The sequence below is a fragment of the Staurois parvus genome, unplaced genomic scaffold (assembly GCF_062004578.1).
Source record: "Staurois parvus isolate SC_StPar_1 unplaced genomic scaffold, SC_StPar_1.0 ptg000423l, whole genome shotgun sequence".
Classification (NCBI taxonomy): domain Eukaryota; kingdom Metazoa; phylum Chordata; class Amphibia; order Anura; family Ranidae; genus Staurois; species Staurois parvus.
This window is the reverse complement of record NW_028318219.1, coordinates 3,907,441-4,051,619: the sequence shown is the minus strand read 5'-3', so window position 1 is coordinate 4,051,619 and position 144,179 is coordinate 3,907,441. Positions and strand designations below refer to the sequence as shown.

The following is a 144,179-nucleotide window of genomic DNA, read 5'->3' as shown; positions in this document are numbered from 1 at the left end:
AACGCAAGTGTCCCCATCTTCTGATGGATCCTTCCAGCAGAATAGTGCACCATGACACAAAGTTCAAATCATCTTAAGCTGGCTTCTTGAACATGACAATGAGGTCACTGTACTCCAATGACCTCCACAGTCACCAGATCTCAATCCAATAGAGCACCTTTGGGAGGTGGTGGAATGGGAGATTTGCATCATGGATGTGCAGCTGACAAATGTACAGCGACTTTGTGATACTATCATGTCAGTATGGACCAAAATCTCTGAGGAATTTTTCCAACACCTTGCTGAATCTATGCCACGAAGAATTAAGGCAAAAGGGGGTCCAACCCGATACTAGCAAGGTGGACCTAATAAAGTGGCCGGTGTATACAAGTAACTGTGAGACCGGAGAGGCACCTACCTGGAGTAACACATGCCTTTTTTGACCTTACATGCACTGTAGGTCAATTAATTGAGGTGAGCACGGTGTGAGCCCAGTGGTGGATGGGAGCAGTTGTAAATATTCACATGGATGAAACGTAAGATTGTTTTACATCAGCACAGAATACTTGTGAACAGGGGCGAACTGACAACTCATGGGGCCCCCAGGCAACAGGGGATCATGGGGCCCCTGTGTCCTTGCCCAAACTCAAAAAAACCTATGAAAAAGGTACCAGGGGCATCTCATGGAGCCCCCTACTGACCCCGGGCCCTCGGGCAGTGCCCGAGTTTCCAAATGGTCAGTCCGCCCCTGCTCATGAACTGTTATTGGAATTTCACCACAAACCTTTTCATTGTTAGTTTATTTTAGATGAGCATCAAATATAATCAGTATTATATGCATATAACATTTGATTTTATTATCTGACAGATTGTTTGTTTATTGATTATTTATTTTAGGCAGCTCAGTGTTTATATATATGCACTTTACTTTAAAGTATATTTACACTTTTCCATTAGATTTGAACACTGCCCTAACAAAGGGTTACAAATTTAGAAACTGCCCTCCTGCTTTGTATGTCAATGCGGGATAGCTTAGATGGAGTGGAGTCAAAGACACTGTGAGGCTGTCCAGAAATTCAGACATGACATCTTCTTAGAAACATTTAAAAAGTAAGAAATATGCTTTTGCGAATAGGAACACCAGACACATATAGGGGGGTGGCCAGTTGTGCATGCGGCCCAGCAAGGAAAGCAAAGAAAAGAAATGGTCTATCCAAGTTAGCTACTATCTCAACCATTAGCAGCCAACAGTCAGTCCCAGTGACACAGGCTTCCCCTTCTCTACTACCATGACCCTGTTGCAAACTTTGGTCCGTTTCTATCCTTGGAACCTTTCATATGTGGATTAAGGCTTGGTTCACATATATGCATTGTGCGTTTGATGCTTTCTCCAGTGCTTTTTGCAGTTTCTTTTGCGGGTTTCTACATGCATTTTTACCACGTTTTGTTCAGCTCTTTTTTTTTTGTTAAAGTGGAATCTTTTTTGTTGCTGGGGAGAATAAAAATGCAAAATGTGTAAAAAACGCACTACCGTGCATTTCAGCAGCTTCTCAATTGAACTCTGTTGTAGCGAAAACTCTGCTTTTTGCTTTTAAAAAAAGTCCCTGACCCTTTCCAAAAATGCAGCAGCTCAAAAAAGAATAGATGTGAATATGTTCCATAGGGAACCAAGTTAAATGGACTTTAGTATGTTTCTGCAAAAAAGCATAAAAAATGCTTTGGTGTGAATAAAATCTTAGGGCTCATGTACACTGCAGCTGCTAAACTGACGTTCAGGAGCTTTTATGCGTTTTAGTCAGCAGCCCCTGAACTCTCCCTATTGTTTTCCTATGTGTCCATGTACACTATGTTGATTACAGGCAGTTGAGTTTACAGTCGTTTTTTTTAACGCACCAAACTTGCATTCAGGAATAGATTTTACCGGCATTTCAAACACGTGTAAACGCTTGTAAATGCAGTTAACCGCGTTTATAAGCGTTTGCATTTGGAAGCGTTTTTTAACTTCCCTGGAGGTATTCCTGAGTGTAGCTCAGGGGACTTTCAGTACCAGAAGTGGTAACCCTGAACTACACTCGGGATTACACTGCAGTGTTGCTCTGGGATCCCTTGAGCACTTGCCTTGTCCTGCGATGTCCTCCCTGCAGCGACCTCGGCCATGTCCTCCGGCCGATGCCGGAATCTATCTTCCGGGTTCTGTTCCCTGCGAGCGTCGGGACGTACGAGGAATGGAACCGGCGGGAAATTAAAAAATTTCAAATTTGACATTCACTCAATACACTAAAATCTGATAGTATAACATTCCTGTATCAAACCATTTCACATACATTTTGTCCCGAGTGCTTTGTCCGGCGCCCTGCCTGCATTTTTACTGTTCTTTCTGCCTGGAAACTGAGAAACGTCCATGGCGTCCAAAAATCGTCCCTTTAGGTCAAAAGCAGTTTTAGACCAGCTAGAGAACAGCGATAGTAAATCAGAACCACTTGCAGAATTGAGTGATAATGATTCATGGGGGAAATTCGTCATCAGACACTGAAAACGATTCTGCGACTAAGCTCAGTGATCTGCAAACTTGGCGCTCTATTTCAAATTTCAGTGTTTTTGGTTTGATTATATTAATTAATTCAATTTATTATTATTATATTATTATTTTTTATGATTATTTTTTATATTATAATTTATGATTTCTTGTTTCAAACTTTATGATACCTGGGATGTTTACTAGACTCTTGTTCGGACAGATTTCAGTGAGTTTTTTCTAAAAATTACAGGCCTACAATAAAAAAACAACATATTTCCATTGAAAACAATGTACCGCTTTGAGCACAAAAATACTGACATAATCAGACTGCTAGGGAGGTTAACTGTTCCATGTCCAGATGCTGTCCAGAGCCTTTTTTCATCATCAGAAATGCATGCAAAGCGTTTTCCATGTATTCAAATGGACCCGGTACACCAGCGCAGTCAGTTCCAGGTTTTGCGTGAAGGAAAAAATGGTAGAACGTGCTGCATTATGCTCATGATGGGATCCATAGTGAATACAACCAGAAAAGGCAGGACATCTCAACACATAGTACCCTCTCTGCTTCTGATGTCTCTATTCCTCTCAAAATGTCTGAAATAGTTAATTTTTTACTATTTTTCAGTGCATTCTAGGCATCTGGGAAGGTCTTCTGACATTATCTTTTAACCACTAGCCTACAGGGCACTTACACCCCCTTCCTGCCCAGGCCAATTTCCAGCTTTCAGCGCTGTTGCACTTTGAATGACAATTGCGCGGTCAAACAACACTGTACCCATATGAAATTTTTATCATTTTTTTATGACAGAGCTTTATTTTGGTGGTATTATATCACCTCTGGATGTTTTATTTTTTCTGAAACAAACCTAAAACCACTGAAAATTTTGAAAAAAAATGTTTTTTCTTAGTTTTTGTTATAAAATTTTGTAAATAAGCGATTTTTCTCTTTCACTGATGTGCACTAATGAGACTGCACTGATGGGCACTGATAGGTGGCACTGATGAGGAGGCACTGGTAGGTGGCACTGATGGGCATTGACAGGCATCACTAATGGGCACTGAAAGGCAGCACTGATACATGGCACTGATAGGCAGCACTGTTAGGCGGCACTGATTGGCATTGATGGGTGACACTGAAAAGCAGCTCAGATGGGCACTATGTGACATTGATGTGCACTGGTAGGCACTGATATGTGGCACGGATGTGGCACTGATGGGCACTAGCACGAGGCACTGATGAGCACTGACGTAAGGCACTGATGGACACTGACAGGTGGCACTGCTGGGGCTACACTGATCATCAGGGCACACTGATCATCAGTGCCCTGATGATCAGTGTACATGTCCCCTTCGCGGAAAGCCGATTACCGGCTCTTCTCTCAAGCTGTCAGCGTGACAGCCGATAACCGGCATTTCCCTGTTTACATGTGATCAGTTGTGATTGGACACAGCTGATCACATGACCGAGCCGACATCTTCGGCTCTTTCTGTGGATCGGTGATCCGCTGTGTCCGAGGAACACAGCGCACCGCCAATCGCCGCGCTGCGCGCTCCCTGAGCCGCGCATGCGCAGTGAGAATGAGAGGACGTCATATGACGTCCTCTCAGAATGAGAGAACCACCTTGTGCCTGTCATATTACTATATGGTGGGTGGGAGGTGGTTAAAAATGCTTCTAAACGCAAACGCGCATAAACACGGTATGCAAATGCAGCTAAACTGATGTTTTTTTTTTAACCTACGTTTTCCAGCAGTCAGTTTCCATCGTTCAGAAGAGTTTTCCAAACGCCCCGTGTACATGAGCCCTTAGAGGGGTGAGCCCTGTGGCAGGGATTGGGGGAAGCTGCAAGAGTGACTCTCAGCAAGTCTTTTCCCTAATGGTGCACTTCCTCTGAATATGGCCAGGTGGCAGCCCAACACAAAACTCTGCTACTGCATTTTCAGCAGGAAGCAGAGCCTGCATATATAAACAAATATGGCTGCCCAAAGTACACATATAATTATGAGCTACTCTATAGGCAGCTACAATGTTTTTAAAAACAGTAAAACACATTGATACAATTATTTACAGAAAACTGATCATCGTTCACTTGTATAGTAAAAAAAAAAATGAATTGATGATCATTCCCTTTAAATATCAAACTGAGAGGTGAAATGATGCAGTGACCTCACAAGCGTATTCATTCTGCCAGTCAGGAGCGGAGGCTTCTGCGCCACCTGTGGGAAACATTCTGCAATCCTGCTGTCAGTATGAATTAATAATCTACTTGCTACTGACCTCATTGATCTATCCTTGGAGCGCAGGAAAGGGCAGAGACTAATGCAGAACCCTGTACATTATTACATAACACCATTTACACTGATAAGATACAAAACTTCTGCTTTATGTATATAGGGTCACACACTGACTTATTCAATACCACGGTGCAAAGACCAGTGATCGTGTCCAAAGTGCAGCCATCCATCAGCAGCTAAAAAGATGCAACCTATCATTTGTTTGGAGAAGTCAGAACATCGACAGAGAGGATGGCATATTTCATGCTGTGAGTTTCTGCACTTTGCACGTTGCTTGTTGCCAGGCAATGTAAACATTAATTGAAGGGTAAGCACAGTACATTTTCAGAGAGTTTCTGGTTATTATTGCAGTGTTTCAAGGGCTCCGGATCTTCAGCCAATATGACTGGCGCATGTGCACAGGAATTCAGTCATTCTGGCACAGAGGTATACCTAGAATGTACCCCGGGCTGCGCATGGGCAGGGTGCCTAATAATAATAATAATTTAAAAAATCAATCCATCTATGGCAGGGGTGTCAAACTTCATTTCTTCATGGGCCGTATCAGCATTATGGTTGCCCTCAAAGGGCCGGTTGTATCTCTAAGACTAGATGTCCAGAGCACCCCCCCCCCCATTACATCAGATGTCAAGAATCCCACACCGTCCCTAACATCACCATGCACCCCTTTTGGGGGCAGAGCTGGAAAGCAGACAGTGTAGGGTCTGGAGGAGGACCAGAGGAGGAGTGGAGTCAGTTACCAGAGTCTGCTGAATGCTGAGATCAGGGGAGAGATGAGAGAGTGCTGCAGCTGCACTGAGAGCTGCAGGATTTGGCAGAGGAGTTCTATTCTGCTCTCTGCTGCCGACTGCTGAGACAAGGTGGGGGCGTAGACAAGGGGATACCTGCAGGAGAGGTGCAAGGGCCACATGAAATGGCCTGGAGGGCCGGATTTGGCCCACGAGCCTTGTGTTTGACACCTGTGATCTATGGCCAGCTTGAAAGTGTTACTAAACCCCGGACCATGCACTCACTATATCTGGTCTCCCCGGACCCGGCATTCACTATATCTGGTCTCCCCGGACCCTGCATTCACTATATCTGGTCTCCCCGGACCACGCATTCACTATATCTGTTCTCCCCGGACCCTGCATTCACTATATCTGTTCTCCCCGGACCCTGCATTCATTATATCTGGTCTCCCAGGACCCTGCATCCACTATATATGGTCTCCCAGGACCATGCATTCACTATATCTGCTCTCCCCGGACCCTGCATTCACTATATCTGGTCTCCCCGGACCCTGCATTCACTATATCTGGTCTCCCCGGACCCTGCATTCATTATATCTGGTCTCCCCGGACCCTGCATTCACTATATCTGGTCTTCCACAGTACACACAATATAAAAATACAATTATTTTAGTAAATATAAACTGCTAAATACCTTTTCTCATCAGCAGTTAGAGCAGTCTTGTGACTTCAGCAGAGCACTGGTTAAAGCTTGTAAGAGGAGCTTACATTCTGTTCTAGGAGGATGCAAAACCCCTGACCTTTGTCTGGACAGTGCTGATTGGCCCTGTGCTGATCACATGCCCTCTCCCAAGAACAACAAACTTCTCTAGCAATACACACTAAGGCTGGCCATACATTATACAATTTTCTTGAGATTTTTGGTTTGGATTTACCAAAAACCATATAATAGAAGGTCAAACCTAACAACACTTTCAATTGTATCCAATTAGGCAGGCTCTTGCACTACATAGTTGAAGGTAAATCTAAAGGAAATTGGGCAGAAATTGGACAGAAAATTGTATAGTGTATGGCCAGCCTAAACTGAGTATGTGCAGAATTGCTACAGGTAAAGTCTGTCTTAGCAGGTGGACATTGGAACAAGAGGAGGGGCAGAGAAAACAGGATCAAATGGCTTTTTTTTACACAATGCAGAGAATTAACCCCTTAGGTTCCACAGTGAGTATAACAAGCATGCTTTACTGCATATACAGTGAAGGAAATAAGTATTTGATCCCTTGCTGGTTTTGAATGTTTGCCCACTCACAAAGAAATGATCAGTCTAAAAATCGAATGGTAGGTGTATTGGAACACTGAGAGACAGAATAGCAACAAAAAAATCAAAAGAAATGCATGTCTAACAAATTATGCACCGATTTGCATGTTCATGAGGGAAATATGTATTTGATCCCCCATCATTCAGCAGGATTTCTGGCTACCAGGTGTCTTTCATACAGGTAACAAGCTGAGATTAGAAGCAGTCTCTTAAAGGGAGTGCTGCTAATCTCATTTTTTTTTTTACCTGTATAAAAGACACCTGTCCACAGGAGCAATCAAACAATCATATTCCAAACTCTCCACCATGGCAAAGACCAAAGAGCTGTCCAAGGATGTCAGGGACAAGATTGTAGACATACACAAGGCTGGACTGGGCTACCAAACTATCGCCAAACAGCTTGGTGTGTGAGTGGGCAAACATTCAAAATCAGCAGGGGATCAAATACTTGATACAGACTGATTTTACGGTTGTGAATTTTGTAACACTTTAAGCTTACTGCTACTTATCCTAATCTCGTAAAAGATCCATTTACTTTGAACACAGTTATAACAATTGCTACCTTACCTTTAACACCTAACTCTTAAAGCGGAACTTTACCCATATCAGCTTGATAAAAAAATAATATTCTTTAGCAATAAACATCCATTCCATATTAATAATCATGCTACCAGATAGCTGAGATTAATAAGATTAAGAGGGCTTCTTTCGAATTGAAAGATCAGGTTGAATCCCAGGCAGGGGCGGACTGACCATTCGAGCACTCAGGCACTGCCCGAGGGGCCGGGGTCAGTAGGGGACCCCATGAGATGCCCCTGGTACCTTTCATTGGATTTTTCATAGGCTTTTTTGGGTGTGGGCAAGGACACAGGGGCCCCATGATCCCCTTTTGCCCGGGGGCCCCATGAGTTGTCAGTCCACCTCTGATCCCAGGTACAGCAATTGGAGCAGCAATACATTGCTGACCCAAATAATTCTACTAGGGAAGCCTGGCAGTCTCCACAGTCCGCCTATGAAAATCTGCTTTCCTTCTCAGCAGAGAAGATTTTTCTCCAAACTTTCTTTTTCTGAAAAAGAGAGAAAACTGGCTGCCTGCTGGCTACCATTGCAAAGTCTCACCATTGCTTACTGGCTATCGGAGCTATCAGATCACGGGCAGGTCCATTGGTACATGCCCCTGATCAGGTGCCGCGTAAATTGGCCTTGGTTTATGAACATTTGTACTTCCCTACCATATCCTATGTGCCTCAAGACCTTATTGGGTTTTTAGATCAGCTTCCCTTTCCAAGTCTCTCGGTAACTCAGAGACTGGACAGCCCACTTACTCTTGAATAACTGCAGAAGGTGGTCAGTTCCTTCCCAAATTGTAAGGCTCCTGGGGAGGATGGACTCCCCATGGAGATTTACAAAGGTATGCTGATATCTTATTGCCACAGAAACTAAAGGTGCTGAATGCTTCCTTGGACAGCCAGGCTTTGTCTCCCTCTATGTCTAAAGCAAACATTATTCTCCTGTTGAAATCAAAGAAGCATCCAGTAAACCCGTCATCCTATAGACCAATTTTTCTACTCCAGAGTGATGTTAAGCTCCTAGCCAAAGTTCTGACTCTCCAACTGGATGGGGTTATCTTGTCTATTGTGCATTCTGACCAGACTGGCTTCATGCCAAATAAATCCATAGCCATTATTCTACGCAGGCTATTTCTTAATATGCAGTCCCCATCCAATAATGTGGGCCACAGAGCGCTGCTGTCCTTAGATGCTGCCAAAGCCTTTGACAGCATTGACTGGGTCTATTTATGGGCCATGTTGGAGAAGTTTGGCTTTGGGAGAGTGTTTATTTCTTGGGTGCGCCTGTTGTATAGCCATCCCCAGGCAGCGATTAGGGAATCTGTTAGACTGTTCCATACGTTTGCTCTTGGGAGGGGAACTAGACAGGGATGTCCTTTTCACCTCTTCTATTTGCTCTGGCAATTGAGCCCCTGGCCATTAAAATTAGAACCAACCCCCACATTATTGGCTTTTGCTATGGCAATCGCCAGGAAACAGTAGTGCTTTATGTCAATGATACCCTATTACTGCTGGGTGACACGGATTCTTCCCTAAAAGAAGCCATGACCACTATTACAGAGTTTGGTAAATTCTCAGGAATTACCATAAATTGGTCCAAATCAGCATTAATGCCTATAGGTTGGGATATTTCTCAGCCAGTATCTCTTGCAGCTCCCATTCCCCTCACTACCTCCTTTAAATACCTGGGGGTTCTGATTTCCACTTCTCGGCCTTTTGGCTAAGATCAAGTGTAGTATCTGTTCTTATCAGTGTCCAGTAGGGGTGCTTCACCATCATTCCTGCTTGCGGGGATGTGTGGTTGTATAGTACCCCTGTTGGTAGGATGGGATCCTGATGGTTAATACAGGGTGGAACAGAAACCGAGGTGCCCACAGGCTGTTGGGACCCGGGAGTAATTCCCCCCGGAACGCCAGAGGGGCCCAGTACCTCCTGATTCGAACGGATCTACCTTGTCTGGCCAGGGGCCGGGGAGGCAGAAAGTCCTCGAACCAGTGCCCCCTGAGAATGGTCGCCTCAGGGGTGCTCCTAGTAACACTTAGGTGTGGGACCCCAACGTGTGAAACGTGCACATGGTCACTGTTTCAAACACTTTTTCTGCACTGCGCCTTTTAGGGCTAGGCCTTTTGGGTAAGTCCAGGGCAATTTGTTTGCTACGGGCCTCATGGCCTGGCCAGTGCACAACTGCACGGCCACTTTTTTATTTTTATCTATCTATTTATTTATTTAATTTATTTTTCTTCCCATGTTTGTCACTTTTCACTTATGTGTGTTTTTTTTTCTCACGGATTGTAGGGTGTGGGTCCTCGGACCTACCCTGAAGTCTAGGGGGAGGATGTGTGGCCTTTTGGTTCCTTCCTCCCCTGTCCCTAGGGGGTTTTCTCTTCGGGAGAGCCCCCTTACCAAGTACTTGGTGGCTGGCTTAGGCTAGCCACAAGGAACGGGGTCCGCCACGCCTTTTGACTAGGTGGACCACAAGGGAACCTTGTCCCTGTCAGGAGCTTTGTGCCCCAGGGGATCAGGGTAGAGATCCTACCCCTTCGGGGGTGGACAAAGCACACCCCTAAGTGCACTTTTTTGTGTTGGTTTTGCACTGGCACGTTTTTTGTATACTTACAGGTTTTTCGTTTTTTTGCACGTTCACGGACTTAAAAAGAAAAAAAAGGGGTTCCGATTTCCCCTTGCATTAGGGATTTATGAGCCTCAATCTGTTCCCTCTCTTTCAGCGGGACCACATAAAGGTTTGTAATTCTCTACCCTTATCAGTGGCAGGCAAGGTACAGTAAATTTGATCAAGATGATTCTCATGCCCCAGTACCTTTATTTTTTCCATAATACCCCTGTGGTAATTCCACTTACAATTTTCAGCTTTGTTAATTCCCTTTTTCGAACTCTAATTTAGAGGGACAGGGTTTCCAGAATAAAACTAGGACACTTGCAACACCCCAAAGATGATAGTGGCCTGGCTTTGCCTAACCCCTGACTATATTACCTGGCTGCTCAGCTGCAGCACCTGATCAGTACCATGAGTACAAAGGATAATCAGGATGTCCCTAACTATAACTCATCTTGTGCAGTGTTGACCCACACTGACCTTAGGGACTCTATCCCACAGGCACTCGAAGCACAGGCCTTTGGAAACCGCACATAGCTTTTCTCAAAATTAAATCTACCATCCTCTATGCATCTATACTACATGCTACATGCAATTAAGACATGCCATTAAGGCTCAGAGTACTTCCACCGAATGGATCCTGTCCCCTACCCCCATTTTCAATCCTATTAAAGATGCTGGGAATTCATAAAGGGGTTCATATCAGGTTGCTACACTATGCTCCTAAGGTCCTTCATCCAGTTACACTGGACATTGAAGGTGATAGAGAAATGGGAGGGTGATGTTAGTCCACTTACGGGTGACCATTGGGAAGAGGCCTTCCAATCTGTGGAACTTGCTCTCTAAAAGTAACACAAAGATTAATGCAATGATACATCCTTCAACGGGTATATTACACTCCTTACAGGCTGTACACTATGGGTCTCTTGACTGCCCCTCTATGCACTCGGTGCAAGCAGGACCATGGAGACCTGTTCCATCTCCTGTGGAGATGTCCAAGGTTACATACTTATTGGACAGGGGTGGTTGATACTCTGAATTCATTTTTTCAAATGCAAAATGGATGTATACTTGGATGCAAAATGCTGTATACTTAGTATGCTGGATGATCTAGACAAGTGGTCTCCAAACTGCAGCCCGGGGGCCGAATGCAGCCCTTTGCTTGCTTTTATCTGGCCCTTGGGGCACTATTTAATCCACTGACACCAACTAATTCCTCCCAATGATACCAACAATGGGGCACAATTCCCACTAATAATGGGGCACAGTTCATCACAATAATACCAAGAATGGCGCCCAATGACACCAAAGATGGGGCACAATTTCTTCCAATGACACCATCGATGGGGCACAATTCCTCTCACTAACACCAAAGATGGGACATTGTTTACTCCCACTGATGTCGGGACATTTTCCGGTCCGGCCCCCCTAAAGTCTGTAGGACGGTAAACTGGCCCTTTGCTTAGAAAGTTTGGAGACCCCTGATCTAGACTTAGAAAAATATATAAAGGAGGCATAGTAAGAGCCTTGTTCCAAGCCTTCAAACTTATACTGCCCCATTGGAAATCAGAGGATCTGCCGACTCTGGGGTAAGATTAGAGGAATGTATTTACCAGCATAGAGGTTGTCCAAACAAATCTGAAAAATTATGAGCTCCATGGTTGGAGGTCTGTTACCTACAGATCTAATAATGGATAGGTTTTTAAGTTGTCACTCTGGATAGAGATACATCGTACTCCATGTACCCCGGGTTATTTTTTTCCATTTAACTAACAGGATGAACAAACAAATGATTAAAGTATGGGCTGCTAATCTACAGTTTGGCTATCTATCCTTTTTTTTCTATTATGTATTCTTTTAAGTTGGCTGTACACTAGTAGATTTTAATTCGACATTGTAAGAACGTTGTCATATGAGGAGTTAAATCAACATTCGTTGACCACAGTGACAAGAACATTTAAAGAAGCAGGTTGGAAAATTTTTCTCGACTGTATGAATTTCTAACAGTGTGTGTGTTTTTTGTTTAGTAAAGTCCATTCATTCCAACATCAAATGTTAAAAGCAAATGAAATTTGGAACTACTGTCAAATGACATTTGAATGTACAATACTAAGAGTTTTGGTATGAATTTTAAATTCTACTAGTGTATACCCAGTTTTAATTAAAAAATTTACCCTCTTTGTTTTCAGCTTCCTCCAATTCTCCAAATTCTGTTTCTTGGTTGTTTTTTTATGTGATCCAACTTCCTGTTAGAGGGTGGCTACATTTGTTCTCCTTAGTCCTACTGTATGTAGGACTGTAGCCACCCTTTCTTGCTCCCAAGATGAACTATGGACTATGAGCAGGGCTGCTGTTAGAAACCATGGGGCCCCTTACAGCCAACCTGCCAGAGCCCCCCAGACCACAGGGCCCCATACAGCCAACCTAACAGGCCCCCCCCCATCCCCACCAAAAAAACACAGTTTACTATGCTTTAGTTATGAACGGGACAGCACAGTGGCTTAGTGGTTAGCCTGTCTGCTGTGCAGTAATAGGTCATGGGTTTAATTCCCAACCATGGCACCTCCTGCATGGAGTTTGCATGTTCTCCCTGTGCCTTTGTGGGTTTCCTCCAGGTACTCCAGTTTCCTCCCACACGCCAAAGACATGCTGGTAGGTTAATTGGCTCCTGTCTAAATTGTCCTAGTTTCATCCCTGGCCATGCGGGATCCCCTGCATGGTAGGGGTTGGGGAAAGACCTAGAAAGACCTGGCAACCTACCCTGTAAAATAATTCATGGGGATAATTCATGAGAATTCATGGAAAAAGTCGTTTACGAGTGACGGTCCATGCAATTTCCAAGGGTCAGATACGACTAAATGGATAGATAGAGAGAGTTATGAATGAACACAGTGAGTGATCGGTACCAATCACTCATTGTGTTCAAGGAAGGGGCTATTAAATTACTAAAACAGACCCCCTGTATGTCTCTCTCTGCAGCTGCTGAAAGTCAGCAGGGGGGAGGAGAGTGGATTGCAGCTCTGTGTTCGCTCTGCTGCTGCATATATGTGATTTTGCATTTTCGGGTAGGGGACGCATGTGGGTTCCAGCCAGTAATTACTCGCCAGTGCCCAGTGATTTCGGACGATCACCGACGGGAAGGAGAACTGTTTTGTTTACTAACAGTCCTCCTTGTCAGCTTGGGCACATCTATACTGCCATTTGTAAACGCTATAACTTTCACGTAAACCAATTAATTTATACATCTTGGGATTTTTTTTAGCAAAGACATGGAGCAGAATACATTTTGGCCTAAATTTATGATGAAAGTTTATTTTTTTTATTTTTTTTACTGGACATGTTTAATAGCAAAAAGTCCAAAATATTGTTTTTTTTCTCAAAATTGTTGGTCTTATATATTTTTTTTTATAGCACATAAAATAAAAAATGCAGAGGCAATCAAATACCACCAAAAGAAAGCTCAATTCGTGGGAAAATAAGGACGTAAATTTCATTTGGATACAGCATTGCATGACTGCGCAACTGTCAGTTAAAATTCCGCAGCGCCGTAATGCAAACAATGGCCTGGTCAGGAAGGGGGGTAAATCCTCTGGAGGGCGAGGGGTTAAGTAGCTGATGTGTAAAGATTATTTTTGGAGAATAGGGATATCTTTTAGTGTACCTTTTAAGTAGAATTCCAGTTAAAGCTTATCTAGTCTTAAAAATCCTCCCTCGCCTTCCAAACTAAATACAATAAGGCCTCATGTACACTGCAGCTCCTAAACTGACGTTCAGGAGCTGTTCAGCATTTTTTCCAGCAGCCCCTGAACTCTCCCTAATGTTTTCCTATGTGTCCATGTACACATCGTCGTTTACAATTGTTAACAGGCAGTTGAGTTTACAGTCGTTTTTAGGATCTCCAGGTGAAAATAAAAGAAACAAGCCCTAAAAAAGAAAACAAATGCAGTCATCACATCTAAGAATTGTTAAGCTGCAATATAACAAATGTTTGCTTTTGGGTTTAATACTGCTTAAGGCTAGGCTCACATATGTGCGGGTGGTGCCGCTGCGGATCCGCACAAAAATTCATGCAGCCGCACCACCCACACAGAGGAATGTGGACCCACGGGCGGGTGCCATTAATCCTAATGGCATGCTGCCCGCACTGGAAATCGCAATCGCACTGGGAACCGAGGTTCCCCTGCGGGCTGCGTTTTCAGAAGTGCAGGGACTTCTTCCCTAAGGGGCACGGGAGTCCATTCCAATGAATGGGCTCTTGTGCCCAGGCAAAACGCGGCCTGCAGGAACGCGGATATGTGAACCAGGGTTTAAGGTACAATGACAATTAAATACAGTGTACCCTTCCCTTATTCACAAACTTCCCCAAAACGCATATAAACACTTTAAACCCCAAAAAGTGTACTAATCTTATGAAGTATGCTTAGCATCCAAAATATAAATACAAATAAACCTCTCTAGTGCAAAATAATGACAATTAAATACGGCGTACCCTTCCCTTATTCACAAACTTCCCCAAAAATCATATAAACACTTAAACCCCAAAAAGTGTGATAATCTTATGAAATATTTTTAGTATCCCAAGTATAAATACAAATATAGTAAGTGCTCAAAACAAAAACAAAAAACACACAAGTCCCAAAATAATAAATTAGTCCTTCAAAATATCAAAGTCATTCAAAATCTCCGGATTTCCGGAGGTCTGGCTGGGCTGATTTCTTGTTTGATGGCAATTTTAAAGATGAAGATATATGTAAGCACATAAAGTATATTCTGTTTAAGTTTTTACGGAATTACGCTTTTGTGGTTTAATTTATGGTGGGCATCGTTTGGAGACTGATGTGGAGAGGAGTACAATACTGTGGCTGTGAAGATCCCTCTGGAGGAACTTATTATATATCAGTACCCTGCCTGGAGGATTACTAAGCTTGTGTTTTATATATTTTTTTGGTAAGGGTATCTATTTTGCACACTCTAGAAGTGGACACGTTTTTCACATTTGTTTATCACTAGATTGTTTCACGGGCACGTGTTTACACAGCTATTCACTTTACCATATAGTGTTCACGAGTGTTTTTGTGTGACTCACATGCGTTATGGAATGAATAATTCAAGTTGAGGATAATACACTATGTGCGTTTTCCTTTCTTTTCTTTTTTTTGAGGTTTTTTTGGTTTCAGAAATTACTTCGGAGGCTGTCTTCACCTGGAGGTTGATTTTGAATGACTTTGATATTTTGAAGGACTAATTTATTATTTTGGGACTTGTGTGTTTTTTTTTTTTGTTTTTGTTTTGAGCACTTACTATATTTGTATTTATACTTGGGATACTAAGCATATGTCATAAGGTTACGGTACAATGAGCTATACATTTATTTATTTCAGGTACTTATATAGCGCTCTCAATTTCCGCAGCACTTTACATATATATTGTACATTCACATCAGTCCCTAACCCTCAAGGGGTGTACAATCTAAAGTCCCTAACTCACATTCATACATACACATACTAGGGCCAATTTAGACCAGACCCAAGTAACCTACCAGCATGTCTTTGCAGTGTGAGAGGATACCCGAGTACCCAGAGGAAACCCACGCAGGCACAGGGAGAACATGCAAACTCCAGGCAGGTGGTGCCGTGGTTGGGATTCGAACCAACGACCCTAGTACTGCCAGGCGGAAGTGCTAACCACTTGGCCACTGTGCTGCCCATAACTCTGACAATACTGCAAAAATATAGTTGGTTGAAACAGTAGTACCAGCCTCTCATAAGCTAACACAGAGGACTAAAGTAGACTTGACAAAAGAGGAATATGAGGCTGCCAATGGTGATTTTTTTTTCTGGAAATGCTGACTATTATGCTGATCCTCTGGCTTCAATGCCTTCAGTTACTGATCTGTAGTAACCATACAATATGGTCACGATAACAGCCAGGCTGCTAGCATTTTCAGAAGGACGGTTCAGCTATGGCAGCCTTCACAGTTCTCTTACAGGTTACATTTAATAAAAAAAGATCTATTATGCATTAGTATTTAGAAAGCTTCTACTGAATTGGATATATTCCATTAGCTGGACCGCACACTGTTGCTCAATGAATAGGTGTTTGTGTTTACTGTAGTTAAACTGTAAATTACTATTGCTCCTTGGTATAAATCAATCATTGCTTGTCTGCTGCACGATAAAGCGGCATTTGCCACATTTTTCCTCATTACGTTCCTTCCATTTATTATTGATCAAAAGTTGGGCTTCTGTGCGTACTTCAAGAGCAGTACTTCTTAGGCCCTGTACAGATCTCGTTATTTGAAATCGTAGGCCAGAATCGCCACAATTACAAATTGCGGCAGACCGCGAAACGCATATTTGGGTGCCATTCTTCTTTAATGGCACCCCCAAACACGTTACGAGTCTGCTGCAATTGTCGCGCAACATAATCCCTTGCCAATTGCAGCAAAATGCAAGTTTACAATGGCACTAAGCTTGTCACCCAAAAAGGAGCTTCTTTTGGGTGGTTAACGCGCATAGGGCAGCCCATTGAAGTAAATTGAGTACATTGGGTTTAACCCCTGGTTCACATATCCATGTTCCTGCGGTCCGTGTTTTGCGCGGGCATGAGAGCCCATTAATTTGAATGGACACCCTTGCCCCGGGATACGCAGGGAAGAAGTCCCTGCACTTCTGAAAACGCAGCCCGCACGGTAACTGAGGTTCCCAGTACGGTTGCGATTTCCAGTGAATTAATGGCATCCACCCAAGGGTCCGCATTACTCTGTGCGGGTGGTGCGGCTGCACAGATTTGTGTGCGGATCCACAGCTGCACCACCCGCACAGATGTGAACCTAGCCTAATACTTCCTAATTGTGTCAGCTGCTTTACCTTTGGCAGTCAGCGCGGATATATTCTTGTTTTTATATTATTTGCAGTAAATGGGTTTCCCTATGTGCGATATGCAAAATTGCTCAAAAATCGCAAGCAGGAACGCCCGCTCCTGTTGCATGAGGTCTGAACGGTAGAGCTTTTGGCTCTGAGAACAAGTGAGAATCCTGAAGCTTTTCTAATATTTAAAACGTTCCTAACTCTAGAGCAGACTTAAAGCGGAGCTAAACTCCATGATACTTACCTAACCTTCTACAGTCAACACCGGCATCTTCTAGCCAGCTTCCTCTCGGTGCCCAGTTATGTTCATCTTTATTGGCTGGTGTGGGATGCTGTTACACCTGTGCAGGAGCACAGTCGTCCCAGCACACAGGCACTGTACCGGAATGTACACTGAGCTGCCCTAGTGCAGCTCAGTGTACATTCCAAAGACAATGAGCAGGCAGGTAGGTTTCTTTTATTAAACAAAAGACATTGGATGTCTTTGCTGCCTACCTGCTCACAGTTTTTAAAAGTGAGACTGTAGTTTACAGACTAACTCCAAGAAATTTACAAATTATCCCTTGCATTTGGGCTCTACCCGCGCTACAAGAGTTAATTGCTTGTTTAGGTGACATAGAACAAAAGATCTACTTCCCCGTTCATCTCCTCTTTTCTACACAGCTGCAGCCTCTTCTTATCTGTGCTCCACTGGTCTATGGTTCTGGCATCATCAAGACCAATGCAGGGTCCATAGCCCTGCATTGCACATGATGATGCAAGGGGATGGTCCACTGCCAAAGCAAGGAGAAACACCATTTGTCAGAGGAGCTAAGTGATTTTACTGTCTCCTAGAGAAGTGGTCTCCAAATTGTGGCCTGTGGGCTGAATGCAGCCCTTTGCTTGCTTCTATCCGGCCCTCAGAGTACTATTTCTCTCACTGATACCAACAAGGAGGCACCATTTCTTCCATTGGCCCCAACTATGGGGCATTTTTCCTTCCACTGATGGGGCACAATTCCTCCCACTGATATAAGCAATTAGGTACTATTCCTCCAACTTATACCAACGATGGGGCATTATTCCTTCCTCTGATACCAACGATGGGGCACTATTCCTCCCACTGACACCAATTATGAGGCACTATGCCTCCCACTGATACCAATGATGGAGCACTATGCCTCCCACTGATACCAATGATGGGGCACTATGCCTCCCACTGATACCAATGATGGGGCACTATTCCTCCCACGGATCCAATGATGGGGCACTATTCCTCCCACTGACACCAATGGTGGAGCACTATTCCTCCCCTGACACCAATGATGGGGCACTATTCTTCCTACTGACACCAATGATGGGGCACTATTCCTCCTCTGACACCAATGATGGGGCACGATTCCTCCTACTGACACCAATGATGGGGCACGATTTCTCCTACTGACACCAATGATGGGGCACTATTCTTCCTACTGACACCAATGATATGGCACTGTTCCTCCCACTGACACCAATGATGGGGCACTATTCCTACTACTGACACCAATGATGGGGCACTATTCCTCCTACTGACACCATTGATGGGGCACTATTCCTCCTACTGACACCAATGATAGGGCACTGTTCCTCCCACTGACACCAATGATAGGGCACTATTCCTCCCACTGACACCAATGATTGGGCACTATTCCTTCCACTGACACCAATGATGGGGCACTATTCCTCCCCTGACACCAATGATGGGGTACTATTCCTACTACTGACACCAATGATGGGGCACTATTCCTCCTACTGACACCAATGATAGGGCACTGTTCCTCCCACTGACACCAATGATTGGGCACTATTCCTTCCACTGACACCAATGATGGGGCACTATTCCTCCTTCCACTGACTACAAGCACTATGTCATTTTTTTTTACTCCTACTGACACCGGGACATTTTCTACTCCCACTGGGCACTCTGGCTTTCTTAAAGTCTGAAAGACAGTAAACCTGCCCTTTGTTTAGAAAGTTTGGAGACCTCTGGCCTAGAGTGAGCAAGCACTTAATCCTTGCTGTGCAAGTACAGCACCACTACAAGGAAAGATTTTTAAATATCCCAGAGTTTTTTTTTAACCATCCCCTTACTTTAATGCCTAGCTACTTATCTAAATCTCTTAAGATTCTGTTACTTTGAACCCAACTATAACGAGTGATAACTAACCTTTAACACCTAATTCTTAAGACTGCCATACATGGATCAAAATTCATCCGGTTGAGCAGCGATGGGCAGGGAGGTTTTAGAGAAGTCAATCATTAACCTAACACTCAAAGTAAGCCCTTAAAGTGTTACTAAACCCACAAAAGTAAAATCAGTCTGTATATGCAGTAAAGCATGCTTGTTATACTCACTGTGGAACCTAAGGGGTTAATCCTCCACATTCTGTAAAAAAAAAAGTCTGTTTGATCCTGTCTTCTCTGATCCTCCCCTTCTTCCATTGTCCTCTAAATATCTGCCGATAGAACAGAGCCTTGAGGGAAAGCTGCACAAGCTTAGTTTGTTGTATATTGCTAGAGAGGTTTTTTTTTCTTGGGTGGGTGCATGTGATCAGCACAGGGCCAATCAGCGCTGTCCAGACAGAGGGTCAGGGGTTATACAGCCTTATAGGATAATCAGGGGAGAATGGAAACTCCTCCTACAAGCTTTAACCAGTGCTCTGCTGGACACTGATAGAAGTCACAAGACTAGTTGGGTATTTAGCAGTTTATATTTTCTAAAATAATTGCATTTCCATGTTGTGTATACTGTGGGAGATATAGGGAATGCAGGGTCCTGGGAGACCAGATATAGTGAATGCAGGGTCTGGGGGACACCAGATATAGGGAATACAGGGTCCGGGAGAACAGATATAGTGAATGCAGGGTCCGGGGAGACCAGATATAGTGAATGCAGGGTGCGTGGAGACTGGATATAGTGAATGCAGGGTCTGGGGAGACCGGATATAGTGAATGCAGGATTCGGGGAGACCGGATATAGTGAATGCAGGGTCCAGGGAGACCAGATATAGTGAATGCAGAGTCCGGGGAGAACAGATATAGTGAATGCAGGGTCCGGGGAGAACAGATATAGTGAATGCAGGGTCCGGGGAGACCAGATATAGTGAATGCAGAGTCCGGGGAGAACAGATATAGTGAATGCAGGGTCTGGGGAGCCCGGATATAGTGAATGCAGGGTCCTGGGAGACCGGATATAGTGAATGCAGGGTCCAGGGAGACCAGATATAGTGAATGCAGGGTCCGGGGGACAACAGATATAGTGAATGCAGGGTCCGGGAGAACAGATATAGTGAATGCAGGGTCTGGGAAGACCAGATATGGTGAATGCAGGGTCTGGGGAGACCGGATATGGTGAATGCAGGGTCCGCGGAGAACAGATATAGTGAATGCAGGGTCCAGGGAGACCGGATATAGTGAATGCAGGATCCGGGGAAACCAGATATAGTGAATGCAGGGTCCGGGGAGACCAGATATAGTGAATGCAGAGTCCGGGGAGAACAGATATAGTGAATGCAGGGTCAGGGGAGACCGGATATAGTGAATGCAGGGTCCTGGGAGACCGTATATAGTGAATGCAGGGTGCGGGGAGACTGGATATAGTGAATGCAGGGTCCGTGGAGACTGGATATAGTGAATGCAGGGTCCTGGGTTTAGTAACACTTTAAACATACAATACACATTGCAATCTGACCATACAATCTATGTACAATTAACTTTAGATTTACCAGAGACATGTAATATGAGGAGCTACCTAAATTATTCAGTCAATCTCTATACAATCAGGCAGGTGCTGCATAATTACACACAGTATTTGTAAGTAGATCTAATGTAGATGGCACAGTCAGATTGTAGTGTGTTGTGACCACTTAATCTTAACCTGTAACATTTAAACTAAAATTGAACTCCTGAAATACTAATTTCAATTTATTACACTCGAAGTTGATATTAAACCTTCAAGTTTTAAGCACCTTAAGCCCGGGTTCACACTTCTGCAGTGCGGCACATCGCATGTGATTCGCACAGGAACCGTACCGCATTCCCGTGCAAATCACATGCGAATTCTGTGCAGTGCAATTTGAGCCAAATCGTGCCGCATCTGCACCAAAAAGGTGCAGTACCCTTTTTTGGTCTGCAGTAGAATCGGATCACATGGGTATTTATACCCATGTGATCCGATTCTGCACATCGCACTGCGTTTTGTGAACAGATTTCGGGGTGTTAACCTAATATACACACCCGCATCAGTTCGCATGAACGGGGTGCGATTGAGATGCGGTGCAGAATTCATACAGAAACCGGTGCGAATTACGCACCGCATCATCGTGAACCCAGGCTCAAGCAAATGATCCTTTACTGAGTATGAAGCTTTTTAATAGTTTAACCCTTACCTATGTTCCAGTTTAAGCTGGTGCCATGACCTCTAGCCTAGGTTTCCTGTTTCAGGGTGGCTCCTCCCTCTTTCAGCATTCTATGAAGCACCCATCCCACATGGAAGATAAATATATTTGAAATATATTTTAAAAATATTCTTCCCAAATATATTGCCATATATTTGAAAGGCTACAATTTTGCCCTATTCAATATATTTCAAAAATATATTTCAATAAATATATATATATATTGCATGTTGAAATGCGTTCTTATTACAAAATATATGAAAAATATTTTTAAAAATACATTTCAAATATACTGTATATCTTTAAAAATACAAATCTACATTTTTGGAATGCATTTACAAATATTTGTAAAAATATATGTTAAAATTACTTTTTTACATGTTAAAAAAATCTGAAGAATATATTTAAAAAAAATGCATTATCAACATGCAATATATATATATATATATATATATATATATAATTTTTTTTTTTTTTTAAATATCGCCAACATTGTAGCATTTCAAATATATGGCAATATATATATTTTTAAAATATATTTCAAATATATTTTTCTTCCATATGGGATTGCATGCAGAGATATGCATTTGTCCAATATGTGCAATTTACCCTTGTATTGCAAAATGTGTCTCCCTACACTGTGTGCATCAATGGAAACACACAGCTCCATAGCCTAGGAGGGCACAGAATTTCCTTGCTCCTCCCTTCCCCCCTACTCTCCATGCTAAAATACTGGATGGAGACTGCACTGTCTACTATTAACTCTTTATTGTGGGAGTTTAGGGAAGCAGCACCAAGAGAGCAGGAACCAACAGCACTGAAAATTGTTAACTTCAAATGTTGAAGTAAGAATTTTAACAAATAATTTACTGGGGAATGTTTATTTTATTGCTCTCAATATGTTAAACTAATACAGGCTGAGGGTGTTATTTTAACTAACCGCTCTAGCATTCACCTAACCCCTGAACTAATTCTTAGCATTAAATTCACCAAGAGCTGGCATTAGGCTGTGATGTGTATTATTATATTGTAAAGTGCTGTGCGAACTGTTGGCGCTATATAAATCCTGTATAATAATAATATTGACGTGCCCCTCTACATACCCTTCATATAGATTCATATTTTTCCTTCTATGGTAAAGGTTCCCACCCATTAAAGCTGCATATCTAAATTAGCCCCTGCAGTAGAATACTTACCTTATCCTCAGGGGCGGACTGACCATTTTGGAAACTCGGGCACTGCCTGGGAGCCCAGGGTCAGTAGGGGGCCCCATGAGATGCCCCTGGTACCTTTTTCATAGGCTTTTTTGAGTTTGGGCAAGGACACAGGGGCCCCATGATCCCCTATTGCCTGGGGGCCCCATGAGTTGTCAGTCCGCCCCTGCTTATGCTACATCAAGAGCTCAGATGCTGGAAGTTCACAGCCCTGTGTTGGGATTGGGTTCTGGTTTTTTTTTTTTTTTTTGGGTTACATAAAATTCTGCCTTAATACAGCAGATGGCAGTATTGCAGAGCTTCTGATCATCACTGACCCTAGCAAAGGAATTAATAATGTACATACACTGAGGCAGGTCAGATTTTACTGCATGTGACATGTGCAAATTAACCCTACACAAGGCATATAGGAAGCCAGGCTGATGATACTGGAAACTGTTCGATACATGATCCATTTTACAATTATATTACTATTATTATACAGGATTTATAGTGCCAGCAGTTTGCGCAAAATAAAGGGAGACAGTACACTTACAATACAATATTTATTTTATTAAGGATTTGTATCACACACAAAAGAGAAATAAAAAATAAAAAGGGCAACTTATTAAAACAGAGCAACCCTTTCCATGCGCCATCTCTCTCCTATCCCCAATACCTCTGGCCCTCAGGACCTGATTTATACTTTGGCCTTCCCTCGGTCAATATTCTTGTGTCACCCCACCGTCCTACTACAGTGGACTCGCAAGCCTTAGTATCACACCAATGCTGGCCATACACTGTTAGATTTTAGTTTGAACGTTTGTGATAAAATCAGTCATCAGAACATTCCATTGTGCCCAGGGGCGGACTGACAACTCATGGGGCCCTCGGGCAATTGGGGATCATGGGGCCCCTGTGTCCTTGCCCACACTCAAAACACACCCAAAAAAGCCTATAAAAGGTACCAGGGGCATTTTATGGGGCCCCCTACTGACCCCGGGCCCTCGGGCACGTGCCATCATTGGGGTTGATTTGTTAAAGGAAAATAGGCTGTGCACTTTGCAAAGTGCAGTTGCTCCAGAGCTTAGTAAACGAGGTAGAGCATCACTTTGCAAAGAATACCCAATCAAAGAAAATTAAAAAAAACAGCATTTTTGCTTGCACATGATTGGATGATGGAGGTTAGCACAGCTTCTGCTCATTTACTAAGCTCTGGAGCAACTTCATTTTGCAAAGTGCACAGTCTATTTGCCTTTAGTAAATGAACCCCATTGAGTCAGCTACGTTCATTCAAAAGATCTTCAAATTTAGTCCAGACCTCCTTGAATGGGTATCAGGGGGAATCAATCTTAATTGTGGTGCACACGACTTCCATAGAGTTATATTCATCTGGATGAGAAAGAGGTACTGCAAAGTCCAACCCTGCTGCACACTGGATCCTATGTAGAACTCAAGCACAGCCACTCAGGCAAACCATACCTAAAACTTAGAAAATTAAACAAACATTCGAGAAATGAAATTTATACTGGTGTATGGCCAGCTTTAGACTGCCACTGACCTCGGGCTTCAGTTGGAATCATTTACAGTTGCAGTGCATACACCTTCCATAGAGTTATATTCATCTGGATGGGAAAGAGGTTCTGCAAAGTGCACCTCTGCTGCACACTGGATCCTATGTAGAGCTCAAAACCTTAGCCAAAACTTAGAAAATTGAACAAACGTTCGAGAAACAAAAATTCTACTGATGTATGGCCAACTTTAGACTGCCACAGACACACCTTAGGGCTTCAGAGGGAATCATTTACAGTTGCGGTGTACACAAATTCCATAGAGCCATATTCATCTGGATGAGAAAGAGGCACTGCAAAGTCTGCTCCTGCTGTACACTGTATCCAGTGTGGAATAGAACTCAAGGACAGCCACTTGGCAAGTTATGGCTAAAACCTAGAAAATTGAACGAACGTTCAAGAAATTAAAATTCTACTGGTGTATGGCCAGCTTTAGACTGCCACTGACATGACCTCAGGCTTCAGTGGGAATCATTTACAGTTGCAGTGCATACACCTTCCATAGAAGGATTGGAAAGAAGTTCTGCAAAGTGCACCTCTGCTGTACACTGGATCCTATGTAGAACTCAAAACCATAGCCAAAACTTAGAAAATTGAACAAACGTTCAAGAAACAAAAATTCTACTGGTATATGGCCACCTTTAGACTGCCACAGACACGCCTTAGGGCTTCGGTGGGAATCATTTACAGTTTTGGTGCACACAACTTCCACTCAGCAGACCATAACTAAAACTTAGAAAATTGGATGAGCATTTTGAAAATGAAAATGTTACTGGTGTATGGGCAGCCTAACAAGACCAGACATACGTACCCTGCTCAGTCGCTTATTGTTCTATGCACGAAAGGCACTGATTCTGTACTGGAAAAGGCCAGTGATACCCTCAGCCTATTGGAAAGGGCTGGTGAACAAATTGGTCCGTTTTATCAATCTACCTATAACAGCAGGAGGTGTCCTACAAAATCTGTGAAAATATGGCGGTCCTGGTTGGATAGTCTCTCCTCCACCACCTAGGGGTAGTTACCCATTGTTCTATTTTACTGTTTCCATCCTTGGTTGGCTACTGTGTATGGCCATACACCTGTATATACATGGTGAGAGCTCTCATGGCCTGAACAAGATCCTTGGATTGGCCTTTGAACTAGCCAAGTTCATTTGTGTTTGCATTTTGAGCTTGTTTCAATAGTTTTGTTTTTTGTTTTTTTTTAGAGGGAGAGAATATTATATCACGTTCATGCCCACATACCCCACTGGGGTTGTCAGTATAGTGTTGTCCCTTTAGATGGAGATGCCTGGAATGGGGGGTTGTTGTTAGAGCAATTTTTGACCCTGTGTTCAGTTGTTTTGTACATGCTTTTTATGCAAAATCAATAAATAGAAATTTCCAAAAAAAATAAAAACAAGGCCAGACATTATAGCCACATCGAGGTAAAGGATGGAACATGCATTAGCGCACTTAGAACCTACAACTAGAGGAGTACAGCAACCTGTCAACTTACCCTGCCAGCAGTTTGGTTTTAGCAGTATGGACTTTCAGACCTTGGTGTCCTGGCAGGGGCGTCCCTAGGCAGGTGCGGGGCTGCGCGCCGCATGGGTGACACCTTTTGCACGGGGTGACACCAGACCCGCTCCACGGAAAGGTAAGTTTTAATGCAAGCCGACGATCCCCACAGGATGGATCAGATCAGTGGATTAAGCATAATGGATCGGAGTCCGATCCATTATTCTCCCCAATCCACAGATCCGATCCATGCTGTGGGGATCGTCGGCTTACAACCTATACGGGGTTAACTGATCTCTGCACGAGCTCCACAAAAAGGTAAGTTTTAATGCAAGCCGACGATCCCCGCAGGATGGATCGGATACGTGGATTGAGCATAATGGATTGGACTCCGATCCATTATCCTCCCCAATCCGCAGATCCGATCCATCCTGTGGGGATTGTCGGAGGAGGTGTCACCAAGTGTTCCAGCACCGGGTGACACCAACCCTAGGGAAGCCCCTGTGTCCCGGTGTGCTGGGTTAATACACCACAGTTGAAAATTGTGTTTTGGTTCTTAATGGATGAGCTGCAACGACACAGCACACTATTACGACGGCCATACACACTTCTATAAATGATCAATTTCTTTTCCGATCTCTCCTGCTAGGAATGTCCAATCTATAACTGACAACACAGAAATGAATTTCAACTGATAGTTGAAAGAAGTGGTTGTAAGTTATTGATGGCATCTCCGTTTTAACCGTGCCATCTCATATTCTGATAAAAATGCGATCAAATTCATGAACAAAGCATCGCAGTACTGGTGATCGATGCAACACGATTGATAATTTTTTTGCCCTGGCTCACTGTGATTGAATCCAATCTAAACTGATTTTAAATCGATAGGAAGTTAGGTCTATTTGATTGTTTTGATCAAATTGCACATTAATTGTATAAAAATGAAATGGCCACCCTAAGGCTACGTTCACACTAGCGTTGTGTGCAGGCGGAAGAGAGGCGTTTGGGAAGCGTTTTTACCGCTTCCCAAATGCCTCTGACAATTCTGCACATTGCAGCACATGGTGCTGTTCTAACGGGAGCGTTAGCGTCACGGAAACACGGACGCCTCTGGTCGAGTCCGGAGGCGTTGAAGCCTCCTATTCTAGTCTATGGTGCCGCTCTGCAAACGCCCGGCGTTTGCGATGCGGTTGCGGGGCATTTGCGGAGCGGTAACACCATTTGAACTTCATTATAGGTGTTTGCGGAGCGTTTTTAATGCTCGGCAAACGCCTAGCAAACGCCGCTGAACAGCGTATGTGGCGTTTGCAGAGCGTTTGCCGAGCGTTAAAAAACGCTCCGCAAATGCTGGACCAACGCTTGCCAAACGCTATAGGGGCGTTTGGCAAGCATTGGTAAAACAGTCAAGTGTGAACGAGCCCTTAGAGCTCTTTCACACAGGTGGCCCAAAGGCGGTAAAAATAGGAGATGGATATGAAATTTTACTGCCCCCCCAACCATCCAGCTAAATTCTATTATTGCAGCTGGACAATGCTGCACACACATTGCTGCTGCAATGCTTCACTGCTGCAGCAATTTTAAGTTGGCTTGTAGAGTTTGACATTCCTGGTTTATTTATTTATATCAGGTACTTATATAGCGCCGTCAATTTACGCAGCGCTTTACATATATATTGTACATTTACATCAGTCCCTAACCCTCAAGGGGCGCACAATCTAAAGTCCCTAACTCACATTCATAGATACACATACTAGGGCCAATTTAGACTGAATCCAGTTAACCTACCAGCATGTCTATGGAGTGTGAGAGGAAACCAGAGTACCCGAAGGAAACCCACGCAGGCACAGGGAGAACATGCAAACTCCAGGCAGGTGGTGCCATGGTTGGGATTTGAACCAGCGACTCTAGTACTGCCAGGCGGAAGTGCTAACCATTAAGCCACTGTGCTGCCCTGTTGTCCTGCCACTGATGGTATCAGTGCGATCGAAAAAAAATGTTGGCTGTGCATGCTGGCCCTCAGTGGTGGTGATATGAGATAAAATTATAGTACACTGCATATCACGATTTTGCAATACGATGATCATACATTAGGGGATATATTTGTAAAACATTCATTGCACGAATGTCAGATGTATTAGTGCACGCTGAACGAAATCTCACCGTATTTTTAAAACCGAGTAATTCCTATATCATTGGCTCCAGCTAGTGGCAAAAATGCAGTATAATTTTCTCATTAAAAGTGGTTCTAAAGGCTCAAGGTTTTTTACCTTCATGCATTCTATGCATGAAGGTAAAAAAAACCCCAGCCCTTCCCAATCCTTACCTGAGCCCCCTCCGATCCAGCTATGTTCACAATATCCTCAGCTGTATGGGGACTCTCCCCATACAGCCGACAGCAGCAGCGGGAGCCAATTCACAGCCAGTGAGCCCATAATGAGAAAGTGGAGTGCGGAACCAAGACACGCCTCTATTACAGACGCATAGAACAGCAGCTCAGGAGCGAGCATGCAGTGGTGCCCCCAGAGCTAGCAGTTTTCTCTGGGGGGCACTGCTCAAGTGGGGAGGAACCAGAGCGCCAGCAGGGGACCTAAAAAGAAAAGGATAGGAGCAGCTGTGTGCAAAACTACTACATAAAGCAGGTAAGTATGACATGCTTGTTAATTAAAACAAAACAAAAAAAGAAGCTTTAGTATCACTTTAAGGCGTTTCACAAAACACTGCATGTTAGTCACTAGATGGAGCTGAAGAAACAGGCATTGATCTCTTAGAAAAAAAAAATACAGTGACATTTCGTTCAGCTTGCATGAATGCTTCTGACATTCGTGCAATGAATGTTTTATGAATAGACCCCTTGGTGTAATAATGAATGTCAAATAAGCAACATAACAAGAGCACACTGGATGGTGCCCATCACTATATTTATTAGGATCAAAAAATATATATTTTTATATTTTTTTTAAATTTTTAATAAATGAAGTGAACTACTGAGTCCAGTGCGCTCTTTGTTGCCTATTTTATATATAGTCTTATAGTATTTTTTCCAAGAATTTTCAAGGATCAGCAAGATCACTAGCCTGTTGTTCAGATCTTCTGGTTCACACGAGTGACCCTTGTGAGCACATCCCGGTGTGCATCTGTACTCAATTACAGCATGTCACTTACACATGTAGTAGAGGAGTCAAAACATAGCTAACCCCACTAAACAGACCTTGCTGGGTTCAGTAAAACCTTTCTAGGCAGGTGTCACTCTTAGAATGGGCTGAAATATATCTGAAGGTCTAGGATGAGAGACGTCTATAGCAGAGGGGGGAGGGGTGAATGGAAGATAATATAGCTGTCATGTCCAGATTTTGTAGAAGTACAGTTAAGCTGGACATACATTGTATAATTTTCTTATTCAGTTTTCTTCAGATTTATCTTCAACTATGTAGTGCAAGGGCCTGGCTGATCGCATACAAATTGAAAGTGTTTTAGTCTGACCCCATACTATATGGTTTTGGTAATCATAAAAAAAATTGTAAAAGAAAATTGTATAATGTATGGCCAGCCCTATACATTTTTTTTAACACGTGTTAATAATATTTTAATTTTGAATTAGAAAAACTATTTTAATTTTCTCATTCCTTCACTTCCTATTTTCATTTCTGTTATTCGCAAAGTGAGCCGCAATCAAGCGAATTTGACTTACTGAAAAACAGTTGTAAATGAATTTAATTTGCTAAAGTACTGAATATCCTAAATAGTTGTCATGCTAAAAATATTAAAATACCCATTTTCACCTTTTGCATCCTATGTTGCATCCCAGTACTGCTGATCTCCTGCAACCCCTTTGCAGCTATGCCATGTCCACATGCTCTCCAGAGATGGCTTCCCAGGGCAGGTTTCCTAATGGTGACAATGATGGACCTCAATATCCTAAACAGTTGCCATGTTAAAATAATTAAATACTTACATAGTTACATAGTTAGTCTGGCTGAAAAAAAGACAAGTCCATCTAGTTCAACCATAAAAGGGAAAACATATAAAAAATGTATATCCTATACCCACAGTTGATCCAGAGGAATATAAAAACCTCAGCAAAGCATGATCAAATTTGTTCCTGCAGGGGAATACGTTTCTTTGTGATCCTCCAAGACACAATCGGATATTCCCTTGATCAACCCTACCTATAAATGTTAGTATCCAGTTATATTCTTTGCATTTAAGAAAGAATCCAGGCCTTTCTAAAGCAATCTATTGAGCTGGCCAGAATCAACTCTTGAGGGAGTCTATTGCACATATTTACAACTCTTACTGTGAAGAAGCCTTTCTGTATTTGGAGATTAAATCTCTTTTCCTCCAGATGTGAAGAGTGCCCCCTTGTTCTCTGTGATGACCTTAAGGTGAATAACTCTACACCGAGCTCACTATATGAACCATTGATGTATCTATACATGGAGGTCATATCCCCCCTTATGTATTATACATGGTGATCATATCCCCCCTTATGTATTATACATGGTGATCATATCCCCCCTATGTATTATACATGGAGATCATATCCCCCCTTATGTATTATACATGGAGATCATATCCCCCCTTATGTATTATACATGGAGATCATATCCCCCCTTATGTATTATACATGGAGATCATATCCCCCCTTATGTATTATACATGGAGATCATATCCCCCCTTATGTATTATACATGGAGATCATATCCCCCCCTTATGTATTCTACATGGAGATCATATCCCCCCTTATGTGTTATACATGGAGATCATATCCCCCCTTATGTGTTATACATGGAGATCATATCCCCCCCTTATGTATTATACACGGAGATCATATCCCCCCTTATGTATTATACATGGAGATCATATCCCCCCTTATGTATTATACATGGATATCATATCCCCCCCTTATGTATTATACATGGAGATCATATCCCCCCTTATGTATTATACATGGTGATCATATCCCCCTTATGTATTATACATGGAGATCATATCCCCCCTTATGTATTATACATGGAGATCATATCCCCCCTTATGTATTATACATGGAGATCATATCCCCCCTTATGTATTATACATGGTGATCATATCTCCCTTTAATCTCCTCTTCTCAATAGAGAATAAATTCAGTTCCTCCAATCTGACCTCATAGCTGAGCTCCTCCATGCCTCTTATCAGTTTGGTTACCCTTTTCTGTACTTTCTCCTGTTCTCAGATATCCTTTTTGTATACTGGTGCCCAAAACTGAACTGCATATTCCAGATGAGGTCTTACTAATGATTTGTACCGGGGGAAATGATCTCTCTCTCTCTGGAGTCTATACCTCTTTTAATACAAGAGATGATTTTGCTCGCTTTAGAACTGCACCTTGGCATTGCATGCCATTATTAAGCTTGTGATCTACCAGAACTCCCAGATCCTTCTCCACCATTGATTCCCCCAGTTGTACCCCCCCTAGTATGTATGATGCATGCATATTCTTAGCCCCCAAGTGCAGAACCTTACATTTATCAACATTAAACCTCATTTGCCACATAGTTGCCCAAATAAACAGAGCATTGAGGTTGGCTTGTAAATTGGAGACATCCTGTAAGGAAGTTATTCCACTATCATATATGTGAACAGGGAGGTGCAGCGCTGTATAACCAAACAAATAATAATTACACAATAGTGAACAGTGACTGTAAATTAGTAATGCCACTATATGGTGGCTCCAGGTGAAGAGAGTGAAAAACAGTCCAGTGAAGGAGTGCTCTTAAGATCCAGGGTGATCTTCAGACGTCCAATATACAGGACCATCAGGTGATAAAATATAAAGACTGCGCACTCACCAGATACGCAATCTTTATGCGCATTTGTGTAAAATTATCACTAGGCCTCCTGTATCATCATCCTGGTCTGGTCAGATCTGGTCAGCATATCCCTCATGGCCCGGTAACTGGATGGATGCAGCTGTTCCGTAGACTTGGCCGGTTCTCACCAGAACTCAAATAAATAGAAAGGGCCACATAGTGTAATATCCTCAGGTATCTTTATTGAAGGCACAGGGTAGCAGAAAATCCAACTTACAAAAAATACTGACCCAGGTATAAATCAAAGATGGCCGCCGGGGCCCCTCGTGGCGCCGGCGGTGAAGCGTCCAACCTGCTGTAGCTATCCCTGACGCGTTTCGAGCGAAGGCTCGTAGTCATAGGGGTGCAGCTTACCTAAGGTAAGCTGCACCCCTATGACTACGAGCCTTCGCTCGAAACGCGTCAGGGATAGCTACAGCAGGTTGGACGCTTCACCGCCGGCGCCACGAGGGGCCCCGGCGGCCATCTTTGATTTATACCTGGGTCAGTATTTTTTGTAAGTTGGATTTTCTGCTACCCTGTGCCTTCAATAAAGATACCTGAGGATATTACACTATGTGGCCCTTTCTATTTATTTGAGTTCTGGTGAGAACCGGCCAAGTCTACGGAACAGCTGCATCCATCCAGTTACCGGGCCATGAGGGATATGCTGACCAGATCTGACCAGACCAGGATGATGATACAGGAGGCCTAGTGATAATTTTACACAAATGCGCATAAAGATTGCGTATCTGGTGAGTGCGCAGTCTTTATATTTTATCACCTGATGGTCCTGTATATTGGACGTCTGAAGATCACCCTGGATCTTAAGAGCACTCCTTCACTGGACTGTTTTTCACTCTCTTCACCTGGAGCCACCATATAGTGGCATTACTAATTTACAGTCACTGTTCACTATTGTGTAATTATTATTTGTTTGGTTATACAGCGCTGCACCTCCCTGTTCACATATATGCTATTGAAGGTTTGATACGGTGCCTTTTGGGTGTACAGCTGCTGCTTATTATACATTATATACTATCACATAAGCGCTCACTTATCCTCTGTTTTTCTAAGTTATTCCACTGCACAGCTTGGTGTCATCTGCAAAGACTGAAATTATATTTTTAATCCCAGACCCTATATCGTTTATAAATATATTAAAAAGTAAGGGTCCCAACACTGGACCTTGAGGTACACCACTGACAACCCTAGACCATTCAGAGTATGAATCATAAACCACTACTCTCTGAATACCATTTTTTTTATCCAGTTTTCTATCCATTTACAAAATGATTTTTCCAAGCCTGTAGAGTTTACCTTACACACTAGCCGTGTGGGCGGAACTGTGTCAAATGCTTTTGCAAACTCCAAGTATACCACGTCCACTGCCACCCCTCTGTCCAAGTATACCACGTCCACCGCCACCCCTCTGTCCAAGGTTTTACTCACCTCCTCATAAAAAGAAATCAGATTTGTTTGACAACTTCTGTCTTTCATAAATCCATGCTGTCTGTTGCTTAAAATATTTTTTGCCAGCAAGAACTCATCTCTGTGATCTTTTATTAAACTCTCCAGTATCTTCCCGACTATAGAAGTTAAACTAACAGGTCTATAATTACTTGGTAAAAACTTTTAATCCCTTTTTAAATATTGGCACCACATTGGCCTTACGCCAATCCAGTGGTACTATGCCTGTCATTAAAGAGTCCCTAAATATTCGAAACAATGGCTTTGAAATGACAGAGCTCAATTCTTTTAGGATCTGTGGATGTATGCCATCCGGTCCAGGTACTTTATTCACCTTCATTTTAAATATTTCTGGACCATATCAATTTTAAGCCATTGTGGATCATCTGGAGCTGTGTCAATACCGTACCCATTATGGACAAAAGCTCCCCATGCTTATTTGTATACACAGAGCTGAAGAAGGTATTTAATAAATTTGCCTTCCCTTGTCCCCAGTCATCCACTCTAGATTATTTTGTAAAGGGTCTACATGCTCAGACATGTCCTTCTTACTAGTAATATATTTGAAGAATTTGGGGGGTTTGTCCTGCTATTTTTTGCAATCTATCGTTCATTTTCAATTTTTGCATCCTTGATTTCCTTTTTATATATTCTGTTACATTCTTTGTAATAGTTAAATGATGATAGCGTTCCTTAATTTTTATGGTTTTTAAAAGCTCTTTTCTTTTTGTTTATAGCTTTTTTAACTTTGGCCGTAAGCCACATAGGTTTTATTTTTAGCCTTTTAAACTTGTTGCCCATGGGAATATACACTATATTGCCAAAAGTATTGGGACGCCTGCCTTTACACACACATGAACTTTAATGGCATCCCAGTCTTAGTCCGTAGGGTTCAATATTGGGTTGGCCCCGCCCTTTGCAGCTATAACAGCTTCAACTCTTCTGGGAAGGCCGTCCACAAGGTTTAGGAGTGTATCTACGGGAATGTTTGACCATTCTTCCAGATGCACATTTGTGAGGTCAGGCACTGATGTCGGACGAGAAGGCCTGGCTCGCAGTCTCCGCTCTAATTCATTCCAAAGGTGTTCTATGGGGTTGAGGTCAGGACTGTGCAGGCCAGTCAAGTTCCTCCACTCCAAACTTGCTCATCCTTGAAGTTTTCTTTGTGCACTAGTGTGCAGTCATGTTGGAACAGGAAGGGGTCATCCCAAAACTGTTCCCACAAAGTTGGGAGCATGAAAATGTCCAAAATGTCTTGGTATGCTGACGGCTTAAAAGTTCCCTTCACTGGAACTAGGGGGCCAAGCCCAACCCCACATAATAATCCCCCCTCCACTAAACTTTGGCACAATGCAGTCAGGCAAGTATCATTCTCCTGGCAACCGTCAAACCCAGACACATCCATCGGATTGCCAGACAGAGAAGCGTGATTCGTCACTCCAGAGAACATGTCTCCACTGCTCTAGAGCCCAGTGGCGGCGTGCTTTACACCACTGCACCTGACGCTTTGCATTGCACTTGGTGATGTAAGGCTTGGATGCAGCTGCTCGGCCATGGAAATTCATTCCATGAAGCTCTCTACACACTGTTGTTGTGCTAATCTGAAGGCCACACTAAGTTTGGAGCTCTTTAGCTATTGACTCTGCAGACAGTTGGAGACTGCTGCACACTGATCCCATTCTGTCATTTTGCGTGGTCTACCACTTCATGGCTGAGTTGCTGTTGTTCCCAGTTGTTTCCACTTTGTTATAATCCCACTAACAGTTGATCGTGGAATATTTAGTAGCAAGGAAATGTCACGGATGGACTTATTGCACAGGTGGCAATCTATCACGATATCACGCTTGAATTCACTGAGCTCCTGAGAGCGACCCATTCTTTCACAAATGTTTGTAGAAGCAGTCTGCATGCCTAGTTGCTTGATTTTATACACATGTGGCCATGGAGGTGATTGGAACACCTGAATTCAATGATTTGGAGGGGTTTCCCAATACTTTTGGCAATATACTGTATTTTGCAGTGTGTTCACATACAGTCTTTTTGAATAATTCACATTTCTCTTCAGTGTTCATCAATTTCAATATTACCTCCCAGTCTTGGAGAGCAGCCCTCAGCCTTGGAAAGTTTGCTCTCCTAAAGTTGAGTGTTTTTATCTTTCCCGTATGTGCTTGTTGTTTACAGCTAACATGAAAATTAATCATGATATTATCACTGCAACCAAGATGTTGTTTAATATGAACCATTTTATATACTTGTTTCCACCTTTTACATTCTTTGTTGCACGCTAGTACTGCTGATCTCCTGCAACCCCTTTGCAGCCATGCCATGTCTACATGCACTCCAGAGATGTCTTCATTATATTTCCCAGGGCAGGTTTCCTGATGGTGACAATGATAGACCTCAATATCCAAAACAGTTTCCATGTTAAAATAATAAAATACTTGTTTCTACCATTTGCATTCTTTGTTGCATGCTAGTACTGCTGATCTCCTGCAACCCTTTTGCAGCAATGCCATGTCTATATGCACTCCAGAGATGGCTTCATTGTGTTTCCCAGGGCAGGTTTCCTGGTGACAATGATGGACCATGGCTTTGTAATGGGCGTTGAAATGGCCACTTGTAATCTCCATCAAAAGGCTGTGTGACAAGGTGACAGCACAGCAGAACAGTTGGGAACTGAGTGTTTTCAACCGAAACAGGAAATGCTTGAACTAAGATCTTCATGGCAGATTCACATAGGTATTCTTTCAGCCTATGTTTATATGTGTGGATTTTGGGAATGTGCATGAGATCGCGCATTTTCTTGACACGCAAAGAAACGATCTGCCCTTTAGAAGAATCATGGTCATTAATTGTTATTGGAATGAGGAAGGAGGCGCGTCCGGTGTCCGAAATAATGCGATTCTTGATAGAAGGATACAATCATTTATTGAAAGTCTAAAAATGTACAGATAGAGCCAATGCATTTTTGGGAAATTTTCTCCCCCTTCTTCAGGGCTGTTGGTACATGCTTATGGATGGAGGTGGACTCCAAAGTAGGTCCTAAATTTTGGACTGTGGGTTGGCAGAGTGCTGACTTGTAGTGATGCACAGGTTGGCTCTTTCGTATCAGTAAGGTAGCAGCCTAAACCTCCAAAGGGGTATTAGCACCACCATTCACCAGTGGAACCACCTAATAACTACCAGTCACCATTTCAGATCTGTCCAGTGCAGTATTCTGCCCAAATTAATTGTTATTGACATCCATGCATGCGCCAAAATGCCTGGTGCCACAGCACCACGTGGTTCAGTGTGCCACGATCTTGAAGATAGGATCAGGGACTTTTTTTCTGCATTTCTCCTGTATAGGGGAGCCCACTGAAATGAATAGGTTACCGTACAAGTGATACGTAAGAACATGCACTTGGTGTGAATGGAACCTCAATGAAAGCTGCAGATTAAAAAATTTGATATTTATTTTTGAAATTACATCGCCAAGTTAAAGCCTATATGATCTAAGGACCTTAGACCCGGGAATTCTGTTGCTACCTAACCACTGGAATGCCTGAAATATATTAGAAGACAAGGCAAGACAGAAATATCAGTTTTGGACAGGGATGACCTTTAAACACACATTCTGAAAAATGTTTACTCTAGGACATGAGTCAGACAACTTATTTATAACCTACCTGGTTTCCTTTTGCTTGTTTTTTATCTTATAATTAATAATTTGTGTTGCTTAGCAGAAACTGTGGACACACATAGGACTATGGGATGTGGATGGCTTCTAGGATATTTTCTCTCCAGGTCAGATATACTCTATTTATAAGAATAACAAAAATCAGGAATATACCACATTGTGGCCACTAGATGGATCCGACAATCATAGTAAATACGTTTTTCCTCCATCTAGTGGCCATAATGCTGAATCTCCTGATTCCCACTAATGTGAATGAAGAACATCTGACCTGGAGAGAAAATAGCCTAGTAACATCTGATTTTGACAACATTTGCACAAAATAACTGTACATGAAACTTCACAGGATGAATAGCTCTGAATCTTTTGATAAATGCACCCCTATGTATAAGCGACCATTGTGCAGAATAACTGTAGTATTTTCTAGACATTTGCATACTGTAGATGTAGACAAAAAATAAAAAAAATCAATGTACAACGCTTACCACTCCCTTGCAACCCTGGGCTCAGTTTTTTATTACATTTCTATTTTTTTGCAGCACTTTATTCTGAAATTACCCCAAAAAATTACCCCAAAGCTAATATATATACTGTGTATGTATATGTATGTGTGTGTATATATATTTATATATATATATATATATATATATATATATTTAGTGTTAACTACTGTTGATAAGGGGTACGTACGCACAACTTTTATATATATTAAAAAATAAATTATATATATATATATATATGTGTGTGTGTATGTATGTATGTCTTTTTTTTATTTTGCAGATTAAAGGACAAGTCTTTGATCTGTACGTCAATGCTAAGAGGCCTATTAAAAAAATGAACAAAGCTAACCATATAAATATATAAATGAGGACTAAAGGAGAAAGGAATTAATAAGGGCTAGTTAATCTTAACTATGGCTAATAAAGAGTATGTAGTCACAAGTTTTATATTATATATATATATATATATATATATATATATATATATATATATATATATATATGAAAAGTTCAATACTGTACTAGTGTGCTGGGGTGACATTCAACCATGTGTGTTAGTAACGTGCAGAAACACCAACATTTTACTGCACATAACTGTGACACACCTGTGTGAATAGACTCTAAGTGAAATATAGTGCAGCACTATTGTTACAATGTATTTATGCATGAAGCCTGCAAACACTGTTCTCAGGTTTCATTCACACAGCACAGGACCCAGCTCTGAAAATAATTTGTCTTGTAAATATTCACAAAGTGGACATGTTGGGCAGGGGAAGGTCCATTTGCTATGCAGAGCTCCCAATTCAGACATCACATATAAGGCTCCATGCACACAGGGCGTTTTAATAACGCTGGTAACGTTAGCTGTGTAAAGTCACATTAAAAAGGCAGTTTTTCAGTGTTTTTTTAGCATTTTTGCATTAGCATTTAGCTGCATTTTTATGCGTTAGCGTTTTTTAGCACCAAAAAAAATTTTTTTTTTTTTTGCTCAAAAAACTCTGGTTTGCTGCGATTTACCACATTTTACCATGTTTTGCCACAGTTTTCAGAGTTAAAGTTTTTTTACAGCTAAAAAAACTCTAGAAACCCGCTAGTTCCGGGTTTTTTTCCAGCCAAAAAATGCTGATTACAGTCTATGTGTGTATGGACACATAGGATAACATGCTGGGGAGTTTACTGGCTGTAGGAAAAAACACCAAAAGGCAAAAACAGCCGCTGTAAAAACGTCCAGTGTGTATGAAGACTAACAATAAAAATGTACATCCCACATGAGATTACCCTTCATTTACCGCCATGATGACAACAGTTTCACAAGTAGAAAGGGAAAATCTAGAACAGCAAAGGCAGAAATAAAATGCTGTTTTTAGTAGCGTAGGGGAAGGCTAGAACCCCCATCAGCTTTGTCTGTCTCCCTGTCGCAGATTTTTCCTGACTTCCTGTTTAGTGCAACCACTGAAAGTGATGGGAAATCTCTTTTATGGGCCCCTAGGTAACAGTAAAATTCCAGCAAGGGTTGCAATTCTTCTCCATCTTATCTCAAACTAAAAAATAACATTGGAATTTGACATTTATTTTAAACAAAAAAAGGCAGTAGTTATTAAAACTGAACTCCATGCACAAAAATGTTATTTAAATATATCCCTCCATGGTCACAAAGAATATAAATCCACTTTGTGTTTGCCAAATGGTTTTGCAAATCCAGGTATTACCTTGTGAATGTAGTAGTGAACTCAGCACTGTGCTGTACATAAACATAACAAAATGTACACCGCATAAGCAGGCAAGGAAACCTAGATAATAGCTCTCTGACTCATCAGAAATTTATACTGATTTGGGTATATACCGGAATAAATGTATCAAAAAATAAACAGCTGTAAAGAACAGAGAGCAAAGAAAGGCAGTCGGTAATCAAAAATACCCATGCAGAGTAGCATTATAAAAATTGTTTATACAATTTTTATAATGCTACTTGGATTATTGACCGCCTACAGTTTGTTCTTTACAGCTGTTTATTTATTTATACTGTTCTGTACATACCCTGTGCAGAGAGCAGAGGTGTGGGAGGGGCCCAACAGGCCCCACCCATTACTGGTTGCCTGTAGAAAACTACAGGAGGGGGCAGAGACAAGACCAGTCACCCTGCACATACAGAGAGAGCAGCAGTGACTGGTCTTTATTACAGGAAAGAAAAGTTTCACACTGAATTACTGCACAGATCTAGGAAAAATACACAAAGCGCACCAAGATTCAATTAAGAACACACATGATGAATGTATTTAGATAATATTTGCTTATTCTGCAGTCCAGCTTTTAATCTGGATGTGCGGCACTCCATTTCAGATCACACAATCTGTACTTGCCAGCTTCATCTTGAATATAATCAAAGGCCATTGTGTTGCTAGCAGGCCTTGGAGATCAAAGTAGACAAAAATGGGTCTGAATCTCGAGGTTTGTACTGGCTTTTATGCATTTTCTTGTAGCTTGACAGCAATTCCCAATCACCTAATTGGCTTAGTTCTCATTAACATTCGATCCTGAAAGAAAAAGGCGCCCAGGTCCCATTTAAAAAAAGATTTCCTATAAATGAGACAAGACCATTTTATCTCAAGTATTTTTTATCTCTGTAAATGGCAGGTTATCTTCAAAGATGTTGCAGAAAGTATTGCAGGAAACTAAGATGGCTCCGACGCGGCAGGTAAGAACATATGTTGTACGTGGCAATGACTTTGGCCTTGTGTTCTTTTAAACAAAACCACGTCCGCTGTCATTTTGTCCTATCCAAGGTCACGCCACCTTCTATTATCCCAGACAAAAACCTTTAAATTGCAAGCTGTTTCATTTAGGAGCTCTCAGTCCATGGAAATATATCTATGTATTGCTCTGAATACATTGTCAGGGCTATATATAGCATAAAAGTAATTTCAGCTTCGGAGTCATTCAGCAATATATGACTACCTCAAGGCAAGGGGGGGGGGGGGGGGGGTGAGAAACAACAGCTGTAAAATACAGCAAAGACCCAAAAGTATTGTGACCACATGTAATATACTCTTGTTACCCTTTTAACATACTCATAACAAAATACATGAGCTATTTACATCGCTAGTGCATTCACCAGCCACGCATACAGTAATGGGAAAAATCCTAATGGAGGGACCTTGAAGGAATACTCTAATTTATCAAATAAAATTCTATTTTATTGTAGTTGAAAAATTTTAACCTCTGTTTAGACTTTTTTTTATATATTTAATGGAATAAAAAAAAGTATTAATATTAAAATTATTTAAAAAATATTTTTAATGGAAAAACACATAAAAATGGTAAACCTACAGTAACAGTAAAAAAACTCTCTCCCTCTCCCTCTGTATACAGTATATATACATATATTAAAAAACATTTTAATATACACTTTGTATATTCTGCATCTAAAAATATATATATATGTATATATATATATATATATATATATATATTCCCTTTTTTTTCTTTTTGTAATCTGTAATATTTTCTTTGGAAAAACAACATAAAAATGGTAAACATACGGTAACAGTAAAAAACTTTCTCTCTCTGTATACAGTATATATACATATATTAAAAAACATTTTAATATACACTTTGTATATTCTGCATCTAAAATATATATATATATATATATATATATTTTCCCTTTTTTTTTTTTTTTTAAATCTGTAATATTTTCTTTGGAAAAACAACATAAAAATGGTAAACATACGATAACAGTAAAAAACTTTCTCTCTCTGTATACAGTATATATACATATATTAAAAAACATTTTAATATACACTTTGTATATTCTGCATCTAAAATATATATATATATATATATATATATATATATATATATATATACCTTTTTTTTTTTTTTAAAGCTAATATTTTCTTTGGAAAAACAACATAAAAATGGTAAACATACGGTAACAGTAAAAAACTTTCTCTCTCTGTATACAGTATATATACATATATTAAAAAACATTTTAATATACACTTTGTATATTCTGCATCTAATATACATATATATATATATATATATATATATCTATCCTAGATTGTAAGCTCCAAGGAGCAGGGCCCTCAAATCCCTCTTGTATTGAACTGTATTGTTGCTGTATTGTCTCCCGTTAAAGCGCTGAGCAAACTGTTGGCGCTATATAAATCCTGTATAATAATAATATAGAATTTTTTTCCCTTTTTTTAAAATCTGCAATATTTTCTTTATTAGTGTATGCCACTAAAACCTTGCCGTTAACATGAGTACTTGAATTATATAGAATATTATATTTATTTATATGTTATATATATATATATATATATATATATATATATATATATATTTCTTTTACCCTTTTTTTAACTGCCATCCTTAATATCTACATATATATTCCAAATTTTTTAATTCCCATGTTGTTGTTGATGCTTCGAATATATTCAAATATATATATATATATATATATATATATAAAATGTATCCTGTATATTCCATATATTTAATCCCATCTCCATTCTTTTTTTTGGAACCATAGACCTAGAGACCTAGATCTGTAGCTTAAATTATGGGCCACCACCAACATGGCTGTAGCTCCCACTGAAAACATTGCAGCGCGCAGCATCCTTTAGCAGTGCTGGTCATGTGCATTTCTTCTTCTTGCGTCAGGCAGGTGACACATCCCGCTTTTTTTCCTTTCGTGAAAAAAATGTTCACTTGACCGATGTACAAATGGAATGAAATGAAGTTGTGGTCAAGTCGGGGCTGGACTGTACTGATGCTTAATCTACCAAACCAAAGGAGATTTTATATATATATATAAAATGATTGTATGTATACCAGTTAATGTAAACATACCAAAAATAATGTTGAGATTATTAGGAGATGAAGTTATTAAAAAAACCAAAAAAAGAAAAAGCAAAGCGGTCTCATTTAACAAGAGCATGCTGGATTTATAATTTTGTTAGAACAATGGACCTTTAATCACTTAAAGGACACAGATGATATTAGTGACTATTGAGGGATAGCTATAGGACCGTCTCATTGAAACTGACCCTCCCTCCACCCTTTTTCTCCCTGTTCCTCTCTGCTGATATATGAGTTGAGGTTATGATAGGAACCCTGCAATGTCAGCTCGTAAAGTGTGAAAATTAAATTCACAATATAGCAGTGACCGTGCAGGGACGACCACAGTCTCTGTGCAATCTTGCCATTCTCTTGATGAACCCCCTTTGTCCTCTTAATTCGCTGTGTTCCTGTCACTTAAGGCCCCTGGGCAATTAACCCCTCTTTCCTAGCGGCTCTTTGGATTTTCTGTCAAAGAAGGGAAGGGTTAAACTAAGGCGACTGCGCCGTTTTGCACAGGCGACCGCCAGGAACTCGCGATCGCTCAGCGTTGTTAGCTGGATTTTGATATCAATGGTCTTATCAAAATCCACGATCTGCAGAGCATTCCTGGGCCTGCTAGCAGCCAGTGGGTTAAGGGAGACTATAGCCCCTTTAAGAAGACATTGTGCATGTAGGTCTGTGGCATTTGCTAGCCTTCCCCCCCCCCCCCCAGTGTGCGGGGGTACTTCTGGCTGAGGGAGGTCAGGGGTCAGCCCAGCCAGCGTTGTCACTGGCTGACTGACGGAGCGAGAGAGGTAGAGAGTGCTGTTGTCACGGCAACCGAATACCCAGGACATTTCATTATTACAAAATAATTGTTTTTTTTTTCCCCTTATCGATCGGTTCTGGCAGAGAGCGGAGTCCGGGCGGCCGTAAAGACACCGAGGAAATGGCAGCTAGAGGGAGGGGTGGGGGGAAAGCATCCTGAGTGATCATGCTTAGAGACACACATACACAATATCTCTGAGATTTTATATATATTTTTATATATATATATATATATATATATATATATATATATATATATATATATACACACATGCAAGCACACACACTAACATCTTATATATAATACATTGTATACATGCAGCTTACATGTACATTCTTTGTGTGCTTGTGAACCTTTGTAGGATATTAACACATCTATAGCTATTTAAGGTCTCCGATTTCGGAGACAATCCCCAGTTTTGAAAATTGAGCCTCAGAAATATTTTCCCTGCAATTTTATTCATGTTTTCTCGCTTTTAAAATTGAAGCTGAACTCCAGGCATGCAGATTAAAGCATAACTAAAGACTATTAATAGTCTATTAAATATTATAAAATAGTCTATTAAATATTAAAAAAAATAAATGCAAACAGGCAGGCTTCTTATTACAGACAAGACATGTAATGTCTCTTCTTCAATAAAGTACACATACCTGCCTGTTTGCAATCATGCGCGGAATGCACGCATGCGCAGCTCACTTTGCATTTTGGCACGCTGTCTGCACACGCACGCGCGGGAGCGATATCCTGTGTTGGTCAATCACAACAGCACCTGGAGGAACCTGGGGAGGAGATGTTGACGTCGGTGAGGGACCCCAGGAGCACCACCTTGTTGGAAGTAAGGTAAGTAATTGTGCCCTTAGTTCTGCTTTTACTAAGCATTTCTAAGGCAGGCCGTACAGTGTGTATATATATATATATATATATATATATATATATTATAAAAAAAATTTATTCAACCAGCAAGTTGAACTAAAAAAAAAATGTGCAGAATCCCCCATCCACACACTCAATGTGAATGGGGGAATCACTCCTGCGGCACTATTTTATTTTGCCTGCAGGGAACCTTCCCCGCTGGCAGAATACAATGATTAGTGTTGCCAGCAATAGCCAGCGGCACTATTTGGGTGGAAAAAAAACACGACAGGCTGGTTGTACAGAAGTCGATCGAGGGATCAACTACTATACAACTAGCCTCCCCATAGATGGATTGATATTTGTCCGGTCCCTGCTGGCTTTAAGCACTGCTACCCGACAGGATTTGTATTGATCTTTATCTGCTGCAGTTTCAGCTTTAGTTACTGGTCCGATCCCCAATTTGTGACTGGACAGTGAAAGGAGAAGCAGCAGACCAATGAGCTCATCCCTCTGTCACTCTGCTCTCTCCTTCTGTCTGATTGTTCATTGCACTGTGGAACTCTTGATGGTAACTTGCAGGGCTTTGGATATGGGGCTACCACCAATCATCCTGTACTGGGTTCTGGCCAGCAGGGGGGCCCAGGCAAGTGGGTGAATCGGATGTGGGAAGGGAGGGTAATCGACACAGTTTGGGGGGTGATTATGGAATGGAACTGATCCCTCATATGGCTCTCTGCAGCAGCTCAAAGCTGGCTTCTTCTGCTCTCCCTCCCCCTAGCTTTCAGCTGCTGCAGAGAGAGCCATACAGGGGATCGGTTTCAGTAATTGCACCCCCACAGTGCTGCTGGGTTCCCTCCTCTCCTACCCACCAGCAGCTGCAAGCGCACAATAAGATCCTTCAGGATGGAAAATGAGAGAAGGGTCCAGTAAATATATTTACCAGCCCCTTCCTTTCCTGAATGAACACAATGAGTGTTCGGTACCAATCGCACACTGTGTTCATTCATAACTGCAGCATAGTACATTGTGATTTTTTTTGGAGGGGCTCTGTCAGGTTGGCTGTGTGGGGCCCAGGGGCGGACTGACAACTCATGGGGCCCCCGGGCAATAGAGGATCATGGGGCCCCTGTGTCCTTGCCCAAACTCAAAAAAGCCTATGAAAAAGGTACCAGGGGCATCTCACGGGGCCCCCTACTGACCCCGGGCCCTCGGGCAGTGCCCGAGTTTCCAAATGGTCAGTCCGCCCCTGGTGGGGCCCCGTGGTTTCTAACAGCAACCCTGGTAACTTGTGCTCCTTCTCTCCTGGTTTCAGCTCTGCTGTACAGGGTCTGTAAGAGGCAGATATCAAGGCATTTAGGTACTTATATCGCTTGCATTTAAAAAAATACATTTAAATGTCTTGTTACTGTCATTGTAAAACTTTGTAATTTTGAAATAAACTTTTGAACGAAAAAAAAAAAAAAAATCATGATCGGTATAATGATTACTCTACTCTTCCTCTTGAAGCAGCAGACTGATTAGCCCATCCCTCTGTCACTCCGCTCTCTCCTCCTATCTGAATGCTCATTGCAATGCAGGACTTCTGACTGGATCCTTATGCTGCTTTTCTCCTAGTTTGAGCTCTGCTTTAAGCTGTTTTCAGATGTGGTGTGGTTTGACCACACTGCGGGAGCAGCGCAGTATACCTGCGGGTAGCTGCTATTTCCCATAGAGTCCTGCTAGGTCTTGCAGTTTTGGTACGCTTTCTGAAAGTTCACTAAAACTGCAGGATCTAAGGCTAGGTTCACACCTATGCAGGTTGGTTTTAACCCATTTCTACATTGCGTTTCATTTTTAAAATTTTTTATTGTTGCTAGGCAGATTTAAAATGCAAAACGCATCAAAAATGCGGCAAAAAAGCACTACATGCTTTTCTGCAGCATTTCCATTGAAGTCTACAGAACCAAAAATGCAAATTTTTGCATTCAAAAAAGTCCCTGACCCTTTCCAAAAAACACACCAGGTGAAAACGCGGAGATGTGAACATGTCCCATAGGAAATCATGTTAAATGGACTGTACTGCGTTTCAGCAAAACACAAAACGCTGCGTAAAACGCTTAGGTGGGAACCTAGGGTTATAGAACTCAGCTAACCCGCACTAAATCAACGGGTACACTGCGCTGCTCCAGTGGTGTGGTCAAACCGCACCCCATCAGCCTGAAAGCAGTATTACAATGACTGCAAGAGGCTGATATTAAGGCATATTTAGGTAAAAAAAATACATTTTATGACCGTTATCATGATTACTCTCCACTTTCTATCCACCACCACACCCCCATCCCTATCTTCACTTCCTTCTTTGATTTTTTTCTTTCCCCCCTTTCCTTCTATATCTTGTTACCATTTAATGCATATCAGTACGTTTAATATTTCACTTGTAAAACTGAATAAAGACATACTTGAACTAAAAATACATTTTGTAATCTATTAATGATTGCAGAGCTCCATCAATGATTACAGATTATCAATCTTTTTGAAGAACAGTAGATTACATTTTTTTGCATAACCATTTAAAGTGGTTCTCAATCCTTACATATACCCAGTGAGGTAACTGGCCTCAGGTGATACATGGAGATTAAACAAATCCTCCTACATAAGTTGTACCTGTTTATCTGTAGTATTCTCTCCTCTACATCCATGCAAAGTACATAATTTATAATGTTTTTCAGAGCTCAGGAAAAAAAAGTGGGTGGAGAGCTGAAGTTGAATTCTGCAGAGCTCAGTGAGGAGAGTTCTGAGAGCTGACTGGAGTAAAGAGACACACACCCCTTTACACAGCTCATAGGAACAGAGCTAAGGCTGTGAATCTGCTGGAGGTCCCTCCCCTGTCACCATTTTCCTCTTGGTGTCAGGAAAACTTGTCAGAAGTGACGCATGATGGTAGCAGATAGAAATAACAGCGTTCTGGATTGAAACAAGTACAAACTATAGAGGGACAAGCTTTGTTCATATTTCATGTCTTAGGTTTACAAACACTTTAATACAGGGGCGGACTGACCATTTGGAAACTCGGGCACTGCCCGAGGGCCCGGGGTCAGTAGGGGGCCCCATGAGATGCCCCTGGTACCTTTTTTCATAGGCTTTTTTGAGTTTGGGCAAGGACACAGGGGCCCTATTACCCGGGGGGCCCCATGAGTTGTCAGTCCACCCCTGCTTTAATAAATGTATGTTGCTGAAGTATAAAGTGATTGTTGGTCTTCCAAGGCAGCGTCTGGAGGAAGAGAGATTTAACCACCACATAAGGAAAGGATTCTTCACAGTAAGAGCTCGGAAAATGTGGAATAGACTCCCTCAAGAACTGGTTCTGGCTAATTCACTATATCATTTTAATAAAGAGCTGGATGCATTCCTAAATGCAGAAAATATAGCTGGATATTAATATTTATAGGTAATAACACCAGGGATTGTTGATCCAGGGAATATTTGATTGCCTCCTGGGGGAATCAGGAAGGAATTTGTTCTCCTGCAGGAGCAAATTGTACCATGCTTCACGGGGTTTATTTTGCTTCCTCTGCATCAACTGTGGGTATAGGATTATGATTATTGAGGTTTATTTTTTTCTATTGATTGAACAAGATGGATTGCTGCTTTTTTTCAACCTATGTAGCTATAAAAAGAACATCTTCCCTGTACTCCCCAGCACATCTCAGAACAACCCTTTTTCACAAAAACACCAAAATTTCACTTCTGCAATCAACCACCTCATCCCCATAATTACCACCCATATTTCCCACACTTATTCCCATCACATCTCTGCATCCAACGTCACCCTATTACCTCACTTCAGCATGGCCTTGAGCATCCCTTATAGCCGCATTTGTGCATGTGCAATGACAATGGATTTTAGATTAAATACATAAACGAGAGATATTTCACCTGCCAAAAAGATCTATTTTTCTCTGTCCATCCAGTATTACTATTTACACCACTCTGCCAAACAACAAGAATAGTGACTCTGATCTTTCTCTGCTGGAGTTTCACTTTCACTTACAAGTCTCCTCTCTACCCTGTGACCACACTGGAAAACAAAGCATCAAACTGATGAGATCAACACATTGTCACTCTGCTCTTTCCCCCTATCAGCGTGCTACTTGACCTGATTGGCTCCATGTGCAAATTTTCCCACCTTCCTCTCTGAGCTGTGCTACACAGGTACTGAAAGAGGCTGACACCAAGAAAGACATTTATACTGTTTTGTATTTTAAAAAAAATACATTTAATGATCAATTAATGCCCAAGTCCAGGCACAAAAATGTTATGTTTTTTTTTTTCATGTTTAATCAACACATTAAACAATTATTATTTTTCTGAACTCCGCTGAGAGCTGCTGACATGCACAGCAGGGACCTGCACTACCAGCTCCCTGCTACATTAGAATGGTGACTATGATCAACCTGTACTGTACTTCTCCCCTCCCCAACAGCTGCATCATCACTGTGCTGTGCTTGGTAAATGACGCAACAGAGTAAGGGGGGATGGAGGCCCAACACCAGAATTGGCATCGATCATAGGCACCATTCTGACGCAACAGGGAGTAGGTAGAGATGTCAGTAATGGCAATCTACATACATAACACTGGAGCCACAACTGGAGCAATTGTAAACCTCCAGTTGGCTGTACAGAGAGGGCAGAAAAGAGGAGCCCACCTACAGTTGTAGCCTCTGAGACTTCTCTTTATATGGCAGTTGCCTGCTCGTTCAGCAGTATTCTATCACAAAAAAAAAAAATTGTACAATGAACGTAACTACAAGGCCTCATTTATATGTGCGTTTGGGGGTGGGGAAAATGCATTGTTAAGCCCTAACTGCCCCCCTAAGTGCAGATTGTGCTTCAAAGGAAAGGTAGATTTAGACTCACGTCTAAAAGCGTATGGGGCTGGTGGAGATCAATTTACTACCTAAAGTAGGGTTTTTGAATATATTTCCTTTCTTTACCATGGTTTAAAATACTATTTGTAAAACTATTTCCTGTTTTCATTTAGATAAGAAATTGTGTATGTATATATGTGTGTGTGTATGTATGTGTATGTATATATATATATATATATATATATATACACACAAATAATATATATATAAATAGTGTTTTCATATCAAGCCAACAGATGGAGATCTTGTCTCCTTTTTATGTTTTTTTCAGGCTATCCTTAAAATGTTACTAAACCCAGGACCCTGCATTCCCTATATCTGGTCTCCCCAGACCCTGAATTCCCTATATCTGGTCTCCCCAGACCCTGCATTCACTATATCTGGTCTCCCACAGAACACAGAACATGGAAATGCAATTATTTTAGTAAATATAAATGGATAAATAACTTTTCTCATCAGCAGTTAGAGCAGTCTTGTGACTTCTGTCAGTGTGCAGCAGAGCACTGGTTAAAGCTTGTAGGAGGAGTTTTCTTTAGGAGGATGCATAATCTTTGACCTCTGGGCAGTGTTGATTGGCCCTGTGCTGATCACATGCACTCTCCCAAGAAAAAAAACAACTCGCTAGCAATACACACCAAATTGAGCATGTGCAGTGTGCCCACACCATATGTCTTATCAGGAGATAAGAGGGAGACACTGGAAGAAGGGGAGGATCAGAGAAGTCAGCATCAAACAGCATTTTTGCACAATATAGAGGATTAACCCCTTAGGTTCCACAGTGAGTATGACAAGCATGCTTTACTGCATATACAGGCTGATTTTATTGTTATGGGTTTAATAACACTTTAAACTCTGGTATACTTGAAAATCCTTCTCTGCATTGGGTCTGTGCCAACCCTGCTAAGTTTAACTGCTTGTTTAGGTCTAGGGGCATAGAAAAGAAGATTTACTAACCCAATCCTCCACGCTGTTAGACCACTCCTCCCAGCGTCTTCTCCCTCTTCTCCAGCGGTCTAAGGTCCTGATGTCATCAAGACCAAGGCAGGGTCCATAGCCTTCCATGAGACATGATAATGCGGAGGGACAGTCCACCACTGTAACAAGGGGGAGTGCAGTGAAGCAGGTAAGTAAAAGTGATTTTACTGTCCCGTGGAATAAATGAGCAGTTAACACTTGCAACGCAGGTGCAGCCACACTGCCAAAGAGAATTTTCAAATTTCCCAGAGTTGGCCTTTAATTGCTACTGTTTATAGGGTTCATTAGCTCAAGTTGAATTTACACACATATGGTATAGATCAGAGTCAGAGGCCATGATTCCTCCCAATCCTCCATTGTATATCTTTATTAGAGAGAGTGAGTCTTGAAGAAGACAACTACTGCTGTGTCCTGTCTTTAGTGCTCTGGGAAACCTTTGTATTGCATTAAATTCTACATTCAAAATTTTCTATGGGACACTATACTACAAAATACTCCCACAAATGCGGGCCATTGATTGCAAACAAGATGTGTTAATTTGCACACACAAAAAAGTATTTTTCCTAACAAATTAATTCAAGACCATGTTGCAAAAATGAATACACCCCACTGAAAGCATTGAAGCAAAGCTAAATTTTAGACAACAAACAAGAATTCAATTACAGGTGATTCTAATTATTCATTAAACAGGTGTCCAGCAGACAGTTGATTATAAAATGGGCGTTACTTAACAAAGAAAACCCCTTCCCATTTCATGCTGTCAGCAATGGCACCACATGGAAGAGAAATGTCACAAGGCCTGAGAAAGAAAATAATTTTATTACACAAGAAAGGTGAAGGCTACAAGAAGATCAGGAAAGCTTCACTTATCAGTCAGAATACTGTAGCAAAAGTGATACAAAATTTTAACAAATATGGAACTGCAACCATCTCACAGAGACATTCAGGCTGTCCATGGAAGCTAACACCTTGACAGGAGTGTCTTCTAATGAGAAGGGTTGAAGAAAATCACTATGCAAGTTCACTGTAGTTAGCTAAAAAAGTAAACAGTCAAACAATATGGCGTACACTGCAGAAGAATGGCATGCAAGGAAGTTTCTCTTAAAGCCCATGCACAAAAAATCCTGTCTAAAATTTGCCAAGGTCCATGCCCAAAAAGAAGACTACTGGGACTCTGTATTCTGGAGTGATGAGACCAAGATAAATGTTTTTGGAACTGATGGCTCCAAAACTGTATGGCATCCTAAAGGTGAGGAGTACAAAGAAAAATGCATGGTGACACTCACAGGTTAAAATGCCAATTAGAGGTTAAAGTTCCACATCTGTGGCTTTTTAAATTGCAATTAGTATCAGTGTATAAATAGTCAAAGAGTTTGTTAGCTCTTACGTGGAAGCACTGACTAGGCTAGATACTGAGCCATGGGGATCAGAAAAGAACTGTCAAAAGTCCTGCGTAACAAGGTAATGGAACTTTATAAAGATGGAAAAAAACATATAAAGATGTCCAAAGCCTTGAATATGCCAATCAGTACTGTTAAATCACCTAAGAAGTGGAAAGTTCTGGGATCTCTTGATACCAAGTCAAGGTCAGGTAGACCAAGAAAGATTGCAACATAACTGACAGAAGAATTGTCTGGCATTCAAAGAAAAACCCACAGGCAACCTCAAAAGAAAAACAGGCTGCTCTGGAAAAAGATGCTGTGGTTGTTTTTAAGGAGTACAATACGGTGATACTGAACAAAAGTGAGCTGTTTGGTCGAAGTGCCAGAAAGAAGCTTTTACTGCACCAATGCCACAAAAAAGCCCGGTTACAATATGCCTGACAACACCTTGACATACCTAACCGGGCCTTCTTGTGTCATTGATGCAGTAAAGGCTTCTTTCTGGCACCTCGACCATGCAGCTCATTTTTGTTCAAGTGTCATCATATTGTGCTCCTTCAAAACAACCACACTGTCTTTTTCCAGAGCAGCCTGTATTTTACTTGAGGTTACCTATGGGTTTCCCTTTGTATCCCGAACAATTCTTCTGGCAGTTATGGCTGCAATCTTTCTTGGTCTACCAGACCTTGGCTTGCTATCAAGAGATCCCCAAACTTTCCACTTCTTAATAGGTGATTTAACAGTACTGATTGGCATAGTCAAGGCTTTGGACATCTTATGTCCTTTTCCATCTTTATAACATTCCATTACCTTGTTACGCAGGACTTTTCTGATCCCCATGGCTCAGTATCTAGCCTAGTCAGTGCTTCCACATAAGAGCTAACAAACTTATTGACTATTTATACATTGACACTAATTGCAATTTAAAAAGCCACAGATGTGGGACATTAACCTCTAATTGGCATTTTAATCCGTGTGTGTCACCTTGTGTGTCTGTACCAAAATATAAAATCAAGCACCTAGGCATGTAGACTGCTTCTACAAACATTTGTGAAAGAATGGGTCGCTCAGTGGTACCATGATAGGTTGCCACCTGTGCAATAAGTCCATCTGTTAAATTTTCTTGCTACTAAATATTCCACGGTCAACTGATAGTGGTATTATAACAAAGTAGAAGCAACTGGGAACAACAGCAACTCAGCCACAAAGTGATAGGCCACGTAAAATGACAGAGCGGGGACAGTGCATGCTGACGCGCACAGTGCACAGAAGTCGCCAACTGTCTGCAGATTCAATAGCTAAAGACCTCCAAACTTTGTGTGGCCTTCAGATTAGCACAACAACAGTGCGTAGAAAGCTTCATGGAATGGGTTTCCATGGCTGAGCAGCTGCATCCACGCCTTACATCACCAAGTGCAATGCAAAGCGTAGGATGCAGTGGTGGAAAGAATGCCGCCACTGGACTCTAGAGCAGTGGAGACATGTTCTCTGTGACTGAAGTTGCCAATTAACTTTCCATGTTGTGAGGTACAGTATCAAAAGTTGTGACGACATATACAGTTTCCGGGAAAACATTGTCTGATAAGCATAAGCGTGGTCAACATGGCCGACCGACCAAAAGAGACAAAAGGACATTGCGCAGGATTGTGACCCAGAATAAGAAAAATGACTGCAGAGCTCAGTCTTCCAAAGCCTGTGTCTGCAAAAACTGTGTGGAAGGAACCCTATAAGCAAAACATTCACAGGTGAGCTGCAACTGCCAAAGCACTAGTGACCGATATTAATGCTCAGAAGAGGAGAGAGTGGTGCAACACCCATAAGTCCTGGACTATCAGTCAATGGAAATTTGTAATATGGCCCAATGAATCAAACTTCACAATGTTCCCAACCACTGGATGCGTTTACGTGTGTTGAACCCAAGCTTATGACCAGGACTGTCTTGTGCCAACGGTAAAGCATAGTGGCGGTGCAATCATGGTCTGGGCAGCCATACTGTATCTTGGTATTCTGCAGGCCCCATTGTCACCTTGAAAGGTAAAGTCACTGCCAGTGACTATGTACAAGTTTTGGCTGACTGTGTGCACTCCATGGTGCAGACATTGTTTCCTGAAGACAGTGCCATTTACCAAGATGATAATGCTGCAATTCACGTAGCTGGTGTAAAAGCGTGGTTTGACGAGAATGCAGACAAAGTCTCACACCTGGGCCTCAATATCACACAGCCACTATGGTCAATTTTGGAGAACAAGGTTCGGGCTCGTTTTTCATCTCCGGCATCTCTGGGAGAACTGGAGCAATTTTTGCATGAAGTGTGGTATCACTTTCCATTATCCACTATCCAAAAGGCAAAGGCAGTTCAACACCATAATAGGATTCATTCTTTCTTATATACTGTATATATAAATTTCTTTCTTATATTTATACAGTGCCTTGGTAAAGTGTTCATACCCCTTGAAATTTCCACATTTCATGTCATGTCATAACCAAAAACGTATGTATTTTATTGGGATTTTATGTGATAGACCAACACAATTGTGAAGTGGAAAGAAAATAATAAATGATTTTCACAATTTTTTACAAATAAATATATGAAAAGTGTGGTGTGCATTTGCATTCAGCCCCCCTGAGTCAATACTTTGTAGAACTACTTTTCAATGCAATTACAGCTGCATGTCCTTTTGGTGATGTCTCTACTAGCTTTGCACATCTAGAGATTTAATTTGTTGCCCATTTTTCTTTGCAAAATAGCTCAAGCTCTGTCTGGGAACAGCAATTTTCAAGTTTTGCCACAGATTCTCAATTGGATCTTTGACTGGGCCATTCAAACACATGAATATGCTTTGATCTAAACCATTCCATTGCCATCCTGGCTGTATGTTTAGGGTCATTGTCCTGCTGGAAGGTGAACCTCCGCCCCAGTCTCAAGTCTTTTGCAGACTCAAATAGGTTTTCTTCTAAGATTGCCCTGTATTTGGCTCCATCCATCTTCCCATCAACTCTGACCAGCTTCCCTGTCCCTACTGAAGAAAAGCATCCCCACAACATGAAGCTGCCAGCACCATGTTTTACAGTGGTGATGTTGTGTTCAGGGTGGAGTGCACTGTTAGTTTTCCACCACACACTACAGTTTGCTTTGAGGCCAAAAAGTTAAATTTTGGTCGGACTAGACTAGAGCACCGTCTTCCACATGTTTGCTGTGTCCTCCACCCCCCATGGCTTCTTGCAAACTGCAAACGAGACTTCTTATGTCTTTCTTTCAACAATGGCTTTCTTCTTGCCACTCTTCCTTAAAGTCCAGATTTGTGGCGTGCACGACCAATAGGTGTCCTGTGGACAGATTCTCCCACCTGAGCTGTGGATTTCTGCAGCTCCTCCAGAGTTACCATGGGCCTCTTGGCTGCTTCTCTGATTAATGCTCTCCTTTCTAAGCCTGTCAGCTTAGGTTGATGGCAATGTCTTGGTAGGTTTGCAGTTGTGCCATACTCTTTCCATTTTTGGATGATGGATTGAACAGTGCTCTGTGAGATGTTCAAAGCTTGGGATATTTTTTTATAACATAACCCTGCTTTAAACTTCTCCACAACTTTATCCCTGACCTGTTTGGTGTGTTCCTTGGCCTTCATGATGCTGTTTGTTCACTAATGTTCTCTAACAAACCTCTGAGGGCTTGACAAAACAGCTGTATTTATACTGAGATTAAATTACACACAGGTGGACTGTATTTACTATTTAGGTGACTTCTGAAGGCAATTGGTTACACTAGATTTTATTTAGGGGTATCAAAGTAAAGGGGGATGAATACAAATGCATACCACAATTTTCAGATATTGATTTGTAAACAATTGTGAAAAAAATCTATAATTTTCCTTACATTTCACAATTATGTGCCACTTTGTGTTGCTCTATCACATAAAATCCCAATAAAAATGGAAAATTTCCTATCAAATACTTACTATAATTTTCCTTTCCTAATGGACTCCATGGCAGCATATGTATGGGTTAGTCCTGCCCTCTCCTCTCCTATAGGACCCCACTCCCATAAATCTTTGCTCCTCGCCAGAGGCTGTGTTCCATGACTAGCCTACTCATGGAATTGGGAGGATACTCCTTCTGCCATGGAGTCCATCAGGAAAGGAAAATTATGGTAAATGTTTGATAGTTACTTAGTTAGTCCGGCTGAAAAAAGACAAAAGTCCATCCAGTTTAACTAAAAAAAAAAAAAAAAAGGAAAAGTTATAATCCTATACCCACAGTTGATCCAGAGGAAGGCAAAAAATCCAGCAAAGCATGATTCAATTTGCTCCTGCAGGGGAAAAAAATCCTTCCTGATCCCCCGAGAGGCAACTTTAGCTATAAATGTTAGTATCCAGTTATATTCTGTGTATCCAAGGAAGAATCCAGGCCTTTTTTAAAGCAATCCACTGAGCTGGCCAGATCAACTCTTGAGGGAGTCTATTCCACATTTTCACAGCTGTTACTTTGAAGAAACCTTTCCGTATTTGGAGATTAAATTTCTTTTCCTCCAGACGTAAAGAGTGCTCCCTTGTCCTCTTTGATGACCTCAAGGAAATTTTCAGTTTTCCTGACAGACTCCATGGCAGCATACATATGGTAAATAACTAGCCATACACGCACAGGGGTGGGCAGTTACTCAAACAAAGACTTTAATTTGCCCTATCAAAAGACAGGACTTTCAAACAAAAATTAACAGAGGATAAGGAAGCTGGCTCTACACAGTAATGAGCCATAAAAGTGTTGATCGAAGACCATGAGGCCGCTCTGTAGATCATCTCAGGGGTGACATGCCGGGAAACTGCCCAGGACGTAAACACACTTCTGGTTGAGTGGGTGGTCATTGCCTCTGGAGGCGCCAAGCCCTTAGCTCTGTAGGCCATTTGGATGGCCTGGACAATCCAGGCTGCAATTGAGCTTGAAGAAGCCTGGTCCCCTTTACTCTTCCCATGGAATGGGATGAATAGACGGTCTGACCTACGGAACGATTCTGTGACCTGCAAGTACAGGTCTCACCTACGTCTAGAGGGTGAATGTCATTGTCTCCAGAGGCTCTAAACGTATGCAGGACAATCTCCTGGTTTTCGTGGAAGACCGAGGTCACTTTAGGATTACAACCTAGCATAGGGATGAGGACCACTTGATCCGGGAAGAATGTCAAAAACGGTCCCGTGCAGCCAAGGTTCCAGATTTCAGAGACTCTTTTTGCCAATGTAACCACCACCAGAAAGGCCGCCTTGATGGAGAGCTCCCTAACTATGGGTGAACCAGCCAACTCTGGGATGATTTCAGAGAAGAAGCTGAGGACAAGTGGGAGGTCCCATTTAGGTTTTCTCTGGGAACTAAACCTTACCGTCCCCTTGAAGAGAGTGGTCGGCTCATGATACTGCAGTGAAGGCCGGGATGGCTGACACTTGAACTCTGAGAGTGCAGATCCAGCCTGACTGTAGGAATCCCAGGACATCCTGAACCCCTGGATTACTATAGGATCCAACCATGGCCTAGATATAGTCCACAAACTTAGACCAGACTTTTCCATGGGCCCTGTTGGTACTTGGTCTCCTGGCATTCATCAGGATAGTGATGACTTCAACCGGACAGCCTAAGGCCTTCAGACTCCCCTCTCAAAAACCAGAGCATTAGATGAAGCCGGCCTGGGCAAGGGTGAAGAATGGCCCCCTGTGGCAGCAGGTCTGGCTTGAGAGGGACAGGAACTGGATCCCGAAAGCTGAGCTGCGCCAGTAAGGGAACCCATGGTCTGTTTGGTCAGTAGGGAATTATGGCTGCTACCTCCACTGCTTCTGCTTTGAGCCTCCGGAGAAACCAGATAATGACAGGGACTGGGGGAAACGCATAGGCTGTGCGTAACCCCCACTGATTCATCAGAGCATCCACCCCAAAGGCCTAGGGACAGCGATTCCTGGTATAATACATCTCCAGTTTTTTGTTGTATGGGGAAGCAAACAGGTCGACTTCTAGACTGATCCTGGGGTCAGTATCCACTTGAAAACTTCCGTGTTGAGAGACCACTCATTGATGTCTAATTAAACCCTGGATAGGAAGGCTGCTTGTGAGTTCTGGACTCCGGGAACATATACTGCCAATATATTGGACAGGTTTCTCTGAGCCCAGGTTATGATTGGCTCTACCTCCCGCAAGAGGGACAGACTGTGGGTCCCGCCCTGTCTCCTTACACAGGACACTGCCATCATATTGTTGGACCTCAGGAGGACTGATATCCCCTTTGTAAGGTGCTGGAAAGCCCATAGAGCACAGAATGCCGCTCACAATTTCAGGACATTCGACCCCAACCTGTGGGAGGGAAAACTCCATCTGCCCTGAGCCATCTCTGACTGAGCACCCCATCTGGAGTTGCTGGCATCCGTTGTGATTGTGACCCAGGAGATGGGGCAATTGAGTGGCAATTGAACAGATTATTCAGTTGTAGCCACCAAGGAAGGCTCTCCTTCATAGATGGAGTTATGTAAATAATCTGGCCCATGTTGCCTTGGTTCCACTGTTGAAGTAAGCCTGTCAGAGCCTGGAATCGAACCTGGGCCTTCTGCGGTGAGAGACAGTGTTTCTTCTCGCTGAGCCACCTGGAATGCTGGACAGCTTCCTTGACAATTCTTTGGATGATCCTGCCTTTGCCCTGTTTTGTCTTGAACCTTGAACTCCTTGCTCCTCCCATGAACTTCCTATAAAAGCCATGTCTCTGCACTTCCTGGTTGCCAGATTATTGTGCCTTACCAGCCAATATCCCGCTTACTGTTCCTGCTGCCGTCTTCCTCTACGTTACCGACCTTTGGCTTGCTACTGACTACGATTCTGCCTCATCCTATCTACTACCATTGGTGACCAACCCTTGGCTTGTGACTGACTCCGCTTCTGTTTGATCCCTGAACTGTTTGATCCGCTTTTGGTTTCCAGCCTACTCATTCCCTGGTGGGGTGAGATCTGCGACCTGGCATGCACACGCAGCCAAATCCATCTCCACCATTAGGAGCTCTGGGGAAGACCGGTGGATGCTTAGACCCCACACCTCAGGTGAGCCTGCGTCATTCCCAGGGTGGGCCGTTGGTGTACCAATCCTGCTGGTTTCAGGTAAGCCTTACAACTGCTGTAGCAACTGGTCTCTGAACCTGACCCAGATCCTGACAAAGCCCTTCTAGAAGGGTCACATTCTCCGCTGTGTCCACTTCACCATCAGCACTGCGGCCACCATAGTGCCAATGATTTTCAGGCATTGGAGGGCTCAAACAGGTCAGGTAATATTCAGCTCCAGATCACCGGAATCTTCTCCAAGGGCAGGGAGATGGTGGCGCTGGCTTGTTGAAATGAGCCCCAAGGAATATTAGAGACTGTGTGGGCTCCAACTGGCTCTCCACCATGTTCAGCAACCATCCGAACTTGGGAAGGGTTGAGATAACATGGGCCCTGTGCTGTAGCAGCTGTTCTCTGTCATGGGATAGTAGGAGCAGGTCGTCTAGGTCATGGTGCAGGTGAATTCCTCTGTTTCTTATTAGGGCCACGACCACCAAGACTTTTGAAAACACATGAGGCGACGTCAAAAGCCCAAAGGGAAGACATACAAGCTGGAGATGCCGTTGGTCCACAGCAAACCAAGGGAACCTCTGAAAATCTTTTGCTATAGGCACATGAAAATAAGCGTCCTTCAGATCTATAGACAGGAGCCCGTCACCTGGTTGAATTGCTTGTTGAATTGTGAACAGTGTCTCCATTTTATGTTTGACTTCCTAATGAAGGAGTTTAGATGGGTAAGATAAATGACAGGCCTGTTTCTCTTTTGGACAAAAAGAGGGGTGAATACATGCCCTGAAATTATTTGCCCTGCGGAACCGGCAAAACAGCACCCTGTTCCATAAGAGAGTCCACTTAGGAAAGCAGGATTTGCCTAATTTCTCCAGAATGTGGAAGGGTCATAGGGATTACCTTGAGATAAGAAGGGCTCTTGAACGCCCAAGCATGCCCTGAAGATACCATGCTGATGGCCCAGACGTCCTGGATTGAAGCCGCCCAGACATGTTGAAAATGGTGAAGGCTTGCCCCCACCTGGCCCGTCTGAGCGGGCCAAAGCTCAGAAGGACTTTGTGGCCTCACGACCTCCAGAGGTTGAGACCTTGGATGGCTTCTGAAAAGTTGACGGCTTCTCTTTAATTTGCAGCCTGGCTTGTAGAGGTGCGCGTCCCTTAATTGTTTCGAGCCTTGACTTCTGGGCTGAATCCTCTTCTAGCCTCGCAGATGCTGATCCTGGGGCAGGCATACCGTAGTGTAGATTCGTTTGAGATAAGAATTGATCGCAACCTGGAAAGGACAACCTCGGGAGGGAGGGTAACATGCTTAGCTAGCCTCATCAAGGCTGCATTCACCAGAGGGGCTGATTCTAAATATTTGACGTGAACGTATAGAGCTTGGCTGACTTGTTCAGTAAGGAAGTCCTCTTATTGATATTACTCCACTCCTCAGTGAAAATCTTCCCAAGTTTCTCCAGGAACGGAAAGTTTGGATAGTCTTTTTTTTTTTAGAGACTCCACAGCTTCTTTCCACTTCAGGGCCTCTTTAACTGCCTTGACTAAGGGCGAGACCAAAGCAAAGTCGAAGCTCACACACAGATCCTCACCTTCCGCCTCACTGTCAAAGCTCTGACTGACAGGTGACTAAGCTGAGAAGGTTCCAGTCCCTCTAGGGGGTCTTTGGGAGGGGAGAACACCTGGAAGCACTTCCGTCATCGTGTGCTGTATAATGATACCTAGAAGGTCAGAAAAACACAGAACAGGAAATAGTTAAAAGCCACAGAGATGCCCACCAGTGGGGGATTGAGGGGGATAAATCCGCCTGTCCATACCTACTGCGCAAGAGCTGGCCACAAGGAGGCAGTGACACATCCATGCCGGGTCGGCTGTGAAGGCAACCAAGCTATAGAAAATAAGACATGCCAAAAAGCAGGATTTCAACAGACCACCGGGTGGGAGGACAGAAGGGAGCGGGTACTGAACTTCCACAGTGGACCACAGAACTTAGGGAAGCTGCCACATCAGCCTGCAGGGATTCCTACTGAAAACAGCTCTGACAGCTGTTTAAATCTGCAGCCAGTGATGACGTCAACTCCGCCGTACCGTGCATGCGCCAGGGCCCTGGCGTCTTCCCGTGACGTCTGCGTGCGAGTGCCATCATCTTGCAGTACTGCGAACGTGCAAAACCAAGCCTCATTCTGGGGTCTGCTCTTGCATGCGCCACACACCGGGGGGACTGCGAACCAGGAAATGGGGTCCTGGAGTACAGCACTGCGCTCCAGCCAACTTGAGAGGCCGGGAACTAGAGCCAGGGACAGGAAAGAAGAAGAAAAAAGGAAAACACAAATGACAGACCACTGCCACAAGGGAGCCCACAGCTTACCAACCACGGCACTCCCTTGACCGCCTGCATTGGAGACTGCCTCGCCCGTTCAGGGTGCTACAAGGCCACCTGCTTTTAGCAGGCTATCCGACCCAAGTTACCGCTCATCCGCCATTGGCAGACCCCAGCTCTTCAAGGCACCATCTCTGCTTGCCCTTTTCAACCCCTCCATTAGCTGGGGAACATATATACACTATATTTCCAAAAGAATTGGGACATCTGCCTTTACACACACATGAACTTTAATGGCATCCCAGTTTGTAGGGTTCAATATTGAGTTGGCCCACCTTTTGCAGCTATAACAGCTTCAGCTTTTCTGGTAAGGCTGTCCACAAGGTTTAGGAGTGTGTCTATGGGAATATTTGCCCATTCTTCCAGAAGCACATTTGTGAGGTCAGGTACTGATGTCGGATGAGAAGGCCTGGCTCGCAGTCTCCGCTCTAATTCATCCCAAAGGTGTTCCTAGGGTTGAGGTCAGGACTCTGTGCAGGCCAATCAAGTTCCTCTACCTCAAACTCACTCATCCATGTCTTTATGGACCTTGCTTTGTGCACTGGTGCTCAGTCATGTTGGAACAGAAAGGGGCCATCCCCAAACTCTTCCCACAAAATTGGGAGCATGAAAATGTCCAAAATGTCTTGGTATGCTGATGCCTTAAGAGTTCCCTTCACTGGAACTCTTAAGGCATGAACAGCTGAACAATCACTGTTCAGCTGTCACCATCAGGCGCAATATAACCATTTTCTGCCTTTCTCTGGGACCCCACATAGGCCACAAATACGGTTTTACATACAGATGTAGCATGCAGAGTGTCCAATCAGAAGGAAGTATTTTCATCTCTCTGCAACTAATATTTTAGCTTTTATGAGAGATGAAACATATTCCTTTGATCTACTGATATAGTTTGTAGCTCCCAGACAGATCGGAGCCCTCTTGGTCTGCCGCAGCCGAAATACCTGGCGTCCCTCTTTCAAACTTCAAGAAGGTGGCAAAGTCTGATTATATGTAGGTGACAAATCTTATTGGCACCCAGGTGTCACTTCTAGCCTGAGAAAGCTCTGTCTCTTTCAGATGCTAATTGGTGACCATATGTCTCTGAATACCTATGACTGAATATATGACTGAATATATCTTTAATAAAAAGGAATGAAACTAAATTTATGATTACATATTGCTACTGATCACATCTCAGCTACTCAAATCTGTACATTTGTCACAATATGTAGTAAAGCATGCTTGTTATATTCACTGTGGAACTTAAGGGGCTAATCATCTGCATTGTGTAAAAAGGCAGTTTGATCCTGTCTTCTCTGATCCTCCCCTTCTTCCACGTTCCCATTTCATCTCTTGATAGAACAGAGCCTCGGGAACACTCTGCACATGCTCAGTTTGGTGTATACTGCTAGAGAGTTTTTTTCTTTTTCTTGGGAGAGTGCATGTGATCAGCACAGGGACAATCAGCACTGTTCAGACAGAGGGTCAGGGGTTCTGCAATATCATGGGGCAGTGAGAGGAGAATGAAAACTCCTCCTACAAGCTTTAAACAGTGCTCTGCTGGACACTGATGATAGAAGTCACAAGACTGCTATATATTGCTTATGAGAAAAGGTATTTAGCAGTTTATATTTTCTAAAATATTTGCATTTCTGTGTACTGTGGGAGACTAGATATAGTGAATGCAGGGTCCTGAGTTTAGTAACACTTTAAGTTAAGGTATATTTTATGGTTAGATTTTACATTGTGGGAGGAAGTACCAGGTGACTTACTGTATTTTACTCTGACAGACAAACAGGGCATGAATAAGTAAAGGGAAGGTGAGTAAAAGGTTAGGACAAGTAAGGTATATTTTAGGTTTTGGGGGGGGTTAAAGCCAAACTGATCCCGGTCACAGTATGCACCAGAAAGGAACAGATTCTGCCATGGTCAACAGATATTTATTTTCATTTATAAGCAAGAAGAAGAAGAAATATATTTAAAACAAAGGGTTTATTTAGTAGATGATAAGCACCAAACAAGAGTAGTACCTGGTTAGAGTTTACATACAATTTAATCAATTTCTTTTTTTCTCATCACACATTTTATGGCTTTTCTTCTCCAATTATATTAGAATAAGGAAAACCATAGTATAAGCACATTCTCCCTGTAGGATGCAATGAATTTTTATGACATGCATATCGACCAGAAAACAAAGACATATTGCTTGAATCAAATGAGAAATTACAGTTTAAATCCACTTGTCGGATGTAGGTCATTCAGCAGGGACAAAAAGAGATTCAACAGGGAGACAATTAGGAACAAGTTGGTCAGGTAAAGCTCTGCATGGAGCAATAAAGTAGGTTTTTAGTTTGAAGGATGTTCTAGCAAATACCTTTGTGGGGTAAAAACATTAACTGTTCTATAAAAGTCGCACCTTTTATGTGTAACAAGAAAAAATTACATTGTAAGGTTTCAGGGCTTATTTTGAACCTCATACATTCAGATCAATCTGGGGAAAAGTATTCATGATAACATCAGAAGGTTACAGTATATACAAATATCCACACTGCCTGGCAAATGCAATGTCCTGATTTAATAGTGTCTATGAATAGAATTAAAGATTTTTGACACTATGCAATGGAAATATTGTGATGCAGCATATGGGCATTGGCCTATCATTTCTATGGTGTTCAAACCTTTTATATGCAAACCCAGGTACATGAGTACGCTTTAACTTAGATGTGTTGGGATTGTCACCCACCTGTGGAAGGAATCAGGGTTTCCATTTATCACCACTTCTATTCACTATTGTAACTGAATCCTTAGCATGCCTCCAACAGCAGTAGAATCATGTGGCACTCTGGTGTACAGAATCTCTTTGTATGCAGATAATACGCAAGCATATCTAGATGGCTTGGAGGGTTCCTTCTAAGTAATGATGGAAATTGTTGACTGATATGGGCAAGCCTTAGGGTTGAAGGTCAGCTGGGACAAATCAGTAGCTTTCCCAACTGACCTTCCCAAAACCTACCTATTCCCTAAATTATCTAGACTAAGAGTGGTTGAAGAATTTACATACCTGGGGATTATCATCTACAATCAAAGCAGTTCCAGTTCTCAATATTATCCCAGTGATCTTTTATATGTGGCCAAAATTACAACAATGGAACTCGCTCACACCTAATTTAATTGGTATAATTAATGTAATAAAAATTATCTTGCTGCCTACATTTCTCAATGTCTATCTCCCTAAAGATATGTTTAAGAAAATTAATTCTTCCATTATGTTATTTAGCTGACAAACTCCTTGTCCGAAAAATTGCACAAACAGCTTTGCAGGTCTCCAACTCGAAGGGTGGACTCGTGTTCCCTAGATTTTATAACTATTTGTGGCCTCCCAGCTAATGTTTATCCATGAGTGGTTAAAGATGAAGGAGTCTAATGCTGCCACGATTGTGGAGGAGGCAGTTGTGGGGTCCTCTGAGCAATTGTGGATCCTTCCATACAGACTGTCACCATGCTTGCAGAAGTTTATCGCTAATGGCAACCTCAGTCCTTTCATGGCACAATGCTCACACTTTGATGAGCTTCGACCACAGGGTATTGTCCCCCAAAACTCCTTTAGGATTAGCCCATGCCTGAAGGAATTTTATGATCATCCAGACACTGTATGGTAGATATCCAGAGAGGTTACATTTCAAGATCATTTGTTCTCCATTCATATCTTGGACATCATCATCATTGGCTCTCAAACTTTGAATGAGGACAAGCCTAATTCTAAACTGTTGGATACCTTTAACTTATGTGAGTGTTCACAGCTGTTTTGGGCTTATTTTTTTAATAATAAACCTATTACACTATAAGAAGCCTAGTTTCTCTTTTCTGAGCATTACACAGTAAGGTCCCATTTACATAAAGGGTCTGATCATGTCTGTCAGTTTTTCATTCTGGCCTGATTGGATGGTCTACTCACCCCTATGGACCAGAGGGTGTAAATAGATTTGTGTCATCCTCTCGCTCTTCTTTCAACAGTGGACAGATCCCCTGCTGATCACAGTGAAAGGGGCCTTATATGCTAGGACAAGAACATACTGATTTGCCAGAATACTATCTACATAGAGTTCAATATCATGGAGGTAAACAAGTTTGATTTTTTGGAAAGGAGCTTATGAAGTGCTTTTTAACTTACCTTTAAACAGGTCCCCCTTTTGATGTGGTAATCTCCAGTCCATTAGATTGTGGCATTGTACCTGGAGTACTGACTGACACACATCAGTGGATTGGTGGATTTTTCTCAAAATTACACCTAGAGATACAGACTATTGTTTAGTTTGATTTGCACATTTTATTTTCTTACACATCGTTACTATGTGTGCTGCCTATTATTATTATTTTTTTGGCATGTAATATGTTTTGTTAATACACGCAGCACATATTTAAGGTATTACCTCAACCTTTTCAACACAGAGGAACACTTGAATAAACTTTCCAGTCTTATGAAACTCTTGCTAAAAATGTCTATATCTAAAAGTCATGATGCTTTAGTGTGATGGTCAGTGGGAAGAATGCTCCTTACATTTGTGGTCATTGGGTAGAATTATCTCCCTACAGATATTTAAAAGATCAATGAAGTCCATGGGAGCTTATTTGAGAGGGATAAATTGCTCATTACTCAAGGAACCCCTAGCAACCTCTGGAGGAACCCCAAGATTCCACTGAACCCTAGTTGAGGAACTGTGGCATTATACTCTATATTAGTATCTTGAAACTACTGCTCTCTTGTTAACAGTTTAAAAAGTGCTTGTTTGTCTTTATTTGTGAAGACAACACGACCAAAAAACTTGTTAGTCAATACATGAAATATGTGATTACTTATATGTGACAATAATTTTTTTATATAAATTGTTTATATGAAGTTTATACATGCATAGTGCAGCAGACGTTGTGTAGCACAGGAAACTATCTTCCAATAGTAATATAATCAAGTATATGGGAGAAAAGAAAAGCACATAGTAGACCACAAGCAAATCAACTCCTGTGTAAGATGTGTTAATGGACAACTGGAAATTGTGGTAGAATAACAGAATTGTATGAGAAGGTGTGATTCGAGTTTCCATAGAGAGATAAATATATGACTTGTTTAAGATGATAGTTTTAGTGCAACTAAAGTAAAGTAAGTAGAAAGAGCCATGGCAATCGCCAATATGTTGTAGCATGTGACAGTAGTTGTACAAATAGTTGTTAAAGATATATGTCTATGTCACACCAGGTGTGCATGATTATTGGACAGGAACATTTAAAGGAAAAGAATAAAACCAATTAAAAGATAAGGATGTTATGGTGTGGAGGAGCAGTGAATGGAAGAGTGGGGTAAGATGAGGGAAAAGGAAGGTTTGAAGTGGAATGGAGAAGAGTTGACTCTTCTCAACTGCAAAGTGATAATTTTGTTTACTGTAATGTAAGGAATAGTGAGTCCTAATGTTTCCAGACCTTGTCGATCTAATCAAGAGTATTGTGTAGTCTTGCCGTGAGTTCCTGCATGAGACATATGACCCTTACACCTCCTATCTGGTCATTGAGTGATGGGGGATGTCTCTGTTTCCTCTATAAGCTGTTGTCAGAATATGAAATGTTAATTTCTTAAACATCAAGTACTGTAGATACCATTATATTGTCAACCCAGGAAATGGGCATGCAGGTCTAGAGAAAGGTACTTTTAATTTAGGCTTGTTAGCAATTTGTTGATCTTGTGCCTGAAGGGGACTAGGTTGGGACAGAACCATAATCTAAGGTATACTATATTGCCAAACGTATTTGGACACCCCTCCAAAATCATTGGATTCAGATGTTCCAATCACCTCCATGGCCACAGATGTATAAAATCAAGCATCTAGGCGTGCCGACTGCGTCTACAAACAGCTCAGTGAATTCAAGCATGGTACCATGATAGGTTGCCACCTGTGCAATAAATCCATCCATAAAATTTCCTTGCTACTAACTATTTCACGGTCACTTGTTAATGGTATTATAACAAAGTGGAAGCAACTGGGAACAACAGCAACTCAGCCACCAAGCGGTGGCTACGTAAAAAGACAGAGCAGGGTCAGCGCATGCTGAAAAGCACAGCGCACAGAAGTCGCCAAATATCTACAGAGCCAATAGTTAAAGACCTCCAAATTTCGTGTGGCCTTCAGATTAGGACAACAGTGCATAGAGAGCTTCATGGAATGGGTTTCCATGGCCGAGCAGCTGCATCCAAGCCCTACATCACCAATTGCAATGCAAAGAGTCAGATGCAGTGGTGTAATGCACACCGCCACTGGACTCTAGAGCAGTGGAGACGTTTTCTCTGGAGTGACGATTCAAGCTTCTCTGTCTGGCAATCCGATGGACATTGCCAGGACAATGATACTTGCCTGACTGCATTGTGCCAAGTGTAAAGTTTAGTGAAAGGGGAATTATGGTGTGTGGTTGTCTTTCAGGGGGTGGGCTTGGCCCCTTAGTTCCACTGAAGGGAACTCTTAAGGCGTCAGTATAGCAAGACATTTTGGACAATTTCATGCTCCCAACTTTGTGGGAGCAGTTTGGGGATGGCCCCTTCCTGTTCCAACATGATTGCGCACCAGTGCACAAAGCAAGGTCCATAAAGACATCGATGAGCGAGTCCTGACCTTAACCCGATAGAACACCTTTGGGATGAATTAGAGCGGAGACTGTGAGCCAAGCCTTCTTGTCTGACATTAGTTCCTGACCTCACAAATGTGCTCCTGGAAGAATGGTCAAACATTCCCATAGACACGTTCCTAATCCTTGTGGACAGCCTTCCCAGAAGAGTTAGAGCTGTTATAGCTACAAAGGGTGGGCCAACTCAATATTGAACCCTACGGACTAAGACTGGGATGCCATTAAAGTTCATGTGCGTGAAAAGGCAGGCGTCCCAATACTTTTGACAATATAGTTTAGCTTTGTGTATCCCATTCCACATCTTTAACACCTGAGACATCTGGGGAGATAAGAAAATTTATTGGAAGTACAATACCAATAGAAGAGGTGTTTTCCTTGTATATGGTACTGTGAGATATCTTGTTGGCCCTCTCTCAAAATATTCTCCAGGTTTTCCATGGTATCTCTCTCTCCAAGGTAACTTCCCACTTCTTCATTTACTGGTGTTTAGAAGAGTTTGTAAAGTCAGTATCATTATAGATTCTAGAAACCAGTCCCTTTGCCAAGGTACCCACCCTACAGATTTTTTCAAAGGACGTTAATGCTGGGAAGGTCAATGTATTGGCAAGCATTTGAGCCTAGTGTCTAATCTGTAAGTAGCTAAAAATTATTTTTTTTAAATATTGTATCTGTGCTGAACCTTAGGTAATGTAAGTCATGGAGGAAGGTGGGGGGAGGGGTAGTTGGATTGGGCTTTCCTTCCAGGGATTCATCAAACAATTTAAGAAGATATATAACCACAATGTGGGAAAATGAGGAAATCCCTTGAAATTGAGGGAATCTAGGGGTGTCACTAGGGTCACCAGAACTAGTGTACCCATTGGAAGATTTCCTCTCCATTACTGTTTTGATGTAACCCAAAATTTGGGATTTTCTTATGCTTTCACTTTCAATGATAACTGTAAAAATGACAAAAAGAGAGGGTGAAACAGGGATACAGACATCAATAAAAACTGACAGGGGTTTTAACACCTCTCCACTCTATCCAAAACTAAAACTAAAAATGCCTTTGCCTTTTAGGGCCATCTGGGCCAGGGCCTTGTTGTTAGGTCTTTGATGACAACAGGGCGCAGGAACTAGTAGGATCAAAGAAGCAACTTTTTATTAAACAGTATAAAATCTATAAATCCAACATGGAGTGGTAGCAAGAGCTGGAACATCAGGAAAATATACTGTACATCCAACAAACAGTAGCATACAAAAAGCACCAGAGCTGGCGAGAGGGAAACAAGCTGGCGGCGTCTACATCCTCAAGCAGAGCAGCACATAGACAGGGGTGATGTAAGGTGGTGGGCAGGCCACAACGTGTTTCAGGGTAACATATTCAAAATGTGCTTTGGAAGAGTCATGTCTGATGCCATCAACTGTGTTCCAAGAACATCTCCAGTCTAAAAAGGCATGATCTAACCATGACCAAAGCCAGCCATAGCCATTCATACGAGGTTCGAATCTCGGCCGGTTCAGCAAGAACTGGCCAATATTCGAATCAAGTATGGGCAGGCTGAATATACCCGAATATACCCAAGAGATCAATTGATCGACTTAGGTACAACCAGTCAGTCCGATTTTTACATGCGATTATTGCTAGTGGCTGTTATAGCTGCTAGCAATAATCACTGTCTACTCCCAGGGTAAGGCTTCCCCCGCCCCACCCTGCTGGGAGAACACAATGGCTTGGCGGGAGGGATTCCCATGTCAACTCTGACAACACTATTTTTGTTACCTGTGGTTTCAGGAAAGAAATCTGCAGTGTCTATGGCCTGCCCAAGGGTGGGATGTATGATTGCATTGTTGATAAAGTATATCTAAAGCCAAAACTTTTTTTTTCTTTTTGGATAGTTTTGGGGGGGGGGGGGGGAGGGGTTAAAACTGCTGTCAGTTCTTGTGTTACCTGTCAGTACCTGTCAGTACTTGTGTTGTCTGTTTCTAGAGCGGGAGATTGCCCTTCACTTCTTGTCCTGTTTTCCTGTTTACTCCACAGGAACTGATTAGCTATCTATCCACTATAAGATAGATCCTCTCTAAAGCTGGCCATAGATAGAGCGATTTTCTTTCCTGCAATGTTGCAGGAAAGAAAATCACTCAATTCCCCCATCAACACTGGCTGACTGTGTTGATGGGGGAATTGAGTGATTTTCTTTGAAACCCTGCCATGGAGCCATAGTGTTCTCCCAGTGGGGGCAGGAAGAGTTGTTCCCACCAGGAGAATGCAGTGATTTCTGCTAGGAGCTACAGTATACTAGCTGCTAGCAATAAATGTTTGTAAAATCCGAAAGGCTGGTTGTACTCAAGTTGACCGATTGATCAACTTGGGTACATTCAGCTTGCCCATACATGGTTTGAATTTCGGTCAGTCCTTGCTGAACCAGCTAAGATTTGAACCATCTATGGCCAGCTTTCTAGACAGTTTCATGGGAAGTAGTGTCACATTTGGAAGATTTCTTCTTTATTCCTTTTCTGATGGCAATTCGACATTTTGTTTTATTCCAAGTGACACCAGTGATCAGGACAAATAGAAAGAATGAATCTATTAGGGATACAGACATCAACAGAAATATAAAACGGAGTTTTACCCCTTATCACTCTATACAAAAAAAAAAAGTTTTGCCTTTAGTTAAATTTTAACAAAGAAGTTATCTATGTGGGTGTGTATCTGTGTTTGGTGAGGAATCAAGTAGGTAGCATTGTTTGTTGTTGGGGTGGTTTAGTCTCCTGATACCATATAGGTTGTGTTGTGGTATAGTTACACATATAGTCAGGTTGAACAAAGACACACGTCCAACTCAGAGAAGAAAAAATTTAATAAACTGAAAACCTCCATATACTAAATCCTATAACCACAGTTGATCCACAGGAAATCTCAGGATTGTGTTAGAGTAGTTAAAGGGGGGTCTGATGGAGAGTTTGCCCATCTATCCATCTTTAGGGAAAATCATAAAATCTCCACCTTGGACAAGGTGAGTGTGGTCTAAGGTTGTACGTTGAGAGGAAACCATGTTAAGAAATGTGGTTTCTTTAAAATCAGGGGAGTATATTATAGACTATGACTATAGTGGTGCAATGAAGCCACAGAATTTCAAAATACAATTTTTCTCATTCTATATCTGTTCTGGGAATTTGGAAATTGAATTTAAAATTAGGATTTAGAAAAGAATGGCCACACCTGCCTTTTTCTTCATTTCAGAAGATGCTAGGTATGCGGTGGAGAAATGTCTGGAGGCAAAGTTAAATGAGCTAGAGTTTTTAAAGCGTGTCTCTTGAAAAAACAAAGTATCTGCTTTTTGCCAACAGAATTTTTTTAGCATTGGAATTTGTTCTCTTAACACTGAGTGACAACAGTGTGTATGCAATTACTACATATACGTATGTGGTAGAAGGGGGGACTGGGGGAATTTTTGCTGGAAGAAGGGTAGGGGGAGACATTTGTACTAGAATAGGGGGATTGGTGAAGAAGATTTATGCAGGGAGGAGGAATTTGAGAGGAGGGGTAAGATTTGCTCTATAAGGACATTTTTTTGGGGGTATTTGTGCTGTGGGGAGATTGGAGGGGGGGCAGAGCTAGGTGGGGGATTTGTGGGAGAGAGGATTTGTGCTGGGGTGATTTGGGGGGTATGCTAGGAAGGGTAATTTAGGGGGATTTTTGCCAGAAGGGGGACATGGGAGGGGGGATTTGTGTTAGGAAGGGGTATGGGGGGGGGGGGGATTATGCTAGTAGGGATGATTGAAGGGGATTTGTGCTCAGAGGGGAAATTTGAGGAGTAGAGGATTTGTGCTAGGAGGAGGGAATTTTGGGAAGGAGAGGATTTGAGCTGGGAAGGGCGATGGGGGGCAGGGTTGGGGTCTGCAATGAGTGGGTGGAATTTGTACTGGAAAGATCGGGAATTTTTTTGTTGGGAGAATTTGGCTTTCAAATTTATGCTTAGGGGTAAATGTGCAGATTAGTGCTCAAATTTTTATTGTATTTTTTTTGGGGGGGGGGGCAATTTTTCCTGACACACAATGCTCATATACCTTGCTGTTGTCGAGCAAGAGAGATAAAGAAAATAAAGGGAAAGGAAGGGTAGAAGGTGTTGGGAAACAAAAGGGGTTACAAAAGCATTAATCTGAGATAGTACATTCCAAATCAATATTGTTCATCCCAAGGCCAATGGGTCACTAACTGATCCATGGAAGCATGTGATACGGGCTACACAAGACAACCAGAAATCATTTGACAACTAGAATTCCCAACACAGATCAGTCCCTGTTGCAGTCTCTCATCTACTTGCTACAATATTTCATCTTGATTCCTGGGGGAGAGGAGACTGAGGAAATACTTCCTCCTGCCTGCACCAGCCAATAGATTGGCACTTAAGTACAGCTTTTTAAAGCAGTATTAAAGCATATGTGACCCCTCACCTTGTAAAACAACCCATTCAGTTTAAAGAAGTGAAAGGCAAAACATTTGTGTATACATATAAAAAAAATTATAAATCCTTTTGTTTTCCTTTTTAGAAGCGAACCCATACACTCTGTTCTTAGGTGCATAAGGAGCTCAGAGAGCTGGGGGAGAAGAAACAGCAGGACACTGAGCTTTCTAGTGAATGGCTGTGCATGGGGGGGGGGGGGCATGTCAGCACAAGTCTAATCATTGGAAGAGAGCATTTTGATTCCCCAGCACAGCCAGAAAACTGACCACGCTGTGCTCTCATGGCTAGTGTGATCAGTTTTTAATAGGAAAGTAGAAGGACTGGCAGGAACACCAGGGATTTCACACAAAGGAAGCAAAACAAAGAAAACAGGATACTTTTTCATACAAGTACATAGTACAGCCGGCACATATCAAGAATATGAAATGTTGGGGTAAGATATTCTTTAAAACCCCAAACCAAAAATTTTATATATTGCAGCTTACCAATCATGAGATGTGGTGGCTGCATCAGTTTTCTTTCTTTGGCTTTTTCCCCTCTGTTTTCATCTTTTTGATCTGGCCAGTAACACACCCCTGCATTAGAGTGCCCCCACTCTGGATGAAGGAGCCCAGGGGGCACCTTTAAACAGCAGCATTGTCAGTCTGGGGGAGAGGGAAGTAGATGTACTAGTAGAATTAAAGGATAAGTTCACCTTCGGGAACATGTTACATTTTCCACCTGTTTTTAGGGTGGAACATGTAACATGTTCCTGCAGCGGCTTGGTCATCCGAGCCCTCTGTGTGACAGCAGAAGTAGGAAAAGTTCCCTGTACCAGCTGTCACTTTTTGAAAAGAGCACGGCTGTGTGGGGCTTCACCCACGTGGCCACATCATTCATTGTGCGAATTCTGCAAATGAGTCAACTACAAGTAGTGACATCCTTTGCAGATGACAGCTTGTAGTTCTAAATGAACCACCACGGCACTGTTGAGTGGGGGGGGGGGGGGGGGGGAGCAGACAGCGGTGAGTGATTGGCAGGAAAAACTGAGTGATCAGTGGTATCTGATCAAGACTTAATAGTGCACAGGAAAATGCAGGTGTTTTGCAGATACATGGGGGTACCATTAAAGCGGAGTTCCAGTCACAGTGTAAAAAAAATAAAAGTCAGCAGCTACAAAAACTGTAGCTACTGACTTTTAAAAAAACAGCCACTTGATCCCGCGGTGTCCTCCCCACAGCCCATTTCACTGGCCATCAGGAGTTGCCTGCGCTAGCATCTTCAGTGTGGGCACCGGCTGTGACAGCTTGCGGCTTCACAGCTGGATGTCTACTGTGCATGAGTAGCACTGTGCTTTCTGAATGGTCCCATAGTCTTCTGGGACCTGTCGTGTGTCCCAGAAGACTACGGAGAGGGAGGGCGGACAACTTCCGTTTCTGATTGCCTATGCGATCATAATGGCCAAGGGAGCGGGTACCTGCCAATTTCGGGTACAAGCTGCCCCCCCCCCCCCCCGCTCCCCAAAGGTCTCAATCCTTAATGGGGAGCAGGGGACCAGTCTTTAAAGCGGAACTTCCCCTTTTGGGTGGAGCTCCATTTTAAGAATTAATGGCATCCCTCTCATCTGCAGTGCATTTTCCCTGCGGGTTGGAAATGTCTGTGATTTTGCAAGGGTTCCCAACCTGCAGAAGTTTGAACCTAGGCTTAAGGATTCTTCTTCTCAGTTTAAAAAAAATGAAAAATTTTATTAGAACGTTTGTTCCATTTTCTAATGGTTAATGGGGTCAAATCGCTGTTCCTTTTCGACTACAGAGATGAGGAAGTTCAATGGGGCAGGATGGAAAATGTCTTGAACACACGAATTTCTAGGAAAGATAGTTGGGTGTTTTTTTACCTTAACGCACAGAATGCTTTTAGACTTTAGGAGCACTTTAAAGTGGTTCTAAAGGTAAATATGTTTTTGATACCTTAATGCACTCTATGCATCAAGATAAAAAAACTTTCTATACAAAGCTCCCCCCTCCCCAGCTCTGCCAAATACAAACCTGAGCCCAATCTTGATCCAGCAATGTGCTCAAGAGCAGTGGCTCTCTCCCTTCTCATTGGCTTAGAGTCAGCAGTGGGATCCATTGGCTCCTGCTGTTGTCAATTACAGCCAATGAGGAGGGGGGGGGTATCGAGGCCATGCTTTGTGTGTCTATGGTCACATATAGCAGGGCTTGGGAGTGAGCATGAACAAGTGCTCCCATGGCAAGCAACTTGCTAAGGGGGAACTCAGTGGGAGGGAGAAGCTAGGAACGCTGGCAGGAGACCTGAGAAGATGAGGATCAGGGCTGCTCTGTGCAAAACCACTGCACAGAGCAGATAAGTATAACATGTTTGTTATTTTTAAATAATAAAACGTTAGCCATTACAATCACTTTAAGATTCACCTTTGAAGATAATCTGTACGCTTTATACACTTCTTGGATTTGACACTAAAGGGTGTAGTAGGTGACAAGAGAGCAGAAGTGGAAGTGTAAAGAGAAACTTTTTCTCTGAATTCTCTCCTTCACGCCGACAGTTGCCATCCTAGACGTGTCATTAGAGCAATTCTGAAAGAACAATTTATTAGAATGAGAAGAAATTGTACTAACATAGAGGTGTTAGAGAAGAAATCAGCGGCTTTGAGGGACAGATTCCTGGAAGGAAGATACTGTAAGGTATGCTAAAGTGGTATTAAACCCAAAAGCAAACATTTATTATATTGCAGATTACCATTTTTTAGATGTGATGGCTGCATTAATTTTTTTTTTATATGCATTCTTTATTTTCATCTGGTGATCCAGCCACTGAGTCTGAGAACAAGCTGTCTTGCAAATGAAGCGGTTAGAGGGTTGAGCCAATCCATGTAGCACTGCCAGGGGTGCTTACAATGGTCTGCTTTTATTTATTCATGTAAATCCTTTATTCCAAAAGGAAAAAAAACTGTTGTGTAACTACAGTGTGAGCTGGAGTTTGGCCTCAGTCTGTTAGTATAAATAAATGTTCTAGTACATTTAACACTGTGCTCACCACAGACTGACAATACTGCTGTCCACAGGTGCCCCCTGTGCTCCTTCATCCAGAGTGGGGATGCGCTAATACAGGAGGTATGTTACTGGCCAGGTCAACAGGTGAAAACAGAGAGGGAAAAGCCTAAAAAAGAAAAAATGCAGCCATCACACCTAATGATTGGTAAGCAGCAATATATCACATTTTTGATTTTGGGTTTAATACTGCTTTAAGAATAATCAGAGAGACAATGTATTATAGGAAATGAATACAGAACAGACATAGTCAATTAAACCAAATAGAGCAATGTAATAATAAAAAAGCAATTTTGCAGGGATGCCCCATTCTCTTCCTGTCTCAGAACCTGCAGTGCTGCAATGGTTAACAGCTGTGAGTCTGAAGGCAGAACAGCAGTACAGATGGTCTGACAGGGACCCACCCCCCTCTTCCTCCAATGAGAAAAGGTCTTTTGTTGATTACACTCCTTGTAACATGGTCTGTAAATAGGGGAGAGTCTGATCAGTCTCATGATTCTCTTCCCTTCACAGATCATTTGACAAGCAGTGTAATCAATGAAAGAACTTTTCTCATTGGAGGAAGAGGGAAGGAGAGTGTGTCCCCATCAGACCATCTGTACTGCTGTTCTGGATGAAGACCCAAAGCTGTTAACCATAGCAGCGCCACAAGTGCAGAGCCAGGAAGAAGACGAGGAATCACTGTAGTGAAGATTTCTCCAGACTCCAGCTGCCTGCACAACATAGGACTAACTTCATACAGGTAAGTATTGCAACTGAAGACCTAAAGCTATTAAACGTTGCAGCACCGTGAGTTCAGAGACAGGGAGAGGATGCAATGCACTAACATGCAGTGAGCTTACAAAAAACAGTGTATACACCTTTATTTTTTTTTGCGGTGAACTGATACATGTTAAGCAAGCCATAAACGATGCAATTTTCTTTCCTGCAACCACGGGAAAAGTAATAGAGGGGAAATGTTCCAAATAGTTCTGGTGATCCAGGGAAGGGTGGGCTCCAAGAGATTCCTTTAACTTATTACCCTCCAGAGGATTTACCCCCCTTCCTGACCAGGCTATTTTTTGCATTACAGCACTGCGTTACTTTGACGGACAATTACGCGGTCATGCAACACTGCACCCAAATGAAATTTACGTCCTTTTTTTCAACGAATTGAGCTTTCTTTTGGTGGTATTTTATCGCCTGTGTGTTTTTTATTTTTTGTGCTACAAAAAAAAAAACAATATTTTTTACTTTTTGCTATTAAACATGTCCAGTAAAAAAAATGTAAAAATCTAATTTCATCATAAATTTAGGCTAAAATGTATTCTGCTCCATGTCTTTGCTAAAAAAAAATCCCAACACGTGTAAATTAATTTAAGTGAAAGTTATAGCGTTTACAAATGGCGGAATATATACTGGGATTTTCAATTTTTTTTTAATTTTTACTAATAATGGTGGCGATCAGCAACTTATGTGTGCCGTACATTCTGACACTGGGGGTAACTGACTTGGTGTCACTGCCATCCGCAGTGACACCAATACAGTAATCAGTCCTAAAAAAAAGCACTGACACTGTACTAATAGCACTGGGCAGGAAGGGGTTAACATGAGGGGCGATCAAAGGGTTAACTGTATGCTAGGTGTGTTTTACTAGGGGGCGCTTTCTGTGTGTTTCACTGTAATCACACTACTCTGGATGGCTGTGCTGTGCACAGCCATCCAGAGCAGTGTGCCTAAGCTGACAGGGAGGAGAACTGTTAGTAAACAAAACAGTTCTCCTCCCCGTCGGTGATCGTTGGAAATCACCAGGTGCCGATGAGTAATTACCGGCCGGGAACGCAGTGATTGACAGGTGCGGCCACGATTGGCAGCACGGGAAGGGCACACACACGGCTCACGCACGCCCCCTGCTCAGAAATGCAAAATCACGTATATATACATGATTTTGCGCACCCCTGCGGCCCTGTAGCAGTGTTTCTGCTATAGGGCAGTGGGAATGCAGCTTAAAGGCAAAACTTTGTTTTTATTTTGGATAGAGTGAGGGAGGGTTATGACCCCTGTCAGGTTTGTATCTGTGTCCCATTGAAGAGAGTTCCCTGCACTTCCTGTCCCAAAACAGGCCAAAACAGGAAGTGAAAAGAAATCTCTCTAAAATGAAGGAATCCGGTGTTGTCACCATAACTGGAAGATTTCCTCTCTACTCCTGTTCAGGGCACAACCCAACATTTGGGATTTAGGTCCCTTCCACATGGACGTTCTAATCGGGTCCACCTGCCCATTTTTCAGGCAGACCCGATCGGACCCTTTATGGAGAGGCGGGTGTAAACGGAAATGTGTTTGTTTACACGTGCTGATTTCCAATCTGATCAGATTTGCCAAAAGGAGACGGATGGGGATTGGTTAGGATTGGCTAGCAGTTGGATAGAAATGGACCACCCATAAAGGAGAGCAGTCTATGTCTGCTTATGCAGAGCGGACACGGACCTGTCATCTGCTTGCTCAGCGGGGATCAGCAGACAGAACTGATGAGTCCACCATGTATGAAAGGGGCCTTTCACTCTCAGTGATTATGGTAAACAGACATACAGTGAAGGAAATAAGTATTTGATCCCCTGCTGATTCTGAATGTTTGCCCACTCACAAAGAAATGATCAGTCAGTGGGATGATTCCTCACTGTTCTCATGATCATTGACACTCCACGAGGTGAGATCTTGCATGGTGCACCAGACCTAGGGAGCCTGACAGTTGTTTTGCGGTTCTTCCATTTGCAAATGATTGCACCAACTGTTGTCACCTTCTCACCAAGCTGCTGGGCAATAGTTTGGTAGCCCTGTCCAGCCTTGTGTAGGTCTACAATCTTGTCCCTGACATCCTTGGACAACTCTTTGGTCTTTGCCATGGTGGAGAGTTTGGAATCTGTTTTCTCCTGTGGACAGGTGTCTTTTATACAGGTATCAAAATGAGATTAGCAGCACTCCCTTTAAGAGACTGCTTCTAATCTCAGCTTGTTACCTGTATGAAAGACACCTGGTAGCCAGAAATCCTGCTGAATGATAAGGGATCAAATACTTATTTCCCTCATGAACATGAAAATCAGTGCATCATTTTGAATTTTGTGTTGCTATTCTCTCAGTGTTACGAGTGGGCAAACATTCAAAATCAGCAGGGGGTCAAATTCTTATTTCCTTCACTTTAGAGGGGGAATCTCCCTAATAGGGGGGCACAGACAGCAATAAAAACTGACAGGGGTTCTAATCCCTCTGCACTCCAAAACTATAAAAAAAAAAAAAAAAAAAGTTTTGCCTTTATTTATACTTGGAGTACACCTGATAGGGACTGTAGTGTTTATACTCTATTCTCAGTCTGTAGAACAGCTCTATGTGTCCGGCCTCTACTTTACGGCATTGACCAACCTTGCAGAACAGGCCGACGTCTCCATAGCAACAGAACTCCTGAGTCAGCCACAGCTCAAAGTCCGCAGTGACTCCCATCCCCTACTCTACGTATCTCGCTTCCGTGAATAGCCCTTCTGTAAACAGCTCGCGAGCTCCCTAGCCATTGGCCGCGACGTCCCCTTTGTCACGTGGGCTGGCTGCGTGACAGGACTCAAGCCCACCGCGGATGGGGCTGTGCGCCTGCGCGGGTCGCGAGATGGCGGACGGAGGCGTGCTTTGAGGTCTGCGGGTGACGTCAATCAAGCTGGGCGCCTGCGCGGACGGTAGTGGAAAACACCAGAAGCCGTTTAACGCTGCGGAAGCTCGGATTGCGCTGTCCTTTGGTGACGTGTCCGGTCGGTGGTCGCCTCTGGTAAGGCCGGGGTGTCGGGGGAGCTCGGTGTGTGGTGGAGGAATGTGCCAGGCTTAGTGAGGAAATGGCTGCCTGTGTGGGGAGAGGGAGCTGTGAGGGACTGTGGTAATGGCGGCCGGCTGGCTGTGCCTTCTGACTGAGCTGTGTACCCCATTGGCTGAGTGGACACCCCAGGCAGGTCATTGTGTCTCTAATTGCTCCTCATAGGTAGAAGAGTTTAGACCGGACCTGTCACCACAGAGCAGATTCCACCTTCTTGTTGTCCATTTTACGTCCCCAAATTTTATGTTGTCATGTAAGGCCGAAATCTGGGATAAAAATGACCCTTCACTCTCAGATTTCTGGGCTGGGGGCAACCCCCACCCCCCAAGTTTTCACTTCCTTGAAGCTGTGGTCACATGATCATCCAGAATCATGTCTTTGTTTACTTCCTGGAGAAGTCCTCTTTTTAGCTGTCCACATCTCTGCCTGAATGATGTGAAATGTTCCCATTAGCTGGCCAGCCGACAGGTGCCCTCAGGATCCAGAAGACTGTTGACGTTGGGCTGAAGGGGACTAAATGACGAGTGTTAAGTGATAGTAAACTGCTAGCAAAAAAAAATCAAACACCTCTGCAGGTTTAACCACTTGCCTACCGGGCACTTATACCCCCTTCCTGCCCAGGCCAATTTCCAGCTTTCAGCGCTGTCACACTTTGAATGACAATTGCGTGGTCATGCAACACTGTACCCATATGAAATGTTTATCATTTTTTTGTGACAGAGCTTTCTTTTGGTGGTATTTAATCACCTCTTGTTTTTTATTTTTTTCTTAAACAAACCAAAAACCACTGAAAATTAAAAAAAAAAAAAAAGTTTTTTCTTACTTTTTGTTAAAATTTTGTAAATACGTGATTTTTCTCCTTCACTGATGTGCGTTAATGAGGCTGCACTGATGGGCATTGATAGGCTGCACTGATGAGGCACTGGTAGGTGGCACTAATGGGCATTGACAGGCATCACTGATGGGCACTGAAAGGCAGCACTCTTATATGGTACTGATAGGTGGCACTGATGGATGACACTGAAAGGCAGCATAGATGGGCACAGATATGTGCCATGGATGAGCACTGACAGGTGGCACTACTGGGGCTACACTGATCATCAGGGCACACTGATCATCAGTGCTATGATGATCTGTGTACATGTCCCCTCTGAGGAATGCAGATTACCTCCTCTCCTCTGTCAGCGTGACAGCTCGTGAGGAGAGAAATGCCGATAACTGGCATTTCCCTGTTTACTTGTGATCAGCTGTGATTGGACACATCTGATCACATGACCGAGCCGACATCTTCGGATTTTTCCGTTGATCGGTGATCTGCTGTGTCTGAGGGACACAGCGCACCGCTGATCGTCGCGCATGCACGGTTAGAATGAGAGGACATCATAAGACCTCCTCCCAGAATGAGAGAACCGCCTTGCTTCCGTCATTTTACTAAATGGCGGGCGGGAGGCGGTTAAATTGGTAGTAACGGTACCCGAAAAACCCTGCAAGTTAAAGGCATAATTTTCTTAGTATGCAGTGCATACAGCACATTATTTATTTTTGTTTAATTTCAGGTACTTGTATAGCACCGTCAGTTTACGCAGCGCTTTACATATATATTGTACATTCACATCAGTCCCTAACCCTCAAGGGATGTACAATCTAAGGTCCCTAACTCACATTCATACATACACATACTAGGGACAATTTATACAGGATCCAATTAACCTACCAGCATGACTTTGGAGTGTGGGAGGAAATCGGAGTACCCGAAGGAAACCCACGCAGGCACAGGGAGAACATGCAAACTCCAGGCAGGTGGTGGTTGGAATTCAAACCAACAGCCCTAGTACTGCCAGGCGGAAGTGCTAACCATTTAGCCACTGTGCTGCCCATTATGACATATTTACCTGAGAAAGAAGCCCTCTGGTGATGTGCTGACCCTGTTGCAGAGGGCTTCATCTTCACCTGCTCTTCCTCCCGGGTTTGTGGGCTGCAGCCGCTTGAATGACCGAGCCTCGATGATGTCACTTCCGCAGCACAGACCTCCAAAGTGACTGGTATGTTTTCCCTTCAGAGCGCATACGCCAGTGACGTCACCAGTTGCTGCTTCCTAGAATGCCTCCTAAACGGTGCACATTTAGCAGATATTCATTTCACCTACAGGGAAGATTTATTATAAGCTCACCTGTAGTTAAAGTTTTACTAAACCCAGGACCATGCATTCACGATATCTGGTCTCCCACAATCTTGTGACTTCTATCAGTGTCCAGCCGAGCACTAGCTAAAGCTTGTAGGAGGAGTTTTCTTTCTGCCCTAATAGGAATCAAAACCCCTGACCTCTGTCTGGACAGTGCTAATTGGCCCTGCGCTGATCACACGCACTCTCCCAAGAAAAAAAAAACCTCTAGCAATACACACCAAACTGAGCATGTACAAAATGCCTACGGGTCAGTCTGTCTTATCGGGAGATTGGAGGTGGTCGCTGTGGAATCCCTTAGGTTCCACAGTGTGTATAACAAGCATGCTTTACTGCATATACAGACTGATTTTACTGTTGTGGGTTTAGTAACACTTTAAAAATCTAAATTGAGAGTTTACTACCACTTTAAGTCATAATGTACTAGTATGCACTGCATACTAGCACATTATGACACGTACCTGCACCTGGAGCCCCCCAGCGAAGTGCTGTCATGGCTCCCTGGCACTTCCTTTTTCACCTGGTCTTCCTTCCGGTTTGTATGAATGGCCAGGGTTGCGATGATGTCACTTCCGCGAACGGGAGCCCCGGCATGGAGCTCTGGAGGTAAGGCGCGGGTATGCTGTCACTTCAGAGTGCGTGTGCTGGTGATGTCACCGACTGCATCCCTTGTGAATATAATACGCCTTATTATAGGCTTCCCTGTAGGTACAAGTTAAAAAGTGGACTTTACTTTCACTTTAAAGGCATAGTTCACCTATACTAAAAAGTGCAGATAAGGGGCATCTGTAGATAAAAACAAACAGTGCAGCTTTGATCAAAGTTGAATAATGACCTTGCTAAAGGTATAGGTTGTTTTTATACTTCCTGATGCCTAACCTAACAGCTTCCCATCCACCCTATAGCAGAAATAGTGCTACAGGGCGGCACGGGTATGAAAAATCACGTATATACACGTGATTTTGCATTTCTGGGTAGGGGACGCTTGTGCCATTTGCAGCTGTCAATCATCGGGTCGCGGCCGGTGATTACTCGCCGGCACCCGGTGATTGCTGAGAATCTCCTAAGGGGGGTGGGGAATGAACTGTAAACAAAACAGTTCTCCTCTCTGTCAGCTCGTGCACACTGCTTTGGACGGCTGTGCATAGCACAGCCATGCAAAGTAGTGTGCTTACAGTGATGCATAAACACACCGCACACAGTTAACCCTTTGATCGCCCCTCATGTTAACCCCTTCCTGCCCAGTGCCATTAGTACAGTGTCAGTGTTTTGTTTTTTGTGTGTGTTTTTTTAGCACTGATCACTGTATTGGTGTCACTGGGGATGTCAGTGACACCCAGTCAGTTCCCCCTCCAGTGTCAATGCCCGCCGCAGTCCCGCTATAAGTCGCTGATCGCCGCCATTACTAGATAAAAGAAATCCCAGTGTATATATACCGCCATTTGTAAACGCTATAACTATCACGTAAACTAATTAATTTACACGTATTGCTGTTTTTTTTTAGCAAAGACATGGAGCAGAATACATTTTGGCCTAAATTTATGACGAAATTTGATTTTTTTAAATTTATTTTTACTGGACATGTTTAATAGCAAAAAGTCAAAAATATTGTTTATTCTTTCTCAAAATTGTCGGACTTTTTTTTTTTTTAGAGCGCAAAAAAATAAAAAATGCACAGGTGATCAAATACTACTGAGAGAAAACTAATTTCGTGGGGGAAAAAAAGACATACATTTCATTTGGGTGCAGCGTTGCATGACCACGCAATTGTCAGTTAAAGTAATGCAGCGCCGCAACACAAAAAATGGCCTGGTCAGGAAGGGGGTAAATTCTTTGGAGGGCAAGTGGTTAAAAACTCCCAGTGATGGCATCATCTTTTCCTGCCGTGTTGCTAGGATGTTGCTAAGACCCTCCCAGCTATAACTGCCCACCTCCACCATAACAGGAGTGAGTTCTTAAATGCCTAGTTCAGAGCTACTGCCTCAGGGGAAGAGAGAACTTCTGAGTGGTTTTGAATCAAAGAACAAACTTGCTCCTGTGATGATGGAGGTGAACAATAACAGCTATGAATAGCCTTTAGCAATTTCCCATCAACAAGACCGGATGGGATGATAAAAATTCTAGGAGTTTTTTAGTCAGACTGCAAGAGGTGCTTAAAGGATAAGTTCACCTTTCAAATAAATAAATGCACATTTTTTTTGTAGGTAAAAAAAAAAAGTGTATTTATTTTTTTTTAGATGCCTGTAAAGCATTGCACCCACGATCAACAGATTGCGGGTGCAATGCAGGGCTCCTGCAGACTGTAAGTGTAGCTGTCTGCTCATACCTCGTATAGGCAGGCAGCTACACCATGACTTCAAGACTCAGCGAACTACCTAGAGTGCTAACTAGCGCCATGGCAATTCATTGAGAACTACAAGCTGTCAGCTGCAAAAGTTCTTGGTAATTGTAGTTCATTCATTCACACATCTCTGTGAAGGAATTATATGACTGGGTGGGCGGAGCCGCGTTCTTTTCAAAATGTGACAGCGGGTGTGGGGATAAGATCTCCAGCCTGCTATCACAATTAGCAGGGGGATCGGGGGAGGCTGCAGGAGCAGGAACATGTTCCACCCTAAAAACAAGTGGAACATATAACATGTTCCCCAAGGTGAACTTGTCCTTTAAATGGTCTACACCTATATCAAGGGTAATATTCAACTTTGGTCAGCTGCACAGTTTTTTTTATCTACAGGTTCCCCCTACCTGCATAGACAGTTTTGTGGTATTAGTGAGCTGTAGTTGTGTGTTTTTTGTTTTTTTGTATAAAATAAAAAGTTAGTTACAAATAATGCAGCTGATGACTTTTAGGAAACAGACACTCAAGCCCAGGAGTCCAGCGCTGGTTCTTCACTGGTCTTCGGATCCCTGGAACCACCATGTTAGGTGTGGGGAGCTGGCTGTGAGTTCCTGCTGTTTCATAGCCGGCTCCCCACTGCACATGCGTGAGATCACTGCACTGTCAGATTGGTCTAGCACAGTGGTGGGCAACCTTTTTTTTTCAACTGAGCCAAATATCGCCAAAACCACGATTGAAATTTATTTTGAGAGCCACATTTTTAAAACTGAAAATACATCCCCCATATAGTAATTCATCCCCCCCATAGTAATTCATCCCCCCTATAGTAATTCATCCCCCCTATAGTAATTCATCCCCCCTATTGTGTCAATTCACTTACCTTTGCTCCGCGCGTTCTTCTCGCCGTGTTCCCGCGCCGTTCTGGTCTTCAGGGCGGACTGTGAGAGGAGAGGAGTTCGTCACGCTGCCCCGCCTACATCCTGACAGCTGCAGAGTCCTGACTTTTGGGGCAGCCGCCGGAGAGGAGGGAGGGGAGCGGGCGCCCGGCACACAGAAGAGCCGCATTTAAGTTTGTAAAGAGCCGCATGTGGCTCGCGAGCCGCGGCTTTCCGACCACTGGTCTAGCAGATACCTGGGATGTGTGATGTGCCCTAGAAGGTTGTGGTGGGCAGGGCAAGCCTACAGAATTCTTGAGGAAGTGGAAGTAAATACCTATTACCAGAAAAAATAAAGTTCAGGTCCGCTTTAAGGTGCACTGCTAGACAGGTGGTCCCCGCAGACTGACTTCACCAGGTAAGGTAAATTGAACAGCTTGCAGGATGGGGGAGAAGTGTAGAAGGAAGGCATGAAGAAGTTGGGCTTTAACCGTTACGTCTGCCCCTGTCAATCAAAGCACTTCAAAGTAGAAATTATTTCCAGTCAGGAAAGCTGCCATCTTATCCCCTGTTTGATCTGCAGGTGCGATGCTGCTGCATAGGTGATCAGTTATGACACCAGCACACCTATATTTGGCAGCATGGCGATGGGCTTTAACACTGTGCTGCCATCTGCATGACTGCAGTTTGAACCGCTGTTTTGTGTTGGGATTGTCCTCACTCCGCACCGCTAGCACTGTCGCCAACATTCCCAGTTTATGATCAGGAGCTAGTAGGATGGGACTCCGGATCACGTGACCACCGATCAGAGCAAGCAGTGACCAACAGTTTTATTTATTTCAGGTACTTGTATAGTGCCGTCAATGTACACAGCGCTTTACACATATATATTGAACATTCACACCCGTCCCTAACCCTCAAGGGGTGTACAATCTAAGGTCCCTAACTCACATTCATACATACACATATTGGGGCCAATTTACACAGGATCCAATTAACCTACCAGCATGTTTTTGGAGTGTGGGAGGAAACACACGCAAGCACTGGGAGAACATGCAAACTCCATGCAGGAGGCGCCATTGGTCGGGAATCAAACCCATGACCCATTTACTGCAAGGCAGACGTGCTAACCACTAAGCCAATAAGTTTTGATCATTCCTTTGATTAATTTGCTGAATAGTAGATGACTACATAATTACTGTACTAGCTGAATACAGGACATATTTATGCAGCTGACATTAGTAACTGCTAAATCTGTCAGGGCCTGTAGAACAAGAACTGAGTGGTTAAAGACCGCTGAGCACTCAGTTCTGTGGTCTGATGTGAGCACAGAGCAGTGACTGTCAGTCACCGGCTCTCTGCTCTGCCCCGCCAGAGCTCACTGGAGTGCTGGGCTATGGAGGGGTTGGGAGCCCCTGGCTCAGGCTCTCAGCAGTGCACTGAGAGGCTGAGCCAGCTGCCAGTCTAAGCATCTGGTTGGATCCTGACATTCAAGTTGGGATCTCATCCGAGCCTAGACTGGCTGGGTGATGTCAACTGACTTTAGCTCTCTTGTCGGCTGAGTATGGGTCACAGGAGTTCAGAAGTAAGTGCACTGCTGTGACCCACAGGAGAAGTAGGCTCTACTTCTCCTTTTAGTGCTCAAGCACACTGGACGTTTTTACAGCGGCTGTTTTTGGCTTTTGATGTGTTTTCCTACAGCCAGTAAACTCCCCAGTATGTTATTCTATGTGTCCATGCACACATAGAATGTAATCAATGTTTTTTGGCTGGTTTTGGCTGGGTTTCTAGAGGAGTTTTTTTTAGCTGTAAAAATGCTGTAACGCAGCAAACCGGCATTTTTGGCCGTTTTTTTTTACCGGAAAAATGCAGCTAAACGCTAATGCAAAATGCTGAAAAACTCACGTTTTTAACATGTCTTTACACAGCTAATGTTACCAGCGTTATAAAAAATGCCCCGTGTGCATGGAGCCGTAATTTCAAGAAGTTCAAAATTTTATAGCCGCAAAAAAAAAAAAAACTTTGAACAAGCTACAGAAGTGCTGGTTTGACTTGGATGTTAATGTTTTTTTTTTTTAAGTGTTTGGAGCCGGAATTCCCAAGGTAGAAATCATGCCTTTAAATAAACCCTTAAAGCTTAACTACACTGCATCTGATAACAACAAACCAAAAATGCTATTTAATTCATTTTTAATATTGAAAACAAATCCTGCCCCATCCATCCATGTGCCCATGCTTTATTTTGCTGAGAAATCACTTTGAAAAACACCCCCCTATCATTTCTGGCTGTGGCCATCTTGAGTAAGGGCAGATGATTCATGTAGCATTTACTTCCTGGAATCCATCTGCCCTTCGCACAGGCAAGTAGGAGGGTGTGCATAGATGAGAAAGCCCCTCCGAAAGGCTCCTGGCACTTATGACATAATTTGCCTAGGCATGGAAACGGGAAGTAACTGAAAAAATGTTAAAAAAAAAAAAAAAAGTCTACAACAAGAAAATATGATATACTTTCCTATCTATTTACTAATGTTGGCAGCATAAGGATTAAAAATAGTCAATGTTTTAAGTAAGGCACAGTTAGAAGATAGTATGGATACCACCAAAGTTTCGCACATTGGATATTAACAGTTCACTGACCAGGAAAGTTTTGAGTATATGGGATAGAATGTACAGTGGGGATCGAAAGTTTGGGCACCCCAGCTAAAAATTTGTATTAATGTGCATATAGAAGCTTTGCTATCTTCTTATAGCTTTCTCCAGCTTTGTGAGCGTCAACTATTTTCAGTTTCAGTTTTCTAGACAACTGCTTAGAAGAACCCATGGTGCTGATTTGGGGCAAGGTCAGATGAGTCTGGGCATTTAAAACCTTTGAGATTGACATCACCTGGTCTTCCCAGACGATGATTGAGAACAATCCATGACACTGGCAGGTCTCAGGTTTGCAAAGGGGGCTGTGCATGCTATAAATTCTGCAGGGTGCCCAAACTTTTGCAGACGCCATTTTTTTGTTTTCTGTTATTTTGAAAGTGTAAATGATGGAAATAAAATCTAACTTTTGTTGACATATTATAAGAATGTCTAATCTGTAATTTGATGCCTTTTGGAGATTTTTCCATCTTTCCTTGGCTTCTTTATGCACATTAATACAAATGTTTAGCTGGGGTGCCCAAACTTTCGATCCCCACTGTATAGTCAAAAAGGATGGAAATATAATTCAATATTGACTCCCTTGGCAGGAACGGAAGGATAATATTTTTGGGAAATGGATAAAGGATAAGAATGCACGTTTGAGGATATATTAAACGAAGGGAAATCACCCACTTTTCAAAATTTAAAAAAAGATTTATTTATCACATTTTGGTGAGTGGCGGTACTATCAACGAAACCATTTTGTTTCACGTCTCCTACAACCACTGAGGACGTCGGAGGACATGTATCCATTTGAAAAATTGTTAAATGAAAAAATAACCCCAAATCGAGTCACTTCTAGGATTTATAAGATCCTTATGGCTATGGAAGGAACTGATTCTCCGGGGTTCTTGGAAAAATGGGAAAAGGAGCTTGGAACAGAATTGAATGCACAGCATTGGAATAAAGTTTTTTTCAAATTAACACGAGGTGACAAATATGAGCAGTGGAGATGAACTATAAATGTTTAACTAGATGGTATATTTCACCAAACGTAGCTCACAGGCAACAAGCTATGGGCTACAGTGGATCATGTAGAAACTATCTCTGTAATCATGTGTATGGATGGTGATGTTACAACATTTTTAATGGCTAGTCATAGCGGGTATCCTTATTATGCAATGAATACTTTGATTGTGATGCTGTACTATGACTTTGGATGATGTATTGTATGGTATGTCTACATGTTAAAATACTTTTTTGACAATAAAAAGCTTGTACTTTTTATAAAACTTTTTCCGGTATATATTTATGCCTTCAAAGTCCCAAGCCCTATAGGGGGTATTTTCCCTTTATTTAACAGGCAACTTGTCGATACTTCACCTCTGTTCCTGGAGAAGATGTGGAGAAAGGGGTACAATGGCACACATTTGGTAGGGTTGCCTGAAAATACAGGTTTACTGGAGGGAAATAATCCAATACATTCAGGAAATATGTGGGGTAACTACAGAGAGATCCGTGGAGGTGTTTATTTTTTTAACTTTGAGCCCTCAGCGAAATTATATAAAAATAGGGTACTTTGTCACCAGGGTGGATTTGATTTAAATCAAACTGATTTAATTCACTAGTCAGTAAGGCTTGATTTAAATCCTAGTTTTCTACATAAAGACTAATTCTTGCTGGTATAACTTTAATAGGAAAGTAGATGAAGATTTTTAGAATAACAACTTTTCATATTAGTTTTTTTATCCCCAGTTTAATAGGTTAATCATTCATATTTGGACAACTTTTCTGTTGTACTTAGGAAGGAGAAAAATAATCATTACCTTAATAATAACAATTTAAATAGATTTATTCAACTGAAACAATAACATTCCAGCATATGTGATTTGCTTAAACATCCATGTTTGTTAACTAATTTGGCTAAACAAAATATATATATTTTAAGAAACTTAGACTGTCAGCCCCTTCCCCCTCACACTTAGTTTCACTTTCTTCTTGTGCAGATCTATTCCACTCCAAAGAATCAGAAAAATATTGTTTCTATTCTATTCACTGAACTTCTTGAAACTTAGCAGTGAAGGGGTTGATTCTGTATTCATAGGTTTGTAGAAGTTAGGATGAAGGTCTTTTTCTTAACTCTGTTCATGTTATAACATTTTTGCTGTGAAGAAGAGGCATGTGATCTCCGCTGAGTCAAATTCAGTTTTGAGAACTGCAAAAGTAAACCAACATCTGTGATAATATCTTGTAGGCAGAGAAACTGCCCAATAATCTTACAAAAACCTCTGGAAGAGCCTGACATTGTGAATGGATTCATGGAATTTATTTACCAAAAAAATTAAACATATACAGCCTTATTCTACATAATTAAAAAACTAATCTTTATTTCATGATGGAATAACCTTTGGATGGTAATATATTTTCCTCAAAAAGCATTTTATTTAAAAAAATCCGATTTAAATCAAAAAATCCGATTTAAATCAAAAAATCCGATTTTTTTATTTTTTATTTTATTAAAAAAATCATTGATTTTTATCCACCCTGTTTGTCACTTAATTAGTGCTGCTAAGGGTTTGATTCCTAAGTTCTGGTAGGTTCCTAAAGCACCAAGAATTAACAAATGGACAAATAGAGTTGAAAATAACTCTAGGATGGAGGAGCTATGTCACATGGAGGAGGATAAAATGGGAAAATTCTGGAAAATGTGGTGTAGATGGTTGACATTTTAAACCTCTGAAAGATATATGGAACTTAGAAGTCAGGAGAGAGCCTTAACTGAGAATCCGAGAGGCGCAGCATCAGAGATGGGTAGACCAATATGAGAGAAGATATAGTTTAGGAAAGAGGTGGATGGGGAAAATGGGCTGGGGGGAGGGTAATATTGGAGTAAATGGAAATATGTATATGTGAAATATTTTTGCAAATGTTTTTTTTTTTTTGTACTGGAAAATCAAATAAAAGTTTAAATTAAAAAAAAAAAAAAAAAGTAGAAAGGGGGGAAAAAAAAAAATTGTAAATGTTGAATGAGAGTGAAGTTCAGCTTTAAACTGTGCCACTCTTGAAGGTATGAGGAACGGGTATGTAGAGATACCTGCAGTGCCCTAGACACAGATCATCTTGAAACTTGCTGCAAAGCCCCACTCCTATTGCCAGGTTATGATAGTAGTGTGTTACTAGCTGGAGAACCAGGTGACAAAGGGGGAACACTTAAAAAAACAAAAACTAAGGCAGTCACAATATCTAAAGATTGTTAAACTGATCATTTTGTTTTGGGAGTTTATACCACTTTATGACTTGGCTGTGGTAAGAGGGTTTTGGAGACCGCCATAAGTATTTTTAGGTATCTCTAGGTGCCAGCATTTTATGCCAGCCATCTCCCCTCTTTTCCATTGACTGTCTCAATAAAGGCCACCTCCAGCCAAAGTTTTTTTTTTTTTTTTAATATATATATATATGATGATTGACACTAACTTTTACTTTGTTCAGACAGCATCTGCATCGAAGGTTCTTTTTCTTTACGTTCCAGTTATTAGCATTTACATTTTGATATATTTAAGACTGGTTTATATTAAAACTAAGTGTTTTTGTGAGTTTCTTAGTAAATGTAATGAGCCAGCATGCTATATTCAGTCGCTGTAATGTTTAGTAAAAGAATGACATGAAGGAGATGGGCTTGTCATTTACCACTGTGCATACACCCACATGTGACTCTGTAGTCATGTGGGCTTCACAGATAAGAAACAGGAGAAAATGAAGGGCTTTGAAGGGAACTGAAATATAAGCATGCTCTGTACTGGGCATCAGCTGGTCTACACAATCTCAGCCTGCAGTGGGGACACAGAGAAGATGGGAGGAACAGCTGAAGGCAGGATAAACCAGGTATATTTCACTATACCCCAGATAATGCTTTAGTGGCTTTGTGAATATGAACACTGTTATATACCATGTAATTTCATAGTCATGGGTACCGCAGCACCTTAACTGCATTAGAAGCTCTGGTCTTTTTGAAAGCAGTGCATTTCCTTGTGTTCTTGCATATTGTCTTCAATTGAATATGGACCGGAATGCACAACAATGTGTCCAAGAGAATTAACTAAAAAACTGACTGTACAGTTAAATATTTTTAAGGGTTCATGTACTCGGGGCGTTTGGAAAACTCTTCTGAAGGATGGAAACTGACTGCTGGAAAACGTAGCTTAAAAAATCTGTCAGTTTGCGTTTTAGAAGCGTTTTTAAAAGATAACCTCAGGAGACCTTCCCAAATGCCCAGAATGCACTGAAAAATAGTAAATAGTTAACTATTTCAGATATTTTGAGAGAAATAGAGAGAGAAGAAGCAGAGAGAGCAGTATGTGTTGAGATGACCTGTCTTTTCTGGTTATATTCACTATGGCAGTGTTTCTCAACCTTTTTTCAGTCAAGGCACCCTTTAAAATTATGGACAGTCCCGAGGCACCCTTTAAAATTATGGACAGTTTTGAGGCACCCCATTCTAAAATGGGGTGCCTCAAGACTGTCCATTTTAAAAGGGCACCCCATTCTAAAAAACTGTTCTAATAGTTTTATACAACGCAGCAACATCCACACATGTAGGACACCCAACACTAGAGGTGATTTATTCTTCCAAAGCAAATACGCTTTTGCACACTGGTACTCACTAGTATTCCAGTGTTTCTCCTCTCCCTCAGTCTTTCTCCATCACTGAGCTAATGTGACCCCAACACTGATGAAGAGGGGCAGGGGAGGGTGAAACTAGGATGCTGTGCTGGCAGCTGACATCCTCCTTATTAACTAATGATGTCATTGGTTGTCAGAAAGCCGGCGGTTAGAAGGTCGTAATGGTGCACAATAAAAACCTGTGACTTTGTGTAACTAAAAGGCAGGCTTATTCCACCCGCTGGCTTGTATACAAGTATTGGGCAATTTGTAGATGTTTTGCCAAGGCGCACCTGAAGAAACCTTAAGGCACCCAGGGTGCATGGGCAGCCTGGTTGAGAAAGGCTGCACTATGGATCCCATCATGAGCATAATGCGGCACGTTCTACCATTTGTTTTCCTTCATTCGAAACCTGGAACTGACTGCGTTGGTGTACCGGGCCCATTAGAATACATGGAAAATGCTTTGCATGCATTTCAAATGATGAAAAAAGGCTCTGGACAGCATCTGGATAAAAAACGCTTCTAAACGCGGTTAACCACATTTACAAGTGTTTGGTGTTTGAAACATCGGTAAAATCTACTCCTGAACGCAAGTAAACTCAACTGCCTGTAAACAATTGTAAACGACGATGTGTACATGGACACAGAGGAAAACATTAGGGAGAGTTCAGGGGCTGCTGAAAAAAAACGCTGAACAGTTCCTAAACGTCAGTTTATCAGCTGCAGTGTACATGAGCTCTAACTCCCAAGTTAACAATCTTTCATAAACAAGTCTGGAGAGGTATACTCTTTTAGGGTGGAGTAATCAAATTCTTTCATTATTTCAGTCATGTCTAATCATCTAGCTGGGTGAGTTGGCAAGTCTGACGGTGCACCTAAGATATGCGTGGTATCTTAAAAACACGTGAACATTTGCTGGGTGTAACGGTAAGAAAATTATGTAATTACATGTCTTGGGCCACACGTGTGTGTGTGTGTGTATACACAGTCAGCCTGTAGAACTCTTAAGAGGCTGAAAGCTGCTGTCGCTGAAGGTAAGCGAACATCCAGATCTTAACCTGTTTCTGACCGTGCCATAGCCGAAAGATGGCTACAGTGCAGTCGGCTAGTTCTAGGAGGGTGTCCATGGATGTCCTTTTTAGGAACCGCGCTCCCTGGGGTGCGCACTGCATGTGACCTGTTATCGCTGTGTCCTTCAAACACAGCTGATCACATGGCTATTGAAAGGGCCATTCCAGATCTTAACCTGTTTCTGACCGCCCTATAGCCGAAAGATGGCTACAGTGCAGTCGGCTAGTTCTAGGAGGGTGTCCATAGATGTCCTTTTAGGAACTGCACTCCCTGGGTTGCGCACTGCATGTGATCTGTTATCGCTGTGTCCTTCTAACACAGCTGATCACATGGCTATTGAAAGGGCCATTCCAGATCTTAACCTGTTTCTGACCGCCCTATAGCCGAAAGATGGCTACAGTGCAGTCGGCTAGTTCTAGGAGGGTGTCCATAGATGTCCTTTTTAGGAACCGCGCTCCCTGGGTTGCGCACTGCATGTGATCTGTTATTGCTGTGTCCTTCGAACACAGCTGATCACATGGCTATTGAAAGGGCCATTCACAGCCGCTTTTATCATGTGACCAGCTGTGTTCAATCACAGCTGATCACCAGGTAAACAGTAACTATGTGATCATTCATTAAAGCTTTTTGGACCCATATTGGTGATCCTCGATGTGCTGGTGACATTCTCCCTTGCTGGACTAGGATGCAAACATACCTGAGCTCATCCCTATTATCAGATTTGAGTGTTTGCTGTTGTAATTGAGACATTATGAGCATTTGGAATTGTCTAAAATGTTTATACTATGTAGTTGTTTATTAAACGGAATACTGTATGTTCAACAAATTCAGATGCAGAACGGAGAATTCGTGAAGTTGTAACGTCAGGTTGTAGGTTGTGTTTGAAAAAGTAGCACTGCCCAGGCACAACTCCTCACCAGCCATGGTAATCACAGCTGCTGCCAGTTTCCATTGACTGTAGAGTAAGAATTACAGTGAGTTGGGGTAATAATCAGTGTTGAGTCTCTCAGTATGAGTCAGAAGGGTTAATGATGATTGTTTCACCTAGAAATAAGAGCCCAAAAGGTGACAGCTGAGTGTGTGCTCTCCTCTCCACACTCCTCTGGAATAATACGTATTATTATCCTTTATTTCTAGCTTGTGGTGGTTAATGATGGTTGTTGGTTCTTTCAGTTTGTGCTCTACAAGTTAAAAATAGACTGATATTCTGTTGCACATTTGAGATATGAGAAGGTGCTACCAGTTCTGCCAACGTTACTTTACCTCCTGTGGGGAAATGATTGAGGTGAACTCCGTTTTCTGTAAAGAGCTATGGAATATGGTAGCACTTTATGAATTCAAATAAATGTGTTTAGGACATATGGCACCTGTAGGCTTGGCATTATTGCAGTCTGCGCTCTGGGAAAGGAAAGAACTTCTACAAAAGCCCCAAATAGATGTAAGCCCCTGTTAGGGTTTCTCACTCCCCCCCTCTATTCAAAAGGTTTGGCTGGTCATACATTGTAATTCTCTTATGCATTCAACGTTTAGCTGTGAAGGTCCTGTTTTTATGATTTCATGTGTAGCTATGGACATGGTTTTTTTTGAGTGACTAATTTTGACGTCTGGCTAACGACATGTCTTGGCTTAGCCTAGGACCTTGCTTGGGTATAGTGCAGCCAGATGGGTGCTGATTTTGCTGTACTATAATAAATGCAAATTCTGATACCTGACCAGACTAACATCAGGAACAATGCTGTGGGAAGCCTGTAGCAGCAATTTAAGTAGAAAAGGTATTGCAGGCCTTCTGTTAGGCTAGGTTCACATCTGTGTGGGTGCTGCGGATCCACACGAAAATCCGCACCACCCGCACAGAGAAATGCGGACCCGTGGGCGGGTGCCTTTACTTCTAATGGCACGCCGCCCGCACTGGGTACCTCGGTTCCCAGTGTGGGCTGCGCTTTCAGAAGTGCAGGGACTTCTTCTCTGCATGTCAAGGGGCACGGGAGTCTATTCAAATGATGGGGCTCTCGCAAAACGCGGCCTGCACGCCGCATATATGTGAACCGGGGCTTAGCATTTGATTGTGAGAAAGTGGGTTTAGCAGAGGAGGTGAGCATCATAATTTCAAGCTGAAGTTTAATCTGCACATATTTTTACTTCCCTGGTTCCTCCTTCCCACCTCATTGACACACCAATGAAATTTTTAAATAGACCCTTACCATTTTCCTTACACAAACTTTTATTTTAGTCCTAGTAACATCATCACTGGTTTTCCATGCTCTCTATGCAATGCAGGCAGATTGTGGGTGGTGGGAGGGGCCAGGGTGCTTTACATGGCTTCTTGAAAACCTCATCCCATCACGCCTTATGCAAGCAGTGGGCGGGCTCTTGTGAATAGTTATGCAAACATTAAAATTTCTTAGTGGGTTTCAATCTGGAGAAGTGGGCGTTCCTATGCCGGCTGGCTGTATTTGCATGCTGACCACCCTAAGTCTAAACCACTTGTGACGCTGACCCTCCATGGTTGAAAGAATTGAAATCCAGTGAATACAAGGGGTGGGCCAGGAACATTAAGACTGAAAACAGAAGGGCTAGATGATCCTGGATGGCTTTCTGCTAGGAAATGAGACAGGCGCTGTCTGACATGTAATTCGCATTGTGGCAGGCTCACAATGTGCAGTGAGGTTAGAGTAAGCAGTTTCAATACAGAAGAGGGGCCTGTACAACTGTGCGATACTTAAAGGAGAAGTACGGACCTACTAAAAAGAAAACGCACACATGCACCTCCATGCTGCAGCTGTCTCTGAATAATAAACACAAGAACTCCTGCGCTTGGGGGTGAACTGCATGTACCTGTGGATCTATTATGGAGATCCTGGATGTTGCAAGCCTTGCTGCCCTCAAAGGACTGGGGGAGTCCAAAACACTAAATGCAAAGAAAACAAACCGAGGGCGCACCGGCCTAGTGCATTACCTAAATGACGTTTATTGATAAAAATAGCAGATAGTGATATACTCACAAGAGACATAAAGAATAGCAATGTCCGGTCCGACGGATGCGGTAATCCCCACAGGGCCACTGGACCTCCAATAACGAGTTTCGGGGACTTGCCCCTTGAGGCTCTAAGGAAGGGGCAAAACGCTGATAAACTCATGTTTTTAACATGACTTTACACATCTAATGTTACCAGCGTTATTAAACACGAAACGGCGCCCGCATTTGTGCACGCTCCCTGGGAGCATCGATCGCTGTACGGAACCTATGTGTGAGGTCCGATCATGTGATCACTGATTGACCAATCAGTGATCATATGAATAGTAAGCAAGATGTCCGTTCCTGACATTGTGATCATTCACAGATTTCACTAACAGTAAGCAGAGGTCACATGGTACAAATCTATTCACAACAGCCTTGTACCATGTGACTAGCTGTGACCAATCACAGCTCTCGCAGTATTTCTCAATGGCTGCAAGAATGCAGTCAGAAGGAGAAATGATTGCTTTTACAGCCTTTATGAGTGTCAAAGCAATCAGCGTAAAAAAAAAAAAAATCTTCATCACCCCCCACAAGTAGTATAGTGTCACTATGGTGCGAGGGTGACGGTATGTTTAAAAAAAACAAACATAAATAATATTAAAAAAAAATAAAAATTAAAAACATTTTTTGAAAAATTATAATTTTTGGTTATAAACTAATTTGGGTTATTTTGCTTTACTAAAAAGATAGATGAATACATTTTGGCCAAGAATTATAAAGAGATTATTTATTTGCAACATTTTAGAAGAAAAACACTTTTTTTTTTTTTTCAAAATTTTGGGAAATTTTCATTTATATAGCAAAAAAAATAAAAATTCCAGTGGTGAATAAATACCACCAAAATAAAGTTTTATCTGTCTCAAAAAACTGCAAAAAAATTCATATGGGTACAGTGTTGCATGAGTGCGCAATTGTCATTCAAGGTGTGATAGCACTGAAAGCTGAAAATTGGCCTGGACAGGAAGAGGGTGAAAGTGTCCGAACTTGAAGTGGTTAAAATGCCCCGTGTGCATGGAGCCTCAAGTTATTAGTAAAACCCTTAGAATGCAGAGGCAATCGGTTTATATGACTCCGGGTAGATTTGTATGGTATAAAAGATACAACCGGCCCTTGGAGGGCAACCATAATGCTGATGTGGCCCCACGATGAAATTGAGTTTGACATCCCTGCCTTACAGGGTAAATTTTTTTAAAAAATTGCAAATCATTTTATACATAATCACTTACAATACAATAACTTGCACAACCTATTCTAAAGACGAACATTACTTTATTCCTCGTCTTCTGGAAAAGTCCTATTTCCATACAGCAGGATTCATAGTGTTGAGCAAATTCTATGACAGCATGTAGGTATGGCATCTCTTACTATTGGACCTGTGGGTGAAACACTCTGCGTTTTATCTGAACGTGGAAGACACACCAGGGTATTGGATTGATATTAACAGTTGTATAAACATCATTGATCAGAGCTGGGTTGAATTAACACTTGTTGTATATTTATAGATTGATGGAAATGAGCCATATATCCCATGTCCTTATTAAAGCACTTTTGTCAGGATGGGGAATATATATGATTCGCCTGTGGGGTAATGAAGTCAGAAGTGATTAATGAGTGGCTTATGGAGGGGATTACTCCTGGTTTATTGATCATTAGACATTCCATTCACAGCATTGTGCTAGTAAATCTCTACAGGTTTCTGGTGCTTCAGAAAAAGGGCCCCATGCAGCAGTTGACAAGAAAGCTATCTTATTAAATCTCAGTGTATTTTCCAAAGGTACATCAGAGGAGTGCTAATACTTTTTTTTTTTTTTCTTCTTTTTTTGTGGTTGTTTTGGTTTTTTTTTTTTCAAGCAGGCTTGAAATAAACACAATTATATTTATTATTGTAGAACAAAAGCATTTTAATGTTCTCAAAAAAAAAAATAAAAAAAAATTGTATTGCCAAGTATAATATTTTGTATTGGCTACAAATATTTTATTTATTTTTGACGTTATGGTGATCATGTAGTTTATATAGCCTTGCTGGCTATGTATACGCACTTTTTCTGGGTTTATTTAGTTTCCGCTAATTGCTTGATGGTTTACATAAAATTGATTTGTTTGTTACCAGCTTGTTCAACTACTGAGACCTTTATGTGTTGGCGCATTGACTATCAACTTACAAAGTATTGGGGAGCCTAATCTGCAGCCCCTGACTTCATCAGAGGGCCACAAATAATTCTTAGAGTATTACTGCTAGAGAGCAGGTAAGAGATTGCAGATTTTGCCCAAGGAAATGATGGTCAGAGACTGGACATACTAAAAGATTTAATGGAGTCTAGAGACTTTCTTTAGAACATAGTGAGATATTGGGGATAGTAAGTAGCAGGGTGGATAAAAATCAATGATTTTTTTTAAACAAATCAAAAAAATCTGATTTTTTTTTTATTTAAATCGGATTTTTTAAATTGAAATTTACATCAAATTTACATCAAACTGTACTCCTGTGCTTCGGGATGGACTCGGCTAGGGTTATGGTGACATCACAGATATCCTGGAAAATCCACTCCTTGCTGCCCTCAACGGACCGGGGTAGTCCAATGTCACTGGATACCAGGGTGGATAAAAATCAATGATTTGTTTAAAAAAAAAAAATCAGATTTTTTTGATTTTTTTAAATTTAAATTGGATTTTTTTTAATAAAATGCTTTTTGAGGAAAATATATTACCATCCAAAGGTTATTCCATCATGAAATAAAGATTTGTTTTTTAATTATGTAGAATAAGGCTGTAAATGTTTAATTTTTTTGGTAAATAAATTCCATGAATCCATTCACAATGTCATGCTCTTCCAGAGGTTTTTGTAAGATTATTGGGCAGTTTCTCTGCCTACAAGATATCACAGATGTTCGGTTTACTTTTGCAGTTCTCAAAACTGAATTTGACTCAGCGGAGATCACATGCCTCTTCTTCACAGCAAAAATGTTATAACATGAACAGAGTTAAGAAAAAGACCTTCATCCTAACTTCTACAAACCTATGAATACAGAATCAACCCCTTCAGTGCTAAGTTTCAAGAAGTTCAGTGAATAGAATAGAAACAATATTTTTCTGATTGTTTGGAGTGGAATAGATCTGCACAAGAAGAAAGTGAAACTAAGTGTGAGGAGGAAGGGGCTGACAGTCTACGTTTCCTAAAATATATATATTTTGTTTAGCCAAATTAGTTAACAAACATGGATGTTTAAGCAAATCACATATGCTGGAATGTTATTGTTTCAGTTGAATAAATCTATTTAAATTGTTATTATTAAGGTAATGATTATTTTTCTCCTTCCTAAGTACAACAGAAAAGTTGTCCAAATATGAATGATTAACCTATTAAACTGGGGATAAAAAAACTAATATGAAAAGTTATTCTAAAAATCTTCATCTACTTGCATATTAAAGTTATACCAGCAAGAATTAGTCTTTATGTAGAAAACTAGGATTTAAATCAAGCCTTACTGACTAGTGATTTAAATCGTGATTTAAATCAAATCCACCCTGGTAAGTAGACTAGTAGATATCACTGTTCTAGCACCTTTTTTACAAATCAATACTCCCACACAGACAGAGTGGTCAAACAGGACATCCCATGTCCATCCAACCATCAGCTAGCAAGGAGATGGCTGCTTTGATACACAGTGATTGTCTTGGGCTCCAAGGGCTTGCCTGATACAAGGGGAAAGGATGTGTCACTTAGGTGTGTTTGCCCCAGTGCGGAGCAGAATCCAGCACAGCTGACAATCTTTTCTCCTCTCTCGTGCACCTTTCATAGCCTGGGAAGAGAGGCGTGCTCCCTGTACAAGGAGGTGGAGGCAGCTGTACCCATCACCACCCATCAGCAACACTAACACCCGCAGTTAAAATGTTACTAAACCTACAACAGTAAAATTAGTCTGTATATGCAATAAATCATGCTTGTTATACTCACTGTGGAACCTAAGGGGTTAATCCTCTGCATTGTGTAAAGAGGCTGTTTGATCTTATCTTCTCTGATCCTCCCCTTCTTCCAGTGCCCCTGATAAGACATATTGTGTGGAGTCACTGCACATGCTCAGTTTGGTGTGTATTGCTAGAGAGTTGTTGTTTTGTTTTTTTTGGGGAGAGTGCATGTGATTAGCACAGGGCCAATCAGCACTGTCCAGACAGAAGTCAGGGGTTCTGCATTCTATTGGAGCAGAAAGAAAACTTCTCCTAGCTTTAACCAGTGCTCTGCTGAACACTGATAGAAGTCACAAGACTGCTCTAACTGCTGATGGGGAAAAAAGGTTTTTAGCAGTTTATATTTACTAAAACCATTGCATTTCCATGTTCTGTGTACTGTGGGAGACCAGATTTAGTAAATGCAGGGTCCTGGGTTTAGTAACACTTTAACCTCTTCAAGTCCGGACACTTTCACCCCCTTCCTGTCCAGGCCAGCTTTCAGCGCTATCACACTTTGAATGACAATTGCACGGTCATGCAACACTGTACCCATATGAATTTTTTAGCATTTTTTTTGAGACAGATAAAACTTTATTTTGGTGGTATTTATTCACCACTGGGATTTTTATTTTTTTGCTCTGTGATCATTCACAGATTTCACAAGTAGTAAGCAATGATATTCGGAAGTGATCACATGATTGGGACCTCACACAGAGGTCCCGTACAGCGATCGGTGTTCCCAGGGAGGCGCTCCCAGTGAGCGCGCACAGGCAGAGAATGTGGGAGGACAGCCACCCGTTCCTGCACTGTTCCCGTCCAGCCGTTTATGTACATGGGCCGGATGGAAAGTGATTAAACTGTGTTTTTTTTGGGGAGGGCCAATTCTGCAAACAGAATGGAACTGGGGCAAGATGAGAATAAAAAAAAAAAAGAGGCAAAACGGACAGGTTAACAAGGTGTTTATACATTCTATCATAGAAAACCCAATTAATAATGCTCATCAAACTCCTTTAACCATTAGCCGCCCGGCCAATGGCCGTTTGGCGGCTTGAAATGTGCTCCTGTATTCCGGGTGCACGCCATTTGGCGTGTTCCCGCACATGCGCGGTTGCAGAGCGACGCAGCAGTGCGTTCTGTCACCGCCCGTGCACCTCGGACACGGCCGATGACAGATCCGAGTACCGACTCCCGTTGCCAGTACCATGTGACCTGCTGTGACCAATCACAGCAGGTCACATGACAGTTGTATACAATGGATGGCTTCATTCATGATGCCATCCATTGTATACTAGTGCCTAGCTGTGAATGGCTAGGCACTGTGAATGCACATGTCATGTGATTAGCTGTGACCAAATCACAGCTAAGCACAAAAAAAAAAAAAAAAAAAAAAAAAAGCTGAATGAATCGATTTCATTCAGCTAAATGCTTGCTTATAGCAAAGTAATTCTTTGCTATAAGCAAATTGTGTAAAAAAAAAAAAAAAAAAAAAAAAAAATTCTGATCACTTCCCCAAAGTAGTACAGTGTTACTATGGTAACATTGTACTATTTTGGTCATAGTAAAATATGAAAAAAAAAGTTAATAAAAAAAAAAAAAAATATGTAATAAAAAATTAAATATAATAAAAAAATTAAAAAAAATTAAAAAAAAAAAATATATATTTTTTTCATACTGTCACCAGTCAGTGTCGCTGTTCACCGCCATGCCAGTTATATGATGACGCTGTACTGCACTGGTGACAGTATGTAAAAAAAAAAATAGTGAAAATAATTTTTTTTCAAATTATGACAAAAAAATTATGACAAAAAAATTATGACAAAAAAATACAACTTCAAAAAACTCGCCATGCCTTTTATGAAGTACGTCGGACTGTCTACTCTGCAAAAAGTGGTCATTTGGGGATATCTGTACTGTTCTGACATTCTTGGACCTCAAGATATTAGATTGGCTGTCAGTACTTCAGGATTGATCAATATTCAGATCTATCCCATAGTTTGTGAACTCTATAACTTTCCTACAAACTAAAAAATACATCCTAATTTGGGTTATTTTCACCAAAGACATGTAGCAGAATACATCTCGGCCTAAATTTATGAAGAACAATTATTTATTTGTAAACTTTTATAACAGAAACAAAGAAAAATGTGGGGTTTTTTTTCAAAATTTTTGGTCTTTTTTTGTTAATTTAGCAAAAAATAAAAACCCCAGCGGTGATTAAATACCACCAGAAGAAAGCTCTAGTTGTGTGAAGAAAATGATAAAATTTTAGTTTGGGTACAGTGTTGTATGACCGCGCAATTGTCATTCAAAGTGTGAGAGCGCTGAAACCTGAAAAATGGCCTGGGCAGGAAGGTGTAAAATTGCACGGTATTGAAACGGTTAAACTGCTACTCTGGCAGCTAGAGTCCACATATGTTGTGTTTGTGGTTTTTTTTTGTTTTTTTTTTTATAGTATAGGAACTCCGTTTGGAGTGTTTGATAGCATTGTTTGGCTTTGTGATCTTGCATTCATAATAATAACTTTTATATCTTTTTTTTCAGAGACTGTATTGGGCAAGACTTTCCGACATTTGAATTGTTCTTTCTAGTACCCTGACCTGCTGAACAAATAGAGTTTAAATTCACATCACGATGGCTGATGTTGCAACTTCAGTACTTGCTTTACCGTGGGAGGAAGATGAGTGCCTGGAATATTACGGCATGTTCTCCTTACGTCAGTTGTTTGATGTAATTGGTTCTCAATTGACCGAGAGTGATGTCCATGCCCTTTCTTTCCTGTTGAATGAATCCTACTCTTCCACCACTCACCCCCTGGACCCTAGCATCTGGACAGTGGAAGAAGCCGGTGAGATGCCCAGCATTGCCTTACTGTCTGCCTGGAACAAATGGAACCGGTGCTCTAAGCCTGGCAATGATTTGGAATTTGCTGAGATTCAAAGACCTAAAAATGGCATTCAGCTTCTTTATGAATTGGAGAAGAGGGGGTATTGTGCTGAGGATAACTTCAGGCATCTGCTCCAGCTTCTAAGGGTGTTGACACGACATGATCTCCTTCCATATGTCTCCTTAAGAAGACGTCGCCCTGGTAAGACCTCAGGGCCATCACTGTCTTCTTTTCATTTAAATTTGAATCAGTTTCTGACATTTTAAACATGTCCACCTCTATAAATTAAAACTATTTTTATTCAAAGACAAAATCTCACCTTTTTGCACCTAACCCATTTTACTATTATTAATAATAATTTTTTAATAAATAATCAGTTAAGCTTTTAGCTGTTGGACCTACTTGCAGCCTCTAAACCCTTGTTCTCCCTCCAAATCCAACCCGACACATGCGCTGACGTTCAGCAGCCTTCACGTGCATGAACTGTGGTGCATACTGTCTTAGAGCAGAAATAAACCTCCCGATAAAAAAAATAAAATGGGCTAAAGAAGCTGCTAGCTATAATGTGCTAGTATGTACTGTATACTGGCACAGCAAAATGCTGAAACTGCTCTTCAGGCTGTACAGGTCAATGTCCAAAACCAATGTGAACAGACAATTCACAGGAAAAAAGCGGTTACATAAAGGACAATGCGATACTGTACAGCATTGATATTGCATTTTTCTTATGATACATGTATCCCCACCACGGTTGTGCACCCCGATGTGTTTTGCTGTATGAGCAAAAGACCCTTGAGTCGTCTCTACAGCATATTACATTATATGGCCTAGCCAAGATGTCTTTTTTTTTTTTTATTATTTGGTTTTAGGTTGTTTTTTTGTACTGTCTTATATTGAGGTGATGGCTACCAGCAGTCTTTACTCAATTGTCCCACATTGCAATTTTGCTAATTTACATACTGTAAATTTGGAGGGTTATGGACTGAAAAAAAAAATATATCTAAATATATAAATTTGGAGGGTTATGGACTGAAAAAAAAAATACATCTAAATATATATATATATATATATATATATATATATATATATATATATATATATATATATATATATATATATATATATATATAGCCTATAAACTCCCTTTTATGTTAATTTGTGTCTATGCGCACATAGGCGTTCAGAAGCAGGGAAAAGCACTTGTTTGTTCAAGAGAGTAGCGTTTTAGCAGGAAAAAAAGCCTGACTTGTCATTTCATTTCTACAGCCAGAGTAAATTTAATATTCTGGCCAGTGAAATGAACAAATATCCAAGCGCTTGGCGCTCATAAACACGTGTCAAAAACTGTAGCTGAGGAGCGGTTTTGCAACTGCTTTTTCCCTGCCTGCAGAAAAGCGTTTTAAGGTTTCATGCACACTGGGGCTCTTCAAAAGTGCATAAGCTCTGGCCATGGCTCCCAGCACAAATGGAAAACTGACCACGCTGAGATAGAAGTGCTCTCTTGCCTAGTGTGGTCAGTTTCAAATAGGAAATTAGGGGGGTTGGAATTTGCCTGGAATGCCTAGAATTTCAAACAAAGGATGCAATGCAGAAAGAACAGGATACGCTTTAATGGTCATGGCACAGCAGGCACAAATCATGAATATGAAATGTTGAGGTAACGTTCTTTAAAGTGTTACTAAACCCACAACAGTAAAATCAGTCTGTATATGCAGTAAAGAATGCTTGTTATACTCACTGTTGAACCTAAGGGGTTAATCCTCCGCATTGTGTTTGATCCCGTCTTCTCTAATCCTCCCTTTTTTTCTACTGTGCCCAATCCAGCTGCTGATAGAACAGAGCACTGGGAGTTATTCTGCACATACTCAGTTTAGTGTGTATTGCTAGAGAGTTTGTGTCTTTGGGAGGGTGCATGTGATCAGCACAGGGCCAATCAGCACTGTCCAGACAGGGTCTGGGGTAATGCAGCCTCATAGGACAGTCAGGAGAATGAAAACTCCTACAAGATTAACCAGTGTTAGTAGTGTGTGTATATATATATATGTGTGTGTGTGTGTGTGTGTATGTATGTGTGTGTATATGTATATGTATATGTATGTGTATATATATATATATATATATATATATATATATATATATATATATATATATACACTAAAATAATTGCATTTCTATGTTTGTACTGTGGGAGACCAGATACAGTGAATGCAGGGTCCGGGGAGACCGGATAGAGAGAATGCAGGTTCTGGGGAGAGCGGATAGAGTGAATGCAGGGTCCTGGGAGACCGGATAGAGTGAATGCAGGTTCTGGGGAGACCGGATATAGTGAATGCAGGTTCTGGGGAGACCGGATATAGTGAATGCAGGGTCCGGGGAGACCGGATAGAGTGAATGCAGGTTCTGGGGAGACCGGATATAGTGAATGCAGAATCCGGGGAGACCGGATATAGTGAATGCAGGGTCCGGGGAGACCGGATATAGTGAATGCAGGGTCCGGGGAGACCGGCTATAGTGAATGCAGGGTCCGGGGAGACCGGCTATAGTGAATGCAGGGTCCGGGGAGACCGGCTATAGTGAATGCAGGGTCCGGGGAGACCGGCTATAGTGAATGCAGGGTCCGGGGAGACCGGCTATAGTGAATGCAGGGTCCGGGGAGACCGGCTATAGTGAATGCAGGGTCCGGGGAGACCGGCTATAGTGAATGCAGGGTCCGGGGAGACCGGCTATAGTGAATGCAGGGTCCGGGGAGACCGGATATAGTGAATGCAGGGTCCGGGGAGACCGGATATAGTGAATGCAGGGTCCGGGGAGACCGGATATAGTGAATGCAGGGTCCGGGGAGACCGGATATAGTGAATGCAGGGTCCGGGGAGACCGGATATAGTGAATGCAGGGTCCGGGGAGACCGGATATAGTGAATGCAGGGTCCGGGGAGACCGGATATAGTGAATGCAGGGTCCGGGGAGACCGGATACAGTGAATGCAGGGTCCGGGGAGACCGGATACAGTGAATGCAGGGTCCGGGGAGAGCGGATACAGTGAATGCAGGGTCCGGGGAGAGCGGATACAGTGAATGCAGGGTCCGGGGAGACCGGATACAGTGAATGCAAGGTCCGGGGTGATCGGATACAGTGAATGCAAGGTCCGGGGTGATCGGATAGTGAATGCAGGGTCCGGGGAGACCGGATATAGTGAATGCAGGGTCCGGGGTTCAGTAACACTTTAAAGGTTTCAGTAAAACTTACTGGAAATTGGAACATATCAAATTGTTAATCATTTTGGCTTTGCAGTTTGAGCTATGAGTTTCAAATTCTTGTCCTTAAATTTAGTTTTTATCATTTCAGCCTTTATTTGCAAGCACAGAATAATTTTTGCTGATTTTAGTAGTCCATAAGTCCTGGCTAATTATCATATTAAGTTTTCCATGTTTATTTTTAATCTGCAGTATCCCCTGAGCGGTATACCTATGGGCCTTCCATTATGGACCAAAGAAAACAGGTGAATGGATGTCTTAATCCAACAACATCACAATCCAGTGAAGAGAACTGGGAAACAGGTAGGCTGTACGAGTGTAATACAAATTGGGTATGGTTAATTTCATTATATAAGGAGAAAGGCATACAGCATGTTGTATTTCCTAAATTGTGGTTTGTTTTTTTTTGGGGGCTTTTTTGCGTACATTTACCCGTGTGTAGATTATGTTGCTAGGGGAGTGAGAGGTGAGCACAAACTTTATGCACAACCTGTCCATCTTATATTTACCCTAAATGAATATGTTGTCTCCTTATAGGCTCTACTGCTAAAAAGAGAAAACGATCAGGAAATGTGAGACGGGGTCGCTGCCAAAAACCAAAAAAGAGCAAAGTGAGCAGTACTCCCGAACAGGCCGAACCCACCCAGAACAAAGTCACCTGTGGTGAGTACACCCATGAATTGCTTTGTGTGTTCATCGGCTTGCTGAACTCTCCCTGTGAGAGGTTAACATCACTCATAGTTTGCTGTAATTCATGACCCCAATGGGAAGAGTTTACATGTGTAGTCCTGCAGGATGCCACATCCAAGCCACATTGGCAGTGCTCTTTTAGTCCTGGGCTGTGGTTTAGGTGCTTTTCAGTCGTTCAGGTTCATTTTGTGAAGTGAAATGCCCTGGTGTCTTCCTGCTAACCTCTCGTCCCCTGCTGCGAACGATTTCTAGCTTCTCTGACCGTAAATTAATCTCTGCACTTCCAAAATGAACATTTTGGTTAGCTGACACTGCATGGATTAGTGTCTTAAAACTATTTTGGTGCTGCCTAATGGATATAGAGAGCAACACTGCGTTGTTTACTTAAAGTCGCTAATCCACAATCACCACTAACTGGATAGCGTGTCTGCACTTCAGTGTGTTTCCAGGGAAAGTTTTCATGCTCCTTCTGTGCTCTGCCCCTTACACATTCCTCTAAAGCTGTGTGCATTCAGTCTACAACAATGCTCTGCTTTCCTCTTTGTATGGGTCCAAAATGGGGAAAAAAACACAGCATCAAGTCTGACCATGCAACTTATGTTTTATGAGTTGCTGAGGACTTTGGCATTAAGATGGTGAAATGATAATGCAGATATTAGGTAGTTCGCTGCATTTTGAGCTAGATAATCTTTTATTTATTTATTTTTAACTACAGATGTGGATTACCACGTTTTGAAACATGCAATATTTAGTCTAAACGCCTAACTTTTCTCAGATCTTAAACTGATATGTACCTGCTCTCCCGAGCAAGCTGGACCATCTTGCACTTTCTATGTTGGCCAAACTTGGATAAACATGACTGGGAACTGAAGCTCTATATTACTAATAGCAATGAATATGAACAGAGCAATGCACCCTATTGACCCCAGACCCAGCTTCTAGGGCATTTCAGACATATAAACATTGTTCCCAGGATCTTGCTGCTGTGTTGTTTTTAACCTGAAAAAAAAAACCTTCTCTGAAAACTACTAATCTTTTGTCTCAGTCATTAATTCAGCCTTACGGTTTTTTTCATTACCCCATGAAAGTCTGTTAGCTATCCATTCCACATATTTCCCTAGAAGAAGGTGCCTGAAATGTCTTGTCTAATCTGTCTCTGCTCCAACGTTTTCTCACATTTTGACACTTGCAGGAAATGAGTGCATAAGAAGAAATTTACTAAATAAAATAGTAAATACATAATTCAAATCTTCACACCTGTGCTACCTGGATGAAACAGTAAGACCTTTCAACTCTTCAGTGTTGTGCTTTTCCTTTTCTTTAACCCTCTGTCACTGGCATGTGGGCATCCCTGTGCAGAATTCTGCAAACCTGTCTGTCAGTGACGGAAGCAAGTATTATGTAAAGATCTACAGAGCTGGAGACTTCCATTGCATGTTTCATGGCCTGACCTCTTTGGGGAAAAAAAAATCATTGTTACTAGGTCATTTGAACATCTGTTTGGTTATTCCAGCACTTTCAAAGAGAGTGATCTTTAAATATCACAATAGAAGTGTTTTTGGTCCATAAAGTTAGCACCTTAACATTCTTTGGCAAATAAACGATAAAGATATCCTACCAGAGATGTAACTGTAAATTGAGTTTAAAGACACATTTGAAGGATTTCCTACAGTTTTAGTTCTAACAAAACATCTTGATTTATAATGTTCAAGTCCTTAGAGGTCCTCTTTGCCCACAACTGATTGTTTGTTTTTTGCATCACCAGCTTCGTATTTGCCTTGGAGATTCAAGTGGTGAGGCTTATCAGTGTCCTTTTCTCCCAAGGTCATAACAAAGTCATCACTCTCATAGCCAATTTCTCAAATAGTTTATTCCCCACCAATGTCAGCCATTTTTTTTCAATGGCTGTATTGGTTGTGTAATACTTGAGTTCATATGGAGGTATCTTCCCACTTCAGTGCTCAAGTGGCATAACTAGCCTGTCAGTGGATCACGCTAACAACAGTACAAAAGTTTAAATGCCCAGTTTGGGTTGAGTCAGCTATTAAAACTGTAAACACTGCTAAAGTTTTCAAATGAACAGTCTTGCCTTCTATCAATGCCTGCTATAATAGATTTGTTATCAAACATTCTAGCTTGTTCTTCCCAGTGGTACTGGTTTCAGTTTTTAATAAGGTCTGACACAGGAACTAATCCTTGCTCACCCTCCATTTCCCTGCCTAGTGAGAGGGCGCTGGTATTAAGTAAGAACATTTTCATGGGACTGGGGGAAAAAGTGAGTGTGGATTACCTTTCGAGTCAGTAATGTTTTTGTTGACAAATGGAAACTAGGACCAGAGGGATGCTGACTTGAGGCACAGATAAGGGCAGCCTATTCCTGCTTTTTTAGACAGAACTATTACTTTTCAAAAGTTTTTAAAGTGAGGTGTTCTCTTTATATCATGAGCTTAACCTCTTTGCTCTCATCATGCTGACCTAGTGGCTTCAATACATTCTGAGTTTCTGATCTGGACTTTCTAGTTCTTTTTTTATTTTCAGATTTGTATAATTATTGTTCCAGGTCAGTGAAGCAGAAGGTTTTAAAGCCAGAGATTGTTGAGCAAACTAGTAAGAGGTCAGTAGCGGCAGCCCCCATAATCTCCTCAGCATAGCTTTCCATCCAGTTCTTTTAAATGGACAGTAAAAAAATGTCTGCAGTAGGTCCACAGTCTGAGATTTTGATTCTGGCATGTTTTTTTTTTTTATAGGGGTTAAAAAAATAAATTTTGTTTTAGTTTGTGATATTTATGCTGTGCAATGGAACATTTTACAATCCCCCCCACAAGAAACTGTGGCTCAGCATACCAACAGTCTTGAAAAGGATTTTATATATCATCTCTGTTTTTTTCATATAATGGCATGCTGTGAACCTCTTGTAAAACACTCTTAAAATGTATATAAACCCAAAATGTTTGTTTTTCAGTATGTTTGGTATCATGCCTCATTGCATATGGTCTTCTTAAGTAAATTTTGTTTTATTATGTTGCAAAGTTTCTTACCTGAAGATCCTGCATTAATGACACTTCAGCTGTCCATACATGGGTCATATTTTGGCCGGTTCAGAGGGACTGGATAAATTTAGATCCATGTATGGGCACCTTGGTTGTACACAAGTCAGTCAATTGACTTGTGTACAACCAGCTTGTTGAGTCTTTCCCAGACGATTAGTGACGCTGGCTAGATTACCGGCAACACTAATTGTGGTCTGCCAGCCAGTAAGGCACCCAGTGCTTCCCGCCAGCAAAACACAATAGCGCTGCTGGAGGAATTCCCCCATCAACACTGACTGACTGTGGTGAAAGGGGAATCAAGCCATTTTCTTTCCTTCCATCCATGTAGAAAGGAAAGAAATTTGCATGTTCTATGGCCTTCCTTACTGTTACAGGCTGACAATACGAAGTCACTGCTTTATAGTTAGTAGCAATGTTGTCAGCCTGCCTTGCAAGCTTCTTCAGTGGGCCATTGCCTATCTTAGGCCTCATGCACACTGCAGCTCAAAGAAGCTGCTCTTACAGGAGTTTGTGCTGCTTTGAGCTTTTTTTTTTTTTTTTTCTTCCCTCTGCCGGTTAACTCCCCCATTTTAGCCTATATGCTCATTCACACTATAGACGGTTTCAGGGGTTTGGTGGTAGGGGAGTTTACAAGCAAAAAACCCATAACTTGTGGTGCGTTTAGGAGAGGAGCATTTGACAATACAAAAACACTCAAAAGTGAAAAAATGTGCATTACCATACATTTGCATGTGTTAGTGGCCAAAACTCTAGCCATTAAAATGCATTAACGCTAGATGTGTTAACGCACATGCCAAAACACTGCTTTGTACCGCGTTTTTGATTCTGAAAACTCCTGTAGATTGAAACATGTTTTTGAGTCTCAGTGTGCATGAGGCCTTATAAACAGCCCCACAACCAACTGAAAGAGCTTGCCTTGCAGGCTGACAGTGCTGCTGCCAATTGCTTCACATTGTCGGCCTACTGTACATCAGGAAGTACTATCACTAGCAGGTAATCTAGGTAAGGATCCTTGCTGCAAACACTTGAAATAAAAAGTGCTTAAGAAAAGGCAAGATAACGAGACCATGCCAGGTATAATAAAAAAAAAAAAAAAACATTTTGCGTTTACATACACTTTAAATATGCTTCAGAAACAAATGTGCCTATCTTGAGCAGTGTTTCATCAGCCATAAACTGTTAATAGAATAGTTTTTCTTTCCCTTTATTCAACATTAAGCCTTAGTGATTTTTTTTATTTTTTTTTTTCCCCAGACAAATTAATTTGTTCATGGTTTGTGCCTAAAGTTAATGTGTGCTTATTAGAAGTGCACCAAGTTTAAATGTATGTGACCATGTAAGGTGTTCGTGTCCCTTTTTTTCTTTTTTTCGTTGAAGCACTCCTCTTAGACGTATCCTCTGAAATGTCATGGTGTTATGTTGCTGTTCTGTTCAGTCGACTTTTTCTGAAATTTAAATTCCAGGTTTACTGAGCAAAGGTTGATGCTTGAGAGAGCAAATCTCTCTGTTAAGGAAATGATCATGCACTCTACCCTTCAAAAATACAAGCGTACCATAATAAAAGGTAAATGTGGAAAATGTATGCCTTCTGCAAGTGAGAGACAATTCAGACAGATAGCATTTTGTAGACTCCAGTACAGCATGGCCATCGCAATTTGATTTTTTTTCTCTCTCTCTGCATGCAGATACTGGAACTAGTTAGATAATGGTTGAGCCTGTGTAGATTTTTTTTTTAATACTATATAGCAGCAGCTGATAAACCTATCCAGGGTTCAGCTTATCTAGCTTATCTTTATTTAAAGAGATATTTGCATAATTTTCACTACAGATATACAGTGAAGGAAATAAGTATTTGATTTCCTGCTGATTTTGAATGTTTGCCCACTCACAAAGAAATGATCAGTCTAAAAATTGAATGGTAGGTATATTGTAACACTGAGAGACAGAATAGCAACAAAAAATTCAAATTAAATACATGTCTAACAAATGATGCATTGATTTGCATGTTCAGGAGGGAAATAAGTATTTGATCCCCTATCATTCAGCAGAATTTCTGGCTACCAGGTGTCTTTCATACAGATAACAAGCTGAGATTAGAAGCAGTCTCTTAAAGGGAGTGCTGCTAATCTCATTTTGTTACCTGTATAAAAGACACTTGTGCACTCGAGCAATCAAACAACCAGATTCTAAACTCTCCACCATGGCAAAGACCAAACAGCTGTCCAAGGATGTCGGGGACAAGATTGTAGACCTACACAAGACTGGACTGGGCTACCAAACTATCATCAAGCAGCTTGGTGAGAAGGTGACAACAGCTGGTGCAATCATTCGCAAATGGAAGAAACACAAAACAACTGTCAGGCTCTCTGGGTCTGGTGCACCATGCAAGATCTCACCTTGTGGAGTGTCCATGTTCATGAGAACAGTGAGGAATCATCCCAAAACTGCACGTGAGGATCTTGTCAATGATCTCCAGGCAGCTGGGACCACAGTCACCAAGAAAACAATTGGTAACACACTACGCCGACAAGGATTGAAATCCTGCAGTGCTCGCAAGGTCCCTCTGCTCAAGAAAGAGCATGTCCAGGCCCGTCTGAAGTTTGCCACTGAATATCTGAATGATGCAGAGGAGGACTGGTTGAAAGTGTTGTAGTCAGATGACACCAAAAGTGAGGTCTTTGGCATCAGCTCAACTCGCTGTGTTTGGAGGAGGAGGAATGCTGCCTATGACCCCAAGAACACCATCCCAGCTGTCAAACATGGTGGTGGAAACATTCTGCTTTGGGGGTGTTTTTCTGCTAAGGGGACAGGACAACTGCACCGCATCAAAGGGACGATGGACGGGGCAATGTACCATCAAATCTTGGGTGAGAACCTTCTTCCCTCAGCCAGGGCATTGTGGATGGGTGTTCCAGCATGACAATGACCCAAAACACTCGGCCAAGGCAACAAAGGAGTGGCTCAAGAAGAAGCACATTAAGGTTCTGGAGTGGCCTAGCCAGTCTCCAGACCTTAATCCATTTGAAAATCTGTGGAGGGAGCCAAAATCCCTCCTGAGATGTGTGCAAACCTGGTGGATAACTATAGGAAACGTCTGACCTCTGTGATTGCCAACAAGGGATTTGCCACCAAGTACGAAGTCATGTTTTGTGAAGGGGATCAAATACTTATTTCCTTCATGAACATGTAAATCGGTCATCATTTGTTAGACATGCATTTCTTTTGAATTTTTTGTTGCTATTCTGTCTCTGTGTTACAATACACCTACCATTCGATTTTTAGACTAATCATTTCTTTGTGAGTGGGCAAACATTAAAAATCAGCAGGGGATCAAATACTTATTTCCTTCACTGTAACTGAGATGTTAATATAAAGTGGGGCAAAAAAGGTTTTTAGTCAGCCACCAATTGTGCAAGTTGTCCTACTTAAAAAAGATGAGAGAGGCCTGTAATTGGCATCATAGGTAGACCTCAACTATGAGAGACAAAATGAGAAAAAAAATCCAGACAATCACATTGGCTGATTTGGAAAGAATTTATTTGCAAATTATGGTGGAAAATAAGTATTTGGTCACCTACAAACCAGCAAGATTTCTGGCTCTCACAGACCTGTATATTCTTCTTTAAGAGGCTCCTCTGTCCTGCACTCATTACCTGTATCAATGGCACCTGTTTGAGGTTGTGGACAGGTGTCTTTTATACTGATAACAAGTTCAAACAGTCACACTCCAAACTCCACTATGGTGAAGACCAAAGAGCTGTCGAAGGACGCCAGAAACAAAATTGTGGACCTGCACCAGGCTGGGAAGACTGAATCTGCAATAGGCAAGCAGCTTGGTGTGAACAAATCAACTGTGGGAGCAATAATTAGAAAATGGAAGACATACAAGACCACTGATAATCTCCCTCGATCTGGGGCTCCACGCAAGATCTCACCCCGTGGGGTCAAAATGATCACAAGTACGGTGAGCAAAAATCCCAGGACCACACGGGGGGGACCTAGTGAATGACCTGCAGAGAGCTGGGACCAACGTAACAAAGGCTACAATCAGTAACACACTACGCCGCCAGGGACTCAGATCCTGCAGTGCAAGACGCGTCCCCTGCTTAAGCCAGTACATGTCCGGGCCTGTCTGAAGTTTGCTAGAGAGCATTTGGATGATCCTGAAGAGGATTGGAAGAATGTCATATGGTCAGATGAAACCAAAAAACCAAAATAGAACTGTTTGGTAGAAACACAACTCGTCGTGTTTGGAGGAGAGAGAATGCTGAGTTGCATCCAAAGAACACCATACCTACTGTGAAGCAGGGGGGTGGCAACATCATGCTTTGGGGCTGTTTCTCCGCAAAGGGACCAGGATGACTGATTCATGTACAGGACAGAATGAATGGGGCCATGTATCGTGAGATTTTTAGTGCAAACCTCCTTCCATCAGCAAGGGCATTGAAGATGAAACGTGGCTGGGTCTTCCAACATGACAATGATCCCAAACATACCGCCCGGGCAACGAAGGAGTGGCTTCGTAAGAAGCATTTCAAGGTCCTGGAGTGGCCTAGCCAGTCCCCAGATCTCAACCCCATAGAAAACCTTTGGAGGGAGATGAAAGTCCATGTTGCCCAGCGACAGCCCCAAAACATCACTGCTCTAGAGGAGATCTGCATGGAGGAATGGGCCAACATACCAGCAACAGTGTGTGCCAACCTTGTGAAGACTTACAGGAAACGTTTGACCTCTGTCATTGCCAACAAAGGATATATAACAAAGTATTGAGATGAACTTTTGATATTGACCAAATACTTATTTTCCACCATAATTTGCAAATAAATTCTTTCCAAATCAGCCAATGTGATTGTCTGGATTTGTTTTCTCATTTTGTCTCTCATAGTTGAGGTCTACCTATGATGCCAATTACAGGCCTCTCTCATCTTTTTAAGTGGGAGAACTTGTACAATTGGTGGCTGACTAAATACTTTTTTGCCCCACTGTATCTGCCTGCTGATAGTCCTTGCTGCACTATTTTCTGTGTCCTGCAGATACCAGAAATAAGAGGTCCTCTTGTATCTGCTTAAAGGACAACCATATTTTTCATGTATAGGCTCAAGACTGGAGTTTCACCGACAGCAAGTTTTTATTTTTGTCTATATAAACTTTAATGGAAAAAATTTTACGAATTTCTTAAATCTATTCACTTTTTTTAAGAATGCCTTTTTTTTAATTGTAAAAAAAAAAGGGAAGAAACGGCTGTGAAACACCACTATCGTGCTGTGCTGTTGGTGAAGCCTTTAAGTACTGTTATGGATTCTCATATGTTAAAAAAATGCCTTGTTAATGACAAGACCCCCATTCTGTTTGATGGCAGACCTCTTTTATCTTCTGATATCTGTGGCAGGGTTTTTTTTTTTGTTTTTTTTAAATTAGCCAGATTTTTTGCCTTTTTTAAGAAGAATATTTTATATAAATAGAATTGAAAAAGCCCTTTGTTGTGAACGTGAATACTTGCTACTTTAGAAAAGAAATGTTCTGTGTTTTTGTCAAAAGCTCAACCTGTCTCTCTCGGTTCACAGTTAAGACCGCCAATGGAAAAAACCCTTAAAAAGCTGCTCTTACAGCCTGGCACTGCAACTCAATGGTAAACATGGGAGCAAAAAATACAAGCTTGTTCCTGCTTCAGCCTGCACTGTACTATACAAGTTGCTCCATCCATCAAATATGTTACCTACCTTTTTCATGGACACTCATTTTGTTAAGAAGTTCTAAAGTACAATATCTCGGCCTTTATTTGTGTTTAATGTGATTTAATAAAAAACAACCTTTCTGCAAAACTGCTGAGAAGTACAAGATAAAGTTCACAAACATTTCACAAAACTTGGCTTTTACTGCATTGGTACAAGTGCTTTGACAGTCTATAGGCTGGTGACTTGGTGCCAACAAGCCAGTCATTGAAGGTAATCACTCACCATGGGGAGTATTTGTGAATCTGAATATTCAATCCTAAATTATAATTGTTCATACCAACTTACGAAAGATGGATATTTGCTTCCTTGGTTATATTTACTTGGCCTGTGTCTGACTCTTTAGGTTGAGTCACTAAAAGTCAGACAGCTGCTCCCCTGTCAACTGCTTGACCCAACACTGTCTCCCAGCCTCTGATTGTGAGGTGTGGCTGTTGACAGACAAGTAGGTTTAGGATGGCTTATACTGTGACTCAAGCTGAAAGGGTAATTTTTGTTTTTAAATTTTTTTTTTATCAGAAAAAGTACGGTTGTCCTTCCCTGCCTGTCTGTTTATTTACCTGAATTGGAGGCAACGTTCCAAGAATCTTTAGAGCCTCTGGAAAAGATCTTCTTTCTACTGACTGCACTTGTACAGTCAATCTTCATAGACTACTATAGGGTTGGTGGAAAGAGGATTAGTGCGGAGGCTCTTGAAGGTTCCTGTTGGCTGTAGTAGTCTCATTCAGGCAAGTAGACATCTAGGCTGAACAAGTGGGCCAAAAGGATAACTAGCACATGTATCCTGGAAGAGCCGGACACGAAGGGGTTTATTTACTAAAGCTGGAGAGTCCAAAATCAGACTCCCTTCTGCATAGAAACCAATCAGCTTCTAACCTCAGCTTGTTCAAAGAAGCTTTGGCAATGAAACCTGGAAGCTGATTGGTTTCTATGCAGAAGTGAGTCTGATTTTGGACCCTCCAGCTTTAGTAAATAAACCCCTAAGGGTCGATTCACACTATTGAAACGCAATCCGGATGCGTTTCTGCATGCGCATTTTTGGCGCATTCCGGTGCGTTTTTGATGCGTTCCAGTACTTTTTTTCCCTCTCTCCTTTTTTCTTTAAATTTCTTTCAATTTAAATAGGGACATGTTCGATTTTTGATGTGTTTTACCACATTCCAATAAGTTCTGTGCAGGAAAAATGCAGCCTGTTCTACTTTTTTTTTTTCTTTCTTCTTCCTGCATCCAGAACGCACTGGAACTGCAAGCACTGATGTGAACTATGACATTGACATCCATATAGCCTACTTTCTGTGCATTTTGGATGCAGGAAAAAAAAAAAGCAACTGAAATGCATGTAGTGTGAACTGGCCCTTAATTAGGCTGAATCGAGGGACAAATGTAGGTCTTTCAGAAGTTATAAAGCAACACTTGAATGTTAAAGTGCTTGCATAAGCTCTGTTGTGCTTTGTTCTCTTTCAGTAGTACAAAATTTTTATCTTCTCGGGTTAGACGTTTTAAAGTGCACCTCATGTTATGTTTTTTATTTATATATATATATATTTTTTTTTTTCTGGCTGAAAGATATGCCATCTGTTGTTGATTTTCAGCAGCCACCATTCAGCCTGCATTGTAGCTCATACAGCAATGAGAGAAACACCAGAAGAGATGAGCAGATGATTCTGTAAATCAGATGAATTTGATACTTTCTGGCCAGATTTAATTTCCATATTCTTCTGAATGTGTGTACAGATTTCTGCGTTGACAGTTCATGCTTCCTTGGTTATTTCTGGATATACATATTCAGGAGAATTGCGATTGTTTGTTTTGGATAGATTACACTCGCCCTATTTGGCCTCATCTCTTTCTTGTCCTGATCCCTCCTTCTTATTTCGGTATTCATGCCAAAAGGAGACATCTGGGATCGGAGTTTTCTCGTGTCTATATGCACGATGTATGGCAGCTGTTAAAAGGATGCAATGCTACCAGCTTTGAAGCCATTCTCTTACCCGATAACTTTTGCATTTAAAAACAATGTATTTGACAGCTGAACACACAGCATCTCACTTAAAGTGTTACTAAACCCACAACAGTAAAATCAGTCTGTATATGCAGTAAAGCATGCTTGTTATACTCACTGTGGAACCTAAGGGGTTAATCTTCCGCATTGTGTAAAAAGGCCATTTGATCCTGTCTTCTCTGCTCCTTCACTTGTTCAGATATCCACGTCTTATCCCCTGATAAGACAGACTGAACTCATAGCCATTCTGCACATGCTCAGTTTAGTGTGTATTGCTAGAGAGGTTTTTTTTCTTGGGAGAGTGCATGTGATCAGCACAGGGCCAATCAGCACTGCCCATACAGAGGTCAGGGGTTCTGCATCCTGCTAGAGCAGAAAGAAAACTCCTCTTACAAGCTTTAACCAGTGCTCTGCTGGACACTGATAGAAGTCACAAGACTGCTCTAACTGCTGAGAAGAGAAGGTATTTAGCAGTTTCTATTTACTAAAATAATTGCTCTTCCATGTTTTGTGTACTGTGGGAGAGCGGATATAGTGAATGCAGGGTCCAGGGAGAGCGGATATAGTGAATGCAGGGCCCGGGGAGAGCGGAAATAGTGAAGGCAGGGCCCGGGGAGAGCGGATATAGTGAAGGCAGGGCCCGGGGAGAGCGGAGATAGTGAATGCAGGGTCCGGGGAGAGCGGATATAGTGAATGCAGGGTCCGGGGAGAGCGGATATAGTGAATGCAGGGTCCGGGGAGAGTGGATATAGTGAATGCAGGGCCCGGGGAGAGCGGATATAGTGAATGCAGGGCCCGGGGAGAGCGGATTTAGTGAATGCAGGGTCCGGGGAGAGCGGAGATAGTGAATGCAGGGCCCGGGGAGAGCGGAGATAGTGAATGCAGGGTCCTGGGGAGAGCGGAGATAGTGAATGCAGGGTCCGGGGAGAGCGGAGATAGTGAATGCAGGGTCTGGGGTTTAGTAACACTTTAATGCTAATTTTAAGTAAAATGAAAGATTTCATATTGGTTGGCGTTGCTTCTTAAGCAGCATTGCAGTCAGAACTTTGTGTACATCTTAACTGGGGAAAGGTTTGCATCTGTCAGGTTATTCACTGCAGTCTGTGTCTTTTTGGAAATAATTCCCCCAGCCTCTTGTCCCATGGACACAACAGGAAGTGAGAATTTTCCAGATTGGACAGAGCAATAAAAACCTGAAAGGGTTAATAATTTTTCATGCTCTTGTGTGCATTTCCACTATAAGTGTCTCTACAGATAAAAAAAAAATGTAATGTCCGTATACTATTCCCCAATACCCTTCTTTTAAATGCAATTTTCTGTTTGGGGAAGAGTATGCATGTTAAGGAACTGTAGAGAGGAATTTAAAGAGTTCCTGTTACACAGTGAATGTGACTAGAAACAGTGCCTCTGTCAGTCTGTTGATCATCTCTTATTTCTGTTACAAAAAACAAAAACCTTTGTATTCTGCCTGCAGCTCTGCTGCTATGGGGTCATCTGATTTGAAATACTTACCCAGAAGCAGTCAATGAATATTTAAGCCTTTTTTATGTTAAGATCTTTCAGTCTACTGCTGGTTTTCCTTGATTTGTAAGACTTGATATGTACTTATGTTTATATTTCTGTTTATGGGACATTTAATAAAAAGAACCAAAAAACTGGTTTATGTGAAAGCAGCGCTGAAAGGGTTGCATTGCTGGAAAAGGCTAAAGTTTTCAGTGCTACATCTGCAAGGTAGCTCTTCAGCAAATGTATTCATCATCCATTCCATTGCAGTTGTTGTGTACAGACCAAGCCGTTGATTACTGTACTTACAGTAATATCACAACCACTTAGACCACTCTGTGTTTGGTGTGTTCTTCTGATAAACAGGGCCCATAGTTGTAGTTCAGTAAAAGATTCTGAAATGTAATTTCATCCATAAACAAAAAGTGTTTTGAGTAAGTGGGCCTAAAAACAGTCTGTAGTTAAATGCCCTGAAAAGGCTTGTCTGCCTGTTGAAATGCACATCAGCTGATAAAAATAAAACCCTAGTACAGTTATTATGTATTTTATATGTAGGGGATGAAAGCTAGTCATAGTGGAAAATGTAACTATATTGTTTCACAGACGATACATCCGCATTACAAGATATCTGATGTGCTGAAAAGACACATTAAGTGCTCCCTGTACGCAACATTGACTGCTAATGCACAACAACCACGTTACAATTCCTGCTTTCTGTAGAAGCAAACCGATCGTATATTCTCTTAAATACTACGTGTACAATGTCTTCATCTATGATGAAATGTCTCCTGATATAACAAATAAACTTGACGTTACCTTGCAAATGGTCATTCCAAGCCGTAAAGGCCCTTTAACTACAGTAAGGTTGAATAGAAGATAGAGTAAAAGAACAATTAAAAAAAAAAGTTGAATGCTATAAATGAATAAAATACATCAAACCTCTGTATTGGTTAACATTTGTACTTTTGTAGATGGTTCAATGGATGATTCACCTAAAATCATTAAAGGTGTTAGGTCTCATGTCATTTTTTGAGTGTACTCTAATGGAATGAAGGAATTATTTTGTTTTCATAACTATAATGTAAAAGACCAGTGATCTTGACGGAATGCCCTCTGTAATTTAAAATTCTGCTTCTGCATTTTAGTAAAGGTGCAAAGGTTTAGAAATCTGCCTCCAGTATCCATCCAGTCCAGTGTAACATCTCCTGGAGCAGTGCACCTATAAAGTTGCTTTATATAACTCCGTACTGCTTTATTAATTGCAGTGTTAGTGACTTTGACCGTAATTGCCAGTATTGAACATCTGTAACTTCATATCAATTGACATTTCTTTCTGTTTCCCATTGTCCCTTTTGAGACATTGGAATAAGTTCTTAAATTGAATTGTTACACAATCTTGTACCGTTTCATTAGCGACAAGGTCAATATCTGACAAAATTCCTGGTCTGTCACTTAAACGAGGCAGGGTTGACACCGTATTCTTCTGAGTTTCTGGCTCTCCTCTGCAGTGGTCCTGCATTTTGGGGAGATGTTTTATGTAAACAAAACCAAAATGTTCTGTTTTGCACTCTCGGTTAAATACATCTACAGGTTGACCTTCAGCAAGAAAAGAGAAAAATTAAGAGGAAAATAATCACTTATAAGCGTATGTAACCAGCCACAAGTACATTCTTCTACAATGTATTCGTTCTCCTGAACCCTTCTGGTTTTTGTCCAGGCTTTCCCCCACAATGTTCACAGATTAAAATTAGAGTAAAATCCAGCGATTTCATAATTCTCTTTAAGCCAATTCCTACAAACATATTTGCTGAATTCCACAGACTTCTAGCAAAATCTAGTAATGGGATATAATATGGGTTGTATTAATCTTTTTAATAAATTGTTGAAATAAAAGTCTGTTAATATAGGATTCCCTTAATGCAAATATGATATTGGCTACATTCTGCTAATTAAACAAGTTGTTCAGTGCTCTAGAGCCTCATAACTTTGCTGGTCCTTCATATCTTGAAGGTTATGTTGGAACAACTTATAGGTGTTTTATAGTTGCATGCGTCTGATTTAGAAATGGCCTGTTGCTTCTAGTTTGATTAATTTTTGTTTTTCTTTCTCTTCCCTCTTTCCCTCCTTTTTTTCCTTTCCAGGAATCAGGCTGCGTGTTCGAGCAGAGTATTGTCAGCATGATTCAATCTTGAGCCAGAATGTTTTGTCTGTGAAGCAGGATCCACTGGAGAGGCAGTTTGATCTCTTCAGCCAATCCAACACAGTTCTGAAATCTAGAGACCTTGGCTCAATCATCTGCGATATAAAATTTTCAGAACTCTCCTACTTGGATGCCTTCTGGACCGATTACATGAACGGATCCCTACTTGAAGCTCTGAAAGGGGTTTTCATTACAGACTCTCTAAAGGAAGCTGTCGGACAGGAGACCATACAGCTTCTTGTCAACGTAGACGAGGATGATTATGAAGAAGGCCGCAGGTTACTGCTAGAAAATCTTCCTCAGCATTCTGGCTGAGGGCCTTTCAATAAAGACTGTTCCTGTGCTCTTCGGAGTGCAAACATAGAGAACTGTGCCTGCTAGTCACCAGGAGTTTGAAGTATTTGACTCATTATCAGATGGGTTTCAACGATTGTTTTTTTTTTTTCTTCCTTACAAAAAGCCCCTATATGCTGCTCTTTTTTCAAAGAGTAGAAAGCTACTTGAATTTCTTAGTTAGGCAGAGCCTTATGAATGGGTAAAAACTCTTCAGCAGTTTGGCAATGAAAAGCCATTGTGTTGCCAGACAAATTTTGCATACCTGAAACAAACATTCCTTTCCTTAGACTTGCAGTATGAAGGGTAACTTCAGTAGTTCCTTATTTCATAGAAAAAGTTAATGACCTTATCACATAATCTGGCCTTGACTGACTTGACATGAATTTTTTTTTTTTTTTTTTTTGTCAGGCAGATCTAAATGGGTTTAGGTAAGAGTTTGAGACGTTTGAATACATTTTTTCTTTTTATATTTACTCTCCTTGGAAAGTGTATTTTGGAAACAAGATTATAATTTCAGAATTGACAAATGTTAAAAAAAAAATGTATAAATACAATACAGGGGAGGACAGGCCATATATTCAAAAGTATAGATTTATTGTCCTCTATGACATCTTGGTACACTTGGAAGCCACAGTAAGTGGAATGGGCAGGTGCTAATTTGTGGCCTCACCTTTCGTGATTAGGTTGGGGGGGTTCACTCTTTATCATACTTGGTATGGTGGCAGTTTTATCACTGGGAAGTAGCAGGTGAGCTCAAGTTCAGGTCAAACTGTCACGTGTCCTCGCAGCCATTTTTGGGGTTTAAAATAGTTTTGTGCCCTGAGTCTCCTTAGGAACCTCATAAATATTCATAGGGCATGAGAGCACTTTTTCATTTGAAATATGCATAGTGAGCCAAAGAAATGGCTTCTGCTTTGTGACAGGAACACTCAGGGCTTGTGTACATAGATATTTGCATCAGAACTGCTTTGTGTCTTCCTATAAGTCAAAGTGAAGGCAAAAGCAAGGCAGTTTGATGCATGTCAAAGCAACTAAAGCAAGCATTTTCTTGGGCATTTCACTTGCTTTTCATTATGCTGCTGTGTACATAAGCCCTAAAACCAATTTTGGAACAAAGTTCACTCAGTCTTCTGCCTTTTTGGTAGGTGTTGTGACCTGTCAAATGCAGTTCGATTTAAGAAATGACATTGTCATGCAAGGATGTAGACTGTCTCCTGAATTTCTTAATGTCGTCATCCAGGACAAAGATGAATATTGCCACATTTTGTAGGTGTTTTGTTCCCAAACTACCTGCCATTCTATGAACAATTTAATAAACTCATGCTCTTTGTACTGGATCCCAAGCAAAAGGGATTTTTACTATGTAAATGAGCTTTCAGGGAAAGCTTTGTAAATGTTTTTGTAAGACAAATATTTCTCATTGTGTCTTGTTTGAAAAAAAAAAAAATATAAGTATATATATAAATAAAGATAAATAAAATATACTCGTCTGTCTGTCTGTTTTGCAGCACACATAAGTTTGAGTACATATTAATGCATACATCTTGCCTATGGCTGGGTTGCACAACACAAAATCGTGTTAGGACAGCTGGCGTGCACGAAACACACCTGACCCCCCTCCCCCCCCCCCAGCCTGCAGATATTACACGTGTGCGTTTGTGTCCTGAAACACGCTGCACTACCGATCATTTGTTACAGCAATGTCAGTTTTACTGTATGGTTTTATCAGAGTGAATGGGTCCTGAAGCAAACTTCTCATCCGTTGTAAAGAACCTAAAGCTGGCCATAGATGGTTCGAATCTCACAAAACAGAATTCATTACGTTTATGAAACCCCTTACTCTAAGAAAACAGCATTGCCTGTGAACTTCATGTCATTAACACAGGAGCTTTTCCGGCTAATGGTGATAATTGATACATTGTGACATCTGCTCTTTTGCAGGCCATAGACGATGAGATTTTTTTTCCTGCAACTATGGGTTACTGGAAAGAAATTCAATTCAGCAGGAACTGGCTGAGATTTAAACCATCTATGGGCAGGCTGATTATACCCAATCCAATTGTTGTACGACTTGGGTACAACCAGCATGGCGGATCTTTAAATATGATTAATGCCAGTGGGCTATAGCTGCTAGCCATAATCACTGTGTTCTCCTAGCATTGCTGTAACACATGATCGGTAGTGCGGCGTGTTTCAGGACAGCACAACGTACATGTTTTCTCCCCCATTGGGAGGACACAATAACTCCACGTGAGGGATTCCCCCATCAACGCTAACTTTGTTGGTGGGGAAATCGAGTGATATTTCTTTCCAGTAACCCATAGTTGCAGGAAAAAAAATCTCATCGTCTATGGCCTGCAAAAGAGCAGATGTTACAATGTATCAATTATCACCATTAGCCGGAAAAGCTCCTGTGTTAATGACATGAAGTTCACAGGCAATGCTGTTTTCTTAGAGTAAGGGGTTTCATAAACGTAATGAATTCTGTTTTGTTTTTAACTGGTCTATGCAGATGCAGCCATCCAGAGCAGCCTTTGTTTAGTGTACTTTTGGAGTGCTGTACCTGGACCCTGGTGGACTGGCCGTTATGAAGCTACCCTGGAAAATGACCTTTGGGAATGGATTTCCATGTTGTTCCCTTTCCAGACCTCGTTCTGTTAATGAGTTGACCTCATAGTACTTCGTAGGTTCAGAGCTGCTGGCACTGCTTCAGCACTTGCCCTGTCCTTTGAAGGATCACTCTGTGTAAGTAGGCTGAATGGGCTGAACACTGGGCACTAACTCATTGGAGCACTGAGTACTTTTTACATTTTACACTTTGCACCCGCAGTACTATGGAAGGGGTTAGAGCTGATGGACTGAGTGTTTTCAAGTAATCTGCTGCGTGGTTGTCGCATGTCTGTTCTTTTCTACCACTCAGCATAGAGGAAACTTCTCCCGTCTGCTAACCTGCTTTTCAAGAAGCCAAATGATGCTCACATCGTCAGTCCATTATCTGCAGCAAGGTTGGTCACCTACCATCTGACCTTTACTGGCTACCAGTTTTCTAGTTTTTTTTACGGAGTACCTGAGGCCTTGCCTTGTACCATAACATGGACTTTTAATCCTTGCTGGCTGTTTGTTCTATTTCACCAGAGAAGTCCTGTGTCTCATTTGGGATATGGAACACCCTTAGTTGTGCTTGGTATCCATATCTACTGTCCCTTCCTAGAAGAACCCTCTGAACTGTGTGTTCAGCCTGGACAGGTACTTGCTGAGCTCTGTCCCCCTCTCTGAGGCACCCTCTTTTCTCCAAGCTCCCTTCAGACTACCTCTGCTTTTCCCTTTGTTGTTATGTATAAAGTTTCTGAACAGACTAAATTGCCTGTCTCTGAGGATCAGACAGTTCCTGACCTGATTAATCAGTCCTCCAGTTCTGGGATTGGCGAGGACTTTTCTCCTCACCTTTGGGAAGATCCTGTTATTGGAGAGCAGTTATATCCTTGGATGTGATCCGGAGTTCCAGAATTTGGTGATTCATCCTACATCACATGATCATTCCATGGTCAAGAAGTATGTTGGACTTCTCCACAGCCTTCATGTTCTAGGCCTGTCCGCTCTGCTCACTTAACGTGAAAGCTTCTGGAGGCTAGTTTTCCTAAGTGTTTTTTTCTGGAAAAGGGGTGTCTACCCACTCAGATGTGTTTTTCCTGTCCTGTGCTGCAGGTGGAGGACTCCATGAAAGCTGGGCCATCTGCATGTTAAAATGTTGGCTATTTTTTTCTGATGCAGGAATCCTCCAAGAGTAGTAGAGAATACCTGAACAATTCATTCTGGGATGGCTCTGGCCTTTCCTTACCAAAACATAATTTTCAGTTCCTCTGTCCAGTCCCAGTTCTTTTAGAGGAGTTTCTTCTCCTTGTTGACCATGCTTCAGGCTGTGCGAACTTCCTTGTTGGGGAAATTGCTTTCTGTTCCACCATTCTGAATTAATCAGATAAATTAGTTCCTGGTTATGGTATATTATTCAGGGTTCTCTCCTGTGATATGTCTTTCCTTGCTAGTTGTGAGTATTCTCCTTGGTCTTTTGGCATCATGCTTTGTTTCCCATGTTAACTTGCATTTCTGTTTTCACTTTTTCCTAATAAAGTGGGGGTTCAGCTTCGTGCATTGCCAGTTTTGGGTGTTGGTCCTTTGGGTTTGTTTATGCTTGCTTTGATTTTAACACATTAAAGCGCCTACCAATTCAACATGCATTTTTGACACTTCTGTGATTCTCTCTCTCTCTTCTCTTCGCCCCCCCCCCCCCCCTCCTCTCTCTTCATGTATGACATTGCTCTGCTTATCCTCCACCTATCAGTCCTCTCTCTGGTCCCCACTCACGGTCTGTTATATTTCTCCCACATGTGTGTTGTCTGCTTGTTGCTCTGGTCCGGATCCAGCTCACCTTCCTGCTACTCCACCTTCCACACCAGATGTGACGTCTGCACCAGACACTTCCACATGCAGCTGATGTCTTTCCTGTTTGTTGGTTTTCCAGTGCATCCTGGAATATCTCATACTTCCAAAATAAAGCAAGACTAACTAAATATCCCTCAAATGCTGCAGGTGCCATTATCGAACGTTTATTCCATAGTCTATATTATTTATTTACTTCAGGTACTTACAGGTGAAACTCGAAAAATTAGAATATTGTACAAAAGTTCATTTATTTCAGTAATGCAACTTAAAAGGTGAAACTAATATATGAGATAGACTCATTACATGCAAAGCAAGATAGTTCAATCCGTGATTTGTCATAATTGTGATGATTATGGCTTACAGCTCATGAAAACCCCAAATCCACAATCTCAAAAAATGAGAATATTGTGAAAAGGTGCAATATTCTAGGCTCAAAGTGTCCCACTCTAATCAGCTAATTAAGCCATAACACCTGCAAAGGGTTCCTGAGCCTTTAAATGGTCTCTCAGTCTGGTTCAGTAGGAATCACAATCGTGGGAAAGACTGCTGACCTGACAGTTGTGCAGAAAACCATCAATGACACCCTCCATAAGGAGGGAAAGCCTCAAAAGGTAATTGCAAAAGAAGTTGGATGTTCCCAAAGTGCTGTATCAAAGCACATTAATAGAAAGTTATGTGGAAGGGAAAAGTGTGGAAGAAAAAGGTGCACAAGCAGCAGGGATGACAGCAGCCTGGAGAGGACTGTCAGGAAAAGGCCATTCAAAAGTGTTGGGGACTTTCACAAGGAGTGGACTGAGGCTGGAGTCAGTGCTTCAAGAGCCACCACACACAGACTGATCCTGGACATGGGCTTCAAATGTCATATTCCTCTTGTCAAGCCGCTCCTGAACAACAAACAACGTCAGAAGCGTCTTACCTGGGCTAAAGAAAAACAGACCTGGTCTGTTGCTCAGTGGTCCAAAGTCCTCTTTTCTGATGAGAGCAACTTTTGCATCTCATTTGGAAACCAAGGACCCAGAGTATGGAGGAAGAATGGAGAGGCACACACTGCAAGATGCTTGAAGTCCAGTGTGAAGTTTCCACAGTCTGTGTTGATTTGGGGAGCCATGTCATCTGCTGGTGTTGGTCCACTGTGCTTCATTAAGTCCAGGGCCAACGCAGCCGTCTACCAGGAGATTTTGGAGCACTTCATGCTTCTTTCCACAGACGAGCTTTATGGGGATGCTGACTTCATTTTCCAGCAGGACTTGGCACCTGCCCACACTGCCAAAACCACCAAAACCTCGTTCAATGACCGTGGGATTACTGTGCTTGATTGGCCAGCAAACTTGCCTGACCTGAACCCTGACCAGAATCTATGGGGCATTGCCAAGAGAAAGATGAGAGACATGAGACCGAACAATGCAGAAGAGCTGAAGGCCGCTATTGAAGCATCCTGGTCTTCCATAACACCTCAGCAGTGCCACAGGCTGATAGCTTCCATGCCACGCTGCATTGAGGCAGTAATTGCTGCAAAAGGGGCCCAAACCAAGTACTGAGTACATATGCATGCTTCTACTTTTCAGAGGTCCGATATTGTTCTATGTACAATCCTTATTTTATTGATTGCATGTAATATTCTCATTTTCTGAGATTGTGGATTTGGGGTTTTCATGAGCTGTAAGCCATAATCATCACAATTATGACAAATCACGGCTTGAACTAACTCGCTTTGCATGTAATGAGTCTATCTCATATATTATTTTCACCTTTTAAGTTGCATTACTGAAATAAATGAACTTTTGCACGATATTCAAATTTTTCGAGTTTCACCTGTATATAGCGCTGTCAATTTACACACACATTATATATATATATATATATATATATATATATATATACACAGTTGTGCTCAAAAGTTTGCATACCCTGGCAGAAATTGTGACATTTTGACATTGATATTGAAAATATGACTGATCATGCCAAAAAAATGCTCTTTTATTGAAGGATAATGATCATATGAAGCCATTTCTTATCAAATAGTTGTTTGGCGCCTTTTTAAATCATAATAACAGAAATCACCCAAATGGCCCGGATCAAAAGTTTCCATCCCCTGGAATGTTTGGCCTTGGTACAGACACACAAGTTGACACACACGGGCTAAAATTCCAATTAGAGGTTAATATTCCACATCTGTGGCTTTTTAAATTGCAATTAATGTCAGTGTATAAATAGTCAATGAGTTTGTTAGCTCTTACATGGAAGCACTGACTAGGCTAGATACTGAGCCATGGGGATCAGAAAAGAACTGTCAAAAGTCCTGTGTAAAAAGGTAATGGAACTTTATAAAGATGGAAAAGGACATAAAAAGATGTTCAAAGCCTTGAATATGCCAATCAGTACTGTTAAATCACCTATTAAGAAGTGGAAAGTTCGAGGATCTCTTGATACCAAGCTAAGGGCAGGTAGACCAAGAAAGATTGCAGCCACAACTGCCAGAAGAATTGTCTGGGATTCAAAGAAAAACCCACAGGCAACCTCAAAAGAAAAACAGGCTGCTCTGGAAAAAGATGCTGTGGTTGTTTTTAAGGAGTACAATACGGAGATACTTGAACAAAAATTAGCTGTTTGGTCGAAGTGCCAGAAAAGATTTTACTGCACCAATGCCACAAAAAAGCCCGGTTACAATATGCCTGACAACACCTTGACATACCTAACCGGGCCTTTTTGTGTCATTGATGCAGTAAAGGCTTCTTAATGGCACCTCGACCATGCAGCTCATTTTTGTTCAAGTGTCATCATATTGTGCTCCTTCAAAACAACCACAGCAGAGGTTTTTCCAGAGCAGCCTGTATTTTTCTTGTGGTTACCTATGGGTTTCCTTTTGTATCCTGAACAATTCTTCTGGCAGTTGTGGCTGCAATCTTTCTTGGTCTACCTGACCTTGGCTTGGTATCAAGAGATCCCCGAACTGTCCACTTCTTAGTAGATGATTTAACAGTACTGATTGGCATATTCAAGGCTTTGCACATCTTTTTATGTCCTTTTCCATCTTTATAAAGCTCCATTTCCTTGTTACGCAGGACTTTTGACAGTTTTTTTTCTGATCCCCATGGCTCAGTATTCTCATGGCCATCGTTTCATCTTCATCATCCTGGTAGATGGCAACAGATTTTTATCAAGAATGTCTTGGTACATTTTTCCATTCGTCTTTTCTTCAAGGAAATAAAGTTTGCCAGTACCGTATGCTGAAAACCAGCCCCACACCATGATGTTCCCACCTCTTTGCTTTACTGTTGGGATGGTGTTTTTGGGTTTTGTGATGTGCAGTGCCATTTGTCCTCCAAACATGGTGTGTATTATGGCATCCAAAGAGTTCAATCTTGGTCTCATCTGACCAGACTATATTCTCCTAGTATTGCCCAGGCTTGTCTAAATGTTGTGCAGCAAACCTTAACCGCTTTACAACTGGGCTATAGCCGAATGACGGCTACAGCACAGTTGTCCAGTTGTGGGAGGACGTCATATGAAGACCTCCCAGAACGTGCCCCCCGGCGCTATCAGTGATCCTACGGACACAGCTGATTGCAAGACTAGGTAAAAGGCCAATCACAGCAGCCTTTTATCACATGATCAGCTGTGTCCAATGACGCAGCTGATCACAAAGTAAATACAGTTGCTGGTTATCGGCAACACTTTCACAGCGTGAGGAAAGTACTGCTGATAACTGGCAAATGTCGCAGAGCAGATCTGCACTGATGATCAGTGACCAGCTGTGCTGCCAGTCAGTGCTGTCAGTCAGTGACCATCATTGCTGCATATCAGTGCAGCATAAACAGTGCCTCCTCTTCAGTGCCCACCAGTGCCCCCTCATCAAAACCAAACAGAGGGCGCATCGGCCTAGTGTATTACCTTAAAAATGTATTTAATAAAAGATAAAGGTATTATTATTATTATACAGGATTTATATAGCGCCGGCAGTTTGCACAGCACTTTACATTATGGGGGGAGACCGTACACAAGACAGTACAGTAACAATACGATTCAATACACAAGGGGTTCGAAGGCCCTGCTCCTTGGAGCTTACAATCTAGGAGGGAGGGGATAATGGTGCAGGAGGAAATAGCTGTGGGGGATGGAGTGGTAGGAAGAGTGGAGGAGTTCAGTAATTAGCTGAGGGCGGGGTAGGCTTCCCTGAAGAGAGAGGTTTTCAGAGTGCGCCTAAAGGTGAGCAGAGTAGGTGATAGTCTGATGGATTGGGGTAGGGAGTTCCAGAGGATGGGGGAAGCCCTGGAGACAAGCATGGGAGGAGGAAACCAGTGAGCTAGAGAGTAGGAGGTCTTGTGAGTAGCGGAGAGTGCGTTTTGGGTGGTATTTGGAGACAAGATCGGTGATGTAGTTTGGGGCAGTATTATGAACAGCTTTATATGTCAGTGTTAACGTTTTGAATTTTATCTGTTGGGCAATGGGAAGCCAGTGGAGCGATTGGCAGAGAGGGGTGGCGGATACAGAGCGGTTAGTAAGGTGGATGAATCTGGCTGCAGCATTCAAGATAGACTGAAGTGGGGATAGCCTGCGGTGAGGTAAAACTAGGTATTGTACTCAAAAAATGGCGCAATGGGAACTGTGGACTTCCAACTGGCTAAGGCGTTTCGAGGACTTTCAAGTGGCTCTGAGGAATTGGGAAGTCCTTGAAACGCGTTAGCCAGTTGGAAGTCCACAGTTCCCATTGCGCACAGACATGCAGTGCAGATCGGACAAAGCTGTTCCTGTATGATGTGCCTTTGACTATATTGCCATTTTTGAGTACAATACCTACTTTTATCTTTTATTAAATACATTTTTTATGGTAATGCACTAGGCCGGTGCGCCCTTTGTTTGTTTTTTTCTTTATTCATATACACCTGCCTTTGCAGCCAAGTGTAGACTAGGATCAGCTCTTTGCGCGTCAGAAACGCGTGCAAAATTGCAGAAAAACATGCTGCCCTTTAGCAGACATGCGGCGGCACCATTAACTGTCCGTGACTCCCCCACATTACGGCAAATGTGGTATGGAGCCAGAGACTTTTTCCCGTTTCTTTCACACCTGGCAGCTCATTGAAACAAATGGCTACCCTACACACAACGCGCGGAAACGCGTCCGCGCTTAGACCAAGTCTTATGGTTTCGGCTTCAGATTGCACATTACCTGCTCTCTCTGTGCAAGGAAAAAAAAAAGGAAAGGAAAAAGTCAATATCTTGCTTTTCCGTAACTCCAACTCAATGTTATTACTTTTTGTCAGTATCCGTGGTGCTGTTAATCAGCAGATACAGGCAAGCATTCCCTTTTTGCGCTGTCTGTCAGCAGAGGGGTTAATATGTGCGTGTCACACATGTAGTGAGCTTGCAGGCAATCTCCCAGGGTTTAATAAGGCCGTTCTTCATTTGAGCAAAGCGTAGATGTGTTCCCTGCGGGAGGCGCCCCTTCCTCCAGCTAGGCCCGGATAACCAGGTGGTCATTTATTGAAGGGAGTGAGGACATTTTCTCTGCGTTATTAATGCTTTTTTAATTAATGCTTTTTGCTGAGAGTGGTCAGAGCTTTCCTCTTAGCAAAGTGCAGCGGAACAGTGCACTGCAGTACAGATAGGGAGCAGACGCAGCAGGAGGGATTCTCTCTTAAAGGGTAGCTACAGTCAGGTCCATAAATATTGGGACATCGACACAATTCTAACATTTTTGGCTTTATACACCACCACAATGGATTTGAAATGAAACAAACAAGATGTGCTTTAACTGCAGACTGTCAGCTTTAATTTGAGGGTATTTACATCCAAATCAGGTGAACGGTGTAGGAATTACAACAGTTTGCATATGTGCCTCCCACTTGTTAAGGGACCAAAAGTAATGGGACAGAATCATAAATCAAACTTTCACTTTTTAATACTTGGTTGCAAATCCTTTGCAGTCAATGACAGCCTGAAGTGTGGAACGCATAGACATCACCAGACGCTGGGTTTCATCCCTGGTGATGCTCTGCCAGGCCTCTACTGCAACTGTCTTCAGTTCCTGCTTGTTCTTGGGGCATTTTCCCTTCAGTTTTGTCTTCAGCAAGTGAAATGCATGCTCAATCGGATTCAGGTCAGGTGATTGACTTGGCCATTGCATAACATTCCACTTCTTTCCCTTAAAAAACTCTTTGGTTGCTTTTGCAGTATGCTTTGGGTCATTGTCCATCTGCACTGTGAAGCGTCCAATGAGTTCTGAAGCATTTGGCTGAATATGAGCAGATAATATTCCCGAAACACTTCAGAATTCATCCTGCTGCTTTTGTCAGCAGTCACATCATCAATAAATACAAGAGAAGCAGTTCCATTGGCAGCCATACATGCCCACGCCATGACACTACCACCACCATGCTTCACTGATGAGGTGGTATGCTTAGGATCATTTCCAATGAGCAGTTCCTTTCCTTCTCCATACTCTTCTCTTCCCATCACTCTGGTACAAGTTGATCTTGGTCTCATCTGTCCATAGGATGTTGTTCCAGAACTGTGAAGGCTTTTTTAGATGTCGTTTGGCAAACTCTAATCTGTTCTTCCTGTTTTTGAGGCTCACCAATGGTTTACATCTTGTGGTGAACCCTCTGTATTCACTCTGGTGAAGTCTTCTCTTGATTGGTGACTTTGACACACATACACCTACCTCCTGGAGAGTGTTAGTGATCTGGCCAACTGTTGTGAAGGGTGTTTTCTTCACCAGGGAAAGAATTCTTCAGTCATCCACCACAGTTGTTTTCCGTGGTCTTCCGGGTCTTTTGGTGTTGCTGAGCTCACCGGTGCGTTCCTTCTTTTTAAGAATGTTCCAAACAGTTGTTTTGGCCACGCCTAATGTTTTTGCTATCTCTCTGATGGGTTTGTTTTGTTTTTTGAGCCTAATGATGGCTTGCTTCACTGATAGTGACAGCTCTTTGGATCTCATCTTGAGAGTTGACAGCAACAGATTCCAAATGCAAATCGCACACTTGAAATGAACTCTGGACCTTTTATCTGCTCATTGTAATTGGGATAATGAGGGAATAACACACACCTGGCCATGGAAGAGCTGAGAAGCCAATTGTCCCATTACTTTTGGTCCCTTAACAAGTAGGAGGCACATATGCAAACTGTTGTAATTCCGAAACCGTTCACCTGATTTAGATGTAAATACCCTCAAATTAAAGCTGACAGTCTGCAGTTAAAGCACATCTTGTTCATTTCATTTCAAATCCATTCTGGTGGTGTATAGAGCCAAACATGTTAGAATTGTGTCGATGTCCCAATATTTATGGACCTGACTGTATATTCCCTTTAAAAAAATAAATAAAAAATAAGTGTTTTTTTTTTTTTTAAACATCTAGCCTTTCCTTCTTTTTTTTTTTGATGTGCGAAGCTGGACTCTTGTGTTATTAACTGGTAGAGTGAACGAAATATAAAATGAAGGGGGACGCTATTTGCTTTCCTGGTGAACCTCAGCGAGGCATGATTTAAGTCTCAAATGAGGGTTGATAAGATGCCTGTTTCTGATTGGCCCATCGCCCTGCAATCTGATTGTGTGGAAAAGTAGGGAGAAAGCCAAGTGTTTCATTCAGAATCCTTGTTATGTGGCTGTGTGTGTACTAGTCTGATAATGCAAGTGGAGGGCAGGCTTATATCAGCATGTTGCCAATGTAACACGAAGCCTTGTGCATCGTTTTTAACCCGAAGGTTCTAACACATAATGGCTTTGGCTAAATTCTCACAGGTTGCAAAGTGGTGGTAAAAAAAAGGGCAGTTGACCTGTGTTTAACTGCTTCCACGCCACCCTATAGCAGGAATGCTGCTACAGGATGGCACGGGTGCTCAAAATCACGTATATTTATTTATTACAGGTACTTATATAGTGCCGTCAATTTAAGCAGCGCTTTACATATATATATTGTACATTCACATCAGTCCCTAACGCTAAAGGGGTGTACATTCTAAGGTCCCTAACTCACATTCATACATACACATACTAGGGACACTTTAGACAGGAGCCAATTCACCTACCAGCATGTCTTTGGAGTGTGGGAGGAAACCAGAGTACCCGGAGGAAACCCACACAGGCACAGGGAGAACATGCAAACTCCAGGCAGTTGGTGCCGTGGTTGGGATTCAAACCAATGATCCTAGTACTGCCAGGCGGAAGTGCTAACCATTTAGCCACTGTGCTGATTTTGCATTTCCGGGTAAGAGGCGCGCACCTACAAATGGCAGTATTTTTTTTTCTACTAGTAATGGCAGCGATCAACGACTCATAGCGGGACTGCGGCGGACATTCTGACACTGGGGGGATCTGACTTTGTGTCACTGACATCCCCAGTGACACCAATACAGTGATCAGTGCTAATAAAAAGCACTGACACTGTACTAATGGCACTGGGCAGGAAAGGGTTAACGTGGGGCGATCAAAGGAGTCAAACTATGTGCTGTGTGTGTTTTACTAGGCAAACCTACTGCTGTGTATTTCTCTGCTGTGTAGAGAAATACAAAGCAGCATGACCTTGCTGGCAGGAGAGAGACCTTTGTTGTTTACACACAGGTCTCTCCCCTGTCAGCTTTACATGGTGATCTCCGGGTGCTGCTGGGGAATCCCCGGCCGGGACCTGGTGAATGACATCCCTAATTGCCTACCCAGAAATGCAAATCACGTATATATAAATATGTGATTTTGTGCAGCCCTGCCGCCCTGTAACAGTACTTCTATAGGGCGGCAGGAAAGTGGTTAATCTACTCTAAAAAAAACTGTAAAAGTGGAGCTGAACTTTGAAAAAAAAAAAAAAGACGATTTCCTATGGTATAGGGAAAATTTAGAAATGTTAAGCTGTACCCTAAAAAATATATTTTGTCTGAAACTCTTCCTTAAAGGTTAAGTTCACCTTTCCGAACATGTTACACCCCTGATCCCCCCTTCCCTGTGACAGCGGGTGGAGGATTTTCTCCCTGCACACGCTGTCACAGTTTGAAAACAGGGCAGAGCTCTGCATGGCCACAGCAGTCATTCACAGTTTCCTGTGAATGAATAGACTACAAGTACCATCATCCACTGCAGCTGACAACTGCAAAGGTCAAAGAAAATTGATCTTCCTGTTCTCAAATAACTGCTTGCCTGTGTGGAAGGTGTGAGCAGACAGCTATCCTGAGAGCCTTCAGGAGCCCAACATTGCACCTGTGATCTCCTGAGCGTGGGTGCAATGCTCTGCAGGCTTCTTAGAGAAAAAGCAAATTTTTTTCAGCTGCAAAAATTGTGCATTTATTTTCCATAAAGTGAACCAAATCCTTTAACTGCTTGCGGACCGCGCTATAGCCAAAAGACGGCTACAGTGCCGTCTTCTAGTTCTGGGAGGGCGTCCATGGATGTCCTCCCAAAATCCCGCCCCCTGCACCCCCCTAGGGAGTACATCAGACATGCTCTGTGACCGCTGTGTTCTTTGGACACAGCTGATCACAGATTGGCATAAAGGGCCAATCACAGTGGTCCTTTACCATGTGATCAGCTGTGTCCAATCACAGCTGATCACATGTAAACAGACTTGCTGGTTATTGCCAGTTTTCTTCACACGCTATGTCTTCCTGCTGGAGGTTCTGGCCTGTGGAAGCAAGGTCCTGCCTCTACGAAGAGGGCTTCATTAAATCAAAGACCCAGTGTAGAACAAGGTATGGTAAATCAGTACTGGAGAAAGATCAGCTGCAGGCTGACCACAGGTGATACCGGTGACTAGTCCTTTGTCCTGCCTGACTTTTTGGTACAGCTTCCCAAGTTCAGTTCCTCTTCAACTGTCTTACTGGGATAAGTGAATAAACAATAGTAGTAGGTTTGAATTTCTTGGTCTTCCTTGGTGCTCCAGGCTTTTCTAAGGCTAGGCATTTAGTCATGTTATCATTGAAGAAGGGGAGAATCAGCCAATCTGAACTCCTTTTAAAAACAAGTCACATGACCAAACAACTAGGCTTTGGTTGTCAAGTCACATGACCAGACAACTAGGCTTTGGTTGGCAAGTCACATGAAGATGCTTGGGACAGAGTTTTTTGTTTGCATGGAAAACTACATTTTACTGGCCTTCTCTTTATTAATCCATCCCACCAAGGCTGTTAAGTTTTTGGAAACCCCTATGCCTTCAGTGACTGACCTCAGGTGATACACAGATATGAATTAAGCTGTACCTGTTTATCTACTGCATTCTCTCCTCTACAGCATGCTAAAGCACACATTTACACAGCATTCCTGAGCTCCAGGCAGTAGGGGCTAGGGATCTGACATCACACACTGCACGGCATAGAGAGGAGAGCTGAGTGTACACTGAGACCTGAGTGGAAGGGATGAACACACCCACCTCTCCACAGTCTCATAGGGAAACATGCACAGCTGGGGGGGGGGGGGCATCTCCCAGAATTGTTTGGAATTGGCATAACCTGTCAGAAGTGACTCTTGACTGGTGATCCATCGCCGCAGTCCAGGGAGGATGCCGACTGGTCTTGTTATCATACCTTAGCTCAGTGTCATCAAATGCCCTTCAGGAACCATAATGCAGATAGCAGAGGGAGGAGAGACCAGAAAGGAACCACACTCGGTGCTTTGCATTGAGGCTAATACACACTATGGAGGAATATACCTTGTTCATTTTTCATGCCAGGGGTATACAACCATTTTAAATGACCACCATGGTGATCTAATTCTATTCTGGACCTGTATGCAGGGTGGAGATACAATTCAGTGTATGTATTTCTTTATTTCATAGGCTTTTATGCATAATTTTCTCAACATTAAAATTCAGGCCAAGGTGTCAAGCAAGAGTGAGAGGTTGGAAAGAACTATAATGCTACAAGGGGTGCATGAGCAGTTTCAGCATTTTTTTATCCCATAAAAGATGATTACAGCTGGATTCCCACTATAGCGGTACGGGAAATTGCTGCACTGTGGTAGTTCATTGAGAACTGCAAGCTGACACCTGCAAAGGCGGGACTTGTAGTATCATTCACCGAAGACTGAATGAGTGACGCGGCTAGGCAGGCGTTTTTTTTATATTGACAGCTAGCGGGAAAAGATCACTGTCGGGGGGGGGGGGAGTGGGGGCTGGTCTATTCATAACATGTTACACCCTGAATATGAATGTAACATTTTATGAAAGATGAACATATCCTTTAACCACTTTCAGTCCTGCCCATGTAGATAGATGGCCGGACAGGAGTGCTACCGATGCGGGTGGATGTTTCTAAACGCCCCCCTCCTGCATCCATTGCCTGTGCACGCTCCCTGGGAGCACGTGGCACCGCGATCGGTGTATTGGCCAATCAGTGATCACATGAATAGTATGTCACTTCCTGACAATCATTGCTTACTACTAGTGAAATCTGTGAATGATCACAGAGGTCACATGGTACAAATCACAACAGCCTTGTACCATGTGACAAGCTGTGACCAATCACAGCTCTCACAGAGAGAAGGAGAAATGATTGCTTTTACAGCCTTTATGAGTGTAGAAGCAATCAGTGTAAAAAAAAAAAAATCATCACCCCCAACAAGTAGTACAGTGTCACTATGCTGACACTACTGCTAGGGTGACAGTATGTTAAAAAAAAAACCCTATAAATAATAATATAAAAAAAAATAAAATAAAAATGTCAAAAAATTTAAATAATTATAATTTTTGGTTATAAACTCATTTGTTTTGTTTTTTTTACTAAAAATATTGGTGAATACATTTTGGCCAAGAGTTATGAAGAAAAATGTTATAAGAAAAACACTTATTTTTAAACATTTTTGGATTTTTCATTTATATAGCAAAAAAATAAAAATCCCAGTGGTGAATAAATACCACCAAAAAAAAGTTTTACCTGTCTCAAAAAAATGCATATGGGTACAGTGTTGCATGACCTCGCAATTGTCATTCAAAGTGTGATAGCACTGAATGCTGAAAATTGGCCTGGATTGGAAGGGGGTAAAAGTGTCTGGACTTGAAGTGGTTAAAGACTCAGTTCACTTTTTTTTCTAAATTCCAGCTCCCCTATGCACCAATATACAATTAATGTACCTCTGTTGCAGAAAAATAAAAGCTTTCTTTGATTTTGAGAACAAAGCCTTACCTTAGCCCTTGCTGAATTTCCTAGAAAGCTTCATCACTTGCTGGTATGTAGGTATAGGACAGAGAAACCAGTAAACCCGACCATACACATGTCGAATTACGAAATAATTTTCTTTAGAAGATCTTTTCTAAGAATTTTCGTTTGAATTTTGCACCATTGGTGGGTCACAGAAATGGCCAATTTTTGTGTGACCATCCAATTTAAGTGATCGGGCATGTTGGAAATGTTTTGAAAACTGAACGAATTTCGAATCGATGGGAGAATCGTGTGAGAAATATAAACGAAAAAAATAAATGAGCGTGAGCTGTGACCTGGAAAAAAAGAAAATTCTTGGCCACAAAAATTCTTTTCTGTAGCAACAGGAGGTGAAATTGAAGGCTTGGTTGGTTGAATTTCGAAATCAATGGTGGCGCTATCGGATTTAAAAAATGCACAAAATTCCTGATTTTCTAAAGAAAATTTGTTCGGAATTTGATCCATGTATGGCCTGCATAAAACTCAGGAAGGATTGCATCAGCTGATCTCATTAGCAAACACTAATGGCTGCTTTTCCCCCTTCTAGCAGATCACTACCACCCACTTCCACAGGTGCACAGTTTTCCAATACAATGCAATTAATTAGTGATCATTGTTCTCACTAAGGCTACGTTCACACTAGCGTTGAGTGCAGGCGGCAGAGAGGTGTTTGGGAAGCGTTTTTACCGCTTCCCAAACACCTCTGCCAATTCTGCACATTACAGTGCTGTTCTAACGGGAGCATTTGCGTCGCGTCTTGTTGCATCGCGGCAAAACGGGCGCCTCTGGTCGAGTCAGGAGGCGTTGAAGCCTCCTATTCTTGTCTATGGTGCCAGCATTTGCGGTGCGGTTGTGACGCGGTTGCAGGGCTTTTGCGGAGCGGTAACACCATTCAAACTGCAATACAGGCGTTTGTGGGGCGTTTTTAACGCTCGGCAAACGCCTAGCAACTTCCGCTAAACCGCGCATGCGGTGTTTGCGGAGCGTGTGCCAAGCGTTAAAAAATGCTCCGCAAACGCCGGACCAAAGCTTGCCAAAAGCTATAGGGGCGTTTGGCAAGCGTTGGTAAAACAGCCAAGTGTGAACGAGCCCTTAGGCTTCAATTTTTTTTTCTACCTTAGCCACTTGCCTACTGGGGGCACTTATGCCCCCTTCCTGCCCAGGCCAATTTCCAGCTTTCAGTGCTGTCACACTTTGAATGACAATTGCGTGGTCATGCGACACTGTACCCATATGAAATTTTTATCATTTTTTTGAGACGGATAGAGCTTTCTTTTGGTGGTATTTAATCATCTCTGGGGTATTTTATTTTTTGCTAAACAAACCAAAAAACACTGAAAATTTTGGGAAAAAAACACATTTTTTTTTAGTTTTTGTTATGAAATTTTGTAAATAAGTGATTTTTCTCCTTCACTGTTGTGCGCTAATGAGGCTGCAGTGATGGGCACTGATAGGCTGCACTGATGGGCACTGATGAGGAGGCACTGATGGGCATTGACAGGCATCACTGATGGGCACTGAAATGTAGCACTCATATATGGCACTGATAGGCAGCACTGATAGGCAGCACTGACTGGCACTGATAGGAGCCACTGACTGGCACTGTTAGGCGGCACTGATAGGCAGCACTGACGGGCACTGACTGACACTGATAGGCGGCACTGATTGGCAGCACTGATAGGTGGCACTGACTGGCATTGATAGGTGGCACTGACTGGCATTGATAGGTTACACTGAAAGGCAGCTCAGATGGGCACTGATATGTGGTATTGATGTGCACTGGTAGGCACTGATATATGGCACTGATGGACACTGACAGGTGGCACTGCTGGGGCTACACCAATCATCAGTTCCATGAGGCATTGCAAAATTGACAGTTACAAGCATGACTCCTAAAGGCAGAGGCATGATGGGACTTGTAGTTTCGCAACAGCTGGAGGGCCGCCAGTTTGACATCCCTGGCCTACAGGAAATGAATGCTGAGAGATAATCTACAGGAAGTGATGGAATCTGAAAATCATTTCAACAATTCTAATAATCCACCAAATTTTTAAAAAGTGAGAGAAAAACACATGGGTATGGCGGGGCAGAAATGGCATTGGAAAATGCTTCTACTTATGAAAAGTGAAATTCTGCCCCAAAAGGTGAACTTATCCTTGAAGCAGAGGGTTTCAATTGAGCTTTAAGCTGTAGTTCACAAAATCTGTGAAGCTGCATGACTGTGAAGCCCACTATTCAGTGCGATTTCATTGCAGTTTGCTGACACTTACCAGATGTCAATGCAAATCGCAATGAAGTGGCACAAAAATAGTGCAGGAGACCTTTTCCAGGTTGCTGTGACTTAAGTCGCACCAATTTGAATGGTTCCATTGCCGGTAATGGGGTGCGGCTCGTCATGAACTCTCAAGTCGCATGACAAGTTGCAGGGCTAAAGTGCAACTGCTTGCAGTTACACTTAGAGCGGCTTCACACTGATCTGCTGAACTCTGGCCGCAGCACAGCGTACCTGTGTTTTTTTTGTGTGGGTTAGCTGTGCTTTCCCATAGACTTCTACTATATCCTGCAGCTTTGGTGCGTTTTCTAAAAGCACACCAAAGATCTTACATGCACCAAAACTGAGGATCATAATAGAAGTCTATGGGAAAGCCAAGCGGCATGAAAACTGCAGGTACACTGCACCCACCCTGCGGACAAAGCGGATCAGTGTGAAGTCTCCCATATTTCACCAAATCTCCCTCCACCCTCCTGTGAAATTTTAGCTGTGGAGCTGTAATTATTGTAGAATTTATGCAGGCCATAGACGGGTCGTTTATCGGCCGAATTTTCGTCCGCATGAAAAATCGGCCAATATTCACACTGTTAGTGGGCAATGCTGTCGGCTGTTTTTCGTGAATCTTCTCGTTTCTTTTTATCGGTCATGCTGGAAAATCTCCGAAAAACAGCCGGTTTTTGTAGACATTGGTGGCGGCAACGGCAACAACCGATTTTTCGTTTATCTGCCGACAATTCGGTCGATAAACGGCCCGTCTATGGCCAGCCTTAGATGGATGCAGTGGTGAAAGGTATGACTGATAAACACAATATGGAGAAAGTGGAAAATGGACATCCTTCACTACTGATGGTCAGTAAAAAAAAAGAAACTTTGGATCTGGCTGGTTCACACCATGCCCCAAGCTGAATGCGATTCATCTGCAGCTCTTTGAATAGGCTGAAATGGCACCGCACCAATAATAGTGCCTGCACTACTTTTTGAAACGCACGGCAACCGCATTGCATGATACTTTCTACAATGTGATTTGGCATGGGCCAGTGCGGGCAAACGCAATGCATTTGCAACCTGCATTTGAGATGTCATTCACTTTTAACAGACCCCTGCAGCAGACCGCAAGGGCATTGTGATTGGAATGTGAAGCAGGAAGCCGCACGAAACCATGCCTCTCCTGCACCGCATTCTAGCGTGAATGAGCATTAAAGTATTACTAAGACCACAACAGTAAAATCAGCATGCTTGTTATACTCACTGTGGAACCTAAGGGGTTAATCCTCTGCATTGTGTATAAAGGTTGTTTGATCCTATCTTCTGTTATCCTCCTCTTTTTCAAGCGACCACCTCTTATCTGCAGACTAAACCGTAGGCAGGCGCATGCTCAGTTTAGTGTGTATTGCTAGAGAGGTTTTTTTTTTTCTTGGGAGAGTGCATGTGATCAGCACAGAGCCAATCAGCACTATCCAGACAGAGGGTCAGGACTTTCACATCCTCCTACAGCAGAAAGAAAACCCCTCCTACAAGCTTTAGCTAGTGCTGGGCTGGACACTGATAGAAGTCACAAGTTTGCTCTAACTGCTGATGAGAAAAGGTATTTAGCAGTTTATATTTACTAAAATAATTGCATTTCCATGTTCTGTGTACTGTGGGAGACCAGATATAGTGAATGCAGAGTCCTGGGAGACTGGATATAGTGAATGCAGGGTCCGGGGAGACCTGATATAGTGAATGCAGGGTCCGGGGAGACCTGATATAGTGAATTCAGGGTCCTGGGAGACCGGATATAGTGAATGCAGGGTCCGGGGAGGCCAAATATAGTGAATGCAGGGTCCGGGGAGACCTGATATAGTGAATGCAGAGTCCGGGGAGGCCAGATATAGTGAATGCAGGGTCCAGGGAGACCAGATATAGTGAATGCGGGGTCTGGGGAGACCAGATATAGTGAATGCAGGGTCCTGGTAGACCGGATATAGTGAAGGCAGGGTCCTGGGAGACCGGATATAGTGAATGCAGGGTCAGGGGAGACCGGATATAGTAAATGCAGGTTCTGGGGAGACTGGATATTGTGAATGCAGGGTCCGAGGAGACCAGATATAGTGAATGCAGGGTCCTGGGAGACCAGATATAGTGAAGGCAAGGTCCTGGGAGACCAGATATAGTGAATGCAGGGTCCGGGGAGACCAGATATAGTAAATGCAGGGTCCGGGGAGACCAGATATAGTGAATGCAGAGTCTTAGGAGACCAGATATAGTGAATACAGAGTCTTGGGAGACTGGATATAGTGGGGTCCGAGGAGACCGGATATAGTGAATGCAGGGTCCGGGGAGACCAGATATAGTGAATGCAGGGTCCTGGGAGACCGGATATAGTGGGGTCCGAGGAGACCGGATATAGTGAATGCAGGGTCCGGGGAGACCAGATATAGTGAATGCAGGTTCCGGGGAGACCAGATATAGTGAATGCAGGGTCCGGGGAGACCAGATATAGTGAATGCAGAGTCCTGGGAGACCGGATATAGTGGGGTCCGGGGAGACCCGATATAGTGAATGCAGGGTCCGGGGATGCAGGGTCCGGGGAGACCAGATATAGTGAATGCAGGGTCTGGGGAGACCAGATATAGTGAATGCAGGGTCCGGGGTTTAGTAACACTTTAAGCCATTTTTTCTGTAATTGCCACTGTTTAATCAAAGCAGATAAGATTAACCTGGAAAACATAAAAAAGGAGCCTAGAGCTCCACCTACTGGCTCATTAATGAGAATAGATTATATTCATACTATATATAGTAGTTCATATTTTCTTGATGACAAAAAATTATCTTTTGTCCTTAACATTAAAATGAAGAAAATATATGCTTAATAATATATCTAAATTCAGGACAAAGGAACACAATCACTTTAAGGTCAGCTGCCCAGCAGCATATACTGACCTTTCCATCGACCCCCTGTTGTACTGTTCAGCCTCAAGGAGTGAAGAGAAGACATGTTACTTCTAGGTATGGAGGGACAGGTTAATCACTCTTCTTTTATGTAATAGTGTTGGTTCACATTTTCTTACTCTCTGAAGAACGATCCACCCTCTGAATGCTCTTCAGAGAGCATTTGACAGGTGGTGAGGAGGCATTGTGTCACTTGCTCACCGCCTGCTTTAACCCCTTGTACCCTGCACTAGTGCACTGAAAATGTGAGCATTGCATGCAGTTGCAAGGCGCTTCATTCACTTGAAAGCAACAGGGAGTATAAGCAAAGAAGCAAAGCATTGCTGCCACTACATGTGTACACCTCAGGCTGTTGCCTCTGCAGCTAAAGGGGTGGTTGGGAGGTGGCACAAATGTGGCTCAATTGGGGTTTTTTTTCCACCCCCCAACCACTACAGAGAAAGAGCCTTGGAGGCAGGGAGAAAGTCCTCAGCTTTGCGTGAGCTCCAGCCAGAGAAGCTGAATGTAATGGGGAGGGATGATATGTGCTGCTGGGTAGAAGGGATTCAAATGTATGTATGGCCAATTTGTTTTTGTTTGTTTTTGCATAATGATGCTGGACATCACTGAACCTGGAAGAGGAGTGAAGGTGCACGCTGGATTGCTGGGGCCCCTGCACTGCCAAAGATCATGTGGTGAAGATGCCGGGGATCCACTGATTTATTTTTTGCTCAAGGTGGAATTTATCTATGGAGGTTATGGTGCCTTGGATGGTTGCTAGGGTGCTGGCGGTGCATTACATCATTGGCTGAGTGGACTCAGGCAACCTGGGTTGGTGAACACCTGCACCATAGCAACAATGATGCTAAGCAGCCCAGGGGGCTAAACAGTTACTGAGGACGGAATGTCCAGTATGGACACTCCGGCCTTAGTTCCACCACTCATCCTACATCAATGAGTGCCATCTGAGGCCGAGGCGTTAATTGGCCTTATAGTAATAATTATATGCCATATATGATATTATTATTATTATTATTATTATTATTATTATTAATCGTGGTGTTTTGTGGTTGCAAAAAACATGAGCAAGGAGGTAGTCCTAGGGTGCCCCTATTGGCCATTTCATAAAACAGAAGACATGTACCTCCCGTGCATCACAAATGCTGTTATACAGTCTCTTGCCATGTAAAAGATTTCCTTTACAATGGATGTCCTATGGCTTCCAGCGCAATTTGGAAACAGAAACCCTTCAAGTGTTACTAAACCCACAACAGTAAAATCAGTCTGTATATGCAGTAAAGCATGCTTGTTATACTCACTGTGGAACCTAAGGGGTTAATCCTCCGCATTGTGTAAAAAGGCTGTTTGATCCTGTCTTCTCTGCAATGTCCACGCTGATAAGAGAGACTGAACCCGTAACCCTTCTGCACATGCTCAGTTTAGTATATATTGCTAGAAAGGTTTTTTGTTTTCTTGGGAGAGTGCACTGTCCAGACAGAGGTCAGGGGTCCTGCATCCTCCTGGAGCAGAAAGAAAACTCCTCCTACAAGCTGTTTAATCCTGTCTTTTCTGATCCTCCCCTTCTTCTATTGTTCCCAATCCATCTGCTGATAGTACAGAGCCCTAGGAGGAACTATACACATGCTCAGTTTAGTGTGTATAACTAGAGAGTTTTTTTTCCCTTTGGAAGGTTACATGTGATCAGCAGAGGGCCAATCAGATAGAGGGTCAGGGGTTATGCAGCCTCGTAGGACAGTCAGAGCAGAATGAAAACTCCTCCTACAAGCTTTAACCAGTGCTCTGCTGGACACTGATAAACGTCACAAGAATGCTATATA

At 42.2% G+C, this 144,179-nt stretch overlaps 1 protein-coding gene and 1 pseudogene across 1 annotated transcript; both read left to right on the top strand.

Moving 5' to 3' along the window:
• The first annotated feature begins 9,106 nt into the window (after nt 1-9,106).
• LOC149454580 (U2 spliceosomal RNA) lies at nt 9,107-9,223 on the top strand (annotated as a pseudogene).
• A 68,830-nt stretch (nt 9,224-78,053) lies between these two features.
• Nucleotides 78,054-122,089, top strand: DEDD2 (death effector domain containing 2). Its single transcript, XM_089687356.1, has 5 exons — nt 78,054-78,190; nt 101,497-102,040; nt 105,285-105,395; nt 105,630-105,755; nt 120,211-122,089. The coding sequence occupies exons 2-5, from the start codon at nt 101,587-101,589 to the stop codon at nt 120,582-120,584; spliced, it is 1,065 nt and encodes a 354-aa protein (XP_089543482.1). The 5' UTR covers nt 78,054-78,190; nt 101,497-101,586; the 3' UTR covers nt 120,585-122,089.
• The last annotated feature ends 22,090 nt before the right edge of the window (nt 122,090-144,179 follow it).

What these genes read in the sequence shown, in the direction of transcription:
- DEDD2 (XM_089687356.1), top strand. Translation starts at nt 101,587, where the DNA reads ATGGCTGATGTTGCAACTTCAGTACTTGCTTTACCGTGGGAGGAAGAT. An exon ending in TGAAGAGAACTGGGAAACAG is followed by an intron (nt 105,396 to 105,629) that starts GTAGGCTGTACG and finishes GTCTCCTTATAG; the next exon opens with GCTCTACTGCTAAAAAGAGA. An exon ending in CCAGAACAAAGTCACCTGTG is followed by an intron (nt 105,756 to 120,210) that starts GTGAGTACACCC and finishes TTTCCTTTCCAG; the next exon opens with GAATCAGGCTGCGTGTTCGA.